The sequence below is a fragment of the Penicillium mononematosum genome, assembly GCF_028829835.1.
Source record: "Penicillium mononematosum strain IBT 11891 chromosome Unknown utg000001l:1.0-4488741.0:1.0-4491989.0, whole genome shotgun sequence".
In the NCBI taxonomy this organism is placed as follows: domain Eukaryota; kingdom Fungi; phylum Ascomycota; class Eurotiomycetes; order Eurotiales; family Aspergillaceae; genus Penicillium; species Penicillium mononematosum.
This window is the reverse complement of record NW_026643271.1, coordinates 369,771-491,666: the sequence shown is the minus strand read 5'-3', so window position 1 is coordinate 491,666 and position 121,896 is coordinate 369,771. Positions and strand designations below refer to the sequence as shown.

Below are 121,896 nucleotides of genomic sequence, written 5' to 3'. Positions count from 1 at the left end.
AAGTAAGAAGTCTAGACCTCAAACTGAAAAGCACGCGAGTCATCCCCAAGCCAAATCCGAATCTCCTCAAAGGCATTGGGGTCATTCCCAGGTAGAGACAGCTGTACGTTCTCATCATACCATTCATAAGTCCGGCCAGCTCCATCCATACTCTGTCAATAGGCCGACAAGAGCCAAAAATCAATCATCACTAGCTTATCACCATAAAAAATGATGTTACTGGGATTAATATCCTTATGAACCGACCCTACCTAGGTAAAGAATGAAGATGTCGAGTATCACTCTTAATACCCGCTAGAATACCACGATAGTCTTTCATTGCTTTCTCAAAACATCCAAAGTACACCGTTTACATGCAGATGTAGAAACAGTCTGCATTAGTTATAGCAACTCTATAACCCATCACTCCCGATCAGCTAGAATCCCCTCCTCATTCTCACTCCCGCCCCGCCTACGCCGAGGAACCCCCTCATTCATAGCATTAACCTGCTTCGGCACAGACACCGAAACCGAAGCATCACTTGGTCGACGCCGCCTAACAAGCTGATACCCCCTATCAAGCTCAATCTCAACCGCCTCCCGAACCTTCAGCGCACTAATCGCCGGCCAAACCCCCCTCTCGCCCTTAAGCGTCCACTCGGACACGCGGTCTTTCGTCGGACTCTGGAACAGTTTCCTCAGATCCCAGAAACACAAGTCCGGGACGAGAGTTAAGTTCGGTCCGGGGATTGTCTCATCAATGAGGAGTCTGCTCAGTGGAGCAGGTAGCACACCTAGGTAGTCGAGTTGGCGGAGCCGGTGGCGCAGTTCGACAATCATTAGTCGCATTGCGGAGCGGGAGAGGTTGTTCCAGCCTGTTTGGCGTCGGTCTAGGAGGTTCAGTTCTGAGCGCAGGAATGGGACTAGGTATGGTCGGGCTTGGGAGACGATGAAGTGGTTCACGTTGAAGAGTTCCGAGATTCGTGAGAGAGGAGATTCGCCTTCATTGTAGTGCACATGTCGCCAGGGTCGGAAAACCGTGTCTTGTGTGTGTGGCCATGGAATAATTGTGCCTGTTTCATCTTTGCAGTAGATCGTTACGGGTGAATAGAGGCCCGAGGAAGAAGCGTTGGATGCTACCGCTGCAGACCAGATGAGCTAGAAAATGCGTCAGAAACCATTGGTACTGGCCAGGAGAAGGGGAGAAATACATACCACATTCGGCGCAGTCAAGTAATTCAACAGATTCGGCGTCCCATTCTTCTCCGTCGTCGCAACAGTGATATTCAAAATGCGCTTCGACCTCGCATACGCCTCCTCAAACGTGAGATCCCCAACATTGGCCCGAACACATTCCTCCAAAACACCAACATCAAACAAATACCCCTTCCTCAGCAGTCTCCTCATCCTGCGATAAAACGTCCCAACCCAACTGGAATCAGAGTTCCCCTCACCACCACCATTAACCATCTTTCGCCTCTCAAAAGCAGAAAGATCAAGGCCCTCCCCATCAAGCAACGGCAACAACTCATCCTCAGAATGAATCCCCACAAGCGCAGCAATCATCGCCCCAGTGGCAGTGCCTGTAATAATACGCGGCAATAGACCCTGCAAATGCAATGCCTTCACAACACCAAGATGACACAGCCCGAACGCAGACCCGCCCTGCAGCAGCAGCGTCGTCCGCCCAAAAGCCTGTCGCGTATCATGCAGCAGCTCTAGCTTCGCTTGCGAGCTAAACCCGCTTGGGTGCATCGGTGCTCCTGGCACCGACGTCACGTACTGGATTGATAGCGCTACTTGCGTGATGTAGTCGTCGATTAGAAGCTTGGTTCCTGCGTACGCGTGCGTGAATAGCTTCGTGCTGGTTATGTTGCCCAGATTTCGCACTAGCCCTGATCGTAGTAGGTTTACTAGTGTTAGGATGTCTTCTGACTCGCGCGCGCTCATCAGTGCTTCGAGTCGGCCGAGGATTAGTCGGTAGTCATAGTGTCGGCTGACGGGGTTTTGGCGCCTGCGTAGTTGGTTAGATGGTAGTTTGGTACACTGGGTTTTGCGCTGGGTTCGGTTAGTATGGTTTGATTCCATACCATATATCATTACTTTGTAGCTCGTCGAGCTCGAATGCCGCCTCTTCCCACTCCTCATAGCTCTGCGCGTTGGCTAGCGTATGAAAGAGTCGATCCCGAGGGGATTTGGAATGCCACCATGATAGTAGTTTCTGGAGGACACTTATTAGCTCAAGATCAGACCGAAAACTACCTCCGATGTTATGTCTTGTGGGTCTTCGTCTTTGCCATCTCAAGCTCAGATATCTCCCCCGCATACAAGATATCTAGGGTAGGATTGGAGTGCAACACTCACGTCTCTCCAAAATTGAGCAACATCAAGCACCATATTCCAGACCGCACCAACAATATTCCACAAACCGAGCCACCAGGACCCCATTTTTATCTGCGAGAAATGTGTCTGCGTTGTGGCTGGTGGAGGGAGAGGTGCACATGCGGGCCCGGTATTCGCTTTCACATGCTATAACGTCACGCACGTTGCGCTAGGGGATTGGAGATTGAGATTGAGGTAGTGGTACTGGACCGATAGTAGACTGAGTGATTAAGTATGATATGTATTCGAGTATAGCTGTATTATAGAGATGGATTGGTCTCGATTTGGTCATGGGGAGGAATTGTGGAAGTAGGATGAAAGTTGGAGGTTGGAGAGCTGGAGAGTCGGAACTACCAGATCGATCCGGATCTTCCCATTTTTTCAACTACACCCGGAATATAACATGTAGTTATATCCCTCTACTCAATTCTTAGAGTATTAAATGAAGTAATAGAATTGCCTCGGGCGCACATTTCTACATGCCACATACAAAGACGTTTTTCGCGTAAGGGAATCAGTGAATTTCAAAAGGGTCGTTTTGTTTTTGACATTTCGCTTTGCTTCCCTATATGCAAGTAGGCGAAATTAAAGAAACCTCTCCCGGACACCCCATACATTCCCAAGCGGCACATTTACTCTTCAACAATGTTGCCCTTCTCCGACACGTACAGACCGTCCAAGAACTGGGCATGGTTAGTATAGATTTAGAGACTTCGGTCCTCCCAGTGAAGGTGCGTGTGTTCGTGTAACTCACCTTACGGATATCCTTGTTTCGGACACGGCAGATCTGCTGGATGTCGGCGGCGGACTGGGACACACCCTCGAGGGAGTTACCGGTGAGGATGAGCTCATCCTTAACGTTGGCGGAGGGAGCGATGTCGACATCGGGCTGGGCAGTGATGCGGCGGACGTACTTCTCACCGAGGAAGTTGCTAATAACAAAAAATTAGCTTTAGTTCCATCGTAATCGACTTCCACAGTATAATTTCGAAATTATCTCGGTAAAAGCCGTAAATTCCAGGGTTCCATACCGGATCTCCACAACGGCGCGGCCAGTCTCGGGGTTGGGCTCGATGTTGACGTTGATGGGGAAGTGAGCGTAGACGTAACGCATCTTGTACTTGAAGCCACGGGTAACGCCGATCATCAGGTTGTTAATGATGGTACGGACGGTACGGAGGGTAGCAACACCCTTGCGGGCACCGTGGTGCAGCTCGATGGAGATAACGTTCTGCTCGGGGCGGCCGAAGGTGACGGCAATGTGGGAAAGATCCTTGACGAGCTTGCCGCGGGGACCCTCGACAGTCACGACGCGGGACTTAATGTGGACCTTCACTGTACAACACAAAGAGAATTGGGTTAGTTAATGGCACTTCTTTTTGTAGAATTCGATATTTTGAGCAATCAAAATCAGTGGATCGTCCGGGTAGGTGTGCGAGTCGCCAATCCCACACAATATTCCCTCCTGCTTCTGCTGCATTGCTGGATGTTGATCGGGTGTGTCGTGCTAGGCTGTGTTGAATTTCGTGCCCTCAAAAGAGAAGTTGTATTGTGTGCGACCGGCTTCCTCCATCCTTCAATAAAAAAGAAATTCGCTCACCATTGTCCAGAATGGGCAGCCGTTCCTCGGAGTGAATGTACCGCATCTTGACGTGACTTTTGGTGGTTGCCGGGGGTGTAGATTGTCGATGTCGGGGAGGTTCAAAATTCGAATGGACTTGGTGGTGGAGCGAAATTGGATGTCACGGGATTGTGCGTCGCTTAGGACCCTTTTGGGTCTAGCGCAATTAGGGTTCCTTATCAGCTTATCGTCTTATCAGTACTTGTACCAGTACTTGTTTCACCGATTTTAATTGAGTGATAGGCAAGTAGAAGTACATGTGGTAAATATTAAGCTGGAGCCTGGAGTTCCTGAGCAAGTTCGCTCCTATGTACAATGCAATCAGCTGCAACGACCATTCCCCCTGGATTCTCTACCAGGGCTATGGACTATGGCTATTACTTTGAAACTTCCAAGTTGTTTTACAATAACTAACCTCACAGTGATTTCTCAACCTTCAACCTCGTGGTGCGACACATCCACGATCCATTTTCCACCCATTTGTCGCAGCGTCGAAGCCAGCTCGTCACTCTGATCCAATGCCGCAATATCATCTCCACCACCTATGCTCTTCCCACTCACAAGCACATTGGGCACAGTGCGACGCCCCGTGCTCTGTGCAAGGAGGGCCTGCAGATACGGCCCAAGCGGGTGCTGGTCCAATTCGACTACAAGCGGTTTCGGCTCGATAGAGTAGTGTTCCAGCAAGATCAACTTGGCTTTCTTGCTGTAGGGGCAGTAGGATTTGGAGAAGACGATCACTGAAAGTTGTTAGTCTTGAACATGGGCAAGAAATGGAAAACGGGGGCAAGATGAAAAGAGACGTACCTGGAGCCCGCTTAAGAATCGCATTAAGCTCTGTTGTCGCCTCGGCCTCTTTTCTCTCCTTCTCCTCGCGCTCTCTCTTCGCTTTCTCCTCGCGCTCCTTCTCCTCCTCGCTCTTGAGCTCCGACTGAACCTCTGACGGCGTATCCTGGTTCGCCTTCTTGGGAACGGTCATCTTCGTCCGTCCCGCAATCGGGACCTCCTCCGTATCTTCATTCTCTGTAGCAAGAGGAACAGCAGCTTTCTCGACCTCAGCGACCGGCACCTTTTCTCCGGCACCCGCACCGGCAGCGACATTCTGACCGGGCGCATGCACAGGATGCTGGATCTTCTCTTGGGCCTTGGCCTGCTTGGCTTGCTCTTTGGCTTTCATTGCGTCGAGGGTTGACCGGTAGAACTTTTGGTTCTGGATTTTGGTCGCATCGCCCTGTGGATTTGATTTCGTTGTATTAGATATCTGAAGAAACAGTGCGAAAGTGGGAGATCTGGGGTGGTACAGTGTAGTAAAAGACCATGAAAAGAAGCGCGATGACCGCAATGACGACCAGTCGAAGCCGCCGTTGGGAAGAAGGCATGGAGAGTTGCGCTTATAGCCTCGCGGCTTGTGGCTTGGATATAAAAAAAAGAAGAAAAAGAAAAAGAAAAAAAAAGAGGCTGAATCCAAAATGTCCCAAGTCGTCAGGTCCGGGGTGAATTCGAGACAACGTGACGTGTTCCAGTAGCCAAGATTTCCTCCGTTCCCGGCAGAGCTAACAGTTCAACGTATTGGGAACATTCGACACCTGCACATTTGATCCTAAATCTTTCAGGAACAATAAAAAGATCAAGAAGTTCCATACAAGCCCTGGAGGTCAGGAGAAGTGGGGTCAAGGGGCCAAGGGCAATGTCATCCCTGATTTGCGGGTTTGCCCCGTCTGAGCGCTGATGCTTGGCGGAAGCTATGATGTAAATAATATATGCTTGTTTTGTATCTTGTCTTACTTTTACTTTTACTATATATATGTACCTAGGTATAAGTCAAGGTGAATTAACAATATTGATTAGTATATGGCATGACTGGGTATTATGCTAAATCAGACGGGTTCTTTTGTTCAAAGGCAAAACCCATGTCAACAGTAAATCATAGAGAGGACATGAACCTCGAGTAGGTGTATGTAGACGGGTAAGAAAGGGGGTAAGGATAAATGATAGGATATAGAAGTTGAAGGTGTAGGTCAGAACAGTGGGAACCACAGACCAGCTGCGGCTTAGCCTGTCGAAATGAGTGCGATGGTAATTAGGGGAAGATGGGGCACCAGGGCTGGAAGTGAAGATGCCTTTGGCATCCGATAAAGGGGGAAATAGGGCAGGCTGGGGAGATCAAGTTTGGATCGAGAGTCCAGGCCGTGCAGCATGGCTGGCAGTTGCTCGGCGTTTGCCTTGGACAAGGATCGTCCAGTCCTCCCACTCCTTGGCAATCTCGGTCAAAACATTGCCCATGACACCAGCAGATGCCATGAGGCCGTGACCTTCGCCTTCAAGGATCCGGACCTCGCAGCGGCGCATCGTCTTGCCAAGCCACTGGACATTCTCCACTGGAACGCGAGGGTCTTTGCTGCCATGGTGGATCACCACAGATCGCGTGATATCCACGTAGCGGAATCCAATTGTTTGGCGACGCTCGAGGCAGGTCAGCAAATCAACTGCCGGGTTGGCGTTGGTGGTGGCCAGCTCCCAGATCTTGTAGGTGAGACGAGTATCATAGTCACGTTGCCGTTCGACCTCGTCCTCTGGAGACTTTGCGCGAGACCCGAGAGTCGCGTCACTTTTTCTGTACGACGCGGTGGTTGAAGCGGACGGTTTAATATTCGGTACAATGTCAACTCGCTGGGTCTGCGGGTTGGGGTCAACGGAAGGTATGGCCGGTACTGGAGGGATGGCGGTCGCATTGGAAGCTTCTTTGGTAGCAGCCTTGCGCTTGGCCCGTCGCGGGGACTTGGGTAAACTGGTGGTGATGCTGGCACTAGTGGCACTCATAAAGCTGGAATTGGCCACTTTGAGGAGGGATGTGGGAAGAGCACGAAGAATCTTCTGGGAGTAAGGCACCGCGTTGGTCGGCGCGGGCTCCTTCTTGGAGCCAATGTTAGACAACTGGGATGGGGGAATCCATGGAGCTAGGAGATGAATGCGACCACGAATATGCTGCGGGATTCGGAGAGCCGTTGCAAGGGCGTAGATTGCACCGGCAGAATGGGCAAGTATGGAAAATTTAGTCACTCGGAGGTGGTTGCAAACGATTGCAACATCATCTGTTACTGATTAGCGCAGGATTGGAATCTCTCGGCAGTCTTGCTTACCGGGCCAGCTGAGAGGGGTACTCGGCTCGTCTCCCTGGTGTGGGCCGCTCTCGCCAACGCCAGGGCGGTCCAATGTGACCAGTCGTAGATTGAGTGTCCGGGCCAATTCATCATAAAATGCCATCAGATACCGAGTGAGACCCATGCCGACACAGCAAAGCACGACATGGCCCTTAGGATCACCGACTTCGGAGAAGGCGATGGAGCGGCCGGTGGTTGGGTGGATCACTCTTTGGGTCAGCTTCGGCGAAAAGATGTAGTCGTCAACAGCAAGATCAATTGAATCCGCACTGGATGGTCGTTCGGTGCTGTACGAGGGACGTCCATTTGACAGATGGGACAGGTGTCCGGATGGCGTTCGGCGATGGGTGGTTGGTGTAATTGGCTCCAGAGACTGTCTGTGTCTAGCTCTCTCGGAATCTGGTCTTTCCACAGAAGACTTGGGCAACTGCGATGGTAGGTGGGTAGGCTTCGATGCGAGTGGGGCTCCTGGCCGGCTCCCAGTGCGACTTTTCCCTGTCATCACGTTTGGAGAAGGAGCACTGTCGTTGAAAGATGGCCGATCGCGGTGTGGTCCATTCTGCATGGCCTGATTGACATCATATCCTAGAACGCGTGATACCTTTGAAGGCTTCGCCTGCTTCGCGGGGCTCGTCTTAGTCGAATGTTCAGGGCTATTTCCCACTTCCAACTCGGTCTTGATCTTCCGTTGCTGGTCTTTCACCTCTTGGATCCGGCGGGTCACCTGTTCTGCGTCATTACTCGTCCCTGGTAATCCATTGTCTGCATTGAACTCTTTGCTGGCTGTAGACGAGTATCGACTATGACGAGCAGACCGGTGCTTTTTCGAGCTTGACGACTGGCTATGCCGATGTCGCAGAGATGAGTCGCGAGTTGGAATGATTCTACCGCTTCCAATTCCGCCGGGGTTGCTAACATCTGGGGTACCGTGGAACGATTGGTAATCTTTGGTTGGGGTGCTTGCGACTTTCTCTTCATATGGCTCTTCCTTGACGTCCGCAGGGCGAGCCTCCTCTGTAACCTCCGCCATGGAATGCAATGAGCGCAAGCTTGCTCGACTGCGCGGGACGTTGTGTCGTAGACTGTCGTTGTAGCTAGTAGTCTTTCGCAGGCGTTCGATTTGTGGATCCTTTTCGCCCATGAATTCCCGTGATGACCTCTTCAATAGACTCAATTGACCCTTTAGGCTTTTTGTCCGACCTGCAGAACTATTCGAAGCAATGCTCGGGGTCGACAGACGAGGACCAGGCTCCGTGCTGATCGTTCCAAATGAGGAAGGCTCTGGAGCGGCTATCACAGATGTATAAGATTCCCTTGAAGCTGGACGAGTGGTCGATGAGTCGGTCGTTCTGAACGGTTTGAATCTCGGCGATCGGGGTGACTTTGGTGACGGGGGTGCCCGGGCCATGCGAATGACAGGCGACGAGGCCGCATCATCGGGGTGTAGAAATGGGTTCTCCGGTAGCGCCGGTGGCTCGACCGTTGGTTTGTAGGCACCGTAACTCATTCCAAACCCATGCTGCTCGGATGGAGGAATGGAGTAAACGGGCGCGGTGCGCGGTACTTCTGGCAATCCTGGGTCTGATTCGTTGTCGATCTTCGGGATGGTGTCGAAGTGGGAATTTAGAGGTACTGAGATGGTGGAAAGGGAGGAAATGAGGGAGGAAATGACTTCAGGCGAGGTTGGATCGGTCCCATTGCGCGAAGGTAGCGATTTACGGCGTCGACGCCGACTAAGCAGAGCTGACTCTGCTTGCACGGGATTTTCGTTCGACATAGTTCAATAGTCTAAGGGTGTAACCCTTAGAATAAACAAACTTCAAGGATCGAATGCAGGGTAAAATGGGTGCGCGCATGATCTACTGCATGCGAAAGATGTTTGATAAGGGTTTCTGGTGCCCCCCCCTTACAGAAATTCAAATGAGATATGGAGATTAAAAGGGACCTTGGGAATTGGTAGTGAGCGTAGGAAGATTAAAGGAATCCCGGTTATACCGATGAAAAGAGAGAATAGTAAAACAAAAAGGTATTAAGTGATGGAGTTTAAGGGAATGAAAAGGGAGTTCTTCTTATTTTTTTGAGATCTCTTAGCGTTGACGCCTTTTTCTCCACAGAAGATCTTAATTTGCCGATACTTCGGAGTACAATGGGTATATAAGTAGGGAGTTGGAGTACGGAGTAGAATATATACTAGATCAATAACTATAGATACTATGTACATCATACTCCGTATATATATATATTAGATCAGTATTTGAGATCCCACGTGGATTCCAAATTGCTTCTTCTGCCCCTTAATAGGCTCAATGGGCTTAATAGGCTTAATAGGCTATACGAGGATGATACTGATCAATTCACATTTAGAGGGTAAATAAATATCTACAACATACGCAATCAAAGGTATCCAGGTATGTAAATCTGAATATAAAATGATTGAAAGCGAAATAGTATAATATAAAAAATAGTAAAACACTTACGCAAATATATATAGCGGATCTATAGTATGTCCAGACATATACGGAGTGCTTGCCATAACCTATGCGCCAATTAAACATCTTATATTTACCACACTATATAAGTCAACTTACATAGCAAACCTATTGCTTCAAGATATACTCCGTAGATCTACATATAGATCTACATATGTCAAAATAACAAGAAGTACATGGTCAACTCCCAGCTCCGGAGTAAACATATAGTTGACCGCCCGACATGGCAGTATCCCTCATTGCCTATCTTACCCCCAAAACATCATTGACACTCAAGCATATTTGGGCTTGACTTTCGTTAACAGCCTGGATTTTTACAGCTTGTCCCTTCGTTAATTCCCACGTCTTCCTTATGCTCTAGACATGTGGTGACCGCGCTGCGAAATAGCCATTGCCCGCAATGGACGCCTACCCCGAAGACTACGTCAATCACAATCTGCCTTTAGTCCTGCTCTCAGGGCTGGAGGCAGACCCTGAAAAGGAGCCAGGAACACCATCGGATTATCCTCTGCTATCAGAGAAGGGGACCCATATCTTCTCAGACTTCCCACCTCTGAGCGGGGCTGTTGCGGAGGAGCTCCGGAGCTTGCTTCTAGAGGAAGATAGCTCTCAGGCGCCATGGAAGTCTAGAGTTACTGTAAGCGGGAATACTACGACAGCGAATATTGGTTACCGCATCAAAAGTTCTGGCCGCGTATGTTGATACTCTACGATCCTAATCCCGTTGGTTTCACAACGTACTGCGGACCACTTGCTAACACCAACACAGTCATGCAGACTCCCTCCACAAAAAGCTGACCCCCCTATCCCCTCACCACCAACTACACCCAGTGATGACCAGGACAATGAACACTCTGAGCCTAGTTCACACTATGTCCTCCACTCGCCGATATCGCCTCTGTCACCGGGTTCCCCAACTTTCCCAGATGGCTTGCTCACCCCTCTATGGGTAACTAAACACCAGGACTTGGTTCCAGCAGCAGTGATAAATTTCTTCCCGTTTTCTCTGGACCCGAATATGAACTCGCTACGAGACAATCAACTCAAGATCGAGATCAATAGCTTGAAAAAAGAATGGCAATCCTCCGGGTACAAGACGCGGTTTGTGGTCGTTCTGTTATCAGAAGACGGAGAAGAAGGCGGCTATGAGGGCGAGATTGATGACCGAATTGCGGGGATTCGGCGGGCAACAAACCTTGACCCCAGATCAATATTTGTGATCCCACCAGACGCGACTTCGTCGGAACTGCAAGACTTTGTGAAATCACTCTACTCTCTACTGCAACCGTCGGTTGTTGAATACTATCGGGATCTGTCAAAGCATGCCAGGCGCAAACGAAACAGGGGGAATATCCCCCCTCCGACTGCACCACCAACGACCGGAACTTCTCAGACACTATCGTCCCAAGGCTGGAACGTACGGTATGAATTCAAGCTTGGAATTTTTGCCGAGTTTCGCCAAGAAATGGATGCAGCCTGCCGGAACTATGAGAGTGCGTACGAAACTCTGTTTGGGCATGAAGTCTTCGAAAATATTGCAGGCTGGAATCCTCGATTCAACGATGCGCGCCTTTTGGCCGACGCCCTGGCCATTCGGATTATACGTTGCCTGTTATGGACGGGTCAGACGACCGCCGCAGCTCGTCTTTGGGTTGACCACAGAATCCGTGTAAAGGATATTGTCAATCGCAGAGGGAAGGGCAGTAAACACTACGGGTGGGAGGCCTGGAGAGGCGCGTTGGTCGATGGTAATGGCACAGCTTATCCGCCGAGCGGAAATTCCGCCTATCTCCAGCGAAATCTCTTCTGAGCAGCCCGGGAAGCTCTATGCTCTACCCGAGAAATCGATTCCAACCGGGGAAAGAGTTAGGCCCTGGGAACATCTCCATCACGAAGGTTACTGGCTACACCGTTCAGCGAAACATACGATGTTGCGACGTGCGCTTGCCCAGGAAATCCCCTTGGAAGATCGCAAGCCCCCCCGGGCAATCACCCGCCTCACAACTCGCAAATAAATCCTACTTGTACGATACATACCTTGTTCCCGACACTCACGCCGAAGCACCCCAAGAAGGACGAACTGGCTTCGACCATTCTGGTCTAATATTAAACACGCTGAAGGCTGCTATCGAGGAATACGCAAAACGCAACCAAACAAGGAAAGTCGAGAGCTTGAGTCTTGAGGCAGCCGAGGAGTATATGCGTATTGGCTCATGGTCCGAAGCGCATGGGCTTCTTCGGCCGCTGTGGTCTACTCTTAGCTGGCGCCGCTCAGGGTGGTGGCATCTGATGGCCAATTTCGGGTGGGCACTCAGAGAATGTGCCCTCAGGATGCAGGACAGCGAGACAATCTTGCGAGTGGACTGGGAGCTGTTGAATAAGAGTGAGTCAATTCCATTTATCTTGTGCATATTGCCTTCAATGTTAATATTTATTTTGATAGATTTCAAACCGAGACCTGCGTGGCATTATGACATTCACAAGAGTCTTGACAGTTTACCCTCAGAAAAGCCTAAACCTTCTCTTATCCTTCGTGCAGAGGATGTTATAACAAGTCGTAAGTTGGCAAGCCCGAAATGCAAAGATTGCACTGACACCTGTCTTCAAAGTGACCGCGTCGCTGGTGTTCGAGAAATCCGATGGCAACGTTGGCGAACCTCTACGTGCACAACTTGCCATCACATCCAGTGCTCATAAATCCTCGGCCCCTATCCGGCTTTCGGAGGTCAAACTGGTTTTCGAAGGATGTCTTCGACCGGTAAAGGTTCAATCTGACCAGAACCAGGATGCTGACACCACAACCTCATGTTGTATCGCAACTCTTCCACTCCGCGAACCGAGCAACGCTGATACGGCAGTCCAATCCCCAGCCGGTGGACTGACCGCATTGGTAGGTATGGCAGATCTGACTATGGAGCCTTCTCAGACCAAGGTGTTTGACCTCACCTGTGTTCCTCGCGAAGCTGGTGAAGCTAAGGTTGCTTCAATCACCATGCTAATTGAAGAAGAACAATTCGATTTGGGTTATGCGGTCACTGAACCAGAACAGCGTGAATCGTTCTGGTGGGAGCAGACCCAAAAGGGCGTGGCCCGTAGGAGAGTGGGCAAGGATCGGGATACTGGCAGGTGCAAGGTTATGCCTAAGCCTCCCAAGATCCGCCTCACAACTCCCAACCTGAAGCAGACCTACTACACCAATGAACGGGTGATGCTTCAGATTGGTATACACAATGAAGAAGACGAAGCTGCCGATATATCTGCTGAGATCAGATTGTTCGGCACCGAGTCCGCAGCTCAAATCCAGTGGCTCGACGGCGACAGCAACCCCGAACCCCTCGAATCAGGCGCCAGCACTCCGATTGGGGGGCCGTCTCATTACTTGAAACGATCTGTGGGTGTTCTGGAGCGCTCCTCCCACAAAACTCTTACAATTGTGTTGGTCGATACCCAGGAGGCTACGGATTTCACCTTGGAGGTTTCGACTGTGTACCATTTGGTGTCTGATACCCAGACCCCGATTATGAAGAATACTACCGTGGATCTATCATTTATTTCGGCCGTTTGAAGCAAACTATGAATTCTTGCCGGCAATTCACCCTCAGCCGTGGCCCAATTTCTTCGCAGTTAGCGACAACTTACTCGAGGATGGCTCTGCGCCAAGTCCTGGAGGCCTGTTCCAGAAGTGGTACCTCAATTCCAAGGTAGTTTCCTTTGCACTGGAGCCATTGGTAATTGACAAGATGTCCCTGGTTCTTCTCGAAGCCAACGGGGGAGTCATTTGCGATGTTCACTCAGAAGAGCCTGTGACTCCCGAAACGCCACATCTCGCACCGGAAGAACTGCGAGAATCCAACTTCTGCCTCGATGTCCAGAAGCTCCTTCTCGGAGACCGCCGACCAACTGCGCTCACCTGCACATTGGAGATCAATTGGCGCCGGCAGTCATCTGAATTTGTAGCTTCCTCGGACGCAGAGGACTCAGTCACAACCACCGTCCTTGATATTCCCCGATTTGTGGTCCCAATGGGCGAGCCTCGAGTTCTTGCATCGGCTACCCCATCTAGCAGTATGGCGGGGTTGATTCATATGGATTATGTACTGGAGAACCCCTCCACCCATTTCCTCACCTTCAACCTGGTCATGGAAGCTAGCGAGCACTTTGCCTTTAGCGGACCGAAGACCACCGTTGTGCAGCTTGTGCCGCTGAGTCGCCACACAGTGAACTTCAATTTGTTTGCAGCGAAGCGTGGCTTATGGATTCAGCCACAACTGGTAGTTATTGATACCTACTTCAACAAAACACTCCGCGTCCTTCCAACGGGGGATATGAGGTCGGACAAGAAGGGGGTTCTGGTATGGGTTGATGCCGACGATTGAATGATAAGACCCAGAATCTGAAATACCTGCTGTGGATGAATTGGAATGTCTCATAATAAGCAAATATTGTATATAAAATAGTCATTCCCAACTCCATACTCTCTCTGTATGTTGTACATATAGATGAGGGTACGTCACGTGTCCAGCCCTTATCACATAACCTGGATATCCTAATGAGGCTAGCGGCGATCGGTCTTCCGTATGTCTCGCCGTCAGAGAGCTTCATCACAGTCAGTCAAAGACATTACAGATCACTTCCCTTGATCCCGCAGTATCTGCAGCTATAATTGAGGCCCCAGCACCGAAATATCCAGCCTGTTACTTCCCCCCTCCTCGGGAATCCGTTCCCACGCCCCGTTTGCCTGAGAATCCCCTCTCACGCGCAACACAACTTGCCTGACCCGACAGCCTCGTTGCCGACACCGTAATTATGGCGGCGCAAGCGGCGTTGATCGCCGATACCATCACCGGCATGAAGCGGGCTCTGCGCAGAGAGCGTGAAGGTAGGTTCCCGTCTGTCTTTGCAAGCATAATGGTTTTCTGACATCTTTCTTCGCCAGAGAATGGCCCGGACGACCCCATCATGGCGCCGACGAACCGGGGGAACAAAATGCATGCTAATGCTAAGTATGTGAGCGAGGGTGCACTGGGCTACATCAACGCCGAGGATTACTACAAGCAGGTGCGTGGTTTGCCGATTCCGGGACTTGGGCGCTGTGGGGATTTTATGGAAACTGACTTTTGAACGGCGATTAGAGAGTCGATCACGCTGGTTACACTCGTTACATTCTTCAGCCGAACCCGGTTCGCTATGATTCAGAGGGAGACGAGCTGGATGAGGATGATGAAGATTCCGAGGCCGATGCTGCGGCTGCTGAAGAGAACCCGTTCTCTGGTATTGCGCTCGAGAGTAAGTCTTTCTTTTTACACTTTCAATGCTGTCCGTAGCCTCATGACTGATCTGTTGCTTCTCCTTTCTAGCTCTTCTGTGTCCCCTGAAGCATCCTTCCGAACTCCCCACCCATCCTTCTATGTCCCAAGCATACACATCGCAAGCCCTGGAGAAAATGACATCAGCGGTCGAACACAAGCTCCGTCAGGAACGGGCTTTGCTCTGGCGCGCTAGGAGCTTGCATAGGCAATTCCTCGGTGATAGCAGTTGGATGCCGTGCGGTGCGCTCGAGACGCCTAATGATCACTTGATCTTCGACCCCAGGCTTGCCAGTACTGACCCGAGCGTATATGCTGGGCAAGGTACAAGTGGGACTGGTACTCCGTCCACCAACAGAGATCTCAATGGCCCGCAGGACGTGGCACAAAAGGTATCTGCATCAACAGCCACCCAGGACTCCAAGCCGACACAGAACGGGACAAAAGCCCAGACTAGTTCAACGCAGAATGACGTGGAAATGGCCGATGTCCCAGCAGAGGCCGAAACCGCCAAGAATGGCCTGCAGCTTAAATCAGAAGAGACCGATGCCACCGTCAAAGACCTTCCACCTCACCCTAACACCTCGACCCCTGCCCAGGACAGCAAACACGATGACGCCGAAGCTGGGGCGAGCATAAACCCACCCCTCAAGGGGAAACAGGACATGGACACAACGAAAGATGCCGATCCCGTCGACACAACGGAACTCAATGACGACACAGAACAAGACCTCGAAATGCACGACGGCTCCTCACCAGAACCACCACGGCGAATGACAACGCGTGCGCAAGCCAACGCAGTCAACCCAAACGAAAATGAGAACGGCTCCCCACTCTCCGAGACAGCATTCCCACTCCCAACCCCGCACCCCCTCTTCCTCGTCCCAGACAACATCCGCCCTGATCCAAACTTCGGCCTTCCCGCCGCCGAAGCTGAGGAAACCCGCCGCCTGCTCTGGTCGTATATCCAGAAGCAGGAAGAGACGGTGCGTGGGGTCGAGCACATGCTCGATTCACTGAATAGATCTTGCCGCATGAAAGCTGATGTTCTGGAGTGGTGTAAGGCCGAGGGACATGTTGGCGAGATGAGTGATGGTGAGGACTGGTATGATCGTGAGAAGTGGGGACTTGCTGAGGGTGAGGACTTGAAGAAGGGGACTGATGAGGATGAGGTTGAGACTGTTGATGAGAGTCGAACACAGGGGAAGAGGGGAAGGGGAAGGCGGCAGTGAAAGGTAGCTGTTGGCAGTGCTTTTCTTCTTTGCTTCCTCTCTTTGATCTTGGGCCTTCTGGTTGTCATGTCCTGGTCTCTTGTGATATGAACCCTACATACTACCCTGTCTCTGTCTCTGTCTGTCTCTCTGGGCTCTTTGATTCATGTGGCGTCGGTATATACCCTCAGTTCTATAATAAACATGGTTTTGGTTACTTTTTATGGGTTTAACAAGAAATCTTCAATTAATCCATGTAGAAAAATAACAACTGGAATGTCCATTGGCCATCCCAGTAGGGCACGCAAGTCCACTTGGGGAACAGACAATGCGTGCATGGTGAGATTGTCCACGTGCCACTATCTTGATTTTGCCTTTGCCTCTTATCATTGGCATTCTTCTTGTCCTCGCCCTCAATCTCGGAATCAGTATCGTAGGTTTGTTCCTTGGTCTGAGCCTCGTCCTGCGTGCCTATGACAGCCTTGAGGTCATAACCACCACGCCTCTGCAGCTGCAGACAATTTGGCATTTGGGCATCGGTGCGGCATTGATACTCACTGCCACAATTCCGGCAGGTATCTGTATTTCTTCCCCTGGCATAGCCGAGCAATGTCCTCTATGGGGAAGGGGTTTCGGTTGATGTCACATTGACGGTCAAATTCCGACTTTCTGTGTTTCGGCGACTTTGTTTCTCATCATCCAGGACTTCCATACCTTGGAGACTCGGTGCGCAAGCTGTCAATGTCTGTCTGGGTATGGCAAGTTGTGGTTATCACAGTCTCATCTGAGTCTATTCCCAGGTCTTCAGTTTAGACCTGGGCCTTCCATAGGTCAGTGGCTTACTGGTTCCTGGAGATTTCGGCACGGTTCTTGTTCAGGTTCATGGGCTCGACAAGATTAGCCGAGTCTTCTCAGCATATACCTAGGTATACGGTGAGACCATGGGCCTGCCAAGTGCTTTTACATTCGAAGGTTCTTTGGATTCACCTACTACGGAAAGTAGATGCTGAACATGCTAAATGGTCTGTTCCCGAGTCTTGGATGCGTTTCTTCTGCTGTGGGTATCTTCATCTCCTCAGTCGTAGATCCACATGGGGTTTGTCTGGTTTCCTTTTCCCTTCTTGTTTTCTGCCTCCTTGCTCTGCCATTTTCCACTTCTTTTTTGGCGGTCACGGTAACACTAAACACCCCAGCCTCGATTGATAGGGCTGGAGCGCACGTCTTTAAAAGATCACCCTGAACGTTCGAAGTGGTTTCTCTGTGCTCCCTGATTGCGTGTTTCCATGATTCCACCCCTTCTGTTTCTGAACTCCGTTCCCATCGAGAGTGTTCGTCCAGGGTGGCCCTGCTATCTGGCTCAGCAAGGCGAGTTCATCATGGTTCTCACCAGTGATTCTTAGGTTGGTCCATCCCAGCCAATGCCCAGGATATCTGGCACTGATGGACAAACCCGCAGTGGAAGTAAGAAAAAGGCCTAGCAGTAGTTCCAACATGATGGCTCGCCTTTTATTCCGCACGGCTAGTCCGTAGCCGGCGCCGATTTGGGGTCATCGCAGTCGAATTCACAGCGCAGGGCAAACACACCCAACCTGATTCTCAAAATTATTTCTTGCATCTCTGGGGAAATCACTGGAGTCTCTCCTGCTAAGCAGGGCGAGGTTACTGAGCTTGTGATGCTGTAGTCGACGTGCTGGGACCATCACAGGCAAATCCAAAGCACAATGCAAACAACCCATTATGATCCTCGTGAAGATTTCCCTCCCATCTTAGAAAGCTGAAGGCCAGCAAAGACTATTGGTTCCTGACGAGCTTTATCAGTCCAGGCTTTGTCATAGGGCGAGGTGTCGTCCACGGGTAGTTTCTTGGGTTAGTCCACCCCAAGGGGCCAAAGAAGGTCACGCATAGCGCATTTGGCGCGTTGGAACTCAGGTTTGGTTTGAATTGGCTCTTGATTGACTATCTCGGTCGCCAAACTTCGGGTCCTTAGGTGGTAGGCTCAAATCGATGACTGTAGCCATGCTTTGCTTCGTGGCATCTGACTAGGTTCTTTCTGCTGGAGTTCAATGATATATGATATCTCGTCAAGGGAGTTCTCATTAGGTCCTCACTTACTCATCACCTGGGAGCAGGTGCAAGAACCTTGGAAGGTTGAGCCAGCCATGCATCAGATGGTACATATGGCAATGGTAGTGAGCCCGAGGGACCAAAGTTGGCGAAAGTCTGGCAGTTGCACTGCTCTTTGCTTGATTTTCGCTGAAGTTTTATGTTTGGGGTCTCAAGGTATTGACTCAGGTTGATGACCCGGGAGGTGAGAGGGAGAGTAAAACGTACCTGATATACGGTTTGGAAAAATGGAAGACACCCCATCTCTATTCAAACCGGTCTTCTCTTCCCTGGGGCATTGTATAGTCACATTGAGGGATGAGTATAGACCGAAATCAAGCGAAGGCACCAGGCTGTAGCATAACAGTCTGACGACTGAGCCCATATCCTCTCAACAAGGCACATGCCCTGTTGGATGCTTGTGTGAATACCAGTTGACGTGTAAAGCTCATTGACTCGGGTAATATATGGTCTTAAACTTGAAATAGGAGAGTAAAGAAAGAATTGATTCACTACAAACAAAAGTTAGTCTATGCAGTTGTATACCTAGGTAGCACTTAATAGAGCTTGACAAACCAAGCATCAGGCAGATAATCAGTCTCAACATTGAATAGTCTTCATGAACATACTTAGATTGTTGTTCAGTGGTCACCAGCTTGCTATTCTGCTATTCCCCATGGTAGAAGCATAGTGTATAAGAGATAGAACATAAGTGTAGAATGTTAAGCCTCAAATCCCCTTTATTTGATTGTCTGGGGCATCCTTTTGTCTGTAGAATATCTCACCCATTGCAGTCAAACAGACAAGCACTTCCAAACCTCCTTATACATCCTCGGCAGTCACAAATAAGCAACAAAGGTCTACTGATTCACAGTCGTACTGCAGTTTTGGCGCGATGGGTTGATTAGATTATATCTTTGGTAGTCGCGTAAGGGAAATCACAGTGGGGGCCTTGTCCAGTATCAAGGACAAGGCAAAGATCTATCGTCTACAGGTCCAGCATCGTTGAAGATTCGGATGCATCCGTGTGCTGGAAATATTGTCATGGGCAGCCCCAGACTTTTGGGTGTCAAGTTGTCTGAGCAACCTGGCCTCTCTCGCAGCCTCTCTTTCGATGTGCGGATTGCGGATGTTGAATGTCCCAGCCAATCCTGGTATACACTCATGGCGTTTACTGCTTCTTGCCGCCCTGCTTCTTGGCGCGCTCACGCTCACGCTTGGCGTAGATCTCAGCAGTGAAGGGGCTAGAGACAGTCAGTTTGGTTCTAGGAAAGCTTCAAAAATGACTACTTACTCTTCCCAGCCAAGAGCGAACCAGTACAGGACAAAGACCTGGGCGGTCAAAAGAATGCCAGCAACCTTGCCCTGGTAAAGTGCAACACCGAGGAAGTTCAAGGTGCTACCCCAGTACATCGGCGAGCCGGTCACGTTGAAAGGGAACCCAGTGACGGGAGCGTCCATGAGAATACCAAAGTAGTCGCCAAGGTAGGTACCGGTCACACCAAGAGCCCACATGCTGGAGAGAACCAGGACCGAACCGATAGCAAACAAGACACCTCCAACGATCGGTTGGTGGACAGGTGCGTAGAAGGGCTGGTCAGCTAGAGCGAGTTGGTAGAGATGGTCACGGAGAATTCCAAGGGAGAAGATGGTGAATGCTAGGAAGTAGCAGCCATTGTATGCGCCTCCAAAGAGGCGAGTCAAGAAGTGGTTGCGGTACTCTGTTCACCGGTTAGCCAAGGTCGAACGCAACAGTACTCGAGTGGAATCAGCGAACCTGCGCGGGCAACAATGCTAGAGAGCTCAGATTAGCTATTTATCATAAAATAAATGATTGCCATTGTAATTTTATCTATCACGACGGATATGGAGTACTCACTTCCAGAAAATTGGGTTAAAAGCAATAGTCGCGGCGGACCCTGTTGGGGTCAATCACATGCAAATTGTTGAGATCCTGTAGAGAGACCAACTCACATAGTAAAGGCTTAGAAGAAAAATCGACAAAATCTGTAAGAGAGGCCATGGCGCAAAAATCGTTAAACCAGGAAAGTGAAGAGAAGAGGAATAGGAAAAGGAAGTGGAAGAAGAAGAGGGAAAGACGAAGTTGACCGTTGGCCCCGGATTAAACAGCTTAAGTAAACAAAAATGACGTTCACGGGTCCCGTGGTCACGGGATCGTGTCTTTCTCGACTCTTTGCTTGGCTTCTCTTTTTGATACTGCCCTTGCATTTGAGATGCACGTCTTTAGCTCTTCTAACCCCTAGGCCCTTTAAACCCACCAGGCATCAACTTCATCCCAGGGCGCTCCATACAAACGAAAGCTTCCCCGCCAATCAGGCCAGATAGACCCCGACCATAATACTATGCCGAGCTGTTTGCTCCCAAGTTCCTGGGAGTGATGGTTATGAGCCGTGGAGCTCTGACACAAGTGTGCGGAGAATGGCCCTCAGTCGCCGCGACCTAGTTTTGGCGGGCGTCGGCGTATTCATCGCTTGGGGGCTTGTGGTTCGCTGGCTGCCGATCCTCCGGTATCCAGGATGTGCCGTGACGCTGGGTGCCGTCCTATCTTCTGTTGGCCTTTTAGGACTTATCACATTGACAATCCGGCATCAGAATGACAAAGCCAACACCAAGAACGTTTCAGTGGCTTTCATAAAACCCAACCAATGGCGAAAGGAAGTGGTGAATGTCCGTCGGAGCACGCGATACCGGCCCCGGCCACTGTATCCTCAGTCCTTTGTCGTATCGGAAGGAATCGACGAACTTCTATCTTTCATTACCCGAGACTTTATTTCCTCGTGGTATCGCAGTATCAGTCCGAACCCAATATTTGCCAATGAGGTTGATCGAACGATTCGTGTCGCCCTTGAGAACCTCCGGGATAGGTTGGTTGCGGAGGACATGGTCTCGCTAATCGTATCACGGATCTTTCCTATTGTAACATCACACCTCAAGGAATTTGACATTGCCGAGCGTTCTGTCCGGGGGCGCAATCTCAATCGAAATGTGACCGAGTCTGGAGAGCTTGATCTGGCCATTGCAAACAAATACCGTGATGGACGTTTACATCCCGCTGTTGCAACCTCTGCGTCCGATCAAAAGGCTGTTCAACAGGACTACCTACGCAAGCTAGCGGTTGGACTTTTACCCCAGCTATTCCCGGAAAGCGTGCTAAACAGTCGAATTGTGTCTGTTCTGATTCGAGAAATCATCTCATGCGCTGTGCTTATTCCGATAGTCACTGCATTATCAGACCCAGACACATGGAACCAATTGATGGAAGCATATGGCCGCACAGCTTTGCATGATCGGAAGACTGTACGCAAACTGCGCGCCGCTTTGGACCAACATGCGTCACCTACACCTAAGTCCAAGCGTGGGCAACCATTTCCACGACTGTCAGCAACCGATTCAGAGCGAGCCTTTGAGCGCTTTGTGAGGGCAATCAGGAAATGTAATAACCTCTCCGATGCCCGTCGGTTTCGTGCCCTCGTTTCCAGTCAATTGAAGCAAGAGAGTGTGGTCGAGGGCCAGGATCAGGTCTACCTGAAGCGTCTGGAAACAGGAAAACGTGTTCTTGATCAGAAAGTGGCTAAACTCGCGAAGCCTGGCGAAGATTCCCATGTGCCACCAGCACTAGACCTTCGACCTGAGATCCCATCTAAAACGCATGAATCGTCCCTGGTTGACGTGATGCACAGCGCATCTGGACTCTCTTATTTCATGGAGTTCATGGATCGCCAAAAGCTGATGTCTCTTGTTCAATTCTGGGTTGTTGTAGATGGGTTCCGCAACCCACTTGAAGATGACTTTGGAGATGAGGCAGCGCCTACTTCATTAGCATGGAAGCCAGCAGACCGAAACGACCTAGCTCTGATCAGTGAAACATATCTCTCAAAGCCAGAACTGAAGGTCTCTGAAGAGTCTCGCCGGGCAGTCAAGACATTCCTGAGTGCAGGAAAGCGTGCCACCCCGGAACAATACCGAAAAGCGCGAATGGTGGTTTTAACAACCCAGTCTGCCATTTTAGAGCATCTCCAAGATACTTACTATCCCAAGTTCAAGGAGTCTGATCTATACTGGAAGTATCTTGCGTCAGATGAAGCATCTGCTGCCCAGGCGCCAGTTCGTCAACCCTCCCCCATTGCAGTCACTTTTGAAGCTCCCGAGAGGCGACCTCTCCCGCCTTTGTTGTCACGAACGAGCTCCCAACCGGGATCGAGACCAAACAAAGACCTTCGACGGGCCGCTGTCTCGTCTGGCGATGTGCGGGGCATGGGAAAATTATTTGATGATGACGATTCACCACGACGATCAGTCGATTCAGAACGATCTGCTCATCTTTTTGATGACGACTATGACACCGACAATCTTGCCACGTCCACCCATAGCTTGGGTAAGGATTCCCAGAATGGCGAGAACGATGCTAGCCAGAGCCAAAGCCAAGTCCTCAAGACGATGGAGGCAGCGCTTAATGATATCATTACCAATGAGCCGAAAAATGGAAGAATCGAAGACCTCAAAGGAGATGCTGCCGGTCTGTTTGGGCCGGAGCGTCCGGTTCTCTCGTCGCGCAGCTCGTCCGAAATCCCCCAGGTTGACAACCGGAATGAAAGAACTAAGAAAAGCATCGCATCGCTTGGTCTGGTTGATCATGCGTCCCGACTTGGTGTGTTTGATGACGACTTATTTCCGGATCAACAGAAATTCATCGAAGATGAATACGAAGAACCAGACGACGTGGATGAAAAAGACTCCGCAGATGAAGTGCATGAAGCTGCACCGGGTGACTTGAGGTCTGAACGGAAGCGATTGAGGCGCTCTCGGTGGATATCGACAAGCTTGCAGCCCAGGACGCCGTGGTCCAAGCATTGACACGTAAAGCCGAACTGACAAACAACACCGCGGAATTGAGAATCCTGCGCAAGTCCAAGGCTAGCATCCAGCGCGAAATGCATCGCAAGGAAATGCAGCGGCAACAGTACATTCTCCAGGAAAGCGATAACAGCTTGTTCGGGCGATCGACCGTTAGCATCAAGTCTATTGTCGTAGGGAAAGAAGAGGATGATGGCCGCGAATTCGCTATGTGTAAGAGAAGTTTCGAATGTGTCGTTTGTTCCAAGCTAACTAGTTATTTAGACGTTGTGGAGGTTCAAAGAAATGCGGGCGAGCAAATGCCTGCTGCATCGTGGGTCGTTGCGCGACGATACAGCGAGTTCCATGATCTACACCAAAAGCTGCGCCAACGCTACCCCTCCGTGCGGCACTTGGAATTCCCCCGGCGACGCGTCGTCATGAAGTTACAGAAAGAGTTCCTTCACAAGCGGCGACTCGCTCTCGAAGCCTATCTGCAGAAACTCCTCCTCCTGCCGGAGGTCTGTCGCAGCCGCGATCTACGTGCATTCCTATCCCAGCGTGCCATCCTGCCCCGCAAGGAAAATGCCCGCGACAACGAAGGTGAAACCAAAGACCTTGTCACCCGTATCTACAACTCCGTCGCAGATGGCATGGATGACTTCCTCGGCAACTTCGGCGTCCTGAGACCAGCTATCTACCGCAGGCCAAAATCTCATATCAGCCGCCACCCAGCAAGCCAGCAGCGCGATACCAGAGTCCAGCCTCGCAACCGAAGACGCCGTCACAGCCGCCGAAGCCGAAGCGGAACTAAATGCCTTCGAAGACCGCGAGCTCGAGCCCTTCATCAAGCCCATCTGCGATCTCTTCCTCGAAGCCTTCGAGCTGAACCGCGGCAACAACTGGCTGCGCGGCCGTGCCGTTGTTGTTGTCTTGCACCAGCTCCTTGGCGGGACAATAGAGCGCAAGGTCCGCGACGGAGCGCGCGGCCTGGTACAGGATGATTCACTTCTCAAGTACATTTCTCTCGCTCGAGATACCCTCTGGCCCGGCGGCGTACTCCGAAAAGCCCCTTCTCGTTCGGCTGCAGAGCGTCTCAATAGTCGTGCCGAGGCCACTGTGGTCTTGGCTACCCTCATCCCGGATCTGGCGGGTAATGTTGTCGGCAGAGCTAATGCGCAGGCTGCTGCCCGCCGCATCTTTGCCACGCTGAACAATCAGCATCTTAATACCCATCTCGTTTTCACGATTCTTGACGAGATTGTCTTGGTTCTCTTTGGGAGTGCGGGTCGTCCTCGATGAGAAGTTGATTTATTCTTCCTCTTTACAAGCACTGTATATACTCGATTATACATCCATCTCTACATAATTATCAAATGCTCTCACCTAACACATCCAAATTCCAAATAATCCAAATAATCCGCCAAGATAAAACCATCACGTGTACATGTGGTGAGGCTCAATTGTGCCCAGGCAACAAAGAGAGCCCCTAAACCCTCCCAGGCTGTGTTTCAACAGCTCATCTTCTTCTCCTTAGCCAGAATGGCCCCCAGCCCAACCCCAGCTCAATCCCACGCCCTCTCCATCCCTGAAATCTTCGAACTGATCCTCCTCAATCTTGACACCCGCACCCTCCTGACAAAAGCAACCCGAATCTGCCACAGCTGGTCCCATTTCATCAATTCCTCCCCCGCGCATCCAATGGGCCCTATTCTTCCGACCCCTCGACCATGCATTGAATAAGCCAAAGACCCAGAACCCACTACTAGCAGAGACCTTCCCGTCCATCTTCGACCAGTTCGAGTATACCAGTAAGAAGAATGATCCCGATACCGATACTACAAATGAAAACCCCACCTCCAAGGTCACATTCACCACCTTCGACATGGTCAAGAACCCGCAGAAATGGGACGCATACATCAGACCAGAAGCCAGCTGGCGCCGTATGCTGGTCCAGCAGCCGCCCGTGTATACGATGTCGCTGCTAAGGAGTAATGTCGGGCATGGCGGGCAGCATTTGTATATTTATGAGGCGTTGGTGAGTGTCTAGCTCTACTTATTTACATAATATACACACGTAGTTACCGGTATCTACATAATGAGTTTTCTATTTGTTTACATACATCCGTGCATCATATGCCTCCTGCAAGAACCCCTAGCTGACAGTTGTAACTCCTCCCAAGGACGACCAAAAAGAACCAGCCGGTGGCCTGCGAATGGATATTGTCTTCGAAGCACTCGTCTTCGGTGACAGGTGGGATCAAGATGAATATTCCGCGACAGAGATGGTCTGGGGACAGGAATTCCTCCCTAAACAGGTTCAAGCGGATTTGGAGCTCTTTGGAGTCCGGGATCTGGATTTGGTGTTTTATACTCATCTGGGAGAGATGTTCAGCGGTCTGCGTTATGATACTCCGAGTCTGGACTGTGATGTTGTGAATAACATCAAAGCGGCGTATACTAGGCTGGGGATGACGCCGAAGTACTCGGATGAGGCTTTTTTGAGGGGGCGGAAGTCTTGGGGTTCGCTTTGGGATTAGCGTCTGTGTAGGGGATAGATATCTTGTCTTCTCATGGATCTATAGTATGCCCATGTACAATATGAAGTTGTGGATGTCGAGGTATAGCGTGACTTGGCAAGTCCACCTGGGCTTGAATTGTCCAAACTTGGTTTTCTACCTGACATCTCCCATACAACATCTACATTGGAAAAATATAGAGAATATAGCCGGAACTACTTGATTTAATCTCCACTAGGGGTTGAAAGGAGTGAACGGCACATACCGGTCCACCCAGGGTAGATACATAAAGCCGGGCCAGACAGAAACGACTGATAAAAGAGCAGTAAGATAGACACAAAATCAGAATACGAAATCTCCCTCGCGCCCTCCTAATCCTTGTTTCTACATTGGAAACGCAGTGAACATAGAGCAGCCGAACGGGACTGTGGAAAAACAGAACATAAAAAAAGTCAAATAGCGTATTGCAGATTGAGGGGAGTCAATAGTCCCCGGTAAGAACATCCATTATGATGATTGGTAAGTGAAGGGATAAGGGCCGAAAAAATTGGAGAGGGCATCCGGGGACAATTGTCTGTGTTCATGCTCATATCATGAAACACCCGGGCTGATGGAACAATGCCAATCTATGCCTCGTCCTTGGACTTCTTCTTGGACTTCTTGCTAGGCTGTGGTGCACCCTCCTTCTTCTGGTGCACGATCAACCGAGTCCAGCAGTCTTCCTTGTCCCACTCGAAGCCAGCGAGGTAGGGTTTGTCAAGTTCGTCATCCGCCTAGCGGGGTCACGTCAGTCATCATGGACTCTCTTGTGGTCTATACTGCAGGATCACTGACCTTCTTCTTGAACTGTTTGTAGATGGCATCTAATGCGTCCTTGACTGTGACGCCCTTGAGATTCCGAGCGGTGACTTCTAGGCCAAGGGGGAAGTGTAGGTCAATCTTCTTGACCGGTGGATTGACGAGGAACATTTTGAGGATATCCTTGTCCTCGATTGTTGAGGGGGAGGTGTTGAGTTTCCTGGGTAGAGGTCAGTGGGACTCATCGATGTGTGAGGAAGTGAGATGAGATTACCATCCAGTCTTCTGTGTTTCAATTGGTAGGGTAATGTCCATCTTTTGCTCTTCTGAGTTAGAGTCAGTATAGCTCCCTCCATTGAGTTTGATGAGTACTTGAGTACTTACCAAGGTCCTTGATGTTCCAGACACCTTCTGCCGTTGAGGAGGTCCGTCTGTGGGACTTGGCCTTGACCTCCTTCTCGGTGGTCTCGGGCTTCTCATCAGATATGGACAAGCCAGCGATGGCAGAATCGACTTTGGTTAAAGGAACAGACATGGTTGCAGAAGTTGTATCAAGATTGAGATGGAATCAAGAATCAAGATGAGATGAGGAAGAGATGAATCAGGGAGAAGATCAGGAGATGGAAGAGAAGAGAGGGGAAGGAGGGCAGGTGACCAAGGTTGTGGTGAGAGGGGGTGCCCTGGTCATTGATGTGTGACTTTGGTTTGTATGGTATTTGTCTATAACAAGGAGGTACCTTGTGTTTCACCACCTTTACCTTGTTCACTGTTCACTGTTCTAGTTATTTATTTCTATTCCATTACATCTATTAACTATTAACTATTAACTATTAACTATACTACTATATTAACTATACTACTATCCTTCTCTACTCCTCTACCATCTACGTACATACTATACCGGCCTCCCCCGGATAACTGACATCAACGTCAATCTTAGCCAATCTTAGCGCTGCACCCCGCATTTGCTCCACTTTATTTTAGGGCAGATCATTCTTATATTAATATGTTAGTATTTATATATGTACTATGTGTACTATTATACGTACTATTATATATATATTAGTACTTATGTACTAACATATGATCATCACCTGATGATCATACCACCTATGCATCCAACTGACCACTATAAATGAATGCTCAGATTAAAACTCAATGCTTTCAAATGTTACTTATTAACCTTTCTTTATCAATTACCATTATTCATCCCACTCTTACCCGTAGACTTAAATGACTAAATTTGATGCCTCAGGATATTAACACATATTACATCATCCAACACCTGCATCTCCTAGGTAGAAAGACATAATCCTAACACTGGCTAACTTCTAATTTATCCATGGATATTCACAATTTGACTGAACAAGCCATAAACAGGAGAATATAAAGTTGTATCAATCCACTTATTACTCGGTATCAAGTTTCTGCAGATGTATAGTTAGACGTGATGCTGAGAAAGCCATCGTCAAATTGAGTACATCTCAGTTGTCACCTCTCTCCGAGTGCCTCGAATATGACCATTGAGTAAAGCTACATCCACTAAGATCGTCTATCAAACCGATTTCCAACGGATAACTGCAGTCCGGCGATGCTGCCTTGGTAGTCATGACTCATGGCACCTTGCACAGCTAGGTATGGCAATAGTCCTGCTAATAAACCACCTGGGCAAGCATATATATATAAATACTAAGCATACCAAAGTAATTCAAGTAATTCAAGTCAAAATACAAAGGTTGGAACATAATAAAGAAGAACACTCGACTGAAGTATAAAATCCACAGACATAAAGGCGGTGAGATATATTTTCTGCCGGCATCGCGCATCGCTTTCTGTCGAGCTACAATTACCATCGACTTCTCTGACTCTTCCTTTCTCCATTGAGCTCGACTTTCTTCCTCTTCTACATGACTCCTCAGCTGTGAATCCAGCTTTCCCCTTGTTTTCGGTTCACATCCTTTTTAGACCCCCCTCGATACCCTTTACCATATCACACCTCTCGCGCCCTTTCCAATGTCACTTTTCGGCGCCGGCGCGTCGTCGGCCTCGGCGGGCCAGACAAATACCACCGGCGACATTTCTAAGGACGTCGCCCTCAACGCTCCTCCAGAGGATGGCATCTCCGATCTCCGCTTCTCGCCTACCAGCGAGCACCTCGCCGTGGCCTCGTGGGATAAGAAAGTCCGCATCTACGAAATCAACGACCAGGGACAAAGTGAAGGAAAGGCACTCTTCGAGCACGAAGCTCCAGTTCTGAACTGCTGCTGGTCTCCAGTAAGCTCCCACCTCTTCTCACCACCCCCTACATATTTCCCCTCACAATCCAAGTCCCATGCACAGAAACTAACATCATCTTTTTTTCTCTCTCTTACAGGATGGAACCAAGGTCGTCGGAGCTGGTGCCGACAAGGCAGCCCGCATGCTCGATCTCAGTTCAGGCACCACAACCCAAGTTGCCGCGCACGATGCCCCCATTCGAAGCTGCCATATGATCCCCAATCCCTCCGTGGGCGGAACTCCACTCCTGATCACCGGCTCGTGGGACAAGACGGTCAAATACTGGGATCTGCGCCAGTCGACCGCGATCGCCTCTGTCGAGTGCCAGGAGCGTGTCTACACCATGGACGTCAAGAACAAGCTGCTCGTCATCGGCACCGCGGACCGTTACATCAATATCATCAACCTCGACCAGCCCACCAAGTTCTACAAGACCATGCAATCACCCCTCAAGTGGCAGACGCGGGTAGTCAGCTGCTTCTCAGATGCCTCGGGCTTCGCCGTCGGCTCGGTTGAGGGTCGCTGCGCTATTCAGTACGTCGAGGAGAAGGATTCCGCCTCGAACTTCTCCTTCAAGTGCCACCGTGAAACCCCACCTGCAAACCGCGATGTCTGCAATATCTACTCCGTTAACGCTATCTCTTTCCACCCCATTCATGGTACCTTCAGCACTGCAGGTTCCGATGGTACTTTCCACTTCTGGGATAAGGATGCGAAGCACCGTCTCAAGGGTTACCCCGCTGTCGGAGGTCCTATCACTACCACCGCTTTCAACCGTAATGGAAATATCTTCGCTTACTCCGTCAGCTACGACTGGAGCAAGGGTTACTCCGCCAACACCCAGCAGACTGTCAACAAGGTCATGCTGCACCCTATCGGACCGGATGAGACAAAGCCCAGACCGAACACGCGCAAGCGTTGATTTGGGAGCTTTCTTTCTTTTTTGCATGGGATGGAGGGAATTTTTTTTTTCGCCAATCGCTTTCGAGTCCCATCGCTACAACGAGCATGTAATGAAACTTTTTACCATATCGGCGTGTTTTGATTAAGTGCAAATGGGATTTCTTTTCTGCTAGCCTAGCTATTTTCTTGGAAGGTTCTGCGAGAACCTTGGAAATGTAGTTGAATTGTGGGATATAGATCGTAGAGCTGAGCAGGGACAAGTAGATGGGACATATATCAAGACGTACTCTCCTATCAGGCCATCAAAAACAAAACACCTTCATTGCATCCATGCGTATGATACCTATAAAAAGGAAAAATTCCCCAAGCCAGTTCAATATGCCCAGAAGATGATCCCCGTTCACCCATGCACAACATCTCATAGAGAATCATAAAAAGAAAGCCCCCACAACGCGCCTTGCATGTATTTTCTTATTTTTCTCGTCTAGATCACCCTGTTGAAGACCTGATAATCTACGAGGTAGGCAGGGTAACCTGCGCCACCCCATCAGTGACCTTCTCAACAGCCTCATCATTCTTGCCCTCAGTGGTAACGGAGACCTTCTCCGCACCACCCTTAGCAGACCCCTCAACACCACCTTCAGGAGCGCCAGCACGGCCCTTCTCCTTCTTCTCCTTCTTCTTGGCCTTGGCAGCAGCCTTCTTCGCAGCCAGCTTGGCAGCTTCCTCCTCCTTCTTCTTCCGGTCGGCCTGCGACCCACCAAACATCTCACGCCACTCATCCGCCTTCTTGGGATCAATACGAGAGAACAGGTAAGCTGCCTTGCCGATCTTGTGGCCCGCCTTCAGGGAAGTAGGCTTCCAGCCGGACTGGAGCTCTTCCACACTGGGGAGGTACAGGAAGGGTGCGTTCAACTGCTCCAGAATCGACTTCGAGGTTGCAGGCATGTACGGCGAGAACACGCTGGAGAGCAGGTGGATCAGGTTAAGTACTGTTCCCACGACGGCAGCGGCGCGCTCAGGCTCGTTCGCAATCAGCGCGTTGTCGAGTCGGTTCGCTTGGATCAGCCCGTTACCCGCCTCGGCGATGCGCATGGCTGTCTGCACTCCGGCGCGCAGGTGTGCGCCTTCCAGATCTTCATGGTACTGGCGCAGGTGTTCGGTGACTTCCTCTCAGGAATGGGTTGAAGGTCTCGGGCACGGTGAATTCCGGAATGACGGAGCCGTAGGAGGCGGTGACGAGCTTGATGATACGGTTGACGAGGTTGCCTAGCTTGGCGAGGAGCTCGCCGTTGTTGCTGTCCACGAAGGGGGGCCCACTCAAACTGAGTGTCGCCAGTCTCAGGGCGGTTCTTCAGCAGGAAGTAACGCCACACGTCGGCGGGGACGCCGGTTTCACGGGCGTTCGTGCCGAACACACCTACGCCGCGCGACTTACTGAACTTGCCGCCCTCATAGTTGAGGTACTCGGTCGTGCTCAGGTGGTGGAGCATGGTCCACTTATCCTTCGTGCCGATCTGCGTACCGGGGAAGATGACGCTGTGGAAGGGCACGTTGTCCTTGCCCAAGAACTGCCACAACTGCACATCCTCCGGGTTGCGCCACCACTTCTCCCAGTCATCTGTGTAGTTAGCCGTGATCGAGGGGTAGCCGATGCAAGCCTCAAACCACACGTAGAGAACCTTGTTCTCGTACCCCTCCAGCGGGACGGGAACACCCCATTTCAAGTCTCGGGTGATACCACGGCCCTTCAGACCCTCCTTCAACCAGGACTCGGTGATAATGCGCGAATTCCTAGGCCAGTTACCCTTCTCAATAGCGGGGTGGACCCATTTCTCGATCTCGGGTTGGAGCTTGTCAAGTAGGATGTGGATGTGTTTCGTCTCGCGACGGACGGGGGCAGCGCCGTCGATCTTGCAGCGCGGGTTGATGAGATCAAAGGGATCGAGGAGGTGACCGCACTTGTCGCACTGGTCTCCACGGGCATCGTCGTAGTGGCAGCGGGGGCATTCGCCCTCAACGAAGCGATCAGCCAGGAACGAGCCGTGCTGCTCGCAGAAGGGCTGTTCGGCGGTGCGCTCACCGAGGTAGCCGTTCTCGTGCAGGCGCTTGAAAATCGACTGCGAGATATCGGTGTGCTTCTGTGTTGGTGTGCGGCCGAAGTGGTCAAAGCCAATGTTGAACCATTCGTACACGTCTTGGTGGATCTTGTTGTATTTGGCGCACAGATCTTCTGGCGACATCTTCTCCTCCAGCGCCTTAGTCTCGGTTGCGGTTCCGTATTCATCTGTACCGCAGATATACAATGTGCGTCGGCCACAGGCCTTGTGATATCTGTTGAGTAACTGTTAGCTTCCTGGCGCAATGCTGTATTCTGTGTGGGGTTGAGTCATACCTAGCAAAGACATCGGCACTCAGCACGGAGCCCACGACGTTGCCCAGATGGGGAACATTGTTCACGTAGGGCAAAGCGCTCGTCACGAGGATATTGCGCTCGCCGGCTTTGGGCAATATGGGATCCGTCATCTTGTAGCGTTGAAGGAGAGAATGTCTTTGTCGGAGGGGCAAAGGCGGGAAAATCAGAAAGTGGGCATCTCGTCACATGCCCGCGCATATCAGAAAAAAAAAAGGTTATCGATTAGACTCTTCAACTTTTGATATTATATCTTCTATCTCCCTTATATTCACCATGGAGCACAATCTTCTGGACAGTCTCCTTGATCTGGAGGAGCAATTCTACAATGAGGGATATGAGCTGGGCATCGCGGATGGAGCCGCTACCGGATATACGGAAGGGAGCGTTTTCGCCGTTGAGAAAGGCTTCGAGAAGTTCGTCGAGATGGGCCGCTTGTATGGCAAGGCATTAGTCTGGGCACAGAGACTCGACTTGAAGTCGTCCGAAGGCGCCGCAGCGCAGGCGGATAACACAACGGATACTCTTTCTCTTGATCCATCTATCTGCAAAGACATGCCCAGTCTCCCACCACACAGCACTCGACTGGCCAGGAATCTCCAGACGCTTCTTGAACTTGTTGATCCGGCCACGCTGGATATGAGTAATACCGAAGAAGCTGTCAATGACGTGGACGAGCGTCTCAAAGGCGCCGCTACGAAGGCGAAGCTCATCCAGCGCGCAATGGGCGAGCGTGAGGATTCAGCCACCCAGGTTGAGCCCAAGGACATGTCGACTTCCGGAGATGGCTCTGGAAGCATTGAAGATATCAGTGCATTGAGCATTCGTCACTGAGGGCTTGTTCATGCTTCACCAAATTGCTAGGCGTACCAGACACTCGACCCCAGGACTCTACCGATGCCCTCTGGTTCGAGCGCAAAAAGCCAATCCTTCGTTAGGAACAAAGCATTCCTCTGGTCAGCATGTGGAAAAGTGCTCCAATGTCTGGAGCGCCATTGCAGAAAGCCAGAGAAAGGTCATCCGATCAGAATGGTTCGAGGCTCATCCTCCTTTGGTTCTACGCCTTCTGAATACCAAGGCTTCTCGCTCATCTGCCATTGAGAAACAACAATCGGGCTCAATTGGCAGTCCGAATTTGATACGACAGATACATCCAAGACTGGTCTACTGTATCTTAGGCACCCGAGTAGAAAAGCCCCGAAGAGTCTTGCTGGGCGTTTCTCTGGCAGGCATTTGCGTTTCATGCAAGACCAAATTGATTATTTAAAAAACATGTCTGAAGACCCAGATTTTGCAAAGGAAGAAAAGGTCATGTCAAAATAGATCATAGATTTCCTTTGGACGTCATAATATAGAACATTTCATCAAAAATGCAACCTTTTCTTTTTTAGTCTTTATTTATCAAGTCACCAAAAATCTATAGCTCAAGGCTGCGCTCAGCCATAGCCATAGCACCCTCTCTTGTCTTGTGGCCACCGATGAACCCGCTAGCGTGAACAAAGACCGCGCCCTCGGGGATCTTGCTCTGGCCATTCTTCTCGGCCTCCGCAGCCATGACCCCATCAAGGTCCTGGTCGCGGACACCGCGCCACGCCTCAGGCAGAGGCTTACGAGACTCAAAGCTGCTCTCGGAGACGGAAACACACTGCACACGCCACTTGGCTCCCTCAGTAGCGTTCTCGGGGTAGAGAACATAGTACGCCTGCACGGCGGGGTCAATCTCCTTGGTTCCTGAAGCCTCAGCCTCAAAGTTGTACAGGTGCTCCTTCCAGGGCACGCCGCCCTGCGGGAGGACAATAATGCGGCCGGAGGGGTGGACGTCCTTGCGCGAGGCGTAAGCGGAGCCGACGGTCGTGCGGGCGGGCAACCAGGACGTGCAGGCGTGGTGCATCTTGCGCGCAAACGCGTTGCCAATGAGCGTGCTGGCGCGTCCGAAGAGGCTGTCCTCGTCCTGGGGCTCGCCAGGCGGGCTGGTGGGGTCTGGGTTGTTCATGTCGCCGACCATGGAGGCGAGAGTGATGCCGCCGTTCTTGAAGCGCTTCTCAATTCCAGCTGCGGTAAGTGCGGCCTGGTCGTAGGCGGAAATTCCGTTGTCGTTGGCGTCAATCGCTTCGATAAAGTCCGTGTACAGCTTCTCGTACAGCAGGTCTACATCGGCGTGCTCCACGGGCAGGGACAGCTTCTGGGCGATGATTGCCTTACCGAAGTGCATGTACACCAGGCCGGCAGAGGAGAGCTTGGTGGCGCGCTGCGGGAAGGTCGTTGAGAAGGTCCGCTGGTGGTGGTCATACCGGTGGATGGCGGGGTCGTATACGCCGCCCACGTCGACGACGGTGTGGCATTTCTCCAACTCGGCTGGATCGCGCGTGCGAATGAGCGGGGAAGAGGCGTATGTGGGGAGCAGGCGGAGGAGGTAGACGGCCAGGGCCTCGTCGGCGTGGAAGTGGCCGCTGTTTTAAGTCAGTACGTGAGCAGATGGAGCTAGATGAGCAGTAATGCAGTAACATCGCACTCACTTGTGTGTCCCGATCAAGGGGGACGAGGTCTTGAGCTTCTTTGCTACGTTTTCAGCCATTTTGAAGTAGTTATTGAATCTGAACATTCAAAATGGAAGGGAATGCGTCTAAAGGTCTTCACGTATTAATTGCTGCGCTCTGGCTGGCTGGATTTCTTATCTGCGCTTCCATATCGGGTTATCAGGGCTTGAGAGTAGGGCTGGAAGCTAGCATGTGACTATGAGCTCTCGATGTACGAGATCTATATCAGAGCTGTAAGATTCTCTTGGACAGAACTACAGTTTAAATAAATAGAAAGCTTGGATTTGATAGGAATGGCCAGAAGAGAATAGTCGAGATTCTCACGGACTATAGAGCGGAAAACTGAAAAAATGAACGGTTTCAACATTACCTGCTATTCTCTAATGGGCTAAAACTGGAACAAATTTGACAAAAGCTCCAGGCTAGAAGAAACGGGGATGTGTTGACCCGACCAGCCCAAAATATCCCATGGAAGATCGAAGGAATCAATGATCTCCTATAAGACTATACCTGCGCAGCTCTGTAACACTCGAATCGAATCTAGAAAAAAAAATCGAATATCTATTAAACCCCACCCAGCGCCTGGCAAGAAATACAAGTGAAGAAAGAACCCGGTAACCTATGTACAAGTAATGGTTTGACTCGGACTGTGTGTGCGTGCGCGCGTACGTGTGTGTGTGGATGGAGCAAGATTCGGTAGAGGGGGAGCGAAAGAGAAACCAGGAAGTTGTGAATAAGAAGGTTGAGCGTGGACAGCAGAGGGTATAAGTGTCGAACTGGATAAACAGTGGTAATTCAGGGTGGATACGGAAGACACAGAGAGGAAAAAGAAGAAAAAGCAACAGGTTTATCTGGTATCGTCGAGTCATGAAAAGGGGTGTGGCATATTGAACGGAGTGCTGCTTGTCTCGAGAAGGAGACAACCAAATACCCCCATATAGAAATCGAGAAAGGTATGCTTGGCGAGGAAGCAAGGAAGAGCAGGGAAGAAGTGACGTGAAACGAAGTCCAGTCAGAAGTCAGACCGGTGATATATGGCGTCAAGGTGGTTGAAACAACCCTGAAGGACTTGCGCTATCGTCGCTGTAGCAAAGGGGGAAGGTCATCGGTGAATCCCGAACCGCCGCTGAGTGGCATTTTCGTTGTCAAGGATGCTGCGAGATAGGTCATGGGGTAGGCTTGTAGCCGACTCGGCTCATGCAGTAATATACCACAGCGAAGGAGGCAAGAAGGCCGATTCGATTGACCTTCGGATTCCTGCCGCGCTGTTGCTGGAGCAATTGATAAAAAGGAAAGCGTAGGCATATTGACTTAGCAGTCGTTGACTCTGGCAACTCGTCATTCAATCGGTTTTCCAATGGCCCGCTACTCCGTTGTCGAGATCGTTGGTTTCTCCCAGCCATAGCTCGACCGCGTATAGGGATATTGTGCAAGCAAGATTGATCCACCGCCATGGGTTACCACCACCGTTGCCTTGGGTGCTCCACCATTCACCGCTGCCACCCATTGCTTGTGATGTTGATGCGAAGTGCTGCATGAGGAGACTGGTGTAGACAGCGATAAGAATGCTCGGGGCGAAGTAGCTCAGGAAGCCTAGCACCTGGCCTGCTGCGTCGGTATCGTCAATGGAAGCCTCTTGGGAAAGCGCACGGGCGCCAGACTCGCGAACCGCTGGGATGATGCGCGTCGATGCATACAGTACGAGCAGGCGGTAGGCGAGCGAGATGAGGACAGAAGGTGTGACAGCGCTGAAGACGGTGGTAATGACGTTGAAGGCTGCATGGATAATCGACGGCAGAAGAGACAGCGCGTGCATCAGGGTCGTGTACGACGCCATAATAATTGGAGGCAGTGGGGGGAAGTCTCCGACCTGCGAGGGCGAGGGTATCTGTTCCACGGGGTGCGATGGCTGATAGTCCGTGAAGATCTGATAGATGCAGAGCACGATGTAGGCGAAGAGGAGAGAGCTTTCGACCGGGTTTCCGCGACCACTTCCAATACCCCAGGCACACAGAATGACGGCGCATGTGACGGAGACTCCTATCAAGGCGGCATCGACGTTGGAGATTTCGGGGAATTGCAGAACACGCCAGAGGAAGTAAACCGAGCTGGAGATGATCGTAGCGGACAAGACCAAGAGGCCGATCTAAGACAAGAGTTAATTTTTATCGCGACAGACATGGGGGGGCATCAAAAACATACCATCCAGCTATCGCTACGACCACCTCGGTTGACGAGCCAGCGGGTAATTTGCCCAGCGGCTTGAATCACCAGTAAACTGCAAAATCCCTCTGCCAGCTGGAAGACCGGGGTAGACCATCTCAGAAGCCTATCCCAGTTGCCGAGGGCCACAGTTTCCACCAGGCCTTCCCGACCAAAGAGCCATTCCTGAACAGAGGAATCCTCTGCCCTCTTGCCACTGAAAGTGCGCTCCACCCATCCCGGCCCTGTGCTGTCGGCATCAACCGAGAATCGATTCAGCGACCAAATCAGAAGGACCAAGATGACGGGCCATTGTATGAAGCGGAGGACGGTAATGATGGAAGAACGGAACCACGATCGTTCAGGGGTGGTGACCTTCAGCAGTGAGACCAGGAAGTAAAAGGCAGCTAATGACAGCGAAAAGGCCAGGCCACATGTCTTGCCGCCCACATCGAAGGCTAGTGGGATGGACGAGACGGTGATGGCGAGGAACAAGGCCGACGAAAAGACTCGAAAGAGCCACATCGGACCGCCGTAGGGGGGTGGTTGCGGTAGGGGATCGAGGGAATGGGGGAGGATCTGATGCCGTTCGTGTTCAGAGCTTGGGGGAAAGGGAGAAGTTAAGGAGGGGAAGAAACACAGTTGTTTTCCCTTTTTTTTTTTTCGAGCTTATCGATTTCCAAGACGGTGGACTTCACGTGGGTCAAGATGAGCCTTGGATTAAGTAGGGAGAAACTGGAATAACGATAGAATAGACCAGGTAGATCAAGTAGAGTAGATCAAATAATTCGAATAAACAAAGTAGTAAAATAGTAAGATAGTAAAATAAACAAAAAAGAGGATTCAAATAAATAAAAAAGAAGTCAAGTGTGTTCACAGCTAGACTGGCGGTCGGAGCACTTTCTACCTCCAGGGCTAGGCTATATATATATTAATTTAACCAATTTAACTAATTTAACGAACTAATTAACTAAATTAACTAATTAGGGCCTAGAAGCATTAGAAACATTAGAAAGAGGCTAAGCAGTTTAACTATTTTTTACTTCTTATACCATACGGAGTACATAGATCTTACGCGACAGATAACCATGTTGACATACTCGCTCCAATAGAGTACAATAGAACGCAGCTATATAGCAGTAGTTGAAGCTGATACTTTCTATATGTATGCAAGAATAGGATGATAGTATCTGCTCTTAACATAATATATGGTCTAGTTAGATCTAGAGATAAGTTCCTCTGAACTATGTAGCGCAGTAACACCTACTATCTGGGGGATTTTGCATATAATACACCACAGGAGAGAATAAAAGGGAGAACAATTAACGATTTGATAAAGTAGGATAAACTGTGTGGAACGAATTCTCCCATGTATACCTAGGTACATACGTATAATGTCATATAATCTTTAACAAATTGGTATAACACGGGAGAAGTCATATAACATGGTAGCCAAATAGGAACATGGACATAACGTAGAAAATTATTGTGAGAATTGGAAAAGACACAAATTATCACAAAGGGTCTCATATGAACTAGATATGAACAAGGAGAGCAGAGGTTAGGTAAAACAGAAAAGAAGAAGAAGAACGTGGATGCCACAGATTGATAATTTGATGGTAAATGGCGATAATTGGAGAAAAATAAAAAGCCAAGACACTGAAGAGCGAAGTAGTGATTGACTGGTTGAGAACACCATATCAATGACCGAGCACTAACCTCTGCTCACACTCTCGCCCTGTCCTGCAGCGCACCCATCACAAAAGTCATTTGGAAAGAAATTGAAAAAGAAACAGAGAAATTCCCATAGCGCCAGGCTTTTGAAAGTGAAATCACAGACCCCCTTCAAAAGATATGCATGCAACGATCCTCGGAACAGCCACAGCCTAGTGTAGTGCAAGATATTGTATCATCGCCTACCGACGGATAGGAACACCCTCTCTCGGGGGAGGGGGACTGACACTAAGCTCCTTCTCACCCTGCACTGATCCAGAAGCTGGACCAGAGCCTGGCTCACCCTCACTGATACTGGTACCATGGTGTAGGTAGCTACCCCCCTCCTTGATCGGGCTGCGGCCTGGGAAGCCGACCGAGCCAGGGTGTCCGCTGATGCTGCCGGGGATCTGCTGCCCACCTTGGGAGCTGACACTACCATTGTTGGCAGAGTTGTTGGCACCCGGTGAAGTTGAGGTTAGGTGCGGGATGTTCTCCGGCACTGGGTGGCGTGACCCGATGTTGGTGACGCCTACGTCGGAGGCTTTACCGGCTTTGCTGAGGGCGTAGTCACCCGAATCGAAGTATTTGCGTTCCTGTAGGGGAGTGTTAGGATGGTGTGTTGAGTAGGGTTGGGTTGATATTGGGCTTACCTTGAGCTTGTTCTGGAGGACGTCTTTCTTGGTGGGCATCTTGCCGTAGAGGCGCAGCAGGCGCTGCTCCTCTGGGCTCAGGGACTGGGGAATTGTTAGTAATGATAGTTTAGAGCAGTGAGAGGACTTACGTTGATGTCCACCTTGTTCTGCTGATGAGGATTCATGATGGGCGAAGAAAGTTGCAGTTGAAGTTGAAGTTGGAGGAGGGGGAATTGAAGCGGGAAAGATAAGGCGGGGAGAAAGAAGTGTGTGACCGGGTGAGACGGGAGAATGAGAGAAAGACAAAATAAATAGGAATAATAGAGAAGAGAAAACAGATAGAATAAATAATAAGATAATCGATAATCGATAATCGATAATAGTAACAAGTCCGTTAACAAAAAAAGTATTAAATAAATCCCGGAGAGGAATTGGGGATGTGCCACTATTGGCGGTAGATGACGTTCTGGGGATTCTACCTATGTATGTCTTTATAGTAATATTTGGATATTCAAATAGGATATTATATTATATATATTTTATAATGGTATAGCACTATAATATATTATAATCCAAAGATACTGTTACTTTAAATATCGTTTAAATACTATGTACTACTGAATAGTATCCAATTATCGCACATTAGTACTACTACCAAGGTATGTTGTACATGTAAAGTGGCTCATATAAATTAATATTGAACAACCTTCTATAGTCATCCCAAGGTCTTCCCCATCGTCATCCCTAGGCTCGTCTTAAATATAAATAGTATAATTGGTTAAACACATCAACTATAAGGTCACCTGCCCACAGTGGAACCGAACCTTTGAACTTCTTCATTTCTTCAATTTTCCCGCTTCGGTGACGTCTCTATCTCAACACCCACCATGACTCGCCCAACCTTCGTAGTCGAACATCTGGATCCCGAGTTGGGCCCGTGGTCCACACTTGAATATGCCTGCATTGCGCGTGAATCCCACGACCGCGGGGCAAGATTTCTGCTCAGCTCTGTGCCCGCCGAGCTGCAGATGCCCGCAGATCTGGCCGCCACCAAGGGTCTCGAGGTCGAGCAGCGCAGTGTCGAGGAGATCTTTGCAGACCGCAAGGATAAGGTCTGCTTGTTGGACCCCTCCGCTCAGACCGAGTTGAGTCCCGAGGATGGTGATACCTTTGAGGTCTTCTTGTTCGGTGGTATCCTCGGTATGGAATTTTCTTTTCTTTTCTTCTTTTCTTTTCTTTCTTTTTTACCCCACGATATATACGGATTGAGTTCAGACTGACCCTTTGACTGTAAACTGCGTCTGCAGGTGACGACCCGCCTAGAGGTATGTACTTGTGTTCTTCATGCACTTCGGCAAGAGACTGACGACTTTGTAGATCGCACCTCGGAATTGAGGAAGAAGGGATATGTCGGCCGCCGATTGGGGCCTAAGCAGATGACTACGGATACTGCTGTGCGTGTTACTCGGTTGGTCGTTCATGAGAAGAGTGAGTGTGAAGAGAGTCTAGATGATATATGTACTGTACGCTGATTCTGCCCAGCACCCCTCGAGGATATTCAATATGTCGACTACCCAGAATTGCTCATCAATGAGCATGAACGCACTGAGATGCCTTTCCGCTATGTCAAGGGTGCCAATGAGCAGCCTATCATGCCCGATGTAAGAGTATTGGATTGTCAGAGAGAAACAAGAAGCTAACAATTTCCAAAGGGGATGGTGGATCTTATTAAGAAGGATGCCGACAAGTCTATTGATTTCTTCTAAATGATTCAACCTTGGAAGTAAGACTACGTACATACTTGAAGGTCCAAATTAAATAAGGTCGGCAAGTGGCTGGGCGTGTTTCAGTGGTTTTACTATGTAGAATTGGGGAGTTTCGCCTTTGATTCATATATAACAAGATACAATGAATTAATAGTCAATTTGAGCATATCCATAGATGTTACTCTATAAGGAGATAGTATATCATTAGGGAAATATACAGTGTATATTGTACAAAGAATACAAAGAATACAATAAATACAATAAATACCTCCTATCCACGCAGTGACTGGTGCATTTCTTCCAATGCACCTGTAATTACCTGTATAATTACAATCCTTACTCCACAGGCCACGCCAGCCGGCAACTTCCTTTGAACTCCGTCATTTCTACTCTACTGAACACCTTCGGAGTAGTTGGATCTCCTTTCTTTCCTTTTTCCCCAAAAGGTTGGATTTTGCTATTTCTTTGTTCAACTCTCTCTCTCTCCCTATTCTATACATACAGTGCCGTCCAACCCCTCCGAATTCGATGATCTGTTGATTTGCGCCTTCCGAGTCCCTCCCGGGACATCTACTCGACTATTTACCTAAACCTCTATTCTGATGATACCCACACTGGACTGCTGAAATGCTCTCAATACCATTCCTCCCTTCTTCTACGAAGGGCGGTGCCGCCATGTTATTATCCGCACTATCACTGCTGTTGAGCCCGTTGGTGTCAGCCAGTTCGGCTGCTGATTATTATGTGCACTCGTTACCCGGGGCGCCGGAAGGCCCCTTCTTGAAGATGCATGCTGGGTAAGTCTCTCTAGGAAATTGCTTTTTCGAATTTGCGGTCCTTTCCTAACGCGGCAATTCTAGACATATCGAGGTCGACCCCGACATCAACGGCAACCTGTTCTTCTGGCATTTCCAGAATCGTCACATCGCGAACCGACAGCGCACTGTCATTTGGCTGAATGGTGGCCCAGGATGTAGCTCCATGGATGGTGCATTGATGGAAGTTGGGCCTTACCGGCTCCAGGACGACCATACGTTGAAGTACAACGAGGGCCGGTGGGATGAGTTTGCCAACCTGCTCTTCGTCGATAACCCGGTCGGTACCGGGTTCAGCTATGCAAACACCAATAGCTATCTCCATGAACTGGATGAGATGGCCGCTCACTTCGTTATCTTCTTGGAAAAGTTCTTTGAACTATTCCCCAAGTATGCCAACGATGACGTATGTTTGCCTTGTCCTCTACAACATTGATTATATCTCTAACTGTGTTACAGCTATATATTGCTGGTGAATCGTACGCCGGCCAGCACATCCCATATATTGCAAAGGCCATTCAAGATCGCAACAAGGGCATTACAGAGAACGGAGGCACAAAGTGGCCTCTCAAGGGTTTGCTGATCGGTAACGGTTGGATCTCTCCTGCAGACCAGTACCCTTCGTACTTTAAGTTCATCGAGAGAGAAGGCCTCGCGAAACCGGGCACATCCCTCCACCACAACATAAACACACTCAACGAAGTCTGTCTCTCGAAGCTGGAGACCCCCGGTGCAAAGAACAAACTGGATGTAGGCGCGTGCGAGCTGGTCTTGCAACAGTTCCTCGATCTCACCACCGAAAATCACCAGTGTTACAACATGTACGATGTCCGTCTCAAGGACGAGGCCAAATCCTGTGGCATGAACTGGCCCCCCGACCTGAAAAACATTGAGCCGTATCTCCAGCGCCCGGACGTCGTCAAAGCCCTGAATATCAATCCAGCAAAGAAGTCCGGCTGGACAGAGTGTGCTGGTATGGTCCACCTGGCCTTCACCGCAAAGAACTCCATCCCCTCCGTCCACCTGCTCCCAGGCCTGATCGAATCGGGCATCAACGTCCTGCTCTTCAGTGGCGACAAAGACCTCATCTGCAACCACATTGGAACAGAGACTCTGATCCATAACATGGATTGGAAGGGTGGCACCGGGTTCGAAACCTCCCCCGGCGTCTGGGCCCCGCGCCACGACTGGTCCTTCGAAGGCGAGCCGGCTGGCATCTACCAATCCGCCCGTAACCTCACCTACGTGCTCTTCTACAACTCCAGCCACATGGTTCCGTTCGACAACCCGCGCCAGAGTCGCGACATGCTCGACCGCTTCATGAAGGTCGATATCGCTAGCATCGGCGGCCAGCCTTCTGATTCTCGTATCGACGGTGAGAAGTTGCCCCAGACTGCTGTCGGCGGACAGGCCAACAGCACTGCTGCCGAGCAGAGTGAGAAGGAGAGGCTGAAGCAGACTGAAATGCACGCGTATACCAAGTCCGGCGAGGCTGTCCTCGTTATTGTGATTATCGGTGTAATCGCTTGGGGCTTTTTCATCTGGCGCAGTCGTCGTACTCGCCGGGGCTACAAGGGCGTCTCGAATAATGACATGTCGGACAGTACATCCGTTCTCAGCAGATTCCAGAACAAGCATTCAGGCCGTGATGTTGAGGCTGGTGATTTCGATGAGGCTGAGCTCGACCAGCTTCACTCTCCTGGCGTTGAGCGGGAGGATTATGCTGTTGGCGAAGCTAGTGATGACGATGATCATATTATCTCGCATCCGGAAACTGGTGAAAGCCGCCAATCTTCATAACAAGTGATGTCTTTGGAAGGTTTTCTGAAAGGGGGTTTTGCAGTTTTTGAAACGACTTTTGGCATCTGTATAAAGTAGATGGTGTTCTGGGGTCTTGATCTCTTTCCAATATGATTTTCATTCTGGTATCTCTTATAAGGCGACATCCCTTCTATTTGGAACGATTCTATGTTATGGTACCTCTGCCTTGAGAAGTATGATCGGCCTACAGCCAAATCCCGCTGTCTTATCAATGGAGGAATCTTACTATGGTCTCTAGCTGTTGCCTGTGGTATCATCTTTGCAGCTCTGTGCTTTACCATAGTGCCTAGGTGACATATTGATTATATATTCTTCCTTCGTCTGGCCTCTAAATACATCAGGCCTTTTGTCTATGAGCTATTCAGACCCAATACATGCCAATTCCAAAAAATCACCGCGTCACAGTCCAAACCTTGACACTTCCATCATCGGCCGTCGAAACAAGGACCTCCTCCTCACCCCCAGACCTCCGATCCGCCCTCTTCGCCCAAGCAACATGATTAATCTCGTAAATCCCATGTGCTCCATCCTGAACGCCGACAAGAACCCACTCCGTCCGCAGTACATCACCAGATGTAGTATCCATAGCGTCCGAGTCAGCCTGCTGCTCCTGCTCCTGCTCCTGCTCCCGCGTAACAAACCGCTCCTCATAGAGCGCAATCCGTCCATCCGCACCAGTCGAAGCAACAAGCCCAGTCCGCTTACTCCACGCAACAGCATAAACAGGTAGTTCATGCGCACGCGGGAGCACAGCATCCTCCTCCCAAACCTCATCCGTCCCGGTAGGTCGAATGATACTTGGGATCCCCGTCATCGCAGAAGAAAGCGCCCCCGTCTGCTGCGAGTCCTTCGGCTGGCGCCGCCACACGCGCACGGTGCGGTCATCCGAGCAGGAGAGGAGGCGCGGGCCGGAAAGCGCTCTCTGGGAACGCCACTGAGCTTGCAAAGCACTCAGTTCAGACTCGGAAACGGAGTCGGCAATTGGCCCGCTCCAATTTCCCTCTGTTTCTTCCCCTTCCCAATCCAAAAACCAAACTGTCCCACCATGTCCCTTGATACATGCTACCTGGCCCCAATCGTCCAGATCCTCTCGCCACAGCCGGATGGTATCGTCGTAGCTCCCACTAGCAAGACACTCCTCTGACGGATGCCACGAAACACACTTCACATCGCCGCCGTGCTCCTGCATCACAGCAACGGTCTCGAAGTTGTTATCGCCGTCGTCGAGATCCTCCCAGATCCAAATTGACTTGTCGCGTGAGCATGTCGCCAGCAGCATCCCCGACGCAGACCATGACACGGACTTGACTTCGCTATCGTGGCCGTCGAGGAGGACTGCGAACCGCCATTCTTCTTCGTCTTCTTCGCGGTCTGCGGTGTCGGTGCCAGTACCGTTGGACGCTGCTGTCAAAGTATCGGTAGGAATCTGTTTATCGTCACTGCTCATCCCCATCCCAGCACCATTTTCCTGTCCGTAACTATCCCACCGCCGCCAGATGCCGACTGTTGCGTCAAAGCTGCCTGTCGCGAGGACGGACTCCCCCCGTCATGTGTGGCTTCCATGCTGCTGTGCGAACGGAGCGCTTGTGGCCACCCGTAATTGTGGAGAGGAGAGTAAAGTTTGTGAGGGAATAGACTCGGATGGTCTTGTCTGAGCTGCAGGTTGCGACTATTGGGAGGGTTGGGTGCGGGGCTGTGAGCCAGGTCCGTTCTTGGGAGGGTGGTGTTAGATCGGATAGGTGTGTTATTGTGACCTTCTGAGACATGTTGGTTTGTGTTTCCCGTTGAGAATTGAAGGGATTGGAGGTATTGTAGAGGAAAGGGAACGGAGGGATAGAGTGGTGAGGTTGGATTTTTGGTGTGGGGGTTGCTGATTAGATAGGGAGGATATATGGTGATATAGGGACGACTTCCAGGTTATATTGGAGTTTATATATTCAACATTTCGATAATCTACATATATATCCATGGATTATATAGTATAGAAGTCAAAAGGCCTCATTACTCCATACAAAATCCTAGACACTAGTCGTATACCCTGCCAATCTGCCCAGTCCAAAGTCCAACCTCCAGTCCAAAAATGGAAGAACAAAAGAATAAAACAAAAAAAAGACAACATTATATATGCCCCTCTAAAACGCCTTCACTGTGCTGGAACGCCTTCTTCGTATAAGCCCTCATATATCGCCCCATGGCAGAGCCAATCCACCTCCCGGACCTTCTCTAACTCTTCCACCAATTTCCCAACCTCGTTAACAAACTCCGGCATACCGGCTCCAGCTAGATTCTGACTGGCTGTGGTGGTAGCCCGCACCCGTTCAGAGGCACTTGATGCGCTGAGACGCGATAGGACGTGGCTGCGAAGGCGGGAGAGAATGAGTTTCGTCACTGGGTCCGAGAAGCTAGGCGCGGAGGTCGTGGTTCCGGGCAAGCCTGTCGAGGAGACGGACGCGTCTGAGACAGAGGTCTCCGAAGTCACCACCGCAAGCTGTGGAGCGGCTGCGAGACATGCCGTGGCGACGGGCCCGAGGACTCGCTTGATCGTAGCCGTCAGTTGGGCGCTCGCAGCGGGTGGCATCGGATGCGTCGCCTCGAGAATAGACTGCACTCGCTCTGCGCTGATCTCGTTGAAGTCCAGAGACAGGATCCGGTCTGCTTCAGGTTTCCATTGAGACCGTGCATCTCGCTTGAGCAGGTTCTTCGCTGTTAACAGGATGGAAGCTGTTGCTACAATTTGGAATGCCTTGGCATGCAGGCGTTCGAGTCGTTGACGATCGAGGTTTAGAGTCTCCGGAACTAAATCCTTGGATACGACCGCATTGCTTAGAACGGTGTCAGCAAGACCTTGGGCGTAGACTCGTGCTGATGATGGGCGTGGTTCTCCTTGGACGCCTTCCGGGTCTCGCTTCTTCATCTCATCGACGATGATCTTGCGATGAATGCGCCAAAACCGTCGGGTCTTGCCCAGGCTGATTGTCCCATCTGCGACGTCTCGGTCGAATGCCCGCTTCTCATAACCAGGAGCTTCTTCAATGAGCTGGGGTGCGGCAAGTTGGATCATGAAATTCGTCTGGTCGAGTGACAACAGGTCAATTATGCTCATCAATCGAGCCAGCCGGTCGATAGCATCGCCCGAAGTATCCTCAATGTATGCCTTGACCACCGGGTCCCGGTAAGGAGCGCATAGGCGTGGTAATATGTTGTTCATGAATTCGAAGAAATTATCATAGGAGAATGTGCCAGCCTCGCACTGTCCCTGAACCAGTTTTGGGTCTAAAACTTCACTGATTATCACGTAAAGGGAATTGCCTCGTTGGAGCGATCGCAGCAAACGATCTTGGATCACTGTGGCCATGGCGACAGTCCAGTTGGTGCCGTGTCCAGCCTCCACCCCTCTTCTCATTGTGTCGCACATCTGCTTCATAATCTGCCTGCGCGGTTCAGTGTACGGTGCTTCTTCAATTTTGAACTCTTTGTTGATGAGAAGTTCATGCACCAGCTCCCGATTTTCAGGGAGAGGAGTGAGGATTCTGGTGAACCTCTCGTGGGGGGATGTGCGCTGCTTGTCCAGCTCCTGGAACACTGCGGCATCTATGTTGTTGAATGACTCGCTAAGAGGCGATGTGACACTCTGCGTAGCTTCCGTGGTTGGAGGAGCAGTCTCAGCAGACCGGGGAATAGCTTGCTTGGAGGCAGCCCTCTTCTTCTCCCGCTTGGCCTTCTTCAATGAATCTCGAATCATCTCCATGTGTCGGTCAGGTCCCGCAAGTCTCTTCAGACGGGCGAGCAACAGGACCTGGTTCTGTCGGATGCCCAGTCTGTAGTCCTCTGCAGCACCGCCAGCTTTGTCATTTTTGACCGTCTGCCAGATCAACTCCAATTCGACAAACTGTGCAACCATGATCTCAATCAGTACACTAGAGTCGTGAGACTTCCAGGCATGGAAAGCAGAGAAAAACACATTGTGTGATTCACACAGAGTCTGGAGATCCGCAGTGATCACAGATGGAGAGCAACAGCCTGACGATAGCAGCGCCGTGACCTGGTCAAAGGCTACTAGCAGCTCCCTGGCCTTGGCAATCAGATCTTGCTCCTGGTCTCCATCGCTGCTCAAAACTTCTTTTGGGTGAGTGACAATGAGATAGCTGCTGAGGAATGTGCGTACTGCGCCCCTTTCACCCATCGCTCCGCCTTCCATATCTTGCAGACCACAGAGACGGAGGACATCCGTCATCGTGTCGAGCAGCTTGCGGTTAGAAAGGAGAGCACCAACTTCTTCAAAGGTCATGTCCCGGACTCGGTCGACTGACAGATTCAACGACTGGAACCGCTGCATAGTCATCTTCGCATTATGGGTTCTCCATACGCGCTGGATCTTGCGCGCAGCCGCATCCTGCGTAAGCGACTTGGTGACCTCTCGGGACATCTTCTTTTCCTCGGTGGCTGGTAAGCTGCTAGTACGCTGGCGGCGATGGGTTTGCTGGTATAGTGTGCGCCGTTTCTCTGCATCAGCAAGCTTCTCCGCCATTTCCAGACGCAAACGAGCTTGTTCGGCAGCTTTCTTCTCCCGCTGGTCCTCGGCCTTCTTTTTGGCCCGTTTGACCTGATCCTCGCACTTAGCGGTGATATCGGCGAGCAGACGCTCCCGGGCCTGCTGAGCAGCTAATGCTCTCTCTTCGAATTGTAGATTTCTTGTAGCTGCTTTAGCCAGAGCGGCTCGCAGCCTCACTTTCTCCGCATGCAATGCACGATCAGCGAGTCGTGCCTTTCGGCTCTCCAAAATGGACGTGCGGCGGAGGTGTTGAGCAATATGGTCCGCACTTGGCGAGCCATTCGAGGACGTGTTGGAATGATGGGAGTGCAAGGAGGACACTGAGCTTCGTCGGGATGAGACGGCAGAGGAACGGCGGGCTTTACTGCTTTTGCGGTAGAATCGGGCTGCGATGTGAGGTGGAAGACTCAAGGGAAGTGCCTCCTCAGAGAGCATCTCCACGTCGAGATCGCTCACGGATTCGGGTGAAAGAGGGGTTGGACCGGCATCCGGGAGCTGGATCTCGATGTCGGAGTTGCGACGGATCATAGTATGGCTGACGCGGGTGCGACTGCGACGCGGAGCTGATAAAGCGAGAAAGGGAGAATCGGCGGGGCAGTACTGATAAGAGATTGGAAGAGGCTGTGTGGTTGTTCACAGGAAATTCACTTGTTGGGTATGTTATGGGATACCCAGTCGAGTGATTCGGAGTCTTTTAAAGAAAAATAAAGGAGTAATCTAGAAGGGCTGAAATTCAAGGAGTAAAAGACATGCGCATCACTCGGCTGAGTGTGGAGGGGATCCGTGCCTCGTTTCAGGATGGGAAAGATGGGAAATTTGATCAACCTTGGAAGGGAAAAAGGAGCGATGAACCAGCTCAATAGCTAAATAGCTTAAAAAGCACGGCCATGATGAAACCGGGCAACAACATGGTCAAAATACAACCTGGGATCTCCAGGGCTCTTCGGTATGGAATCTCGTGGCTGCATGCAGAAGCTGAGGTAAGCCACGCGATAAGCCCTGGAGCCAAGTGGAAATCATCTTCGATCCTACCGGGCTACTTATAGCTCGGGGGCTTAAAATCACTGCCGTACTACAGATGACCAACCTTGGAATGAATAAATTTACTGTAAGCCAAGTAAGACAATAAAATTGCTATCGTTGCGTCATGACACCAGTGTGCTTTGAAACCCAAAAAAGAAGTGAACGCCATGCTGCAGCGAAACCGGCTGCTTGATGTATGTAAGACCAACATCCCCGCAATGCGTTGAGTTGGCCTTCGCTTGGTTGACTGTGTCGAATGATGAATCATCAGACCAAAGGCATCTTTGTAGTCACCCCATGTGTAAAGGTACACAGAGTGACGGAGCTATCGCCTTAGTACAGAATGGTTTTATCAACCCGATGGGTACCGGGTTAGAGATGCTTCTGAAATCGAACCCCATTAACGGGGTAGAACTGTGTTCAAGTTGAACAGTGTTCATTTCTCGGTGCACGGCTTGACCGGGGATAATTGACGAGGCAAGAATAGATAGAGCTGCTGGGTCACATTTCCCAGGACGATAAATCAACCCACCACCAGCCATCTGAGTTCATGCGTAAACGTCTGCATCGGCTTCATTGATGGCCAAAAATCTGGATGTGATCTTGATCTTCCTCTTCCTCTTCGTCGTCCTCAGTACCATGAGAACCATCCGATTCAGCCGAGTCGGAGGACTCTCCGTCTTCGTCTTCTTCATCCCCAGTTTCCAATACTTTTTCAACTGATTTAGTCTCACCGCCAAACAGTCCATATCGGTATGTAAGCTTCTTGCTCAAGAAATTTAATGCACCGTAATCCTCATTCTCGCCACGAGATGGACCTCCAAAGAAGGGCATCGATGAAGGCTTCTCTGATTCACGCTCAGTCGGCAGTCCAAAGTAATTGCTGACGACGGGCGAGACAGCACGGCCTCGTGTGATGTTATAGGATGAGAATCGCCTAACGGGTTCAGGCGACATAGGAACACTGAGTCGTGAACGAGGAACCGATATGTTATTGACATTCAATGCTGCCAGGGAAGATGACATCGAGTCATCGTTCTCAATGACTGAAGACGATCGAGGCCGAGGAAGGAGGTCTTCCCCGGAGTCCTCATCAGGCTGAGCAGACATGTCTCCGTGCAAGATGCGAAGTTGGGCCGTATTGTACGACTCACATCTAGATGCTATTAGCAGGTGTTGATCGCCCTTTTCTCCCCGAAGAGTACATACAAATCGCATCTTAAGCCGAGCCAGTGATACTTGACAACTGACTTCGAACCGCAGTCATTGCAATAAATAAGGCCTTTGGTATCCTTGAACTCCTCGGGCATAGGCTGGCTCTCGATGGTGCGATCCAGGTTTCGGAATGTCGACTCCATATTGGTGATGGTCTTGCTACAAAGGGGACAACGGAACGAACTTTTAGAGTACTCCGAGAGACACTTGTGGTGTATGCTGTGGCCACATCGCATGACAACGACGGTTTCTGGAGAAGTGAACATGTAGTCACCACATATGGGACAGTCACACTGGGTGGACCGTTCAATGCAACGATGGGTGTTCTCGATGCACATAGGAAGACAAACAGAGCATGTCTATAATGTTGTCAGTATCAGCATCATCTAACCTATGTTGGAGCTCTTACTTGGCAATGGAAGAAATCCTTCCCCAATCCCTGCCCAATTCGACATATACCGCAGTCGCTGCAATGATATATGCTCTTTTTGCTGTCATTATCCCAGAGCTTGCAAATCTCGCAATAATACTGTGCAGTTTGCTCGTTGCACCGTCTGCAGTTCTGCGCTGCAGGCTGTGCATGCCCGCATAGCATACAGAGCATGTGCTCGGTGTCTCGGCGAACGAGAATGTGGTCTTCCACTTCGTCATGGCAAAAGCGGCAGGTATACCATTTTTTGCAAGTGTAGCACTCAAGTTTTACGTTGCGCTGGTAATGCACACATCCAAGAATAGTCTCTTCTTGTTCTTCTGTGTCACAGTCTTCATCCCCAGTTTCAAGTTCCGGTGGTTCTGTTTCTGCCTTGGGTACGAAAGTGGGCTGCATATCTTCAGTTGTGAGATTGAAGGTGCTGTCATATAGAGGCACTGATTCGGTGTATGGTGAGCCCGGTCTAGAAGTATTGATCACCTCGGCCCGGGAAGTCCTCGGGCTTGTTGGCAGTTTCTGGCTCGGTGGACTGGATGTGCTTGGGAGCTCACGGGATGAGTTGTAACCTTCTGTCATCAGGCCGTGAACCATTCGCGCCTTTTCAACATTGGTCAGGCCCAACTCCCTAATTGCGATGATCTTGCTTCTTAGAACTCCCATCCCATCATCTGCCGGAAGCGAAGACTGTGTCAGCCCTTCCGGATCCAAGGCATTGTCTAAAGATCGCCGAGGCTCCCCGATGGCTATTCCTGAAGCTGCATATTGTGGCTCACTGGGCAAGTTTGGCACCTCGCTGGGGTGTGAATCTTGTGGATTCCCTGAACCGTCCGGCTGCGCGGTGACGTCTATTTCATATGTGGAATCAAATGAGCCGTCTGTGGTCGCAGCTATGTTTTGGATGGATCCCGACGTGTTGTGGGTCACTGATCGAGTGCCCTCCGCTTGCAAGTTTCGGCCATCCATCTCTTTCGGTAGGGTTGTGAAGAAAGGAGGGCTATGCAGGGACCCCGCACCCGCATCTCCGCAGTTCGATTTCTGTCCGTGATCTTGATCCAGTTGAGGACCAAATTTATGGTCTTCACTATTGCAAGAGGGGTTTGTCGGCTCGTTCAGGTGGAATTTAGCCTGGTCGTCATTCGGTTGTTTGCTCGGCTGGGGTGGTAGGGGGAACGTATTCCAATTTGGATCAGCAGTGAGGAAATGAAACCACTCATGAAGGGCCGTAAACCAGCATCTCACTAAATCACTTTAGATGCTCGGAATCAAGCAAAATCAAACCCAAACTTGGAGCTGAAACAGCAGGCATCGTGACATGTGACGTCCACGGGCACCGCCTCCGATGCTGAATCATCGTCACATGCTCAGGGCTGGGACTGGAGCCTGAGAGTGCACGATTTTTAGTTGGACTCGGTTGGACTCGAAAGTCAAGAAACATTCGGAAAGAGGATGGACTATCATTTGATTTAGAATTTTATTCAAAGTATTCTTGCACGTAGTCTCTCATCAATGCTGTCTTCCTGCAGTGCCATTACACTCAGCATACTATCTACCAATGAGTCTCAAAGCCTAGAGACGAAGATTAGCTCTACAACGGTGTACTTAATGCCAAGGCATATAGAGTGCCATTGACATAATGTGTTGTATGCCATAAGATTGTCCAGAAATACAACGCACGATGCTGATCTAGAGGCAGGACGGGTCATCGTGTCCTACGGAATCCTGAGGCGATTGAGATATTTACCGGTGTTCTGATCACGGCAATACCCGGTATGTGCAATCCCCTTTTTGGGCGAGCTGCCTCGCGTCGATGTGGATTCATGCCCAAGGGAAGCACTGAGGCCTAACGGACGCACGATCAGGCGTAGCGGGTCGGATCAGCACCGAGGGAAAGTCGAGAACCGCGGAGTTCGAATCATCTGAGACATGTCCCTAGACTCTCATTCAAACGGTCAAGTGTCAAGTTGTAATGGTCAAAGACGCTTGTCCGCAACTGGTTCTCTACATGACCGAGTCCCAGGGATCGTGGACTGAGGCCAAGTCAGCGGTTTTCTTCTCCACTTCTGCCGGTGGACACTCACACGCGGGGCTCTCTCGCAAGGTGACCTTGCTCCCAATATCTAGCTAGCAGAAGGTTCTTCAAAATCTTGTGTTCCATGCCCGCGACCTCTGTAGCTCGTTCGAGAAAACGAAGGGTGTTGGTGATTTTGGCAGGATCAAATTGTTCGGAAGGGAAGGAACGATAGGAGTTTCGCAAGGATTTTAGAAGAATATGGCGACCCGGTGTCGAATACTGAATTGCTTTCAACCCCTGTCGGTAGAGGTGACGGTATGCGTGGATCATAGCTCGTTGATCCACCTTCATGGACTGGATTGCAGCGTTCATATCCGATCTATTGGACAAGTCCGAGCCAACGAATCTGCAGATGTGCAATGAGACGTAAAACAGACGGAATCAATGGAGATCTGAAGTGTTAAGTGCAAAACGTTGGAGAGAAGAGTAAAAGACGGTCAAAGTTGGGGAAAGGCCTCAGGCAGGACTAGCCCGATCGGGAGAGGTGATTTGGGCCGCAATAGCAATCTTATCAATCCCTCTGGCTCTCTGGCTCTCTCTCTCTCTCTTTTCCTCTCTCTCCATCTTTCCTCCCGCTAATATTCTCGTTTTTTCTTTTCTGTTTGCTCCTTGCTACTCGCTCCTTGTTCTTATTCAAGGTTGACCCGAAGGCCTCACATTAAAGGCCTTATTTCTGTTTCGGGCGACCGCGGGGTGCCTTTACTTCGTTGTCGCAGTGCATAAGACGTGACCTTGCTCACTTTCCCAGCACGCCCTTCGTCCTGAACCAAACGAAGAGACAGGTACCATCTACCGGTTCACATCACACGTCTGGTACATATCGGGAAGAATGTGTTGAAAGCCTCATCTTCACGAGGTTCTGCCATAAGCTGAACCAGAAGTATGGCCCGTGTCACAAGGAGGGCTGCCTCGGCCTCGGCCAGGCATGGCGCCGGCCGGGCTGTCCAAAGAAGAGCAAGAAGACACAAAGTCATTATGGAATCTGTCACCCAAGAAAAGAAGAAGCTTCGGAGTGTGGTATGTATATTCGCTGCTTCACCGTCACCAAATGATTAACAAAAATGTGCAGATCTGTTTTGAGGCGCAAGCACCAAGTGGTTACACCTTCATTCCTGCAGGAAATCCGCAACTCACTACAACGTGTAAGGAGCGGTGTCGAGCCGAGGGTCTCCAGATCCATGCAGTATCGGTGAGAACCCCATCTGGTTGCTCATGGCCAACCCTGCTTATTTTTTTTTTTCCTAGACTACCCCACATCATCGCCATCATAACCTGTCTCAGCATGTTCATCGGATAGGATATCATTTTCCAAGCACCGTGGTGGCAGCTGTTTGCTCAGAGCTAGGGTTCTACCTCACAAGCACTGGTAAAACAGTGCCTAGTACCTTTCCCACGGACAGGATAGAGAATTCAAAGCGGGCTGATTCTGAAATTTCTCAAATAACCCTCAACACAGAAGCACGGGATGCCTTAAAGGATCTCTTTCCGAACATACCAGACAAAGATTTGAATCAAATTATCAAGACCGCTTTTCAAAAGGTACGTATATACCCAATCTTGATCTGAGAAATGAGGATGTGGAAAACCTGATATACAAAAAAGGGCCAGAACAAGGTTGGGACGGCCACCGAATTGCCTTTGGCTCGCAGAGTCCAACTTGCCGTGGTTGCTCACGTTCGACATGTCTACACTGACTACGATCGCCTCCTGAAAACCACTTCATTCCATGAAGCTAGAGGGGTTGTTGAACACACGACACTAGCAAAAGTCATTGAGTGGCGAGGGGATGATGAGAATGGCCAAACAGTTCTGGAAGATGTTTTCCGCGAGGTGATCGTTATCTCAGACGACGAAGACAGTGAATCAGAAGAAGAGACGGCCGATTTAGCAGGTCACCAGAACACCAGTGTGGAAATACTTCCAAGCGATACTCAGGCCCATGAGATTCGGAGCCAGCCTATCAACAATACCAATCCTCTTGGTCGGGATCTCGCACGGGAGCTATCTGAGGAAGCGCCGCCTGGGTTCCGATTTGTCACAAGAGCCCCAGCCACAGATACCATCAACCGTCGAGGATTTAACAGGTACAAAGCATGGACCCGCGCTGTCAAGGAATATAGAGAGGGTATACAGGGTACTCAACAGGCCAGATTTTCCGGTGCGCCGGCTGAAAAGCAAAGCCCACGATATGCCGAGCAGCGCATTACTGCCCAGGAAGTGCCCTCTCCTAGGCGCCAGGATATAGTTCCCAAGCAGTACGCCGAGGTTCATCGGCGAGTCGCTCCGGGCTCAGCCAGTAATGATAACCAGGCACATCGAGTGCCCGCTATTCCACTAATGGACCGACAGGTGGCTAAGAGACATGTAGGTGTCCAGGAGAACTATCTTCACTCGGATGTCCAACAAAAATACTCAGCCCATGAACTGAACGCCAGGCCAACTGGACTAACTAATCAGGAATCGCCCGAGTTGCAAATCCTAGAAGAACTCTCTGGGCCTAGAAATGTGAACATGAGCCACTCGCAGGATGTTCCTCCCTCCAGGATGGAGCCCAGATTTCGACAAGAAAGACTGCCTCCTCAGTCGGACCGGACCAATGCACCTGTGTTCGTGAGCGGACCAAAGGACAACCGTCAGAAATTGACCCCAGTGGGACGCCGCCCTGACTCCGGCAATTCCCCTCTTCTCAGACTAGGCTCAAACACACAGGATTCTATCTTGCCCTCGATTGAAAATCCCCGGCCACCAGAAAGCCGGCGAACTGATGGTGCGAATCCCTTGGTACATATGACCAACAAAATGTCCCTCCGGTCTGTCACGCCAGGGCGTCCTCAAGGAGAGATGATGCATCACCCCGATGTCATTGAAAAGGAAGGTGACAGCGGACAAGCGAGCAAAAGAAGGCGTCTGGCATGCCGTGAAGGTTCTCGAACCGAGTCCCGCCCAGACCCGTGGAGTGCAAGGCCTATAGGACTTCCCGTTTCCGATGGATTCGGACCACCCTCTTACCGTCCGGTTGAGCTTGTGCCAGACCACCGAGCCCAGGATCAGCCTCATTTCCGCCGGGACTATCTGCCAGTGGTACCGCCCCCTGTTGTAGGACACCAGCGGGAGAGGAACCCCAATGCGTTTTCTTATTCCAGCGCACAACATGGCCCGGAAACAAGGTCAGTCTTGGGTCGACAGCCTATCAGTGGACCACACGAGCCTCAGTCTCAGGTTGGGCTTTCCGGTACCAGTATCATTGCCTCGGAAGGGGATCGCAATTTCAGAGCGGCCCCGGCCGTTTCCGACTCTGGACCGTGGCATCTCTATCATGGTGATCGTAGTTTCCGTTCGGATTGTGTTCCGAAAGAGCCGCGGGTCATTCGGCGCACCCGCATTGACGGTGGCCGCCCTTTATCAGAGAACGTCCACCCAGACAGGAACCTGTATGCCGAGGACTTCGTCCGGCATGTTGACCACCGTGAGCCCCCTCCATTTGAATACGTCTCCAGGCGCGCAGATCCAGCGGCCAAGCCCATTGGAGAATCTTCTCAGTCCGCCCGGACTCGAGACCTTGACTACCTTGGCACAAAGAATCTGTCTCAGACCCAGGTTTCCTCAGATCAACACAGGCCCTTGCCCATAGGACGAGTGGCTCCTTCCCATGACCACCTTCGCACCTTTTCAGACCCTGTGGGAAAGATCCAGCCTCACGTGTCCCTCCCTCCGGTCCCTCGTGAAAGACCAGCCAGTGGCGGGTTTAACTCCTCGCGGTAAGCCTTCATTGGGGAAATCGACCAGTTCAACAACACAACTTTCCCCTATCCCTTGGGAAGCTCCTCCACTAACGCAGACACAGACCATCCTACAATTACCCTCCCTCATCCCAGACTATGGAGCAAGATCGCCCAGTCTACGTTCAAAGAGTTGAACCACGCCCACCCTACTATTCCCTCCTTGATGGAAGACATGTTGTCATTGTTGATTAATTAATTCTACCTTCTACCACACCCCCCCTTTTGTTTCGAGTTTTTTGTATTCGCATTGCATTGTCCATGATACCCTTGTGCATATTCTTAGAACCTCTCTCATGGGTCACAGTACCAATTTGAATCGGGAACTGCAGTTCCCGCCATTTATATCTATTTCATATCAGGTCATTTATTATTCATGGGAATTCCAGATCAACCTTAGAACCTTCCAAAGTTGGAATGCATGCTGTTGGTATGTTCTGCCTAGCACTGCCTGTCCAGTCTAGTCTTGGGCCTGAGTTCCTCGAGCTTAAGCAAGCTGAGTTTTGACTTCCCTCATGCAAGAATAAAAGGGGGTATATAAGACCGGGAACACAGTGAGCATGAAGAGGATCTAAACCTCCTTGCTCTCCCCATCCGCCTCTCCACTGTTCACAGCCTTGCCGGTCTTCTTGATCTTCTCCAGCACATCAACGTAGGAAAGAGTGGGTTCGGTGGTGACATTGACCGTCTGGGTCTCGAGGCTGACGTCGAAGGTCTTGACGCCTAAAGACCAGCGTGTTAGGATCAAAAAGCGATGAAACCAGCCACGCGGTGCTTACCTTCCAGCTTCTTGAGGACACGCTCTACGGCACCGGAGCATCCACCGCAGGTCATAGTCACATTGAACTTGTACTGGTGGTCAGACATGGTGGGAATTTGGTGGGTGCGGGGTGTTGGAAGAAGAGAAGATGCTTGGCGGGGAATAACCAGTGTGGACTGCCCAGGTGGTTTGTTTCAGATATATATAAAAAAAAACAAAGGACGAAATACTCCGTAGTCGACAGAGAAAAGGGAGGATTATATATTTACTATTCTACATATAATACATATGTTCTGATATTCTCGATTTGTCATTCATTTGAGAAATGAGCCATATTTGCGATTGGTGGATGGCACCTATAGCAGGGCGAATAGAGTAGTAGTATATGAATGATTGAATTATTTGATATATAAAAAGCCATTTCTAAAATCCAGCTTCTCTTTTTTCTTCTTTTTCGGCTTCTTGAGTGCGCGGGCACCAAAAGCTCCCCGCTCCATCTGGGTCATCGACATACCATCCATAGGCTGACTACTACTGATGTTGAGTCGGGGAGGTGCAAGTGGCTGACTGCCCCATGTTCGGACCATAGGGACTGCCGGAGTCGAAGGGAGGGATTGGTCACGAGTCTGTGAGCGCTTCTTCCGTCTGTTCTTGGATGTGCGCGCCTTTGAATTCCGCGTCTCCTCGTCTTCGGCTCCCTCCCACACATAGTGTTGGGGATTGGTTCCCACCGGCCAGTGTGAGAGGAGGTTTGCCACTTTCCGTGTTGTTGGACGTGGGGTTTTGAATTTGATGAATGCCGAGAGGCCACCGAGGACTGGGACTGCGGTGTACTTGGATTGCTGGACTGGTATCGGGTCCCGTCTGGATCCAGAGGCTCGGCTTTTGGCTATTGATGACTGGCTTGAAGGGATCTGTGATGATAATAGTGCGAAGTAGCTCGATTGCAGGAATTTGTTCTGTGCCGCGGCCTTCTCATTTGCCTTCTCATTCGCTCGGTCCTCGACGGGATCCGCGGGCTTGGATAGTATGATGCTATCCAATGAGGTAGAGATTTTGATTAGGCGTGAAAGGATGAGATCGGCAGCAACTCCCCGAATGAGTTTCTCCTTCATGAGTCGTGTCTGCACGGGGATGACGCGAGGCAGGGTAGACATCCAATCATCGACCATCCGATCATAGGTATTTAGAAGATCCCTGTCTGCTTCGCCTGACAGTTTGGCTGGCATGCCATAACCCCTGCGGGATGGGATTGGTAGAAGCATATACCGACAATGAGCGTCGGGGTCCGGGTGCTCAGGCACGAGTGCTGACATGAGTCGTTTCAGATCCTCTGCACTTTCATCGAGGCCCTCTGCCAAAACTCTCTTGCCGGTCAATTCAACAATGCTCCTACCTGGAGGTCGCTTCGATCCATTCTCCATTTCGCCTTGTAGAATTGCCGTTAACCCACCAAGTGTCCTTGGTTTGGGCCTTGGTCTCTTCTTTTGCTTTTTCCGACGAATTTTCATATTCCCTGTCGCTATTCTGTAAACGCCCGATAAATCCAAGGTCCATTGCAAGTCCGACTTCGTATTGGGGCGGCCTGTTTCGGGCTTGCAACGACGAACAATCGTTCGCTTTGTCGCGGATTCGTCCAAATCATCCACGATAAAGTCATCGGTGGGTCTGATGTATGATGTCGGAGCATAACGCCTTCTCAACCGCAAGACACTACTTTCACGAAACAAGTCCGGCTCGTCCGGATCGCCACGCGGGCCCTTGAAAGTAGATTCGTGAACGGCAAAATCAGAATCCATCCAGAAAAGCTTGATCAATGGCAAGTGGGCGTTATAGAAATTCCGACCGAGTGAGCTGACAGAGTGCGCAATCTCTCTAAATACGAATCTGGAGAATCGCACCACGGAGTCGCGTTTAGTTGGCGGTATATCTGCCAACAGGGGCGCATCTAGCACCACCGGCTCGGGCACAGATATAGACTCGGTCTCTTCGTCGGATATAAAGGGACATGGGAATGCTTGTACCAATCGATTGATCTGCGAATACAGAACGAGATACACATCTAGACAGTAATTTAGTATTTGAAGTTCTCTTCCAATCGCGCTGGGACATACCTTGGTATACGACTATGTCGCTAATTCGCAGGGTCGTGTCTTCGGGATCTCGGAAGTGCCTCCAGGATACTTGGGGGTATATAGAAAGGCTCGTATCATCGTCGCCAGGGAGGGCTCCGACATCAAACCACAATATTCGAGTTGTCGTCAGGACGAAGAACTGCGATGGCTTGCGCGGGTTTCTTTGGACGGCGAGAACCCATTCAGACTGCTTTGTCATTCCCAGCTCAACCGTGCGTGGTGGAATCTGGTTGTCGGTGAAGGCATAGATTATGACACTGTGACGATTGGAGACAACTATCGATCCAACATTATGGACCCACTCGACAGATGCCCAGCCATCAAGCCGAGGACAACTATGTTTACGTTTGTAATCCCGCAAGGGCAACGAGCCCGATTTAACGAGCTCGACAGCCCAAGTGGACTGCTGGAGACGCTGCCTGCCGGTGATCTCCCAGACACTCCACTTGCCTCTGATATCTACAATGGCGAACTGTCTCTGATACCAGGGGTTGAAGGTCACGTCGGCATGTGAGAAGCCACCAGTTCGCGACACAGATACCTCCGCGATTGGATTCGCACCCAGCCGAGAATTTTTCAACGGCTTGGAGGATCCCAGTATGGTATCTTCCGGGAAGTGCATAGGCACAGGATCCCACTGGTAAAGAGGTCGGAATATTGTAGTCTTTGTCTGGAGACGAGCCGCCATGAAGACGGGCTTCTCCTCCAAGGGACGTGCAAAGCGTACTTGACGTACCGGCGCGCCACAGTTGGACCATTCAGACATTTCAACGTCACTGATTGACGGAGCACGAAATGCTAACTTCTGTGGAGAAGTCAACTCCAAAATTTCCTCTTCCAGTGTTCGTAATGAGATTATATTACGAGATGCTCCGGTAACAGCCACCGCGATCGGGACTGAGCGTAGTCTCTTGTCATGACGCCTTTGATCCACCGCATAACCGATATCGAAAAGCTCAGAGATCTCCGGGTCATATTTCTCGGTTATAGTCGTAACGGTTTTTGACAAAGGTTCAGCGCGAATGGAGGACCATGATGCCGATAAATCGGGATAGGCGGTCGTGATCAGTTTCCTGGGGTTCTTCGGTGCTACTCTGGGTATTGGTTGAGCTTTGGCTGGGGGAAACGGCGATGGGATTGTCGTCTTGGTCACTCCGGTATACTGGATCGACGGGGCTTGCGAACATATTAGCTGGTTCGGAAGAAAGTGGGCTCAAGTACTTACATCTAGCAAAAGAGCGAGTAAATATCCAGTCCTGCTCGTCAGGAAGGTAGATAGCCCGTCCTACGTGCCCATAGTGGAGAGCACTGCCTGGATGTTCATCCATCGGATCTTTCTTTGCTTCTTGCGATCAGTTGAGGACCCGGCCAAACCATGTCGATACTGCAATAGTAAGAGCCCAACTGTTCATATACATATGCGCATAATGTGAGGATGCGAAGAGAGTCGACGGAAAGTCGGGAAGTTTTTTTTGGATCCTTATCGATAAGACTCGGAATTGTTGCGCCGCAACCCAAAACACACCTTATGAACTCTCTGGCATTGTTCCCCGCGTCCTCGACTTCACCACTTACCACTTACCACTCACCACTCACAGTTTAATTATCAGATATGACTTCTTCATTTGAACCGTCACTCTCGACAAGTGGCATGCGCCCACCGCTCGCCTCGGCGGATGCGCCGTCAATGGCAGACTCATTGCCCAGCATCAACTTTGGATTCGAGGACTTGCGCAATTCCATGGCACAATTCACAGTGAAGTTCGACGCATTTATTGAACGTGGTCGCAAACGGCTCTTGGAGGAACGGAACCAGTTCCACATTAATCTGGCTGAATATGAAGGTATGAGTTGATAATTGAAACTCCCAATATTCCCATCGCGTTCCATGACTGCATCCTAACGCAGCCTGTCAGAGGACGAGCGCATGCGACAGCGCGATATTGAAATTCTCAACCTCAAATCACAAACCCACGAACAAACCCTCCAAAAGGAAGCGGCCGAAGCGGCTGAAATGCATGCGGCTATCTCATCTATCACCTTGGAACGCGATGCCCGCCTCGCCAAACGTGACCGTCTGAAGCAGCAGATTGCCGAGACTCAGAAAGCTATCAGTCAAAAAGTCGAGGCACAAAAGTCTCACGCACAACATTTGGATGCACAATCTCGTCTCAATTTTCCGGAGTTGGAGTTTTGGCAGGATTACCTTTGCCTTCGAATTGAAGGTGCTGGTCGTGAGGACCGGTTAAAGTTCGTCTACAGTCATCTATTGGAGAAGGACTGGGAGGCGGAGGCTTGGTTTGAATTGGGCACCGCCAGTCGCGACTACGAGGTTTTCCACACGCGCCCCAAGGTTGACCGGGATGCTTTGGAGCATGTGGTAGATCTCGTCAACGATGACCGAGACTTTGGGGCATTCTTGAAGCGGATGCGCAAGTTGTTTGTTGAGACGATGAACTAAGGACGAGTACAAGGGGGTTTGGGGCTATTGTTATTATTCCAAATACGAATTTCATGATTTTTTATGCATAATTCAGTAAGGTTTCCATTGAAATCGTCATAATGCGGTTGCAAGGACATTTCTGCAACCCATGCTCAGATACTCCTTTTACCCAGTAGCCTCGCGGTAGAATGCAATGCTGCGGTTTGCGCCAGCGGTGGCAAACCCTTCCGTCTTCCCGACCTTGGGAAGCCACTTGGCGCTCCAAACGGCTTTATCCGTCTCTGAGTGTGTAGCGACACAGGCCTTGGTCTCCATAGACCAAACCTTGACCTTGCCGTCAAACGAACTTGGAAAATGTCAGCTTGTCGTCATATAAATGCATAGAATATTGACTGACCTGCTCAGAAGGTACTCGCCAGTGTCGCTCCAGGAAAGGGACAAGATCCAGGCAGAGTGCCCTGAGAGATTGGCGATTTGTTCACCAGAGGAAGCATCGTACAACACAATGACCTTGGAGTCGCCGGCAGCAGCTAGAATCTTGCTTCTAGGCGAGAAGGCCACAGCACGTACGGGATTGACCAAACCTAGGCTGGATTAGAACTTGTATTTCAGCTTGGCTCAGTCAAGTTCACTTACCTAAGAGAGAGAATGGCATACGGCCTGTTTCAGTGCTGAAGATGTAGACTGCACCGTCTTCATGACCTGAAGCGATCAATCGACCATCGGGAGACTAAACGACAAAGTTAACAAGGGCCACTATACAGCTGCAGGATTTGAAATCTCACCAAGTCGATGCAAGTACCAAAATTGCCTTTGGTCTCATGGTCACGAATGCGAATGCCATCGGCACTCAAATCCCATACATTAATGCGCCCCTCCTGCGTGACACCAGCAAGATACTGGCCATCTTCAGAAATAGCTATGGCCCAGGCGTCGGCACCTGTGAGGTCCGCTGTGCTCCTATTAGGCCCATTGCACCCTGTGGGTTATCAAAGAGGGGTAGTGCTTACCAGTCAGTTTTCTGTCTGCAGTCCAATGGCCATCCTGGCAAGACCAGGCCTTGATTTCACCATCAAATCCTGCGGTGATTGCACGGGAGCCATTCCCATTGATCACGATGTGATGGCAGCCAATGGTGTGAGCACCATCAATGGACTGCACCAGAGGAAAGTCAGCGTCCGTGGTGGAATGTACTTTGATGGACGAGGCACCCGAGGTAGACAGAATTTGTTTGTCGGTTATAGCCAATGAGAAGATATCAACAATGTGCGCTGTAAAACAGATATTAGCCAGATCACGCTGCAGGATATATGGGCATCAGGAAGCCCACCATTGTCCGCAGAACCTCTCGAGAGGTATTGTTTCGACTAAATATATCACTTAGTAATGACTTCCATTATTAATATATTTTTTTTTTCTGGTTCGATCTTACCATTCTGATGATGCCGAGCTCTCTCAAGGCTGTGTCGAGACTTTGCTTGCGGAGGAACAATGACGTTGGGGCCCGAAGGCCCGTTCCGCCTTTATCGCCGCTTTTTTTGTTCATTGCGATTTTATAAGACACTTGAAGATGGATGATTACCACAAATCTACCTAGGTAGGTCCATAAATGTACTGTGTTATATCTTCTCTGATGGGCTTATCTCTACAATTGAATCCCAAGTAAAGTAATCAAGCTGTTAAAAGTCAATCAAGGTTGAGATAGTTTCACGCTGTACTTGATATCGACACTACGTGTATCAAGTACCTCCTACCTACTGTCTTGACTACATGACCACAAATATAATATCGAACTAACTAGAGACAGACATGCTCATATATGTATAGAGTAGTAAAGTCGTAATGGCATGAACAGATTATTTCCGGTTATTTCCAACTGGACCATCTGTTTCGGCGTAACTATAACATCGACAATCGTAGTCCATTTGCTCTTCAGATCTACATGGAAAAAGAGGTAAATTGAATAAGATCACGTTCAAATTCGACTACATCGAATTGTTATAAAGTCATATTGAAACATTTCCCCGCAAAACCCAGACGCCAGTTGCCATGCAGCATATATCCACAACCAATTCTAGAAATACAATCTTTTTTTTGGAGTTCGAGATTGGGATTTCAAGAACATTGATCTTGATTCTCCAAAGACAAGCCCTTATTTCTTGCAGTGCTCTCTCATGCCATGTCCAGGGTCCTCCACGATTCCTTGATGTCTGTGGAAGAGTCAGCTTTTCTGCAATAACCATAATCCATGTTTATCCAGCTTAGACTCAAATCCTACCTTTAACACAGTTCGGGCACAAAAGATGGGCACGCTTGATCTGGCCACAGCCCGGGCATTTATTAAGACTCTTCACGTCTTTGAGGGCCTTGCCGGCCATTTGTCGATGACGCTTCTTCATGTGGGAGGTCTTCTTCTTAGGAACGGCGCGCAGAACGGAATCCCAAAGATCTGACAGAAGAGATGGGATATTGAGAGAGATCGAAACCGGTTGTAAGAATCTGGTCGCGATGGGTGTGATCGGGAGGAACCGAGCGAGTCGGGGGAATTGGAGTGACTCGGAAAGTGAGCGCGACATGGTTGCCGGAGCGAAAGGGAGGAGGCGCAATGCCATAGTGGAGATCGTTTCGAGCAGGAAAAGAGGGGTTGAGATTAAACCGGTAGAGCTATGGTTAAATCAACAAGGTCTGGAAGCAAAAGAGGGAAGATTGGTAGTTTTCTCGTGGGGAGACACTAGTCCCAATTAGGAATAGCGCACCCCTGAGTTCGGAAAGAGGACGATAATAAGGGGTGCTCTTGCTTCAACATACCTACAATATAGGTACTTCTCTTCTCTCCGGGTCTTTTTGGGAATCACAGGGCTTCTGTTACTGTTTCCTTCTTAATCTCTCCTCCATTCATAATGGCCGCCGCTACCACCGCAGCTCAGGCTCAACAGCCCACTGTTTTCCCCCATAGCCATGTCGGTTTTGACAGCATTACCTCGCAAATCGAGCGCAAGCTGTTGAAGCGTGGCTTCCAGTTCAATGTTATGTGTGTCGGTATGTGTTGGGCAATACCTCTGTGGGTCTAAAAGCCTCAGCTAACGCTCTCGCGCGTTAGGCCAAACTGGTCTTGGAAAATCGACTCTGATCAACACTATCTTCGCATCCCACCTGATTGACTCCAAGGGCCGTCTGACGCCCTCTGAGCCCGTTCGCTCCACCACCGAGATCAAGACGGAGTCGCACAGTACGTTTATTATCGGGAACTTGTTCTCAATGCGGAATAGCTGACGAGTGCCTAGTTATTGAGGAGAACGGCGTCCGTCTCCGCTTGAACATTGTCGACACACCTGGTTACGGTGACCAGGTCAACAACGACCGATGGTAATTCGAGCCCCGTCACACTGCAGCTACTAGAACTAAGCTAATCATGATCAGCTGGGACCCAATTGTCAAGTACATCAAGGATCAGCACTCAGCATACCTCCGCAAGGAACTCACCGCTCAGCGTGAGCGTTACATCCAAGATACTCGCGTTCACTGCTGCTTGTTCTTCATCCAGCCCTCCGGCCATGCGTGAGTTTGCCCCGCCCATTCCTTGGAGCTCCTGTGGACTGACCCATTTGACCCCGCATAGCCTCAAGCCCATCGATATCGTTGTTCTGAAGAAGCTGTCCGATGTCGTCAATGTTGTTCCCGTTATTGCCAAGTCCGACTCTCTCACCCTCGAGGAGCGTCAGGCGTTCAAGGAGCGCATCAAGGAGGAGTTCTCCTTCCACAACCTGAAGATGTACCCTTACGATAATGATGAGCTCGATGATGAGGAGCGTGCTATCAATGCCCAGATTAAGGTATGCTTTACCTAGGCGGAGCTGTAATAACCCGATATTAACCTCTAGCTACAGGACATCATTCCTTTCTCGGTTGTCGGCAGTGAGAAGACCATTGTTGTCAACGGCAAGCAAGTTCGCGGCCGCCAGAACCGCTGGGGTGTTATCAACGTCGAGGATGAGAACCACTGCGAATTCGTCTACCTGCGCAATTTCCTGACCCGCACTCACCTTCAGGATCTGGTCGAGACCACCAGCCAGATCCACTACGAGACCTTCCGTGCCAAGCAGCTGCTTGCCCTGAAGGAAAGCAGCGCTGCCGGTGGCCACACCGGTGGCAGCCGGCCCATCAGCCCCTCCGCGGACCGTGAGCTGAGCCGCAACTCCCAGCGCGCAGCCATGAACGGATACTAAACTCTGTAATCTTTCATTTCTGATGCGAGCGCTGTGACCGTTGCGCGACGGCCCTCTCCGAAAACTTACTGTCCTCTTTTGACGCCAGCAGGCCCTTGCAGATATCCCATTTTCCCTTTCTTTTGCGTTTGTTTTTTTTTTTGCTTGTATCCTAAATCCCATCTTGTGTCTTCTCGGAAGAACCATCGAGCTTGTATTGCCGAGGGAAAAGAGAATTGGCACTTCAGTGCTCGTGCCGTCTTTCCATGTACTTAGTTTTCTTAATTAACTTGACGAGAGAAACTTCTATTCTTGGATTGAAAGATACCAAAAGGGCAGTCGCCTCGCTGGTCATGACATCAACTAGATCACATCTCCTATGTGTAATGTAGTATACTATTGCGCAGCACCGAACTTACCACCGTCAACAACCCAATCCCGCAACTCAACATATGCTTTATCTAGATCGTCGTTGACCACAATCTTATCGTGAGCCGCTGGTTGCTTTGCATACTCAAGCTCGTTGCGAGCTTGAGTGAGTCTCTTCTGTAGAGATTCTTCGGTCTCGGTGCCACGACCACGGAGACGCTGCTCCAGCACCTCGAGAGAAGGCGGCGCAAGGAACAAGAAACGCTACGAATCATTAGCAAAGAAACTCTCCCATTATCGGATTTCCTAGGACACTTTACCGCATTAAGATCCGTCCGCTTCACCTGCTTGACTCCTTCCATCTCAATGTCCAGTATGCAGATACGCTTCTTCTCGGCGATGTTCTTGACAGCCTGGACCGATGTCCCATAGAAATTCCCGCCAAATTGAGCTGCTCTACCGGTTAACGGACGCTCGACTTCTTATAGCTAGCAGTGTAACCAACCATGTTCAATAAACCCGTTCTTAGCCACTAGGTCGAGGAAAGCGTCTTTTGTGACAAAGTTATATTCACGGCCATCTTGCTCGCCAGGTCTCGGGGATCGTGTAGTTTCTATTCAGGGAAACGTGTGAGCAAAGTCGTTTGCGAATTCGTTCCACTCCCCTTGTCGCTTGTGTTGGCACTGACCCGAGATAGAGAATCCAAACGTATCAGGATACTCGGCGAACAATCTCTTGAGCAGAGTCGACTTTCCAGTCCCCGATGGGCCCGAAATCACAATAGGGCGGTAGGCTTTAGTATAAAAGTAGCCTTGTCAGTATGTCTGCCTCGCACGGTGGGGTTATGTTCTGCCATGAAGCATTCTTTACTTACCGGAGGCCATTGTAGATGCAGAGTGAGTCGAACGAATGAATGGCTTGTACAACGCTGAGAAGGCACGGAAAGAGAGAGGCATATAAGGGTAAATTAAAGGAAAAAAAGAATAGATCGATTAATTTAGCTCACGGCTTCGTTCCGTCCAAATACAGCTTAGCTTATTAAGGCCTGATTGGCTGTTTCTTGGCGCTTCTGATTATATAATTATATACCTACCTAGGTAGGTATGTAGTACCTAGGGGTATAGATGTATACATGCTATACATACATGAAAGGCAATAATTGAAGATAAAAAGGACCATGTTCTATGACTTTCTCTGCTTTATACATACCATTTCTGCTCTTATTATTTGGGAGGCCCTTGGTGACTTCCTCGTCGCGATGAAGGCATATTACCCACTTCCGCTTCCTGCTCCAGGAAATTAGACCATAGTTCGGCTAGTGTTTCTTTGCTAGAGGCACCATTGTCCATGAACTCCGTTGCCAGATTTGGCGTGCTCGGGGTGCGGAGGGGAGTGCCAGGGACTCGGAGCTTCCCAGGCATACTCGAAGTCCCTGGGCGGGCAAGGCCTGCCTGTTCACGTTGCTCTGTTTTGAATAAATCAGATGGGTTCCAGAAATCCTTCGTTTTTAAGTTTTGTAGTTACTCACCATCGTTCCAGCCTAGGAGTGCAGCAATCAGTTGCAATATTTGGAATTTCTTCGGATCAGATCGGTCTAAAGCAAGGAAGTGCAGGAAATGGTTGGTGACAATATGCCTGTGTATGAAGTCAGCATGTAATCGAGGTGGCTCGAGGTAATAAGGACGCAGGTGTACCTGTCAACATTATCCTCCGGCTTTCCTTTCTTGAGGAATCGTAGGGCTTTCGTCAGATGGTCATTCAACGTGACTGCCTCATGCCGTAGCTTGCCAATGAGAAGGTTCTTCTCTTTGACCTCTTTCTCGAATGGTCGGACTCGCTCAATCTCTTCCTGCGCATTCTGGAGAGCCTTATCGGCGTCAGTGGCCTGCTTCTGTGCTTCCCGCAGAGAGCGTCTGAGGTCCTCGAGTTGAGAATCAGAGCTCTCGACAAGCTCTCGCAGCTCTTGCTTTCGCGCCGATTGAATTTCCTGCAAAGCCCGCTGGAGGCCGTCAACTGTTGACTGTTGGGTGTCACGTTCATGGGTGGCCCGTTCATAACCATCTCTTAGACTGCTAAGCTGCTCCTCCAGATCCCCGACTTTCTCGTTCAAGTTCTCCCGGATAGATCGCTCCTCCATGGCAAGAATTTCCCAGTTATGCATAGCCTCCTTCGCTTGTTCAAACTCCGACTGGAGGTACGACTCTTGCTCGAGCAATTCTTCCTTCTCCTTCAACCAATTCTGTTGGGATAAGTTTGTCCGGTCCCGAAGAGTAGACAGTTCCTTCTCTTTCTCTGCTGAGTCTTCCGATAGTTCTATCAGTTGGGTGGACTTTGAACTGAGCTCATCCTTCAAGTTGTTGTTCTCATCTTCGAGGTCTTCGATTTGTGATCGCGCTAGAGCCAATTCCTCCTATAGGGCGAGATTAGCCAAATATTACGAGGGGTGAATTCTGATCCACGCACAGCATCCTCTTTGAGCCGCTCCCCTAATTGCGATTTGATGGTGTTGACTCGTTCCAGGAGCATCTGGAACTGCGTTTCCGCCTGCTCCTTTTTGCTCTCCGCGTCGTCCAATTTCTGCTGCAGGGCCTCCATGTCTGCGGTGTGCTTGGACTGAATCTCTTCCAATGATTTTCGCATGTCGGCTACTTCGGCGCGTAACGAGTCGCGATCTCGAACAAGTGCATCGAATCGGTCCTTTGGCTCGGTGCCGTCGGAAGCAGGGTCGGAATGGATATCGGTTCCTGAGGGGACATCGCTAGTAGCCACGGGCCCCTGGTTATTCACAGACCGATCTGGTAGACTGCCATCTACCGTGTTAAGCTTGGCGCCGTTGGATTCTGGCACTTGTATGGGGTCCTCGTTGGCATCATGGGGCTCGTTCTTGTGAGGTCTCAGCAAAGGTGCAATGAGAATCAAGGGGAAGTTCACAACATACGTCAGTGTCATCGTGATCGCCTGGCGCATCCTCTACATGCTCGTCGGCCTTGGATTCGGCTTTGGCTTTTGCGGCCTTCTTCTTGTTCTTCTTGGACTTTGCGCCTTTGCGGGGGTCAGTGTGTTCCAATCGACAAAAGCGATGCCCTTACTTGGTGTAGCAGACGGTGGATTTCCCTCACTCATGCTGTGTGGTGTTTGGAAAGAACTTGGGGGGAAGATGGTGAATTCCTAAGGTTACGATACAGGGTAAGCTGTCAACACGGCTAGCGCCCTTTCCGCCCTCCAGGGCTATGCCTAGATGATTAATCTATCTCCATTCCACTTCTCCAGGTCTTTTCCATTCTATTTGCACTTTTTAACTCTTGTCTTTATTTGACTAGCATCTACCTCGATATCTTTGGGTCTTTTATCGTTCTGTACTTATGCGTATGGGGCACACTGCGGGCCTGTACAAATTATAGTTCCCCATAGTATGCCAAGCGAAGTCGCCTATGGTGTATGTCTACTGGAAAAGAACCCTACGAATCTTGTGACATTATGTAGGGATGTCGGTAGTTGGTAAACTCCTTTCCCTATCTCACTATATCTTATTTATTATATAGGATCTAAGTGAATAAAAAGTGGTATGAAGACGGATAAGGGATAGGAGCAAGACTGCTTTCTTGTACTCATATCAATTGCCTTCCGTAATATGTGAACGCGGAATGTAGAGGGTATAATTTTCACTTCGCTGGCTGTTCAAGATAACACATAGGCAAAGGTCTTATCTTCGGGAAAAGACTGCCATGTGGATCACATGAAGTCGTCGAGGAAATCCTCATCACGGTCCTGGTTGTTGCTGGCCTCCATATTCTCTTCCGTGAACATATCATCATATGCATGATCTTTCTGCCACTTGAGCTGTTCATACTCTTGCTGCTTCTTCTTTTCCTTCGCACGCTGTTCATCTCGGGCTTTGCGGTCACTGCGCTGCTTCTTCTTCATGTCCTCTTCCTTCTCGGCTCGGAGATCGGGATATTTCTCGACTCGGGTCTTGTTCAACCGGTTGACAATTGGGTTCTCGCGCTGCTTAACATAGACCTTGCGGACCATCTTGTGATTATGGAATGTGACTTGACCGGCCGCCATTGACCCGTCTTTCTTCAGGTTTGACCATGGTGTGTAGATGATGGTGATGTTATCCTTCTTGTTCCCTTTATACGAAAGTCAGTCTCCCACCGGTACCAAATGCTTGGATACATGTCGAGGGACTGACCTTCAATGGAGTTCGCCTTTGTGAGTTGAGCGCAGTCCTCTAGAAGCGGTTGGGCGATGTTGTCCCATGTTTCGCCTTCTCGAAGTCGTACATAGACGTGTGCACTTGACAAATTGTCGACGTGGAACTGCAAGTGTATAGAGGTGTTAGGGCAGTTGGCGCTGTCGCAAGTCGGAGGGGGAAAGACTGACCCTGTTGCGCAAGAGTATCAGTCCCAAAGTTCTGCAAGTATATACCGGGGAACATACCAGACATCATTGTCCAATCCATATTTTATGAGATCCTCGTCTGACGGCACTGTTAGAAAGTTTATTCCCCTAGGATGACCAAGTCGGTGGCATACTCTCGAATTTGTCCTTGCCGACATAAATAAAGGCGGAGGGTTCGACGACCGTCGACGTGAAATAGAAAACCATGGCAGCAATATCCGACTTTTGTTCTTTTCAAACAATTTTAAGCAAATCGGGTTCTCACAATTCGTGATCGGCGCACATCAAAAGCTGAAATGGCTGGTGGGGGAATCTTTATCTGACCTCGGGACTATCTATGGCTTAGTCAGCGGTATAGATCTCCAGGGCTCGAAGCCAGAGATAATCCTATTCGTCCTCGAAATGTCGAGAATTGAACTTGAGAAATTTTTATTGCCAATTTTTAGTCTAGTCAATTGAGCTTGCCTTTTTATGTCGGTATGGTATAGAAACGCCTGCATCCGGGCACTACAAATGTAGTTATTGTTCGTATAAAAGTAATAGAAAGAGACCGAGTACCTAGGTATGTTTGTACACTGTCTAAACATACGGGAGCAAAATGAGTAAAGAGGTGTCCAAGTGCGAGGATCTACAATTGATATAAGAACTATAGAACATTGAGGATAGTACGTAAGAGAGAGCCCAAGGGTGGTTCATCAGTGTCAAGCAACAATCAAAGGCAAGGATGGACCTGAGCCATTGGATGTAAAACTATACCTAGGTAGGATACTGGCTACATTGGCTTCAGTGGTGAATATCGCCATCCAAAAAGCAATTGACGCAATTGATCAATAATAACATGGCGTGTCATAATAGTATCATTCTCTCTGCCAACGCAAGTTGTTCCAGGAGAAGACATTGGCTCGGGAAGAGACCCAAAGGGTCAAACGAATAGATAGACCGGAAAGGTAATAATACTACCAGTGGCTTAGAAGAGTCACACTGCTTATTCTGTCTGAAAGACAGGATGGAGTGTACCTCAGGGTTCATATAGGCCATAAGATTCACCATCCCGGGTCAGTGTTCGGGATCCTGTTCCCTTATTATTTCCAGATTGACAGCTAAGGAAGTTGTGCCACATCTTCATGAATATCGCGTTGTGTCGGCTGTTTTAGCTAGGAGAATATGCTCTCGAAATTTGAGAGGCTTCCGACACAAATGCAGGCCTGAAACTTGACCGCGACTCCCCATCTGCATCTGACGCAGTATGTGGCACGATTGTTGCATTTGGGGAAATTCCTGCAATATAATCTAAACTCGCTGTGTGAACGGTAGCTGTAGCAGGATTCAAGAACTCTGCTCATGATACTATATGGCCGAGAGCGTGGAAATGCCCTGGTCCTAGTACCCAGGTCTTGCCTTCCATGAATTGCCGTTCTGGTCCAAAACCCAGAGCTGTATAGAGCTGTATAGAGTGTAAAGAGTAGAAAGAGTAGAATGAAGAGCAAGAAGAAGTTGGAAGAAGTCAGAAGTGAAGAAGAGGGAGAACCCGGACATTTAAAGTTGCGGGACCGTTCCAGGCACAAGGCAAATGCACAAAAAAAAAGTCTCCCACTTTTTTCTTCTTTTTCGTCCTTCTCTCTCTCTCTCTCTGGAACACATCTGAGCATTCTGAACTTGACATCCTCTGGAAATTTGATGTTTTGATCCATCTGAATCTGGTCCAATTACGGTTCTTAGGGCTCTATAACTATTCGGCAAAGGGCCTCATTCAAGAACAATGAAACTAAATGCGTCATTTGACGTTGACGCGTTGCCTCTATCGAAAGGGGTAAACAGACAAACGGAAGAAAATATGGGAAAGAAAAGGCAAGAGAAAAGAGAAAAACAAAAAACAAAAAAAAAAAAAGGCCACAAAAGGCGAACGCCTGAATACCTCGGGATTCATCCATGGATACAGAATGTGATTATGTGACCGGACTGCATCGGACAGCCCTGGAGCATACCCGGCAATTTTAATATTCCGAGAAACACGGCGTTTTGGTTTCGGGCGAACCCCTGGAACAGTTAACTATGAGAAAAAAGAAAGAAAGAAAAACTGTGTGATGTCTCATCCATTGGTGGGATCGAGGCCATTTCACCATAAATCCGAAAGGATGAATCATGTGTGAGTGATCTGGAAAGGAACACGCTAACGCGGTGTTTATACTATATCAGACTCAATGATTGGAATGCTTCGGAGGATCCAAGGCCCACGAGCCTCAAAGGACCGCAAGGACCGCAAGGACCGCATCCGCAAGGACCACAAAGGACCACACAAAGGACCAGGACTCCACTTAACTGATGCACCGGACATTGCTCTGGGGCCATGAATGGACCTTTCCTCCAACCGCAATTGGTTCCTCACAGTCGACGGCTTTAAGCGACCTTGACCCTTGAACCCTATAACTCATTGACGAATCACCGGAACGTTCAAAACGGTTTCCGCGTCTCCACCGTCTCATCTGGTTCCTGAGACGGCTTAGTTCGATGCTAGCCCGGAGCATGTCATTAAAATTGCCCGAAAAAACCGTTACGCCAAGGGAGAGGCGGCGCAATCCCGACAGACTACTCCGTTACACCCTTGTGGCCTTATGGATTATGTGTCTTTCCAGGTCTCAATGGTGGTCCCATCCCAAGTCTCTCCTTCTACTCCGTACAGAACATATCCACTGTGGACTATCTTTCCGCTTTGAAACACCCAATTTCGGAATGAAGTCCGACCTGTTCCTGAACGTCCCACAGCTTATAGGCCAACTAATTCCTCTGCATTTACCTTTCTATCGAATGTCACACTTCTGGACATAGCATTTCGGGATCATTGGCCCGGTTTTCCCCTCCCTCTCCCGTTACTCCACACCTGTTCCCATTTAATGAAAAAGAAAAGAAAGGAAAAAAAAAACATTCGGATTTTCTTGTTTGGTCTTATGCACAGTCTCATCTCTTCCGCATTCTACTTGGCCTGAAACCCTTTTCGCTTGTGTCGAGCCCTCGCGGCGCACATCTTCCCTTTTGTCCCAAGTTTTCCCCTCCAAAAAAAAACACATCTTGAAAACCCCCCTCACCAACAACTCCCAAAACCAGCACACCCCAGCTGAACACCTAAACTCCCTCTCCAACGATATGCCCAACCTTCCTCTATCTAGAAGCTGGCCGGAAATACGACAGGCCCTAGAACACGCTCGAGAATGCGAAGATGGCCCCGTGAATGCCCAATCCGCCGCCGTCTTGGAGGCTGCCATTACCGAACTCTGGAGTCGCATCCAGGCCCAACCAGATAGCTATGTGCTCACGCCAGACGAGTTCGCCCTGTTTAATTACTTCCTTACTACCCGCTACCGTGGCTCGACCGTCGCCCAGAGGGCCGTAGCCCGTTTCTGGAACAGTTACCAGAAAACCACGAATTGCGATGGCGTCCCCAACTAGCTACGCCGAAATTGCCTGTCTATCGGAACACGTTTACACTGGCCAAGAGGGTCTTCCATTTTCTTTTCCGGGGTTCCACATGATGTCTCTGGAACTTGCGCGGTACAGGGACCGGGTGTGGGGTTCGAAGATGCCCAATGTCCTGCATCACGGGACCCATTGCCATCCTCCATCTCACCCTACTTGCATAGCACTTGTGCTGATGCTGGTTCTGGTTCTGGTTCTGGTATCCCATGGCACCGGTTCCAGCTTTGAGCCAAAAAATAGAACCATAACCAGAATCAGATCCCGGGATATACCGCTTCATTTCCTTCCCATGTGAAATCTGCACGAAGATCAACACGGTTGTTCTACAGTCCGTGCAAGGCAACAGCCGATGGGCTCGGGGTCCGCCTTGGGAGGGGGGTTTATTGGGATTAAGATCGAATCCAAGCGACTTGAATACACAAGAAATCCAGAAAATCGAAGGATTTTCCTGGTCACACCCTCAATTCTAGAGGAAATGGTGTGATGGCATGCATGTATGCCTTGCTGTTGTTTCCACTTTTCCCTCGTGCCTTTGCCTTGTACAGGGAACAAATATGCCCCCCCTGTCTTGGTTGGGACACAATACATGCGTCGGGCTTCTGCTCCAAAGGAGGGGAAAGTCAATATGGGAAGTTGTTAGGCTAAAAAATATAATTTAGTATAAGTTGGTAAGAAGAATTATTGGAAGTTAAGAAGAGATGTTATATTCCAGTGTCTACTATATGTATTACGGCCTTGGTGCTATATATCCCCTTCTTTGGACTTTTTAATGGTTTCCTTTTCAATCGTTAGACTTCTTTTTTTTTTCCTATTTTTTCCTTTTTTCTAATTTTTCTATATTTCTTTTCTCTAGGTATTAATTTTTGGTCAGCGGGTATGCGACCTTACTAGCTGCAGCCGATTCCCCGGGCACTAATCTCCTCTGCGAGTCATTTCATTAGTGTATGGTCTATTAATATTATCCCATATATATACCCCTATTTTTAATCCGAACTTATAAATACATTCAATGGTATACGTAGGAAACATCTACATGGTATATATAATATATAGTACATGTAACTATCAGGATTCTCCAAAAAGGACGTCTAATCTTACTCTTTCCCGCATCATATCAATTTGCTCAGGATCCCTCGGGCACATCTCCAGTTGGTTGGAGAGCAGACTTCTCGGCTACTTGCATCTACATCCGTGAAACTATGCAGGAGAACTCAATTTATTCATATACAATGCAGCTGGATAGTTCTCCGCGTCTTATGTCTCTCGTATCCGCAACGCTAATGCTGTGCCCCAAAGAGTAATTGCCCATCCCCCCATATCAGATTTTTAGCGTGAGTGTGCCTCAGTATAGGGAGTTATCGGCACATGAGAAGCTGCCTCCCCCAACACCCTCGCGAAGGTTGTGAAAGATCGACCGAATAGACGAATACAACCCGATAATGCACTGGTAGCGTGAGTTAATTCAATCCAGCGAATTACAGTGGAACACAACTCACAATGAGAAATCCAAGAAACACCAGAAAGATATTGAAGCCGAACAACACCCTCTGTCGCCAAGTCAGGAACCAACAACTTCGGTTCAAATAGAGCCAAAACAGCCCTGGTAGACCAAATGAAAACCAACTAGCAAATAAGGAACTCTAGTAGGAATAATTAGTACTCGCGGGTTGGGGTCAGGGTCAGATAGGGTAGTACGCACTGCCAGCCCCAGCACATCGTTAAAAACCGGGATTCCCTCCGCGATGATCCACGACAAGATCCAAAGCGCCGCACATATCGCGGCCCACAGTAACCGCGCCAGGAACGATCGGCTATGCATCGAGTTCGTTCCCCGGAAGACACGAACGTAGATGAACTTGACGGCAACATGCGCATTCACCACACCCCCGATCACAATCTATCCAGTGGTTAAGCTCATACCCGAAGAAGTCCACGGAGGAAGAGGTACGTACCGTAGGTATTGCGATTGCGTAGGAAATCTTGCGAAACAATTGTCCAGCAGAATTGAGAGCGGGCGAGTTGACAGTCGGCCCAATATAGGCATATATCATAATGGCAGCCACCGTATACAAGACCATTTCACTCACCTGCAGAAGTGCCAGAGCCTTCGGGAAGTCCCTGAGCTCTCTGAGCTCAGAGAAAAGGGTAAAGAATGCAACATGTCCTGCGTACGCAAAGATGATATTTGCAATAGCAAGGCACGCATCATGCACTTTGGGCGAAGGCGAAAAGGCCGAGACATGCACTGGCCCTTCTTTGACAAGGGTGACCCCAATCATACCTGTGAGAACAGCTCCGACGATACTCACAAAACTCACGGAGGAGATGTGAGAAAGCCTCTCAAGTCGCCGTGGAAGGGTCAACATAAACGAGGCGAGTAAACCGACAACCGAAAATATGATGGTGCAAGAGGAATGTTCAGTGAGGACGTTCATCATGATCGAAAAAGTGAGGACATGGCTCCCCATCACCAACACGAAAAAGATGAGCTGGGCCACGTCCAGTGTACTCCGTCCGACCTTTCCCATCAAAATATCACCAGCATCAGCCATGCTGTGCACTTGAACATGGCGGCATTTGAATTGTCCGATGGTATACGCAGTATACGTCGAGATTGTCCCAACCCCAAGGATGGTTAGGATGCCGCTGAACAGGGAAGGTTAGCTCAGCCTTTGCAAGTCAACGGAGAGGAGATCGTACGGAATAAGACCTAGCACCGCAAGCGCTTTGGGCAGCGCGAGAATACCAAGCGAGATGGTTTCTGCGATCATGACTGATCGGGTCTGTTAGAGAATGCTGGGCAATATGCAAGACATAGACTTACTCATACCGGCTTGCCTGTTGAAAAGATGAGCTTCGCTCTACCTGTGGAAAAGAGAAACACTCACCACCACGCCATGGTCTTGTACTTCACGCCAGCTTGGCTTTCATCTCCAAAGGGATCCTGTTCCTCCAACTCTGGCTTTGGTAAGACGGACTGTTTATCCGGATCCAGCTTTTGCTTCACAAAGCTCAGCGGTTGGGGATCGACCTCACACTGATTGGGGTTCATGGTGTGTTGACAAAATACAGGGTAATTGAAGAATAAAAGATATGAAAATGAAGAGAACGGGGAGAATGGGGAGAATGGGGAGAATGGGGAGAATGAAGAAAATGAAGAAAATGAAACTACTAGCGAGTTCAGGGTGGCACTTTCCGAATGTGAATGTCTTTTTGGGAAGCCATCATTTTAGGGTCTTGGAGGGTTCGGGATTTTGGAGAAAGTCCCCCGTTTTCAGAGCGTCAATGAAGAGAAGGAAAAAAAAAAAATCGATGTTGGAACAAAATAAAAAGAGGAACGCTTCTATTTATACAAGGCCGGTCTATATATACCCACACTTCATCTAATTGAGCGAGGGTGTTGCTGCAGGAGCTGCAGGAGCTGCAGTAGTAGCACGCTTGTCACTCTCAATCATATCCGCGGGAGGTTCTGGAATGGTCAGCGATGTGGTTCATTGGATTGTTTTTTTTTAGCAAGTTTGGAACATACCGTCACGAGAGAAAGTCGCACGCTCGGCATCATCGACCTGCTTAACACGGCCATTCTGGACATCACGACGCGAAAGGCCCATGAAGCTCTTGGGCAGACCCATGGACGAAAGGAAAGTCAAGGAATCTTTCCACTCAAGTTCCTTGCGGGCAGTAGTCCACTCCAATTCCTCACCCATCAGGTCAATCACGGTGGGGAGGGATTCGAGAGCGGCCTCGGCGTTCAGGAAAGCCAGACGGGTGCGGCGGGCAATCACATCGACGGCGGTTTGGGCATACTCGTGACGAACGGCGTAGCGGACCTCGCCATCAATGAAGGGATACATGGGGGAGATGCGGTGGCCGCGCACAGGGAAACGTTCGCTGGTAGGGGAAGACAAGGCAGCGACCTGCCATGAGCGGTCACCGTACGACTCGGTGAGGTGCTTGGCCACGTCGGTCTCCAGACCGAAGTGCTGGATAAGGTTGATGAACAGGGTCTTGGAGAAACCGTGGGCACCGATGAGGCGCACCTGGTGGGTCTGGCAGCTACCGTCGAGAACGGCACCGTCAGCAACCAGGCCACTGCCACCGACACCACTGATGTCGGGAAGGGTGCTGAGCTGGCGGGGCTTGAGCTTGAACACCTTGATCGCCTCGTCCACGGCCTCCTCGGCCATCTGGCGATAAGTGGTCCACTTACCACCGGCGCAAGTCAACAGTCCAGACTGAGAGACGGTCACCAGGTGGTTTCGGACGAGAGCCTCCGAGTTCTTCACCTTGGGATCGCGCACCAAGGGACGGATACCAGACCAGGCAGCCAGGACGTCGCTTCGGTCCACGGTGATATCCGGAGCGATGTAGCCACGGATCTCCGAAAGAATCCAGTTGATGTCCTTCTCAGTGGGCTGGGGTTGGGCCTCGATCTCACAGGGCTGATCCGTGGTACCAGCGATGGTGTTACCCTGCCACGGCAGGAAGAAGATCACACGTCCATCCGATGTGGAAGGGTCAATTAGACCCATGTTTGAGGGGCTGAAGTAACCAGGCAGGATGATGTGGACACCAGCACTGGGGGGCCACAATCTCCTTGACATCGGGCTCGTCCATCTTGCGGATGGAATCAGAGAAGGGACCAGTGGCGTTGATGACACCCTTGGCGCGAATGTTGAACTCCTGGGCGACCTGGCCGTTCTTCTCTGTGACGAGGTCCTTGGCGCGCGCACCGCACAGCTTACCGGATGCATCCTTGTTCAGTCCAGTGACCTCCAAGTGGTTCACTACGGTGGTACCGTAGAGCGCAGCGGTCATGGCGAGAGAGACGTTCATGCGGGAGTCATTGTGCGCACCATCTTAACGAAAATTAGCCAAAATCATTTCTTCGCAGACTCCGCGTTCGCTACGTACCATAGTAGACCATTGCCCCAATGATGTCGTCACGCTTCAGCATGGGGAACGCGTCAATGGCCTTACTCTTGGTTAGGAAGTACGAGGTCTCAATGCCCTCGGAACCAGCCAAGAAGTCATAGGCCTTGGTGCCGGCCCAGAAATAGGGAGCCTGCCACCATTTCTGAACAGGCACCATGATTGGCAGCCATGATGACAGATGGGGAGCTGTGTTCAAGAAATACTTGCGCTCCCTGAGAGCCTCCTTGACTAGCGCATACCTGCGATGCCAATATTAGCAGGGATGCCCAGGATGCGGTGATTTTGACTTCAAAATGTTCCCAATTGGAAATACAAAAAGTGCAGGAGAAAAAAATAAAAAATATTAAAAAAAAACGAAAAAAGGAAAAGGAAAAACTCACTGATTGTAGTCCAACTCCCACACAGCCTTTTCAAGGTAACGGACACCACCGTGTACCAGTTTGGTACTCTTACTACTAGTACCCGAACTGAAGTCATCTCTCTCCACCACCGCGACCTTCAGGCCTCGGGTGGCGGCATCTAGTGCGATACCAGCTCCAGTGGCTCCGGCACCAATGATGAGCAGGTCATATTCCTCCTCGTCGTTACTGCGCTTAAGGTCCTGAATCTGATCGAGGCGAGACTTGATTGAAGGGAAACTGGGTGGAACCAGTTTGCCTTCACGGTAACCTGGCGGAGGAACGGCCGGGGCTTCGAGGCCCGGAATATTTCGCGGACGATAAGAAATGTAGAGAACACCTGCTCCTGCGGCAGCGGCAGCGGATGTGTAGAGGAGAGGTCTCAAGAGCTTGCGCGAGTGCCGAGCGGCCATGATCTGCGGTTTTTCCGAATGTACGGTGATGTAATGGATGTAATGGATGTAATGGATGTAATGTGATTAGATTTTCAAATATGCCGGGATTTTTTTTTTCCGTAAGAATATGTGCGAAAAGAGGAATATGAAGGATGATTAGGGGGGGAGAGAAGATGAAGAGGAGATGAAGAGAGGAATTCAGAGAGGAATAAGTGAAGGGGAGGCGAGAGGCGGGAAGACAACCACAGTGACAATTTCCCTTTTTTTTTTTTAAAGAATATCAAGGCACGGAGTAAATATAACAACAGATCTATGAAAGGCAAGATTTGCGACAATCTTCAAGGTACGGAGGGACCCAGAATACCTGAGATAGCTGATCGCTACACCTTCCACTGTGAATACAGGGGTGTCACGAGTACAAGAGCTCTGCGTCATGGGAGCAGGGCAGCTCACGATTGGAGCATCGGTGGACTCCAGATGGGGATGGGGGGGACTTACCTGCCTTGATTCTCTCTCAATTCCCCCAATTGGCCAGGGGATCATCCCCGGGTCTCTACTCCGACACATGACGTGAAAGAAATTTCCTTTCAATTCCACCAGAGAGCTTCCCAACTTTTCCCTTTCCAGCTCTCAAGTTCTCGTTCAATTTCCCCTTAGAGATTACAATGCTTTTCAGGTATAATATAAATATCGGGAAGCCGATTCTGTTTTCCCCGACGCGTTTTATCTCTGTAGATCTATCTTCAAAGGGTCTGGACTCGATCAATCTCTTCGTGGCCACCTGACTGTCGAGCTCCATTGAAACAATTGACCAGTCAGGGATTGCTATCTCGCCCCATCCGGGCCCACGGAGACCAGGGGGACCCGTTTATGAACACCTTGGGATCTACCTAGGTCCTGCTTTAAGGTCCTGCTCTGACTCCACTTGGAATTTGTTCAATTCCCCTTCTCTCTTATTCTCTTCTGCTTTTTATCCTGCTTTTTATCCTTGGCCCCACTATGCCAATCCCTCTGGATTCCGGTTTTGGTCAGGAATGTTATCACTGAGAGTCCCAAATGTTGACATATGTTGTACAACATATGGAACATATGGAATTTTCCAAATTTGGGAAAACTTTTAATGCGGCTCTTCTTTCTAGAAGGTCTCAAGTCCTTGCGCAAGTGGATATGATCTTCACTAGCCCCTTATGCAACAATAGCGTGGTCTGGACCATCATATCATATTATTATAAACGACTATATAAAGTACTATTTAAACTAAAAAGGGTTTCTGATATAAATACTCCGGAAGAGAAAATCCCCCTTAGAAATAATCTACATAGCGAAATCAGTATCTCTGTTAGCGTATCCCAAGTCCACTCAATAAATAGGGGCCTTTATACCATCTCTTTAAACATGGTATTCAATTTGACGAGGACAACCACCAACTATAGTATACCTACGGAGTACCCCGTAGGTATACAACATACACTTATATAAAACTAACCTTGATGCATTCATGCATGCCCAGGTGAGTTATAGTTATATGGCATCAGTGTCAAGCGGAAGGTTTCCGCGGTGCGGAATGCCCTCGGCTGAGCACATCGCCCGTCTGTCTGCAAAAGACCTGCGACCTGGCAAGACCTGGGGTAGTGTGGGGTAAAAAGGACACCGAGAGAGGCCATCGCACGGAAATGTTCCATACCGTGAAAGCCTCGACGCTTAGGGCTGTGATACTCACATATTTATATATCCCCTCAAGCCCTGATACGTCGATGATTATCTTTGTATAGATCAAAGTCAATATCTATCCCATACCCATCCAGCACCATGGCTATCGCCGCTGCCCTGGCGTCGCTACAAGGCAGTGTGATCGAGTATCCCTACCACTCACTAGCCGCCGCAGCCGTCCTCGTCCCCATCCTCTATGTCATACTTAATGAGTTCATTCGTGATGCCGCCCGCGTCAAGGGTATGAAAGGTCCACGCGGATTGCCGTTGATTGGAAACCTGGCCCAGATTCGCACGGATGCCGCGGAGCAGTATCGCCTCTGGTCGAAAAAGCACGGCGCCGTTTATCAGATCCAGCTGGGGAACATCCCCGTCGTCGTGGTCAACTCTGCTGCGTCGGCAAAAGTACTCTTCGGTCAGAATGCGCAGGCTTTGAGCTCTAGGCCCGAGACTTATACTTTCCATAAGGTTGGTTATCGGAGTTGTGTCATGTGCAGGCTTTTTGTCTTTTTGTCTTTTTTCTTTTGTTCCCCCGCCCCCCTTTTTCTGTAGTAAGACTGACGAAACCTATATAGATTGTTTCCAATACTGCCGGAACAACTATCGGCACCTCGCCATATAGCGACTCCCTGAAGAGACGCAGAAAGGGCGCCGCGTCGGCTCTCAACCGGCCCTCTGTCGATACGTACGTGTCACACTTGGACGTCGAGTCAAAGGCCTTTGTGGAAGAGCTGCACAGATATGGAAACCACGGGAAGACACCCGTCGATCCCATGCCCATGATCCAGCGTCTGAGCTTGAGTTTGGCATTGACTCTGAACTGGGGCGTGCGTATCGCCTCACAGGAAGAGGAATTGTTCGATGAGATCACCGAGGTGGAGGAAGAGATCAGTCGGTTCCGAAGCACCACCGGAAACCTGCAGGATTATATCCCTCTTCTGCGGTTGAACCCGTTTAGCTCCAACTCGAAGAAAGCCGCCGAGATGAGAAGGCGTCGTGATAAGTACCTCGGTGCGCTTAATAGTGACTTAGATGATCGCATGGCAAAGGGGACACATAAGCCTTGTATTCAGGCGAACGTTATTATGGATAAGGAAGCTAAGCTGAACAGTGAGGAGTTGACGTCGATTAGCTTGACTATGCTTTCTGGTGGCCTTGACACTGTCACCACTTTGGTTGCGTGGAGTCTGGGTTTGCTGGCTCAACGTCCTGATATTCAGGATCGGGCGGCCAAGGCCATCCAGGAGATGTATGGCGAGGATGAACCTATGTGCTCTCCTAACGATGATCAGAAGTGTGAGTACATTGCAGCTCTGGTCAAGGAATGTCTTCGGTATGTACTAGTTCCATTGCAGCCAACTGGCTATGACTGGACGCTGGACTAACCACGATACCCTAGATTCTTCACTGTACTGCGATTGGCACTTCCTCGCACTTCAATCAAAGATATCACCTATAAGGGGATCACCATTCCCAAGGGCACAGTGTTCTTTTTGAATGCCTGGGCATGCAACATGGGTGAGTCAAGCTTGATATTCTACCTGGGCAATAGACACCCGAACACCATCTAACCCTTCATAGACCCCGACGTGTGGACTGATCCGGATGACTTCCGTCCCGAGCGATGGCTCGAGCAGCCCGACGCGCCTCTCTTTACGTATGGTATGGGTTACCGGATGTGCGCCGGGTCACTGCTAGCCAATCGTGAGCTCTACCTTGTCTTCATCCGCACCCTCAACAGCTTCCGCCTCGAACCTCATGACAAAACAGACTGTCACCCTATCCGGGGTAACTCGGATCCGACTAGTTTGGTGGCCATTCCTCAAAAATATAAGGTCCGATTTGTGCCGAAGAATGAAAAGGCTCTGTCGAAGGTTCTTGCGCAGTGAATGGTGCCACATCACATGGTGGCATCTATTTGGGGTAGGGATTTGCTTCTGCAGAGAGCCAAATCCGGGGGATACCCGGATATATGGCAATATTGGCCTAGAGCCCGTGCTTCTTGCATTTCAGATTGCTGGTTCCATACAGCTTTGCGGAGGAGTCGAGTGGTTCTAATTTGATATATTCAGCATTTCCGGTTTAACATCGGACACATTCCTCGTACCCACCTTGACGTGCCCAGGTGGGAAATTGATATGACACACTTAGCCCAGTCAAGGCTTGGGCCTTGGCGATCTATTGAGAACGTCAACATCTTTTCCTACTTTCTTTTTTTTTTCTATTCAAAAAAATATAAAAAAATATAAAAATAAGAATGTATCTTCCAAAATTCCAAGTCTTATTATGGGCAGTCTGGTAGATAACTAATTAGGTCAAGGTACCTTCGCCTGGATTCAACTCCTTCCGATGATCATGACATATATATATAACAGTTAGGGGGTATAGGTTCGTGAGAAAAACCAAAGTGGGTTGATCCATAAGAAAAACAGAAAAAGAAAAATAGACAAGAACATAATATATCTTTTCCAACAATGACGCCTGTGTCGCAGTGTATGCAAATTATGAGAGAGCAGAATGAGGGCTGCATGCATTTGGGTGCCCACGGTATCATCCAGATGTGGGACGATGGAACTCGAGAAACACAATTTTCGAGTCCGGGTTCGAGTCCGAATTGGAATCATGTGGTAGTCATGCGCCGTTTCAGGTCGCGAACTTGGTCGAAGCAAGATGCGTAATCGCGCAATTCATCTTGGAGCCGGTCGGCCACATTGGAGGAAGTGGATGTGTTGCTCTTCAGCGAAGAGAGTGAGGTTTGAGATGAAGAGACAGATAGAATCCGAGATGGGTTATGGGTGTCTGCGTTGACAGCTGCGGCTCGAGCTTGGGCCTGGTTGATCTCAGACCAATGTGTAGACGCTGCGCTCGATCTTCGTGACATCCCATCCGATACCTCGTCCAGCTCTGCTAGGCGGCATGTTTGGGAGCAGTAGGGAGCGCCCAGGGTCTGACGGTCACAGACCAAACAGAAGTCCAAAGACCATTCAGTCGACATGGTATATGAGAGAAACGGTGTTCTCAGGTCAAGGGTAATTATAGATGAAATTGAGGTTAGGACGTTGGAAAGGTTGCAAAGGTGAAAGATTGAGATACTTGGAGAGAGGATAACGAGGATTATAGAAGGGAAGAGAAAGATCAAAGCTCAGAAGCCAAGCAGTCAAGCAGTCAAGCAATCAAGCAGTCAAGCAGTCAAGTAGTCAAGTAGTCAAGTAGTCAAGTAGTCAAGTAGTCAAGTAGTCAAGTAGTCAAGTAGTCAAGAAGTAAAGAAGCCTAATCACCTCATAAAACTGACATTGTTGAAGTGTCACACAGCGATCATGCCATACCACGCAATGGAATGGGCAACGAGGTCCTTAAAAAAAAAAAGGAAAAGAGGGAAAAAGAATAAAAATAAAAACCAACAGCCCGGCTATTGCGGGGAAATATAATCGCGCATGTCGAATGAAGTGCAATGAAATGCAATGGAAGTGCACGTTGACAAGGAAAAAGAGGGGAATTTGTTGTGCTTCGGGCGCTTAAAAGAAAAAAGAAAGGAAAAAAAAGATGTAAGGTATCGAGGTACTCTGTACTCCGTAGATAAGTACCTAATGTATTATAACGCTATATAGTTTATATGTAATCCACTAATAGAAGTACTTTCAAGTTAAGTATTATTTCAGGCACATGTACTTAAAATCCACCAAAACATACATATGTAGGTACCTAAATAGGTCCCAAGAGTCCGTTCGCCTTTTTTGCCCCTAAAAATCTGCAGGAACCTCGAAATGGTAAGATGAATTTTCCTCTTTCAGTCTCCGTCTCATGATGCCTGAACCTTGACTCTATTAACTTGTAACTATTTGCCCATGTACTCCGTACTCCGTACTGTAGCCTCTTTATCACCAATCACATCGTCCTATATTCCTTGCTACCAAGGTATGCAGCTCTTCCTGTATGATTGTCTTTGCAGTAGTGCAGAAGTTTCAAAAGGAACTAAAACTGGGGGGGAAAGAAATAATCTTAATCCTTTTCTGATTTGTCCACCATTTCGAGATAACCATATTTATTGCATGGACCAAAATCTGCATAGAAATCAGTTGGTCACGCGAGAAATGGATTATCTTCGATTCTCAGATGCTTCCGGCGAAACATGACTGGAAGCCCCATGATTACCTAGATAGATCTCGAAGCAATCTGCCCTTCGTCTGATAGTCTTCTGTTCTGGGAACGGCCACCAAGTCATATCGACATGGGCCAACTAGGTCCGAGGGCATTCTCGAAATGCAATCGCCAATTCTGTAGGCCGATACACATATTGGCGAGATAAACCCGGAGAGAAATTACGAGTGCATGGGCCTATCAAACTTCCACAGATGGTTCGGGTGTGCCGCAAAAGATGAGATCATTCACGGTGTTTCGGCCGGGGTCGAAGGGAGAGAGAGAGAGAGATGTCACTGGCCGATTCACTCGCCCGTCTTATCACGTGGCTCAGCTGGAATGCGAACCAGCGTTGATGGCAAACGAGCGTCGTTGCGTGGTTTCTCCACATTCTTACTATCCGACTCCGTAGGTTCATAGAGTCCGCCTGCCTTGTCTATTACAGGATAAAAATCAGTATGGAATTCCAAAAGTTTGGAAAGTACATTGTACTTACTCGAGGCGAGAGTAATGGCCCTAAGAACGTTATCCCAGTTGGAAAGCACGTATGCAACAGCTAATTAACAGGGTACAGTTAGCGATCAGCCTCGAATCAAGGGACAGGTAGACCAACCTTCGGTGCCATCTTTCAGCGTGGAGATCTTATTATCCAAAGCTTGCATCTGAATCGCCAATGTTCCACTCAGATCACGTAGTTGTCGCAGGTTCTCCAGCTCCGCCTTTTTGGCTGCAATGCGGGCCGACAGCGCCGACGATTGCTGCGATTGCGAACCACTGGGCTGGCGCATAGATGAGCCACCAGGAGCACCTGGGAGCATTGATGTTGGTCGTGATGAGTATGCCATTATGGTAGCGGGAGAAGAAGCTACGAAGAACACGATCTCTCACGATCTCTCACGATCCCTCAAAAGTCCAACTTTGGGCTCCTGGCCTTGGCCAGGAGGGGTGCTGAGTCATCCAAACACAAGCCAAGCTAAACCAAAAGCAGACAAACATCAACAAGGGCTTGGCATTCGTCGCTGTTTACCTTCTCTCTCTCTTTGTATCTCCATACTCAGAACTTAACCCTAAACAAAACATAGTCGTTTTCCTGGTGTGTAATCTGTGGACTCGATACTACATCCAAGTTCATTCTACCTGCACACCAGGATTGTCTTCCAATCTATCTAATTACGCAGTGGTCGCTGCCCCCAGTCTACACCATGGCTCGGTTGAATGACTATGCGGCTCCTGCCGAGTCCATTGATGCGTGTAAGTTTGCGCAATATACCGCTATTTTACAACGTTCGAGTTAGCAGTTGACATATGGCCTCTTGATTTCTATCCAGTGAAGCGACGATTTGTGCGACAAAACCGCGAGATCGCAAGGGTGAATTCCTTGCAATCTCTCCGTATTCGCAGCCTAGAGTCAGAAGTATCGCATCTACTTTCGGAGAATGTGTCGCTTCGCAAACAGGTCATCAATCTCACCCAGGAAACCGAAAGATTGGAAGCAGGGAAAATGCTGCACAGTGGAATATACGACATCAAACACAAGCTAGATGCCAAACTAGCCGAGTTGAGCAATTTGGCGGCAGATTTGGGTTCGTTGCCCCGCAAGGTGGGCAAGCTCTGCGACGATCAGCTCGATAGGCCAAAGCAGGCGGAGTCCAGACCTAGGACAGAAGGCATGATGGAAGGCGAAGATGGAAGGCTCCCTGCCATTGTTGAGGACAAATATTATCCTCGGCGGACTCTAGAGTAAGGACGTTCCATATTTTTTGGCCACTCCAAGTTGCTAACACCTCCTCCAGGCCCCAGGAGCTCAATAGCCTGGTCCATGACGACCACAGCATTTTAGATTCTCCGCCACAGTTCAGCTTTATGCCGGAGGAAGGGGATGCACGCATCGAACATTCAAGTCCATCGCCACCAGAATCAACATTCAGGAGCCAAATAGGAAAGGATACCCCCGAAGAACCCGAAGAACCCGAGCCTTTACTTCCTCCAACCCTCGAGACACGCAAGAAGAAAAAGAACCCAGGTTCGATTGTTGCGCCAGAAATTAGCCCCGCGCAAACAGATCGGCAGCCAAGTCCACCCATCAATACTACTCAGCATGCAAAATCGGTTTCAACAAAGCGCAAATACACACCCGAAGACGATGACAGATTCGCACCCAACCTTATTGCCGACGATGACGAATTCCAATTCACCCGGCCCAGTCACAGCCCCAAAAAGCGAACAACACCATTCGAAGATACACAGCGAGACCAGTCACTCACTGAAAGCCAGGTCGAGGTGACAAGAGGTTCAAAAACTCCCGTCTTGTCTATGCGGAAGGTCCTCGAGCCAAGTATGTTCTGCAGACTCTTAGTTCGACCCCTACAATGGGTGTAGCTAACAATCGGATCAGAGAGTGCAAATTCAAATCTAGGCTCTCCCAAGAAGGCCCGCATGTCTTCGCACCAGGACTCTAAGCTTCTGCAAATGTCCACTAAGGGTGACGAGAATAGCAACTCGCCCCAGAAAGTGAAGGATGTCGAGAAAATCGGTGGCAAGACTGTCAATCAAAAGCCGCGCGTGTCCAGAATCGCCCCTTCAAACAAAGAAAAGCGCGCCAATCAGTTTGCCCCTCCCCAGCTAAATGAGCCAACGCCACACCAGCCAGCAATGTCACCACATCCGAACGCAATGAAGACGGAGGAAGAATCTGCAGTTCGGCCTTCCCGGCGTCGTGGTGCTGTGGTTAGCTATGCAGAGCCTAACCTCCGGGACAAGATGCGCCGCCCTACCAAGGAAATGATCGATGCTGTTGCACTTGGATCGCGAAGGTCCTCTAGTTTCCAGGCAAGTCGAGAAAGCTTGGACGGTGGAGGAGAGGGTGGCCACACCCAGTCTCATGGCAGCCTCCCAGCTGATTTCACTCTGGCGCAGAGCTCAGATCTGTTCTCCGCAGATGGATCTTCAGAACAGCTGCTAGCAATGGTCTCCCGGAGAAAACGCAAGGTGTCAGCGAACCCAAAGGACGACAACGATGCGGCGAATCCAAGTTCTGGCCTCAAGAATGAGATTGAGGACAGCCTCGCAGATATCTCGGCCCAAGTGTCTCAAAAGCCATTAAATTCAAGGCGTCAGACTCGACGTCACTCGTCAAACCCCAAGAGTACAACTGGAAACATGGCACAATACGATGTGGACCAGGTTGACCTGCAATCCCCAACTGGTGACTCTCCAGAAGACGAGGACTCATTTGGGCCGGGACCAAACAGTTCGACAATGGACACCAATGACGTCAGACGTGGCCAGCGCGTTGCTGCAAGAAGAAAAAGCATGATGGTATGAAGGTTCACTTTAGCGCTTCCCAGTAACAGGATTTCTCTATCCTTGCCTATGTACAATTATAGACCGGACCGGGCTGCAGTTATGTTTCAGATACCCCCTCACTGCGACCCCTATCTTCTCAATACAAATTTCATTATCTTGTTTACCCAACGCCCTCTACGTGTTTCAAGTAGGCCAAGTAAAAGTAGCTCTTTCAATGACCATTCAACCGTCGCATCGGATGCAGCGCACCGTAAATGGATCTGACATGTCCTTCCCCTCCGACTCTGTCAAAGGTCATGCCACATTATACCTTTTCCTGCATGCCACGCACCGGATTTGAGTGGCTCTTTCCCAGCGTCGTGCAAAGGTCATACACACTGCGCATAGACATAGATCTGTCACATATCACACACAAAGGGAGGGGGTAGAATATACGACCTCAGCCAAGATGATTCGTATGGCTGTGCATCGGAGCCCAACCAGAAAGCCTTAGCCCAAGATTTGCTCAGTTCCGCCTCATCTCCTTGTCTTGCATTGCCTTACCAATCGGAAAAGCCCCAAAAACAATATCAAGTACCGCGCGCATGATTTTGGTTCTGCTTCGGATTCTTCGACGGCTTAGGCATCTTCTCATATGCATTCGGACTCGGCTTCCTGCGATTGCGTTTCGGTTTAGAGCCGTGGTCTTCGGGGCAACACCCTTCGTCGGGGTGGGACGCGTGCTCGCCGTGGGGTTCCCGCCTCTCCGTTGTGTGAGTGTGTGTGGCGAGCCCGGTTGACTCTGGCGGTGCGACGGTCGTCTTCACTCTCGCTGTCACTCTCAGATGAGCTGGATGAAGATTCTTCTGAGCTACTTTCTCCCACTGGCCGAGCTTTGTGGTAGATGCAGCATACTGGGGGCCGTTAGATTGTTGCTGGTTGCGGAGAATGATCGGGGTGAAAGAGAATAGATAAATTAGAACCATACCTTTTGAACTCTTTTTTTCCCATGCCCTCGTTGTCTACAACATCTTCACTCCATCTGATTCGCCGAGAAGACGATGTTGCTTCGCTGGCATCAGTAGGTGCTTCCTCAGCCCGTAATCTGAGGGTTGTGGGAATGTGGGCAGTTGAGGAGTCTTGTGGGGACTCTGTGGTGGTTTGGAACAGATTTGACGCCATTGGTTGGCGTGTTCGAGACATTGTGATGGAATAGAGTGACGTGAGCTAAAAGGGCTCAAAGAAGCAAAGAAGCATAAAATCACTACCTAGGTACTTTTTCTGATGATGCAACTGATAAGGATTCACCGCCTTCCGATCTCTCCACATGTACATACGATAATATAGCATAGGCCTCAATGAAGTTAAGGCAGTTATCACCTATACACTGTTTGTATCTTTGAATTGGAAATATTTTTTTAAATCATTTGACGTTAAAAGCTATCAAACAAGCTCACGCCTTGAATAGGCAAAGTACACAGATGAAATTGGGAATTCTGTTCCGTGTAGAGCCGTGATGCACCAATCTCAACCCGTTCAGACAGGAAATGGGTTTATGTCGCATGCTCAATAGCCAAGGGGAGTGATAAAAAAAAAAAGAAAAGATAAAAGGATAAATTCACACACATCTTTCCAGAGCAAAGCCTCCCATGTTGCAGCAACACATGGCTTCCCATGATCTAGAGCTCGTAGAAGGACCAGCCGTCAAGGCCGTCATTCCAGGTCAACCTTGGTTCTTGCTCATGTCCAGGGGAACCAGTAGAGGCAGCAACAAACTCAGCACGCAGTTCTTGATCCAGTCATAGCTCATCCTCATGATCCATCTCCGATGGCTTCAACAGACCTCCGACCTTCATAGCTCGATCGCGCTCAGCGACCTGGGCATCACGCACCGCCTGTTCCCGTTCTTCGGCATACAGCTCCGCGTTGTCATCAGAGAATTCTTTCAGAGAAATCAAGAAATCACGAAGGTGAGTCTTGAATTTGTTTAAGTCATCAGTGTATGCAAACAGTCCAAGAACGAACTGCTTGATTTGTGCTCTGGTGGGAAAAAGTCAGTACGGTCTTGCATGATTTCAATCGACGCCGAGGGAGCTTACTCTTGAAGATTACCGAATGCATTCTTGAGCAGATTTGCGATGTGCTCCTGCAAAAAGTCTTTGTTTGAAGTTCCAGCCGGGGCTTGATCGGGGGAGTAGATGGGCTCCTGGATTTTGCCTGATTCCACAAAGTAAAACATGCGCGACAAAAGCATAGCCTGGGATTTGAATCCTAGAAGACCATGTTGTAAGCTTCATTTTTCATACCAAACACAAAGGACATTACTTACCAGCTTTATGGTCACTATCTGTGAGGACAAAGAAGACGTCCTGGAGAATTGGAATGTAGAACTCGCGGAAGAAAATACTCGAGGTCTGCTGGTCAGTTTCGGCCATGTTGTTCATCAGCTCCAGGCACATTGTAAGACCAGTGTTCTCCACCTCGCGGTTGTCGTGCTTTGATGCCCACATGCATGAATCGATGACAAACTTGAACTGCGCAGCATCGAGCTTCAAAAGCGCCTGGAAACAGTACAGATTGACAGCTTGAAGCAGTTTAAAGAACTCAACCCGATGTTCAGGGTATTCGTGGAAGTCCTTGTTGATCATCTCAAGAGTGCAGTTGAAAACACTGTCCATGATGGCTGGAATCTTATCCTCCATCAGATTCTAATTAACTTGTTAGCAAGGTGCAAGTATGCGACGTGTCAGGCCATTGAATAAAAGGGCATTGCCAGTCATCAAGTCAAAACAAGGAAGAAGCAACATACGTGAAGCTTGTGGATGATCGTAGTCATGGCATTCAAGACCTCAGCCTCGCGTGCATCGGGGACGTTCCGGGCATAATCAATCAGTACAGCCTCCATAAGTGGCGGTACCATGCTGGCATTGACCATCTCAAGGTCATCTGACTTGTCCACGTAGGTGTCAATGAGCTTCAAGATTTCTTTCTTGATGGTCCGAAGTCCTCGGACCTTGGGGGTTTTCGGTGCAATGGCTCCTGTTTGTGTGTCAGTCAAAGGGGGAAAAAATTTTCGGCTGTTCACCAACGGTGAATTGGGTTACTTACCATCACTAGCAACAGCATCATTAATCAGCTGACTGGCAGCACGGTACATATTCAACATGTCGTGATAGATCCGGCCAATCTGAGAATAAAAGTAGGTACCAATTGAAGAGCAAGCTGCAACATTAGTCTTCATGATGTTTCCGACGATCTTGATCGTGTTAGCATCTTGCAAAATCGCGGGGTTTTGGTTTGCCTCCGCAATAATCTGATCCCAGGCGGTGTTAGGGAGCGCCATCAAGTTCTCGGTCAAGCGGTCTTGGAGACCCTTCTGACCTTGCGCTGAGATCATGTAGCCACAGGCTTCATAGAAAGTATGGATCTGTTGCGGAGAGAGGTCCATCGTGATCTTTCTCATATTTCGGACAATTTCTTCGATGAAAGGTTCGCTTTCACCAGGTTGGAGTGCCACGAAATGGCGTCTGCACTTGTTGGCGATCTTGATGAACGTATCGCAAGCCATGTCTTGGACACCTTCGTGTGTCTCGTGCATAAACTCAAAGAGCTTGTTGACGACCGTCTTCAGGAACTTCCAGTGAGCCTTCAAGAACCGGGGGTATTGTCCCACGATGTACATGATGTTACTCGCCACCACAGCTTTGTTGTCCTTTCCGCGCTTCTGCTCTGTGAGGCCAAGAAGATCCTTGATTACGGTTACCAGGAAACGTTTCTCGGTTTCCTCGTTCATGGCTCCAGAGATAGAACCAATAGCCCAGCAAAGCGTGTTGCAGTTCACCCAGGACCATTCGGTTCCATCAACTTGCTTGGCCAGTTTATCGATCATAATGGTCTCCGTATCAACCACATCAAGATGGGTCAGGTAGACCAAGCATTCACGTATCGTCTTGTAAAGTTGGATGGTGTCACTTTCCTTAACAAACTCGCGCACAATTTCACCCTCATCGTTTTCGACAACCAAGACCTCTTCTGGGCGGACCATCTTCTCGATCATCACGGTGCGGAGGTTTGTTAACACAGTCTCGTACTTGTGCTTGCGCAAAGGATAGTTCGCTAGGGTAGTGGGATTGGGAGCACCACCATTCGCCAACCCACTAACGCTCATGGATACCAGCGGGTTGATGTCGGTAATTGGGAGCTGTTGCATCTCTTCGTAAAGTTCTTGCACGAGCCTTGTCCAGTAGTCCAAGCAAATCTTGAACACTTCCCGATCGTCGATCTGGCTGATCCGAATCAGGTAGAAATGAGCGTGCGTGAGGTAATCTTGGTTGGGCAACTTCTCGATAAGCTATGAAAGAAAGCAGAACGTCAGCAAAAAAAAAAAAAACATGGCGTTGAAGAAAAGGAGGAGCGTACATCCAGATGAGCACTGAAAAAGCTCGAGAGGAACAAGGCCAAGTTTGATACAAACTCTTGGTCTCGTCCGTTGCTCATGGCATATGTCTGCTTCAGGTCCAGGGACAGAGGAATGACATTGGAAACGGTCGTGAGGGTCTCGGTGAACATGTGCACCAATCGTTCGTCGTAGTTGTAAGGAGCGCCAATTTGCAAGCCACCAATCTCAGTCAGACACTTCAAAGTCACATTTCGGAACTCGGGCTCTCCCAGGAATCGGGTGAGGAGAGTGTTGATGATAGGGGTTTCGAAGATGTATCCCAACGGGATCCAGTTCAAAAATCGAAGAAGAGTTTCGAGGGTCGCTTTCACCAAACTAGGTTGGTTTGCAGTGTTAAGAACCTCGGAGCACAATTGGAAGATCGACGCAAATTCCGAGGTCATGGAGGTCTTCAAATTCCGTGCCTTGGCGGAAGTCATTTGATCTTGCGAAAAATCGAAGACTTCCTCCGACAACAGACGGAGAATTGTCATGTTGTTTTCACAGATCGAAAGGCTGGCATGACAAGAAGAGATGATCTCGTTGATGAAGGTGGGCCAGTTGTGCGGCCATTCTTGCTTCAGAATGGAGACGAGAACGAGATTGAGCTTGTTCAATAGAGGGCGCTCCGCTTGGATTTTTTCTTCAGATTCGGAATTCTCGAGAATAAATCTCACAATAAAATTGCGGATACCTATGATGGATAATATTAGTATGGGCGGGAGGCAGAATCACGCTGTCACTATAGTTCTTACCCTGACATTGGTCTCTCGGTAGAACCTTCCATCGGGTCATAATCACATTGTCCAAGACTTGGAGAGCAATGTCTATTAAAGTCAGCAACTCCTTTTCTTTTTCCTCCCAGAAATTTCAACGCATAGGGGGATGTTGCCACTCAAAACACACATTTGGTTTGAAGGTATGAGGCCTCTTGGAGGATATTGCCCACGGTGACCCAGGCATCGGGATTTTGCTTGAACTGAAGAGCACGGGAATGATTAGCTTTCAATTCAGACGACGTTGTGGAAGGGCTGCGCGCTTACTTCTGTCAAAGTCTGCTGTGCTTGGTTTTGCTAGAGGTGGTTATCAGTGTCAGTGTTGTACCAAATCTTCACTGAGGGGTATAGAGAATCCATGAATTCTGCAATCCAAGCTGTATAGAGCAGAAGGTTTAACTTACCACAGCACCTTTGCCTTCAAACAAAGCTCGGACCGTGTTGTCCAGCTCTTGTACCGAAATCGACATCCCGGCGGAGGCTGGCGATGTCGCCTCTGATGACGGAATGGGGGTTGAGACACGAGAATCAAGGGTGGAGGATGATGGGAACCGCCTGGACAGGATATGGTGGTGCCAGGGCGGCTGCAGGGCAGTATCAAATGATAGAGGGGAATGAGAAGCAAGTGTGTTCGGTGGGGGTAGAGATCCTTAGAGGGGTCTTGGGGGTCAGCACGTTGTCAGGACGAGAAATGATTGGACAGAGGGACTAAGGGGAAGGGAATGTGAGTTTAGGTCAAGGCTTACCAGATACTGAAGGCAGTAAAAAAAAAGCACGAAATTTGAGGGGACAAAAAAAGAAGGAAGCTATCGTAGACTCTGGCGGTGAGAGCGCGTTGGATGTTTGAACTTGATCTCTCGCGGTCTCGTCGAAGTCTTAGTCAGCACAAGCTCTCCAACCTTGGAAGGTTCCAAGGTTGGAATAGATACCTAATGTACATACAATTGTATTATGTCCCATTGGATACCTAGGTAGTATTATTATTATTACATTTTAATTATGGATTTATGATAGGTGCTATGAGAAAAGTGATAGTGATAGTGATAGAATTCTGAGAGTTGGACTGAATCAGGTGCCAGTATGTAAAGACCTTAACTTAGGTACATACATATCTATATACATACCTGTACGGAGTATACCATATAAGAATATGACAGATAAAGTGGGAGTTTTGAACTGTAACAAAGAAAAGTCGTCTAAACTCCCGGAAAGCGCCCATGAGGCATCCGTGCCCAGCCGACTCCTCTAGTTGATTTTAGTTCCTTGGTCCTAGCGCCGCGGCACGCTGCAGTCATCAATAATTCCCGAGATGGGCGCCAGATCCATGGAAAAAATATTAAAAACAGGCTTTAGAAAGAATTAGGGGAAAATTGGATTAGAATAACATTATAACAAGGGAAGAATTAAATAAAATCTATGTAAATATACGGAGAAAATAATAACAAAAATCGAAATCCCTTTAAGCGGCATAACCGCCCTTATGCGCGGGACACGGCGTACACGGGCGCCAATGGCGAATGTGGGCAAAAAAGAAATTTGGAGGGAAACGAAGTCAGCGGATGGGCCATGTCTCAGACCCGCGCCTCACTAGGACACGGCTGATCGCTTCTCCGATTGGTTCTGAGTGTTGACGCCGTCATTGCCGATCGCCAACTTCCCCTTTCCCTCTTTTTTTTTCCCTTTAGTTATTGGACTCTTTTTTATTATTATTTTTTATTATTTTGTGCTTTTCATGAAAAAGAGAGAGAGAGAGAGAGAGAGAAGAGACAGAGGGTCCTAGCTCGGTGTTTTCCCTTTCTCTCTTATTAGTCTCTTCCCCCCTCCCTCTTCTCCCCCATTTTCCGTCTCTTCCTTCTCCTTTGGCTTTCTCTCTCTCTCTTTCCCTCTTCTTTATATTTAAACCCTTTTGCTACTTCTTCTTCTTTTTTTTTTTTTTTTTTTTTTCCCTATTATAAAAAAACCCTCTTGGTTGAATGCTCTTTCAACACATCTTGTATACTATCTCTGATAATCTCCCGATCTCCTCGCCCCACCCGCGGGTGACTTAACTGGCAATTCTACGCAAACACCAAAAGAGTTGACTAAGATATTGGAAGTATTTCCAGAACTTTGAAAAGCTTCTATTCTCTTCTCTTTGAGACTTATCCCTCATATTTGGGGGCTATTTCTTGGCAATTGAGTTGCTACCTTTGCCGATCTTCGCCATATACTTGAATAGTCTCTTGCACCTCTCGGTGTAACCTCAGCCCTATTCTTCGTGGTCTCTGGTTTCGCCTTTCTTTCTTTCTTGGCTCCTATGATGACGGCTCTTGCTGCTGCACCTGTCATGAATGGTAGTCACGATTCTGGGGCCGAAACAGGGACGGAGCACAGCCCATCCCGATTTACTGCAGTTAATGGGAGAGAACCTGTGAACCCTGGCAATACCAATGGGAAAGGGAATGGGCCAACACCCAGTTCCATCCCCAATGGAGAACGTGTGCCAGCCCAGGAAAAGACCAACTCAGATGCCACTCAACGAGATGACCGGGATGATCCTGCCAATGATCAAGGGAAGTGGTCACAAAGATCCTCGCCCAGCGGCTCTCACAATAAGAATAAGAGAAAGAGATCAGAATCCCGTGAACGAGATTCCGTGAACGCCTCCAGAAGCCCGGTGAACCGTCCTACGGACAGCAATCAACCCAATCCGAATGGCAGTATACCAGGATCGGTCTCGGAGATGGAGCGTGGCAATCATTCTGCAACACCGTCTCATCGGTCTGAGGGCAATGATGCAGGCCAGACTTCTGCTAATAGTCCTTGGTCAGAATATGATTCTCAGCTGATCACTCAAGCACAACGGGCCCAGCAAATTGATGCATCGGATGCCCACCTAGCAGACGCTCTTCAACGCGAGGCAGGCCAAGAAAAGTCCATAACAAATCGCTCGACCCCCGGCGCTCAGCAGCCATCCTCTCCTGGTTATGCGCCAGATCGACATGGGACAATGCAGGTGGCTCCAAAGAGAAAGCGGGTATTTAGTAACCGAACGAAGACAGGCTGTATGACCTGCCGCCGCAGAAAAAAGAAATGCGACGAGCAACATCCGGCATGTAAGTCTACTCCTAATAGTCCTAGCTCCCTCTCTCTCTCTCCCTCTCCCGGGCTTTTCTTTTTCTTTTGGTTTTTCTCTTCCGTTTTCAGATCATTCTTCGTCCTAGATCAACGAAAGGAGCGACATTAATGATGCATTGTAGGCAACAACTGTCTTCGTGGAGGCTTCCTATGTGAAGGGTATTCATCCCGAAGCACCTGGCAAAAGCCATCTAGCACAAAACCCCCGATCCCTTTGCAATCCAAAGAAGGCTATTCAGACATCAATGGCCCGTATATGCAAGAAACACCACGACCTCAAGACCGACAGCCTGGCTTAGTGGAGCATGTCGACGCGGCAAAAATCAGGCCCCTGGTGGAGGAGAATGACCGCCCTGTGCAACAATACAACACCAGCCCAACACATACACCATCCAACCATGCGTGGTCAAAACAAGCTTGGCCAGGTGCTGGGCCAGGCGCCACGTCTAATACCGGTCATCCCCCCTATCCATCCGAACCTATAGCGAAAGTCGTCGATTATCGGGAGGTCCCACCCATCCATGAGCTATCGCGGGAAGGACGTCCCAAACCTGACTATCCGGTCATCTCTTCTCTTCGGGACCTTAGTCATCCGTCTCATCCTAAATCCAGTATGCCCTTGTTCCAAAATGGGCCCGAGCAACGAACGTTGCCCGTGGCGGCTGTGGATACCCATAGTCCCCAGGCGCAGGCTCGAATGGCACTCAGTATCGAGCATCAGCTCTCTAGCCGTACCGCGTCGAGTGACGAGACGGAGAAGGAAAAGATGATCAGAGGCAAGCTCTACCGACCATTTGACGTCCACCTCGTAGAGGAACGGGATCGTTGCCGAGGTGCACTGTGGAAATTTAACAACGCCTGCAATCCGCTCAATGGCATCAGTTCGAAAGAACAAAGCCGCCTCCTGAAAGAGGTCATCGTACCCCCGGCATGTTCCATTGTCAATTCACCAGCTGGAGCCGGCATGCCTCGCTCTGTCGGATCCATCGGCCAAGGGGCGGTCGTCGAGGCCCCTTTTAGTTGCCATTATGGTTATAATATCCACCTCGGCGAGGACGTCATGATCTCGGAAAATTGTCTGTTTGTGGATGACTGTGTTATCCGCATCGGTGCTCATACATGGATAGGCCCCAACGTCAAAATAATTAGTTCAACCGCTCATCCCAACATGCAAGAGCGCAAAGGCTCGCAAAGTCGGTATCAAGGTCGTCAGGTCATCATTGAAGAAGATTGTTATGTGGGCGCGGGGTGTATCATCTACCCAGGGGTTCGTCTTGCTCGTGGGGTTTATGTGGCCCCGGGAGAGATCGTCAACACGAACATTGCAGGTTACATGTTTCAGGGATCAAAACCCAGCTTTGCTATGTGAACGAAGTGACGTGAATTGATTTTTGTATGTGGAAATGCTGAAAAACCTTCCGCTACGGTGCGGGTTTACCAACGCTTATAGGTGGGAAAGCAAAATTATGACTCCGCATGGATTTCTTCTTCTGGTTTGATTTTGATTATATTTGATTTGATTTGATTTGATTTGATTTGATTTAATTTGATTCCTTTTTTTCCCTACTGTTTTTGTTCTTTTCTCGTTTTGATATCCACTGTCGCTGTCGAATGGTTTCCCTTTTCTTGTTTCACCGCTCCCATGTATCCTCCAGCCAATGGGTCGCTTGATCAGTTGGTACATTGAACGTCATTCCATTTCCTGCTATGGTCGACTTCGAGAATCCAGAGACATACCTGGGGCTTTCATCGTTGACTGATAGCAGAAGGATGTTATTAGCGTTCTGCGCGGCGAACCGGTGTTATCTTGCAGTCTATACACAATGCCTCTGCATCATTTACTCAATTCAATCTCGATTCTGCAAAGTTTTTCATATGTCAATTAGAGATCAAATATCTGCTACACCATCGGTTGGACAGAAAAAGAAATAATAATAATTAATAGCATTGTAATAAGGCGTAATCGTTAACCAAAGAAAATGGAAACATATCACATAAGGGGAATCTATCCAGTTTCAAGTAGCATTTTATGTTTAACACATCGGACCCGTTATAGAAGTCAGATATAGAAATGCAGTCATGGTAATCACACGGAAAATGAGAGGCCCGAAAAATCGCACTTTTGGAGTGGAGAAAGTGTAGAAAGGGAGAAAATGGCGAGCTGAATAAACAACTAAAGCCAGTCGAGGAATTCTGGGACAAAATAGCTGATCACAATCCCAGCGCCTGCTCTCAATATGCCTTCGGTGCTTTCGAAGGCCATATCCTTGAGATTGAAGACACCGGCCTTGGCAGCGGCATGGATCATTGCATATTCACCACTGACTTGGTAGGCGGCCACTGGAAGATCCGGTGCCAAATCCTTAGCATCCCGGATAATATCAAGGTAGCTGCTAGCTGGCTTGACCATGATAATATCTGCACCTTCGGCCATATCTCTCTGTATCGCACGTCGGGCAAGACCGCGGCCGCCTGGGGGAAGCTGGTAGCACCGACGATCCCCGAATGAGGGACAGGAGCCAGCCGCATCACGGAACGGTCCATATAAGCAGCCACTGAATTTGGCACTGTAAGACATCAAAAGTACACGGTGTGCCATACCAGCTTCAATCAACTTGAGCTTGATAGCCCGGATCCTTCCGTCGTTCATGTCTGACGGGGCCACGCAGTGAGCTCCAGCCGCCGCGTAGGCAATAGCTACATCGGAGATCCGGTCAACGGATTGCGCATTGTCGAGAGATCCATCTTCTCGTAAGATACCACAGTGGCCGTGCGAAGTATACTCGCAGAGACATACATCGGTTGTGATATAAAGTTGAGGGAAACGAGATCGGAGAAGACGAATAGCTTGAATTACAGGACCATCTGGGTCATCTGCAGCGGTTCCAAGTGCATCTTTGGCGGACGGTTGAAGCGGGACACCAAATAGCATTACTGAGCGCAGCCCCTTCCGAACAAGGGGGGCAAGGAAAGGAACCAGGCGATTAATTCCACGGCGGTATTGATTGGGCAACGAAGGAATTGATGTCTCCTCGTCAGGGTTGTCTGTGATAAACAATGGATAGATGAGCATATCCTACAGTGACAATGTATTAGCGATGAGTTGCTAGTGCGATTCTGTGTTCTATAACATCATTGAGGGCGAACCTTTGTCAATTGCCTATCAGCTTGCCATGCTCTGGTCAGGGGATGACTGTATCCGGAGTGTAGCTGGCTGGAAACTTCGCCAGAAATGCTGACGCTTGTGGCTGCGGTGCTGGCATACGACCGAGCGGTCGCATGAGACCGGTGAGATCGGGCGTGAGAGATTTGCGAGCTGCCATCATCAACACGGGCATCACGAAAGGCAATATCGGAGACCAAATTTGAGAACGACATGATTGAGAGAGAAAGAGAGCGAAATAAGCACAAAGAACAAGATTCAATGGAATCCAAGGGAATCCCAAGGTGAGGAGGCCGAGGATAAGGTGAATAAGGTGAATATCGGGCGCTATGATTGGTTGACTAAGCCTTTCACATCCCGCACTTTGCCACTCCAAGTCTGCCGGATATGTGGAAGATCAGATAGAAAGGGCATTTGGACTTGGAACATTGAAATGTATTGTTTAAGGCTATATACTCCGTATTCCGTTTGAAAAATAGTCGTCTATACTGCCTTGTGTATATTTTCCTGGGTGGTCTTCCTTTATATGTCATTCTAGATACATTTTTTGAATACGGAGATCAAGTTCTGTACAGTATGTATGCTGAGACAAAATAATACTATGAAAAGTACATGAATATGAAAATTCCAAATTGTATACTATAGAAAGTACACGAATGAATTGTCTGTCTTCTTCATACATGGAAAGAAGCCCCTATTTGGGCTTCTTTTTCGTATACCCCTATTATGACAGATCAGAAAGAATCTGTCAAACGGGGATACCGAAGACAAATGATACGAACTAAGATAAACCGTCAGCCGGAATTACACTTTCCCTATCCCGTGATTTATGTATTTACACTAACGTATTCGGTAAGCGAGTGGCCACTGTAAGCGAGTGGCCACCCCCTCCAAAAACGCGTCCATGAATTAGCACTTAGTTAATTCAACCACCCACTATGCCACCAATTCGCTCTCAATCCTCTGAAAATTCAATAGAGAGAGGGTAGGATCTTATTAGCTATCTAGGCTTTTAAAAATAGAGATATCACTTCTATTACTTCTGCTACTCGTATTTATAAAGTCCCGCGTATAGCTCTCCGCCACCGGCTTAGTGGTATATAATACCGCGCGAATTTTCGCGTAAATTTATAGAAACTATTAGAAATAGAGGAGGAATCTCTTTAAAAATAGATTCTCTCTATAGATACTCGCGGATTAGCTCCCTAGCCCTCTACTATACGAGAAATAGCGAATCTTCTCCTCGAAAAGCGCTAAACTACCCTAGTACTTTCGGTTAGCGATAAATAGGTTTATAATTTTATAAAATAGTACCCTCTCCTTTCCTCCTAGTTCTCGAGACGCTATAATTATAAATATATAAAATATAAAGATCCGAAGATTATTAAGGAGTAGTTTAATCTTATTAAAAAAGCTATCCTATAATTTAGGATCGATCTAGATAACGTTTATAACTTTAATAAGACCGGTTTCGCTATAGACTTAACTACTACTATAAAAGTGATTTTAAGAAGTAAATTCTATAATCGGCGAGTACTTTTATAGTCTAGAAATCGAGAATAGATAACTATTATCGAGTATATAAATACTACTAGCTAGGCCCTCCCGCTATATATAATTTTAAAGGTAAAGTCTTTATTAAATCCTAGTTCGATAACCTCTTAGAGGACTAGAGATTTAAAGTTAGTCTTAATAGATAGACCTCTAATAAAATTAGACTTCGCTAGTTTAAAAAGCTCTTTATTCCTACTACTTCTTTATATATAAAGGGGGGGGTATCGGCTTTTAATACTCGATAGCTATAGAAGTTATTTAACCTTAAGATTCGATAAAATCTTTAAAAAGAATAAAATTATACTAATCTATATACCTCTATACTCCTCTTATCTTTTATAACCTCTCGATATCGGCTATTTTATAGTATTAAAACGCTTATATAGCCGGATAGTTAAAATAAAAATATAGAATAGGATAAATTATATTAATAAACTTAATTTTCTTAAAGTAACCCTTTTATATAAATAGAGGCTTTTAAATCGGAGACTATTAAAAATAGCTTTTAATCTACTAGTTTAATACCTTTTATACTAGAGATAGTGATTTTAAAGCTTAATATTTAGCTTCGAATCCCTACCCCCTTATCTAGCTAGGGTAGTGATTAGGATCTAAAAATACCTTTAAACTATATATAATTATAAAAGTAAGCCTCTTTAATAAAAGTACTACTTTATATAAGATTAAGAAACGCCCTAAACCCGCTTAATTCTACTATTAACTAGGTTTTAAAAGCCTATTAGATTATAATATAATCCGCCGTATTACTAGAGAAAGAAATAAGCGATTTATACGCTAAAAACGAGAAGAAAAAGTAAAAGCGAACTCGATCTATAAGGGTAATAGCCTATAAAGGGGATCTCTTAATTTAGGAGGTTCGTAAGCTACGTTCGGAGCTATTTAAGGCCTAAGTAACGCGTATTAACAACTATCGTAAGTAGGTATCGGAAGGTTTAAGACCGCCCCCCCTAGGCTAGACGAGCATATAGAATATATAGGAAGCCAGGGCATAGAAGAGAGATATATCTAGATAGATAATTTTTTTAGTTTATTTAATTTAATGGCGTTTTGGTTGAGATAAATGCATTTAAAAACTATGTATGGGGGGAGGGTGGCCACTCGCTTACAGTGGCCACTCGCTTACCAAATACGTTATACAAGTAGTAGCCACCTTAGGTATCACTTATTGGCCTTAGGAAGCCACTTATTGAGCATTGGCACTGTTTTTGTAAAGATATACAGTCTGCAGGTGTATGGCCTGTCAACCGGGTAAGATACAATTGGCTGTGGGAGGGGATCAATGTATTGTCTCTATGTGCCAAGACTAATTCTTGTCAGAATTCAGGGGGCCTCGGGGGGCTCTGGGATTTTAGGAAAACAGTATGCCAAGAAACAGGGCCGATCACATGACGAACCCCGCTCGCTTCGGCCACGTCACATCTGAGACACCCATGTCAGTAATCCCGTTTCACAATTGAAAGGACCTTTATCCTTTACAGTTTTATTAGCTTCTAACATATTAAATAGTCGAGTATCTAGCTACTCTCCCTAGTATATACTTATTTCACTATTTAATATACTGCCTATTAGAGTTATTGTTGGAGGTCACGTGACATCTGCTCCTACACACATTAGTTAGCCTCACACCTAGATAGTTTCTCTCTTCTCCACGCATCTATTCACTTTCCAGAGTATCCTACATTTCTCAGCAGTATCTCTTCTCGGGTTATGAGCGCCTGTGTCCGAGGCTCTTATTTCACGGCTGACCTCGAATCCCCATTTTTTCCAGTGTTATACGTCCGCCAAGCCCGATATCCTATAGATCTCACTCTATGGAGTTTTCTAGCTTAGATAATTAGAACTCTCCAATTCTCCTATATCTAGATCTTATTAAGAGAGACTATTTGTATCGTTTCTATATCAATCTCGACCGTTAAAAAGACCGTTCGAATAAGGTGACCGTCTATTTCTATACAGACTATTTATAGTTTTTCGACTATCGACGACCGTTCGTCTGTGACGGTGCCAGTCTAACTCACCAGTTGGTAGGAATAGAATTCGCTAGTTGGAAAGTAGGTGCTTGTCAATCGGGAATTCTATTGATAGAGAAGAGAAGTCAGGTCTAGAGACTAGCTATATATATATCCCCCTTCCCTATTTACTAATAGGAGCCGGTATTATAAATAAGCCTAACTAGGTAACTACTTAGACTATTTATTTATATATAAGTACTCCCCCGTTTATCTATTCGCTATATATATATATATATATATATATATATTTAAACCTAGTCTAGGCTATATCTTACTAGTTCTAATAGCCTATCTACCTAACTTTATATTACTAGCTCTTTATATTCTTTTTTTATTAATAGTTTGCTATTAATATCGGTTTCTAATATATCTAGTATTTCCGGCTAGTTTTTAAACTTATAGATATTATATCTTAAAACTAATATAGTAATATAGAAAGCCTATATATTAAGCTATATATTAGATATCATAAATACTAGTATTATATAAAATCTATATTAGTTAGCTAGCTTATCTTTTTAAATAGCGCTTAGTGTTACCAGCCAGATCTTCAATCAAAAAGAGTGCATTTAACGAGAATACTAAGTACAGAGAAGTAAAGGAAAAGAAAGAAAGGATCCTTAAGATCAGAGATCCTTTGTGTGTGGGGTCCTATCATATGCAAATAACAACTAGGGCGGAAACCTTTAGTAGAAACCTTCTTAGATCGTTATATAACCCCCAGCTAAAATTGTATTTAGTCTCTAAATGCTAGTTTATCGTTATTAATATAATCCTTAAGTATGATTTTATCTCTCGCTATATTAACCTAATTCTATAAACGTGTAGGAGGGCTAGGCTTTAAAAAGTACTAGTTATAGAAATCTTAGATCTTCTATAAAGTATATTTAAAGTTCCCTATAGGATACTATTATAGATCGAGATTATAATCGAGCCATTAGATATAATACTGTGAGCAATTTAGCAGATAATATAATTATAGTCTAATATAGACTATGACTTGTCAGGGGAATCCTATCTTATATAATCTTATATAATAGGATTATATAAGATATATTAGTAGGGTTATACTTATCCTAAATAGGAAATAGGGTTGTAATAGAGATCAGAATAAATTAAGAAGAAGTTAGTTACATTTTCAGAGATAAAAATCAGGCATGCTTTTATAACCCTTTTAGGAGGCAAATCTGAGATAATCTATGATATCTTCATTATCTTATTATTATACTAGGAGGTTCTCTATATTATTAATCTTACCATATAGTATATATCTAGGGTAGCCTTAGATAGTACCGGTAAGATAAATATAGTTTTTCTTCCCTCCATAGTATGCCTTACTAATATAATATATACACTATTATACCAACATCCTATAATTTAGTATTTTAAAGGGAGGTTAGAAAAGCTTATAAAATATACTAAAATATAGATTATATTAGCATAGTAGCTAGAGTAGGAATTTAATTATATATAAGCTATTATAGAAGCTCGCTATACCTAGTATAATAATTCTTATTATTATATGTAGATTACTAGCATTATAAATTTTAACTAGATAAAAAATAGGGGATTGATATATTTGCCCCCCCCCCCTTTGGTTATTCCTGCCCCCCCCTGCCTTGATCTTCAGGCATCAGTTGACCGCTTTTCTCACCGCCTTCCTTTTTAAATTACCGCTTTCTCTAACTAAGTATAGTAGCCTAACGGTACCTCTATTTACTATATAAACCTCTAACAAAAATAAGTACTCTTTATAAAAAGTAAAGCTTTATAACAATTAATCAGTCTCTTTAAACCTACCTTTCTCTTTATTAATTCCTACTTCTTCTCTCCTTTATCTCTTCTCTATTCTTTAGCTTTATAGCTACTACTACTACTACCACTACTACTACCACTATCACTAGCCTTACTTCACACTTAAGGTAAAGGAATAACTTAAGGTCGTAGTATAGGAATAGCTCGAGGTTATAGCGTAGGAATAGCTCGAGGTTATAACGTAGGGATAGCTCGAGGTTATAGTATAGGAATAGCTCGAGGTCGCGGCGTAGGAATAAGGCGTAGTCGAGGCGCTAAAGCGCTTAAGCTAAAGCTAAGGCCCGACTTACTATAGAGATTTAATATAGACTAAGCGAAATAGGGGGTTATATACGAATAGAAGCTTTGATTATATAGGAATGAGCTTTTTATTCTAATTATAAAGATACATTTTTTTACTATATAAATCAATATTCGAAAAGTATAAATTTAACTGGCAGAAAATAATTCTGCCATGAAATCAGGCAGAATCAGGCAGAATCAGGCAAGGGGGGGGCAGGAATAACCAAAGGGGGGGCAAATATATCAATCCCCAAAAAATATAAAGCTAAAAGAGTATAAACTAAATAAAGAAGCTAATAAAGAAAAAATAAAGCGGAAGTAGAAGAAGGTATTAGTCGAAATTAGGAAGTATAGAAGGGCTAAAAAATGTAGTAGAAAATAATACTTTTATATACTAGTAGTAAATTAATCAATTTATATATCTCTATTTCTAAATTAATTAATTTACTATATAGTAGTATAAATGCTAGTTAAATTAAATCAATAGAAAAAACTATTATATAGGTGATCTCTTTTATATAGGTAGCGGACCCTCGCTTATAAAGGTCTATACTTTTTGTAAAAGAATTGTGGGGCCGGTTATATTCTACTATAAATAGTAATATGTAGTTAAGGTTTATAATAAAACTACTATAGCGAAGTCTACTATTGAGACTCGGAAAGGATTGTATAGTTTTCATTTAGTTAGGGTCACTAGCGACTAAGTACTAGATAGTACGGAAACGATAGTGTATATAAGTATAGAAACGGCTCTATATAGAGCCGACTAATAAGATATAAGATAAGTTTATATAAGGAAAAGGGCTCCTAGGATTGTATCCTCCCCTACTAAGCGGAAATAGATACTCCGTTTCCTAATGTATTATATAAGTAGCTATATATAAATCTTAAAGATAAAAATCAAAGAATATTAGTATAATTAGATCTATCTAAAAAGGTACGATTTATAGGCTCGAAATAAAGGAAATTCTTATTAAATCCTCTAAAAATAGCCTTATAAAGGTTATTAAACTTTATTAGACTTAGTATTATTAATAAAGGCTTGAAATAAATAGTAAAGGTATAAAAATAGCCTTATAATAGAGAATAAAAGAGAAATTAAAAGATATTTAGATGAAAAAAGGTAGTTTTAAGATATAGAATCTATTAAATTATATTTATAGGCTATTTACAAAACTCTTACTTCTAATTTTATAAATAAGATAGTCCCCCTACTTTTAAATAGATAGTATTTTCTTTATATAGTTTTATTTCTAGTTTTCTTTTCTTTTTATAAGCGTGGCACCGCCTTTTCACTAACGCACTACCGAGGGTTGGTAGGGCCCACTTAACAATATTTTACACTCAACAATAATTTTTCAATCTTACATCAACTTCTTTACTATTTTTCTACTATTTAAAAACGTCGGATTAAATTCAAACTTAGGAATCTCAAATTCTAGATACTATAAAAGTATACTATACACTCGAAAAACCTAATATCGCTAAATTAGCGCGTAAATTCGAGGTTCTATACTAACGTCTATACGCCTATATCTATAGCCGCGAAAATAAAACTATATCTACTAGCCTAAAAAAGGCGTTAAATCTAATTTAGGAAAAGGTATTACGAATATAGATCGATACTCTATATATTAGAAATATAGTAATACCCCCTTCTCTTATTAAAGAGATTATAATTTAATCTTACTATAGGGGGTAGTGATTATACTATTAGCTATAATTAGGTCTACTATTATATATAAAGACCACTACTATAAATTCCTATCTTATAAGATCTTTAATTAGAATAAAACCGGCTATTAAATTAGCTAGAGAAAGCGCTAAAAAGTACTCGCTCCTAATATTTATTATACTAATCTAACTAGCGGCTAAAAATAATCTATAACTAGTATTAAATATATATCTACCGATAGTTAGGTTATACTACTTTAGTTTTATTTAAAAGTACTAACTACATAAAGGAGTGGTATATAAAGATTAAAATCCCTAATTTTTATATTAAACCTACTTTAAATAACTAGATTAATAATAAGACTATATATAAATAGCTTTACTCTTTTTATAAAGCTATACTTCTATTAATTAAAAAGGATAGGCCGAGGCTACTTTTTATAGATAATTATAGCTTTTATATAACCCTTAAATTTACCTCTTTTTATATAAAAAATTTTATTATCCCTTTTTACTTTTTACTTTATATAATCTATCTCTATTAGCCCTTTAATAGCTAGGCTTTTTAATATCTAAAGTATTATTTTTATACTATAAATAATAATACTATTATATAGGATAGAAGTATAAATAAAAAGTGGGATTTTTTCCCAGCTAATCTATAATATATAGCTTTAAGCTTTTATATAATAAATAATTCGATCTTTATTTAAATTTAAAGGTATTTACCCTTTAAATCTAGAGGTTATTCTTAGGTTTTTATATTAAAAAATACTAGATTTAGAAATAGAAAAAGATATACTCTAGATATTTAATATACCCTCCCCCTTTTAGAATTCGCTAGTACTATTACTAATTTACCTCTAGATAATATTAGATAGGTTAATAAGTTTAATACTAAACTTATTAATAAATTCGATACTTAATCTTAGAGGTTAAAAGGTATATAAAGCGAAATATAGATATAAATATACTTTTAGCTTAAAAGAATAAATTATTATACGCTAAATTAAGGAAGGCTTATATAGCCTAGGTAGATATATATAAGCCGAGAAATAGGAGATCGATTCTTAGATTAAATAGCTCTATATTATCTCTTATATATATAAATAGGAAGATTATAAAAAGGTAGGATACTAATTTCAAAAAGCGGTAGCGCTTCTAGGTAAAACATACTAAGCAATTAGAAGTTAAAGTATAGGCTTAAAAAGTAAGGGATTTAGCTAAGGCTAAATATAAAGCTATAATGGTAACGAGAGATAGTAGGGGTGTAAATTGGTATATAGATAGCTCTGGTGGTTATTTGTAAATAGTGATATAAATGTATGGTGTATGGAATAAATTATTGTTGAGTGTAAAATATTGTTGAGTGGGGCCTACCAACCCTCGGTAGTGTGTTGGTGAAAAGGCGGTGCCATGATTATTACTAATTTTATTAATATCTTTATTAATAATTTTTTTTTATTACATATGGTTTATTATAGCCCCTATAGATAGTCTGTCGAGTTTATTAAGGCTAGTAAAAGTTTCTCTATATCTATATAGGACTTACTTAAAAATAGAAGATAATAAACTAGAGGTTATATTAAAGATTTTTTATAAATATTATAAAACTAAGTCTAGCTTATAAAGTATAGAGTTATCTATTACCGCTTAGATTAAATAGTAGGTTTATAAGCTTTTTATTACTTTAAAGACTATATAACTTACTAAAGTAGATAATATAAAGATCTATACAATAAGTCTTATATTTATAGATATCTTTATATAAAGATATTATAGTAAAGATTCTTAGAAAGGCTAATTAAATCGCTATAAGAAATAATTAGGCGTTTTCGACTAGTTTCTTCTATCTCTATACCTTTTTATAGCTTTTAGAGCTATAGCTAATAGTAATAATAGTATAGATAGTAATAATAGTATTAGTAGTGTGATCCTAGGAGCCCTTTTCCTTATATAAACTTGTTTTATGTCTTATTAGTCGGCTCTATATAGAGCCGTTTCTACACTTATATATACTATCGTTTCCGTACTATCTAGTACTTAGTCGGTAAGAATAAAATCCCTAATAGCGTATTTACTGTACTTTATAGCGAATAAAAAGCTAAACCGACTATTTCTACTAATACTAATGATAAATCTAATAGGGAGCCTCTTTGTTATATATATAGAGAAAAATACTACTTCTGATTATATCTATATCTAATAAAAGAAATAAGATCTAACAACTAGAAACTAGATCTAGAAATTATTAAAAAGACACTAAAAATAATTAAAAAAAATCTTTTAATAGCTATTTAATAAAAAGTAAAAAATCTATAAAAATAACTTATTAAAAAGGAGATATTATAGCCTTACTTTATTTTAATCGATAATAATAAAAAAGGTAGTTTTCGTATTTTACTATCTTAATAAGCTTTATTAATCTTTCTCTCTATTTCTTTATTTCTATAATTTTAACTAGCTACTCTCTTACTAGTTAATACTAATAGAAAATAGAAAATAGTCTTTATTTATTAATTAACAACCGCTAGCTAGTTGATTTAGCTACTAATAAAGATATATTAAATAATAAAAGCTTTTTTATCGAATTTAAATAGACCGATAGTATATTTAAAGTCGGCGATACTTTAATATAGCTCTATAAAAAATAGTAAAGTTTAGATTAAAATAATTAGCCGATCTAGAAAGCTAGTTATACTTACTTTTAATAATATCGATTATTTATCTAGTTTTTACTATAATCTTATCTTAGTAGAACTAATAAAAAAGAGAGAATATAAAGCTAATTTTAATAAACTTACTATTATTAATAAAGTAATATAAAGGACTTTCTTTAAACCAAAAGAAATCGGTAACTTCTTTATACTTTTATAAATAGATTTTATATTTCTAATAGTATTTATAATTATTTCTTTTAATATAAAACGCTTTATATAGTCTTTTATTTTTAAAGCTTTTACTACTTACTAATACTAATACTTTAGTTATCTTTATAGCGAGCGTATTAAATAACTTATTTATATAGTTAAAAGAATAGAAATTATAAAATTACTATCTCCTATTAAATAAAAATATAACCCTAAACTATATAAAGCCTATTAGCTTAGCCGATAGTAATAATAGATTTTATAATAAGTTGGAAGGATAAAATTTAGACTATTTAATTATCTATTTTAATCCTATTATATTTTAATCTATATATAATAATTATAAATAGCTCTTTTATTTTTACTTTAATAGAATTCGATAGTATTAGAGAGAAATATATAAGAAGAAGAGTAACTACTAGTAAGTAATTTATACTTTTTTCTTATATTTCTAAAACTAGTTTAATTTACTAATTAAAATATTCTACTCTAATAATAAATCCTTAATTAGGAATAATACTTTTGGCTATTTTAATAAGTTAGATATTATTATTTAAATAGTAGTTATTAAAACCCTAAAATAAAACGGCTTTACTATATAATCTAAAGGAATAATTATTATTAGAGTAGAAACACTTCTTTAAAAATTAGATTTACTAAAAAGCCTCTAGCCTAAAGTAGTTTAAGCTACTATATATATATTTACTAAATTTAGGAAGCTAGATTATCCTATAATAAAAATTCTACTAATAAGGTATAGATATCTTTATATCTATAAATATCTTAAATCTTAGGGTTTATAAATACTATATATATATAGAGATCTAAAAGATCCCTTAATTTAATAAGATATACCGCTATATAGAAATCGGCTATTTAATAGGATATTAAATAAATAATATCTAGAAAGTCTAGTTTTTAAAAATTAATAGCTATAACTATATATATAATATTACTTTTAATAAAAATCTAATATATAAGGAATATCTATCTAAACCTTTAAAGATTAAGTAAATTAATATTACTAAAATAATCGAGGAAGATAAATTTAATATAAAACTAAAGAAAGTGATTTAATAAGTAAGCGTTTTATAAGTCTTTTAGAATAAAATCTTATTTTACTCTTAGAATAGACTATCTGATAATATTAAGATCTTTACTTTTTATAGAGAAAATAGAATCTAAAAAGCTATTTATAAAAAGTACTTTCTTCTATTACTTTAATATTTAGCGATACCTTTATCTATACTAAATACTATTCCTTTATTAGAAAGTATACTATAGAGCTTTAAACCTTAAAAGATCTTATTTTTATACAGCGAGTAAGTTTCTTTACTTATTTCTCTACTAATAACGATACTACAGTCACCCCGCAAAAGTTTCCGTGAACCCGCTCCTAACCAAAATCAAAAATCAACTTGAGTATTTCAATTGATAATAACACCCTTTATTTATTAATTAAAAGACTTTAAGATACATTTTTTATAGAAAGAAAAGGCTAGAGGAAATATTTATACTATAGTACTTAGAGAATTAACTAGAAAAAAAAATTAAGAAAGGTCGGTTTTATTATACCTCTTTATAGATATATATAATCATACGTAGTTAATATAATCTACTTTATATACTTTTAAAAGATCGCTAAAATCTTTTAAAGGATTTCTATAGATAGAGAGTTAGCTATTCTATATATACTAGGTAGCTATAATATAATAAAAAAGAAGTCTATAATAATAGATAGGATAGTATATACTTCTAATTCTAGAATCTTTCCCGAAAATAAACTATTAGTTTAAATATAATTTTTACCTTTATAAACTAAAATGTCTATATATTTTCCTATATCTAGCTAAAGGCCGGAAGCTAAATTATATTACCTTTAAATTCTAATATTAATTATTATAAAATATAGAGAGAAGTAGTAGTTTAAAAAGTAGGTAGTAAATTATATTTCTAGTCTATTTAGTGTTATATATTTATATCTTAGTATATCATATTTATTATATAAGAATCTAATTTTATAAAGGAATTCTAAAATACTAAAAATACAAATTTGCCATTATGTTTTAAAATTAAGATTTAAAAATTTAAATCTTATTATTTCAATGTTACAATAGATTTAAATTAAGATTTAAAATCTAAATCTTATTATTTCAATGTTACATCTATAGATCTATATGAAACCATAAATCTATGAAATCATAAATCTATAAAGATCTAGATCTATATGAAATCATTAAAATTAAAGAATCTAGATTATATGAAATCATGATTTAATTTAAATGTAACCATACATTTAACATAAATATAGGGAAAAACCCTAAGCATAGTTAGTTTTTTATCCTTTATGGTTTTTTCTATCTAATATATTAATTTATACTTCTTACTATTTTATATCTTTTAATTTATCGTTTTTGTTTAAACCTTTTCTTCCTATTTTTTTCCTTATAACCTCCGAGAGGTTATAAGCCCGGCTCATTCATTTATTCTTTCTACTATAGAAGGGTTTATTTAAATCCTTCTTTATCTTTTTGTCAAAATTGACCCCTTCCGAAACGCTAAATTACAACTTTTTATATATATCGATAGCACTATATATAGAATCATAGCCTCTCTTAAAAAAATATAAATTTAAAAGCTTTAGGGATCTAAAAATTACTCAATCTAGTCGACTAGATTAGAGTAAAAGCAGTCCTTATAAAAGAAGAGCTTATTAGAACAATTCGTTAAAATCCTACCACTAGTAATAAAAATAATAGAGCTCTCTCTATTATTTAGCTACTATATAATAACGGTCCACTTCTATATATAAAAGACATTACAGATATAAAGCTGGCCTAGGAAAAACTGTAAGAAATCTATTACCCAAAGGGCTTTACCACGGAGTATTTAACTTTAAAAGAATTCTTTAATACTTAATTAGATAATTTTTATACTATAGAAGAATATCTAAATAAAGTTAAAATACTAGTAGATGATCTCACTAGTAAAGAGATTATACTACTAAAATAGGTAGTAATTGTATAGGTTTTAAATAGCCTAAGTGAGGAATATAAATCATTAATACAATCTATCATTCAATCTCTATAAAGAGATCTAAATTTATACACTTCGGAAACCCTATTTTCTAGTCTTATTAATAAATCTCGTGGTATTTAGCAAATAAGCAATAATAAGCTTATAATTACACAAAAATCAAAAAATGTATAGAAAAAGAAGCCATTTAACAGTGCTTATTATAAGCACTATAAGGCTATAACACATACCACTACAAACTGCTAGTTTTTATTTCTAAACAAAGTACTAAAAGGCTTTATACCTCGCCGGCAAAATACTACAATTCCAAATTCATTAAAAATAAAGAATTATAGGGTTAAAAAACCTAAATCTCAAAAGCTATCTATTAAGAGGGATGAAAATGTAGAAACTACATTAATACCTATTAAGAATTCTAATTAATAAGAAGAAGTAAAGGATGAAGATACAATTCTTCCTGATTTTTCAATACTCTCTAAAGATGAATTTGATATAGCCGAAGAGGTATACCTTCTATTAATCAATAATATAAACAATATAACTAATAAACATAAATCAGATCGTTTAAAAAGACATAGAAATAAGGATTTTACTATATCAGAAGCGAAAAAAGACTATACTCCGGGTTTAATATTTAATTTTATACTCGATATTACTACTACAATTTATACAATTTACAATTTAGACTATTTTTACCAATATAAATATATAGATAAAAAGGTAAAATAGGGAAACGCAAATACTATACATATTAAAATTATAGGATCTATCTTAGTAAAAACTAATATAGGACATATTTTAAATTTAAAAGAAGTATACTATATCCCTAAATTAGGAATAAACCTATTAAGCATTGAAAAACTAGATAATATAACATCTATTTTTATAAAAGAAAAAGCAATATTATACTAAAGAGATAAATTAATTTTAACTGTAGTTAAAAATCAAAATCTCTATATATCTAGAAATACAACATTACAAACCAATATAAAAGGGAGGAATATACTTCTATCTATAAAAATGGAAGAAACCTATATTAAATAATAGTATAAAAGGCTAGGTCATATATCTTTTAAACCATTACAAACTATATTAAAGGATTTAAATATAAATATAACTAAAAATACATATTTATAATAAGTTAATAAATGCAAAGTATACCTTTTATCTAAGGATAATAGATATATAAATAAAGAAAGTAATAATAATATAAAATATAATATTATCGAAAGAATTCATAGTGATATTAGAGGTCTATTAATACCAACATACGATAATAAGAGATACTATATTACATTTATAGATAAGAAATCCAGATATATATGGGTTTTTTCTTTTAAATAATAAAAGTGAAGCTTATAATATATTTATTAAATTAAAAAATCAAATTGAAAATAATAAAAATGGACGTATAAAAGAATTCTTTATAGATAATAGAAAAGAGTATATAAATAAGAAATTCAAAATTGCATCTATAAAGTATGGTATAATTCATAAATTAAGCCCTATATATACTAAAGAACCTAATGGTCTAATCGAAAGGATTAATCTAACTTTATTAAATAAAGTTAGATCAATTTTAATTCAATTAGGAGCACCTATTTATAGGGAGAAGCTTTAAAAGCTATAGTATATCTATATAATAGAACCCCCCTATAAATCATTAAATTCTAAATCACCCTATGAATTATATAATAATATAAAACCATATATTAAAAATATAAAACATAGGGTTCAATTGCTTACTACCATACTAATAAATATAAAACTAAACTAAAACCTAGAAAGGATGAAGCTATACTAATAGGTTATAATAATACAAATCATTATAAATTATAGGATTTAAATAAAAATAAGACTATCTGGTCTAGAGATGTATCTATTTGTGAAGGTGAATTTAAAAACCTATATAATACAAATAATAATAATAATAATAATAATAATAATAATAATAATAATAATAACACTAATGAATATGAATTAGATCTAAAAAGCTATAATAATATAGTAAGAGATCCTACATATAAAATTGAAGTTCAAATCCCATATAAAGAGAATAATATACTCTATACTATAAAAGACACTGAATTAGAAAATCTGATTTTAAATATAGATAATTTAGATAGCTTTATTTTAATAACAACTCTATTAAATGAACCTAATATATATAAAGAGGCTATATAAAGTGATAAAAAATATAAATAGTATAAAGCCTACCTAGAAGAGGTAAAAGAATTAGAAACCTAGGGGACTTATAAAATCGTAGATTTACTAAAAAATAAAAATATAATACCTATAAAAGGCAGATAGGTTTTTAAGAAAAAACCAATATATAATCCTAAAAATATAAAGGATTCATATATAGTTAATAAAGATAAAACCTTTAGATATAAAGCCAAATAGGTTATATAAGGTTTTTATCAAAAATTAGGTATTGATTTTTTAGACACTTTTTCTACTATATGTAGAATAGAAACATAGTATATACTATTAATTATAGTAGTTAATAAAAACTGGTCTATATTACAATACGATATTAAAAATGCATTCGTATATACTAATATAGATACTAATATATATACTATATTACTAATTAGTATATATACAAATAAAACTAAATGCTACCATTTAACAAAAGCTATCTATGGTTTAAAACAAAGTCCTAGACTATAGTATAAATATTTATTAAATATACTATTAAAATTTGGATTTAGAGTGCTACCCTATAATAAGGGAGTTTATATAAATAATATAATAGAATATATTTTAATATGTCACGTTAATAATATATTAGTAATATATAAAGACATTCACTATATAAGAAATCTAATAATATAACTAAAAACTTATATTAAAATTGAAGAAATAGGGCTAATTTCTACATTTCTAGGAAATGATATTAAAATCGAAGATAGATATCTCTATATAAATCAAAATAAATATATAGAGAAACTATTAATAAAGTTCAATATAATTAATAATAAAAACTATAAACCTATTAAAATTCCTAGATAACCTAGTCTAAAACTATTTAAAAACTCTAAATAAGCCTCTAAAAACGATATAAATAAATACTAAAAACGAATAGGTTCACTATTATACTTAGTTTTAAAAACTAGGCTAGATATGACTTTTACTACTATATATTGCTTACGATTTATAAGCAATCCTAATAAGGATCATTTTAATACCCTTAATAAAATATAGAAATATTTACTATATATAAATACTAAGGGTTTATACTATAATTGTAATAGTGAAGATCTTATTTTAAAAGGCTATTATGATATAGACTAGAGAAATGACTTAAATAATAGAAAATCAACCTCTATATATTTATTTAGCCTATCTCCTAATATAGGTATTAATAATCCTATCTCTTAGAACTCTCAATTATAAAAAGTAGTAGCTATTAGTAGCTGTGAAGCTGAATATATAGCACTAAGAGAAGCTACTAAAGAAGCTATCTATTTAGGAAGTGTTCTTAATTATATAAACGATAGTTTAAATTTAAAATATATATATACCACTCCTACTATACTAGTGGATAGTTTATCTACTAAAAAGCTAGCTGAAAATCCTAAGTTTTATAAGAAAACTAAACATATAGAAATAGTATTCTATTTTAGAAGACAAGCTATTTTAAATAATAAAATTAAATTACTATATATCCCTACCAAATACCAATTAGCTGATTTCCTAACTAAGAATGTTAATTTACAATTACATAACACATTCGTCAATCTAGCTAGACTATATGATAGCTAATCTGTATACTAAGTTTCTTATTATACACATTAAGGGGGGATATCATATTTATTATATAAGAATCTAATTTTATAAAGGAATTCTAAAATACTAAAAATACAAATTTGCCATTATATTTTAAAATTAAGATTTAAAAATTTAAATCTTATTATTTCAATGTTACATCTATAGATCTATATGAAATCATAAATCTATAAAGATCTAGATCTATATGAAACCATAAATCTATAAAATCATAAATCTATAAAGATCTAGATCTATATGAAATCATTAAAATTAAAGAATCTAGATTATATGAAATCATGATTTAATTTAAATGTAACCATACATTTAACATAAATATAGGGGAAAACCCCAAGCATAGTTAGTTAGTTTTTTATCCTTCATGGTTTTTTCTATCTAATACATTGATTCATACTTCTTACTATTTTACATCTTTTAATTTATCGTTTTTGTTTAAACCTTTTCTTCCTATTTTTTTTCCTTATAACCTCCGAGATAGTATAATTATAATTAGAAATAAGAATTAATTTAAACTCTTATATAATATAATTCAGCTACTTTTCTATTAATAGAGACCTTCTCTAAAAAATTTAAACATTTCTATAGGTAGTTATATAGTTTTTAAATAAGGTAGTAATTTATACAACTTTTTACTATATCCTTATCTTTTTAGTTTATAGGTTCCTATATTAAGTATTTTCTTTATTAAATTAGCTAATCTAATAATATAAAGCAATTATCTATATAATACTATTCTTGAAATATTTCTACCTATTTTATTAATATTATTATTGCGTTATAAATTGGTCGGGTTTATTTCTGGTTCTTGGTGTGGCGGAAATCAAGGAAACTTTTGCGGTAGAACTGTATATACTGTTCTTTTATTTTATAAATATCCTTTTTTTTACTATCCTTTTTGTAAAAGAATTAAAAAGATCTAATAAAAGCCTTAGCTATCGAGTTATCTCTTTAATAGATATATAGCTACTTTCTATTAATATCTATCCTAAATAGATAGATTTATAAAGATATCACTCTTTCTAATATTATAGACAGTAAATATAAATAAAAAGCGAGATTTAATAATAATATAATAAACTATTTTATATATAATAACTATGATAATATAGAAGATATATTTATAGTATTTATAATAGGGCTTTCTACTATCTAATTAATAGCTTATTACTATTAAAATAATCTTCCTTTAAAGCTATAGAATTAAAGAGAAATAATTAATTATCCTTTTATTAAAGGCTTTTTTATAGTAGTAGGCCTTAAAATATAATCGATTAAACTTTATAAAATATATAAAATTATACTTTATCTCTAAAATAAAGGTATTTAAGTATTTCCGCTTGTTTAGATATTTATATATAAATTTAATAGTAATGGGCTTCTTATAAAATTCGAAGCTTAAATCTATATTTATAGTAATCTTTAGACCATTAACCCTAAAAAGAAGTATATAGCTATATTTACTATTTATACTACCTATACTATCTTTATATTTATTATAGCTTTTAACCTTAATTTAATTTAACTCAATACTATTAATACCTTTCTAAATAATAACTTTAATAAGAATATATATATATAGATATTAAAAGGCTTCTATAATAAAGCTTATATTTAAAGACTTATAAAGATATTTTAAAGGCTTTATAAATCACTTTATTTATAGTAATAGGAAGCTATTTAAATATTTTAAAAGCTTAATTTCGAGTTTATTTTAGAAGGGCTTTATTTATTTAAAAAAGATAGAATTATTATCTTCTTCTATATAAATAATATTATTATAGTATAGTATTAGTCTAAAATATAGAAAGTAGTTTAGCTTTATTAATAGCTAGAATAATATTAGGAACTTCAAGATATAAAGAATATATCCTAGTTTCTAAGAATCTATATCTTATAAAATATTTAGAAATATAAGCTCTAGCTTTATTAGGATTTATATATCTTATTTATAGCTACTAAATATAGACTTAGTTATAGTTATAAATATAAAATACCGCTTTTTATAACCTATATAAATAAATACTCTAATATCGCGATTAGAGAGTAAATCTATAAATATTAATAGAAGCTCGGCTCCGCTTTCTATCCTATAATTATTATTTATTTAGATATAGCTAAAGCGATAAATAATCTCGCTAAGTTCTTTATAAATCCTAGCCTTAAATACTAAGATACTATAAATTATCTAATATAATATTTATATAATATAAGATTTTTTACTTTTCAATATTATTTTATATACTTTTCTTTAATATTATAGTTCTCTAGTAACGTTTTATTTAGTAATTATATTAATCGGAAAAGCTTAGAAAGCTTTTTTTATAAGCTTATTAGAGCTATTAATAATTATAAAGCTAATAAATAAAGACTATTATTATATTAATAATAGAAATAAAGCTATTTACTATTTCTAAAGCTAGTAAATTAGCTTTTTTTTATATATAGTAAAAAAGGCTTATTAATATAATTAGTGTAGACTATTAGATAGGTCTATTTAATTAACTATAATAATAAATAAATAGTAGATCTATTTATTAGAAAGTAGTTCTAGATATAGACTAAACTCTACTATATTAATATTTATTATTATTAGCTCTATTAGGAAGTAAACACTAGCTCTATTATAGTTTAATAGGTCGCTACTACTAATATAATAGTAGATAGTTTTATAAAGTACTTATTAACTCGCTTAGCTTAGTTAATATTAAGAACTTAATTAATAAATAAGTTATATAAAGAAACTTTATAGTCTCAAGCGCCTTATCTAATAGCTCTTAAAGGAGTATATTAGCCGGAATTATACTTTTATTATCCCGTTATTTATATATTTATATTATATAAATAGTAGCTACCTTAGGTATCACTTATTAGCCTTAGGAAGTCACTTACTAAGCCTTAGCACTACTTTATAGGCCCCTAATATGTTAAATAGTCGAGTACCTAGCTACTCTCCCTAATACACACTTATTTCACTATTCAATCTACCACTTACCAGAGTTATAGTGTTAGTTCATATCAATTTACATCATCCTTCCTTAGTATTAGCGTTCAACAGTATATATAAATAGCCTCTTTAATAGCTAGGAGTTCTTGCTTATATATAGGGTAGTTTAGTTCCGTACTATAAAGTTTCCTACTATCGTACGCGACCGGGAAGAGGACTCTGTTATCGTCCTCCTATATAAGGATAGCGCCGAGCGCCTACTCCGATATATCGGTCTCGATTATATATAGTTTATTATAGTAAGGTTATTTTAGGATAGGTACGGTAACTAATAGTTCTTTAATTCTATAAAACGCGCTTTTATAGGCGGTTATCTACATAATAAAGCGGAACTATTATTTTTATAGAGCGCTATCGCTCTCTTTTAGAAGTTTATATAGCGGAATATAGATTTTTATAAAGTCTTTAATAAATCTATAATAGTATATAGCTAATCCTATAAACTAGCGTATATTATAAACGTTCTTTAGCTTTAGCTAGGCGTTTATAGATTCGGTCTTAGTTAGTAGGGGTTAGATAGATCTATTTTAATAATATAGCTATAGAATTCTAATTCCTATATAGCGAACTGATATTTCGCTAGAGATATATATAGCTTCTATTTAGCTAGTAAAGCTAAGGCCTACCCTAAATATTTATAGTATTTATCTAAAGATACTAAAAAGATTAATATATTATTAAAGTAAATTATTATACTTCGCTCTAATATAGGCTATAGTATATTATTAATTACTAATTAGAATATCGCTAGTATACTATAGAGCCTAAATAGTATAGTAAACTATTTATATTTACCTTATATAGTATTAAAGGCTATTTTTATAATAGCGCTCTCTCCTATTCCGATCTACTAGTAGTCAGTTATAGGACCGATTTTTAATAGGAATCTAGCGTTATCAATAATATTAAAAAGTTTTTAAATATATAGTAATAAATATCTATTCTTCTCTATAATCTAATTTAGTATCTAATAATTAATATATATATACTACTTCCTATTAGGCTTTTTTTTGTAAATATAACTAGGAAGCTTTATATACTATTAAAGTATCGGATTAGGCCTTTCCTAATAAGCTTCTCGATTTACTATATCTATTTATTAAGCTTTTCGGCTAAAAAG

At 45.5% G+C, this 121,896-nt stretch overlaps 42 protein-coding genes across 42 annotated transcripts, besides 2 other annotated features; 15 read left to right on the top strand and 27 right to left on the bottom strand.

Annotated features, from left to right (window-relative positions):
* Positions 1-402: 402 nt before the first annotated feature.
* Positions 403-2,427, bottom strand: N7519_000165 (triacylglycerol lipase family protein; the record flags this gene model as incomplete). The annotated part of the gene is made up of 4 exons (XM_057286944.1): positions 403-1,137; positions 1,195-1,993; positions 2,070-2,200; positions 2,344-2,427. 4 exons carry the CDS (start codon positions 2,425-2,427, stop codon positions 403-405), a joined length of 1,749 nt encoding a protein of 582 aa, XP_057153027.1.
* A 566-nt stretch (positions 2,428-2,993) lies between these two features.
* N7519_000164 (60S ribosomal protein uL6) lies at positions 2,994-4,007 on the bottom strand (the record flags this gene model as incomplete). Its single annotated transcript, XM_057286943.1, has 4 exons — positions 2,994-3,044; positions 3,116-3,293; positions 3,393-3,696; positions 3,962-4,007. 4 exons carry the CDS (start codon positions 4,005-4,007, stop codon positions 2,994-2,996), a joined length of 579 nt encoding a protein of 192 aa, XP_057153026.1.
* Positions 4,008-4,411: 404 nt separating this feature from the next.
* N7519_000163 (glutaredoxin) lies at positions 4,412-5,361 on the bottom strand (the record flags this gene model as incomplete). Its single annotated transcript, XM_057286942.1, has 3 exons — positions 4,412-4,722; positions 4,790-5,213; positions 5,284-5,361. 3 exons carry the CDS (start codon positions 5,359-5,361, stop codon positions 4,412-4,414), a joined length of 813 nt encoding a protein of 270 aa, XP_057153025.1.
* A 784-nt stretch (positions 5,362-6,145) lies between these two features.
* N7519_000162 (alpha/beta fold hydrolase) lies at positions 6,146-8,920 on the bottom strand (the record flags this gene model as incomplete). The annotated part of the gene is made up of 2 exons (XM_057286941.1): positions 6,146-7,074; positions 7,123-8,920. The coding sequence occupies 2 exons, from the start codon at positions 8,918-8,920 to the stop codon at positions 6,146-6,148; spliced, it is 2,727 nt and encodes a 908-aa protein (XP_057153024.1).
* A 1,112-nt stretch (positions 8,921-10,032) lies between these two features.
* Positions 10,033-13,197, top strand: N7519_000161 (uncharacterized protein; the record flags this gene model as incomplete). Its single annotated transcript, XM_057286940.1, has 5 exons — positions 10,033-10,269; positions 10,402-11,380; positions 11,428-12,015; positions 12,076-12,189; positions 12,242-13,197. The coding sequence occupies 5 exons, from the start codon at positions 10,033-10,035 to the stop codon at positions 13,195-13,197; spliced, it is 2,874 nt and encodes a 957-aa protein (XP_057153023.1).
* Positions 13,198-13,372: 175 nt separating this feature from the next.
* On the top strand, positions 13,373-14,008 carry N7519_000160 (uncharacterized protein; the record flags this gene model as incomplete). The annotated part of the gene is made up of 1 exon (XM_057286939.1): positions 13,373-14,008. The coding sequence occupies one exon, from the start codon at positions 13,373-13,375 to the stop codon at positions 14,006-14,008; it is 636 nt and encodes a 211-aa protein (XP_057153022.1).
* Positions 14,009-14,438: 430 nt separating this feature from the next.
* N7519_000159 (RXT2 domain-containing protein) lies at positions 14,439-16,170 on the top strand (the record flags this gene model as incomplete). The annotated part of the gene is made up of 4 exons (XM_057286938.1): positions 14,439-14,511; positions 14,569-14,690; positions 14,765-14,918; positions 14,990-16,170. The coding sequence occupies 4 exons, from the start codon at positions 14,439-14,441 to the stop codon at positions 16,168-16,170; spliced, it is 1,530 nt and encodes a 509-aa protein (XP_057153021.1).
* A 226-nt stretch (positions 16,171-16,396) lies between these two features.
* On the bottom strand, positions 16,397-16,678 carry N7519_000158 (uncharacterized protein; the record flags this gene model as incomplete). Its single annotated transcript, XM_057286937.1, has 1 exon — positions 16,397-16,678. One exon carries the CDS (start codon positions 16,676-16,678, stop codon positions 16,397-16,399), a length of 282 nt encoding a protein of 93 aa, XP_057153020.1.
* A 2,701-nt stretch (positions 16,679-19,379) lies between these two features.
* Positions 19,380-20,287, bottom strand: N7519_000157 (bifunctional phosphatidyl-N-methylethanolamine N-methyltransferase/phosphatidyl-N-dimethylethanolamine N-methyltransferase). Its single transcript, XM_057286936.1, has 5 exons — positions 20,227-20,287; positions 20,132-20,171; positions 20,030-20,046; positions 19,547-19,973; positions 19,380-19,496 (listed from the first exon to the last, which is right to left on the bottom strand). Exons 1-5 carry the CDS (start codon positions 20,273-20,275, stop codon positions 19,424-19,426), a joined length of 606 nt encoding a protein of 201 aa, XP_057153019.1. The 5' UTR covers positions 20,276-20,287; the 3' UTR covers positions 19,380-19,423.
* Positions 20,288-20,691: 404 nt separating this feature from the next.
* On the top strand, positions 20,692-25,646 carry rgsC (putative intermediate filament protein (Mdm1); the record flags this gene model as incomplete). The annotated part of the gene is made up of 6 exons (XM_057286935.1): positions 20,692-23,038; positions 23,101-23,340; positions 23,392-23,786; positions 23,842-24,394; positions 24,771-25,144; positions 25,290-25,646. 6 exons carry the CDS (start codon positions 20,692-20,694, stop codon positions 25,644-25,646), a joined length of 4,266 nt encoding a protein of 1,421 aa, XP_057153018.1.
* Positions 25,647-26,238: 592 nt separating this feature from the next.
* N7519_000155 (uncharacterized protein) lies at positions 26,239-26,958 on the bottom strand (the record flags this gene model as incomplete). Its single annotated transcript, XM_057286934.1, has 4 exons — positions 26,239-26,398; positions 26,460-26,643; positions 26,698-26,749; positions 26,808-26,958. The coding sequence occupies 4 exons, from the start codon at positions 26,956-26,958 to the stop codon at positions 26,252-26,254; spliced, it is 534 nt and encodes a 177-aa protein (XP_057153017.1). The 3' UTR covers positions 26,239-26,251.
* A 1,478-nt stretch (positions 26,959-28,436) lies between these two features.
* On the top strand, positions 28,437-29,622 carry sonA (putative nuclear pore complex protein (SonA); the record flags this gene model as incomplete). The annotated part of the gene is made up of 2 exons (XM_057286933.1): positions 28,437-28,697; positions 28,798-29,622. 2 exons carry the CDS (start codon positions 28,437-28,439, stop codon positions 29,620-29,622), a joined length of 1,086 nt encoding a protein of 361 aa, XP_057153016.1.
* A 494-nt stretch (positions 29,623-30,116) lies between these two features.
* On the bottom strand, positions 30,117-32,129 carry N7519_000153 (methionine--tRNA ligase MES1; the record flags this gene model as incomplete). The annotated part of the gene is made up of 3 exons (XM_057286932.1): positions 30,117-30,769; positions 30,823-31,937; positions 31,999-32,129. The coding sequence occupies 3 exons, from the start codon at positions 32,127-32,129 to the stop codon at positions 30,117-30,119; spliced, it is 1,899 nt and encodes a 632-aa protein (XP_057153015.1).
* Positions 32,130-32,292: 163 nt separating this feature from the next.
* Positions 32,293-32,850, top strand: N7519_000152 (Yae1 family protein; the record flags this gene model as incomplete). Its single annotated transcript, XM_057286931.1, has 1 exon — positions 32,293-32,850. The coding sequence occupies one exon, from the start codon at positions 32,293-32,295 to the stop codon at positions 32,848-32,850; it is 558 nt and encodes a 185-aa protein (XP_057153014.1).
* A 583-nt stretch (positions 32,851-33,433) lies between these two features.
* On the bottom strand, positions 33,434-34,591 carry N7519_000151 (MYG1 family protein; the record flags this gene model as incomplete). Its single annotated transcript, XM_057286930.1, has 2 exons — positions 33,434-34,466; positions 34,533-34,591. 2 exons carry the CDS (start codon positions 34,589-34,591, stop codon positions 33,434-33,436), a joined length of 1,092 nt encoding a protein of 363 aa, XP_057153013.1.
* Positions 34,592-35,895: 1,304 nt separating this feature from the next.
* N7519_000150 (ICE2 family protein) lies at positions 35,896-37,280 on the bottom strand (the record flags this gene model as incomplete). The annotated part of the gene is made up of 2 exons (XM_057286929.1): positions 35,896-36,699; positions 36,756-37,280. The coding sequence occupies 2 exons, from the start codon at positions 37,278-37,280 to the stop codon at positions 35,896-35,898; spliced, it is 1,329 nt and encodes a 442-aa protein (XP_057153012.1).
* A 1,391-nt stretch (positions 37,281-38,671) lies between these two features.
* On the bottom strand, positions 38,672-39,288 carry N7519_000149 (endosulfine family protein; the record flags this gene model as incomplete). The annotated part of the gene is made up of 3 exons (XM_057286928.1): positions 38,672-39,064; positions 39,122-39,205; positions 39,253-39,288. The coding sequence occupies 3 exons, from the start codon at positions 39,286-39,288 to the stop codon at positions 38,672-38,674; spliced, it is 513 nt and encodes a 170-aa protein (XP_057153011.1).
* Positions 39,289-39,990: 702 nt separating this feature from the next.
* Positions 39,991-40,869, top strand: N7519_000148 (SAM-dependent methyltransferase; the record flags this gene model as incomplete). The annotated part of the gene is made up of 5 exons (XM_057286927.1): positions 39,991-40,303; positions 40,411-40,428; positions 40,481-40,591; positions 40,646-40,764; positions 40,816-40,869. 5 exons carry the CDS (start codon positions 39,991-39,993, stop codon positions 40,867-40,869), a joined length of 615 nt encoding a protein of 204 aa, XP_057153010.1.
* Positions 40,870-41,496: 627 nt separating this feature from the next.
* Positions 41,497-43,484, top strand: kexA (serine-type carboxypeptidase kexA; the record flags this gene model as incomplete). The annotated part of the gene is made up of 3 exons (XM_057286926.1): positions 41,497-41,666; positions 41,730-42,090; positions 42,144-43,484. The coding sequence occupies 3 exons, from the start codon at positions 41,497-41,499 to the stop codon at positions 43,482-43,484; spliced, it is 1,872 nt and encodes a 623-aa protein (XP_057153009.1).
* Positions 43,485-43,896: 412 nt separating this feature from the next.
* cia1 (iron-sulfur cluster assembly protein CIA1) lies at positions 43,897-45,271 on the bottom strand (the record flags this gene model as incomplete). Its single annotated transcript, XM_057286925.1, has 2 exons — positions 43,897-45,042; positions 45,083-45,271. The coding sequence occupies 2 exons, from the start codon at positions 45,269-45,271 to the stop codon at positions 43,897-43,899; spliced, it is 1,335 nt and encodes a 444-aa protein (XP_057153008.1).
* A 377-nt stretch (positions 45,272-45,648) lies between these two features.
* Positions 45,649-48,585, bottom strand: N7519_000145 (IQ calmodulin-binding motif domain protein; the record flags this gene model as incomplete). Its single annotated transcript, XM_057286924.1, has 1 exon — positions 45,649-48,585. One exon carries the CDS (start codon positions 48,583-48,585, stop codon positions 45,649-45,651), a length of 2,937 nt encoding a protein of 978 aa, XP_057153007.1.
* Positions 48,586-49,653: 1,068 nt separating this feature from the next.
* On the bottom strand, positions 49,654-53,108 carry N7519_000144 (RING finger and CHY zinc finger domain-containing protein; the record flags this gene model as incomplete). Its single annotated transcript, XM_057286923.1, has 5 exons — positions 49,654-50,236; positions 50,290-50,654; positions 50,705-51,877; positions 52,704-52,752; positions 52,804-53,108. 5 exons carry the CDS (start codon positions 53,106-53,108, stop codon positions 49,654-49,656), a joined length of 2,475 nt encoding a protein of 824 aa, XP_057153006.1.
* A 570-nt stretch (positions 53,109-53,678) lies between these two features.
* Positions 53,679-56,770, top strand: N7519_000143 (DUF2293 domain-containing protein; the record flags this gene model as incomplete). Its single annotated transcript, XM_057286922.1, has 5 exons — positions 53,679-53,813; positions 53,866-53,985; positions 54,042-54,335; positions 54,399-56,554; positions 56,641-56,770. The coding sequence occupies 5 exons, from the start codon at positions 53,679-53,681 to the stop codon at positions 56,768-56,770; spliced, it is 2,835 nt and encodes a 944-aa protein (XP_057153005.1).
* A 376-nt stretch (positions 56,771-57,146) lies between these two features.
* Positions 57,147-57,442, bottom strand: N7519_000142 (copper metallochaperone ATX1; the record flags this gene model as incomplete). Its single annotated transcript, XM_057286921.1, has 2 exons — positions 57,147-57,298; positions 57,355-57,442. 2 exons carry the CDS (start codon positions 57,440-57,442, stop codon positions 57,147-57,149), a joined length of 240 nt encoding a protein of 79 aa, XP_057153004.1.
* Positions 57,443-57,733: 291 nt separating this feature from the next.
* Positions 57,734-60,798, bottom strand: N7519_000141 (uncharacterized protein; the record flags this gene model as incomplete). Its single annotated transcript, XM_057286920.1, has 3 exons — positions 57,734-59,397; positions 59,450-60,646; positions 60,696-60,798. The coding sequence occupies 3 exons, from the start codon at positions 60,796-60,798 to the stop codon at positions 57,734-57,736; spliced, it is 2,964 nt and encodes a 987-aa protein (XP_057153003.1).
* A 284-nt stretch (positions 60,799-61,082) lies between these two features.
* Positions 61,083-61,931, top strand: N7519_000140 (kinetochore Spc25 family protein; the record flags this gene model as incomplete). Its single annotated transcript, XM_057286919.1, has 2 exons — positions 61,083-61,314; positions 61,387-61,931. 2 exons carry the CDS (start codon positions 61,083-61,085, stop codon positions 61,929-61,931), a joined length of 777 nt encoding a protein of 258 aa, XP_057153002.1.
* Positions 61,932-62,078: 147 nt separating this feature from the next.
* Positions 62,079-63,459, bottom strand: N7519_000139 (SKI complex subunit WD repeat protein SKI8; the record flags this gene model as incomplete). Its single annotated transcript, XM_057286918.1, has 7 exons — positions 62,079-62,259; positions 62,311-62,497; positions 62,550-62,643; positions 62,699-62,865; positions 62,924-63,184; positions 63,244-63,280; positions 63,346-63,459. 7 exons carry the CDS (start codon positions 63,457-63,459, stop codon positions 62,079-62,081), a joined length of 1,041 nt encoding a protein of 346 aa, XP_057153001.1.
* Positions 63,460-64,051: 592 nt separating this feature from the next.
* Positions 64,052-64,525, bottom strand: N7519_000138 (mitochondrial 54S ribosomal protein bL32m; the record flags this gene model as incomplete). Its single annotated transcript, XM_057286917.1, has 2 exons — positions 64,052-64,123; positions 64,192-64,525. 2 exons carry the CDS (start codon positions 64,523-64,525, stop codon positions 64,086-64,088), a joined length of 372 nt encoding a protein of 123 aa, XP_057153000.1. The 3' UTR covers positions 64,052-64,085.
* A 288-nt stretch (positions 64,526-64,813) lies between these two features.
* aspD (septin aspD) lies at positions 64,814-66,281 on the top strand (the record flags this gene model as incomplete). Its single annotated transcript, XM_057286916.1, has 6 exons — positions 64,814-64,952; positions 65,014-65,142; positions 65,198-65,279; positions 65,334-65,471; positions 65,533-65,746; positions 65,801-66,281. 6 exons carry the CDS (start codon positions 64,814-64,816, stop codon positions 66,137-66,139), a joined length of 1,041 nt encoding a protein of 346 aa, XP_057152999.1. The 3' UTR covers positions 66,140-66,281.
* A 233-nt stretch (positions 66,282-66,514) lies between these two features.
* Positions 66,515-67,371, bottom strand: N7519_000136 (guanylate kinase; the record flags this gene model as incomplete). The annotated part of the gene is made up of 5 exons (XM_057286915.1): positions 66,515-66,751; positions 66,808-66,938; positions 66,993-67,100; positions 67,176-67,280; positions 67,362-67,371. The coding sequence occupies 5 exons, from the start codon at positions 67,369-67,371 to the stop codon at positions 66,515-66,517; spliced, it is 591 nt and encodes a 196-aa protein (XP_057152998.1).
* A 339-nt stretch (positions 67,372-67,710) lies between these two features.
* N7519_000135 (putative Golgi matrix protein) lies at positions 67,711-69,610 on the bottom strand (the record flags this gene model as incomplete). The annotated part of the gene is made up of 6 exons (XM_057286914.1): positions 67,711-67,952; positions 68,016-68,122; positions 68,182-68,897; positions 68,951-69,370; positions 69,426-69,529; positions 69,577-69,610. The coding sequence occupies 6 exons, from the start codon at positions 69,608-69,610 to the stop codon at positions 67,711-67,713; spliced, it is 1,623 nt and encodes a 540-aa protein (XP_057152997.1).
* Positions 69,611-70,219: 609 nt separating this feature from the next.
* Positions 70,220-71,098, bottom strand: N7519_000134 (uncharacterized protein; the record flags this gene model as incomplete). The annotated part of the gene is made up of 4 exons (XM_057286913.1): positions 70,220-70,620; positions 70,683-70,843; positions 70,931-70,979; positions 71,026-71,098. 4 exons carry the CDS (start codon positions 71,096-71,098, stop codon positions 70,220-70,222), a joined length of 684 nt encoding a protein of 227 aa, XP_057152996.1.
* A 2,934-nt stretch (positions 71,099-74,032) lies between these two features.
* N7519_000133 (uncharacterized protein) lies at positions 74,033-74,335 on the top strand (the record flags this gene model as incomplete). Its single annotated transcript, XM_057286912.1, has 1 exon — positions 74,033-74,335. One exon carries the CDS (start codon positions 74,033-74,035, stop codon positions 74,333-74,335), a length of 303 nt encoding a protein of 100 aa, XP_057152995.1.
* Positions 74,336-75,704: 1,369 nt separating this feature from the next.
* Positions 75,705-80,108, bottom strand: N7519_000132 (glycerol-3-phosphate dehydrogenase GUT2; the record flags this gene model as incomplete). Its single annotated transcript, XM_057286911.1, has 12 exons — positions 75,705-75,806; positions 75,859-76,002; positions 76,062-76,259; positions 76,315-77,008; positions 77,063-77,135; positions 77,187-77,200; positions 77,251-77,399; positions 77,741-77,799; positions 77,892-78,940; positions 79,044-79,221; positions 79,277-79,536; positions 79,678-80,108. 12 exons carry the CDS (start codon positions 80,106-80,108, stop codon positions 75,705-75,707), a joined length of 3,351 nt encoding a protein of 1,116 aa, XP_057152994.1.
* Positions 80,109-81,899: 1,791 nt separating this feature from the next.
* N7519_000131 (cytochrome P450) lies at positions 81,900-83,689 on the top strand (the record flags this gene model as incomplete). The annotated part of the gene is made up of 4 exons (XM_057286910.1): positions 81,900-82,268; positions 82,376-83,133; positions 83,200-83,318; positions 83,382-83,689. 4 exons carry the CDS (start codon positions 81,900-81,902, stop codon positions 83,687-83,689), a joined length of 1,554 nt encoding a protein of 517 aa, XP_057152993.1.
* A 731-nt stretch (positions 83,690-84,420) lies between these two features.
* N7519_000130 (uncharacterized protein) lies at positions 84,421-84,795 on the bottom strand (the record flags this gene model as incomplete). Its single annotated transcript, XM_057286909.1, has 1 exon — positions 84,421-84,795. One exon carries the CDS (start codon positions 84,793-84,795, stop codon positions 84,421-84,423), a length of 375 nt encoding a protein of 124 aa, XP_057152992.1.
* Positions 84,796-86,242: 1,447 nt separating this feature from the next.
* On the bottom strand, positions 86,243-86,782 carry N7519_000129 (DASH complex subunit DAD2; the record flags this gene model as incomplete). Its single annotated transcript, XM_057286908.1, has 3 exons — positions 86,243-86,373; positions 86,434-86,493; positions 86,551-86,782. 3 exons carry the CDS (start codon positions 86,780-86,782, stop codon positions 86,243-86,245), a joined length of 423 nt encoding a protein of 140 aa, XP_057152991.1.
* Positions 86,783-87,139: 357 nt separating this feature from the next.
* On the top strand, positions 87,140-89,261 carry N7519_000128 (shugoshin family protein; the record flags this gene model as incomplete). Its single annotated transcript, XM_057286907.1, has 4 exons — positions 87,140-87,188; positions 87,266-87,677; positions 87,731-88,272; positions 88,333-89,261. 4 exons carry the CDS (start codon positions 87,140-87,142, stop codon positions 89,259-89,261), a joined length of 1,932 nt encoding a protein of 643 aa, XP_057152990.1.
* Positions 89,262-89,812: 551 nt separating this feature from the next.
* On the bottom strand, positions 89,813-90,425 carry N7519_000127 (uncharacterized protein; the record flags this gene model as incomplete). Its single annotated transcript, XM_057286906.1, has 2 exons — positions 89,813-90,136; positions 90,249-90,425. The coding sequence occupies 2 exons, from the start codon at positions 90,423-90,425 to the stop codon at positions 89,813-89,815; spliced, it is 501 nt and encodes a 166-aa protein (XP_057152989.1).
* Positions 90,426-91,021: 596 nt separating this feature from the next.
* Positions 91,022-94,906, bottom strand: N7519_000126 (exportin CRM1; the record flags this gene model as incomplete). The annotated part of the gene is made up of 10 exons (XM_057286905.1): positions 91,022-91,262; positions 91,322-91,493; positions 91,552-91,930; positions 92,032-92,261; positions 92,331-93,573; positions 93,642-94,354; positions 94,416-94,487; positions 94,567-94,639; positions 94,704-94,733; positions 94,841-94,906. The coding sequence occupies 10 exons, from the start codon at positions 94,904-94,906 to the stop codon at positions 91,022-91,024; spliced, it is 3,219 nt and encodes a 1,072-aa protein (XP_057152988.1).
* Positions 94,907-96,732: 1,826 nt separating this feature from the next.
* On the top strand, positions 96,733-98,922 carry N7519_000125 (uncharacterized protein; the record flags this gene model as incomplete). The annotated part of the gene is made up of 2 exons (XM_057286904.1): positions 96,733-97,531; positions 97,676-98,922. The coding sequence occupies 2 exons, from the start codon at positions 96,733-96,735 to the stop codon at positions 98,920-98,922; spliced, it is 2,046 nt and encodes a 681-aa protein (XP_057152987.1).
* Positions 98,923-99,726: 804 nt separating this feature from the next.
* N7519_000124 (porphobilinogen synthase HEM2) lies at positions 99,727-100,931 on the bottom strand (the record flags this gene model as incomplete). Its single annotated transcript, XM_057286903.1, has 2 exons — positions 99,727-100,629; positions 100,701-100,931. 2 exons carry the CDS (start codon positions 100,929-100,931, stop codon positions 99,727-99,729), a joined length of 1,134 nt encoding a protein of 377 aa, XP_057152986.1.
* Positions 100,932-109,320: 8,389 nt separating this feature from the next.
* Positions 109,321-109,323: a sequence feature (Short protein (N7519_000123, KAJ6190102.1) was converted to a misc_feature.).
* A 2,986-nt stretch (positions 109,324-112,309) lies between these two features.
* Positions 112,310-112,366: a sequence feature (Short protein (N7519_000123, KAJ6190102.1) was converted to a misc_feature.).
* Positions 112,367-121,896: the final 9,530 nt, after the last annotated feature.

Excerpts from the sequence above, each read along its gene's own strand:
- N7519_000157 (XM_057286936.1), bottom strand. The coding sequence starts at position 20,275 with ATGGCCTCTCTTACAGATTTTGTCGATTTTTCTTCTAAGCCTTTACTA. Across the intron at positions 20,172-20,226 it reads TTCTTCTAAGCCTTTACTAT|GGTCCGCCGCGACTATTGCT; the intron begins GTGAGTTGGTCT and ends TGACCCCAACAG. Across the intron at positions 19,497-19,546 it reads TTCGCTCTTGGCTGGGAAGA|CCCCTTCACTGCTGAGATCT; the intron begins GTAAGTAGTCAT and ends GACTGTCTCTAG.